At 41.0% G+C, this 144,179-nt stretch overlaps 1 protein-coding gene across 1 annotated transcript; it reads right to left on the minus strand.

Moving 5' to 3' along the window:
• Positions 1-36,371: 36,371 nt before the first annotated feature.
• On the minus strand, positions 36,372-109,345 carry LOC126416616 (ARL14 effector protein). Its single transcript, XM_050084371.1, has 4 exons — positions 109,188-109,345; positions 81,564-81,685; positions 74,700-74,846; positions 36,372-36,823 (listed from the first exon to the last, which is right to left on the minus strand). The coding sequence occupies exons 1-4, from the start codon at positions 109,284-109,286 to the stop codon at positions 36,748-36,750; spliced, it is 444 nt and encodes a 147-aa protein (XP_049940328.1). The 5' UTR covers positions 109,287-109,345; the 3' UTR covers positions 36,372-36,747.
• Positions 109,346-144,179: the final 34,834 nt, after the last annotated feature.

A 144,179-nucleotide genomic window follows, 5' to 3' on the forward strand; every position in this document is an offset into this window, starting at 1 on the left:
TTTTTACGCCATACAGATATCTTATCTAAATCATTTTGCGAGTTGTTTTGATCATCTGATGACTTTACAAGACGGTAAATGACAGCATCATCTGCAAATAATCTAACGCGGCTACTCAGATTGTCTCCTATGTTATTAATAAAGATCAGGAACAATATAGGGCCTATAACACTTCCTTGGGGGAAGCCAGATATTACTTCTGTTTTACTCGATGACTTTCCGTCTATTACTACGAACTGTGACCTTTCTGACAGGAAATCACGAATCCAGTCACACAACTGAGGCAATACTCCATAGGCACACAGTTTGGTTATAAGATGCTTGTGAGGAACAGAGTCGAAAGCCTTCTGGGAATCTAAAAATATGGAATCAATTTGACATCCCCTGTCGATAGCACTTATTACTTCATGAGTATAAAGAGCTAGTTGTGTTTCACAAGAAAGATATTTTCTGAATCCGTGCTGACTAAATGTCAATAAATCGTTTTCTTCGAGGCACTTCATAATGTTCGAATGCAGTATATGTTCTAAAACCCTACTGCAAATCGACATTAGTGATATAGGCCTGTAATTCAGCAGATTACTCGTACTTCCCTTTTTGGGTATTGGTGTGACTTGAGCAATTTTCCAGTTTTTAGGTATGGATCTTTCAGTGAGCGAGTGGTTGGATATAATTGTTAAATATGGAGCTATTTTATCAGCATACTCTGAGAGGAACCTGACTGGTATATAATCTGGACCAGAGGCCTTGTCTTTATTAAGTGATTTAAGCTGCTTTGTTACACCGAGGATATCCACTTCTACGTTTCTCATTTTGGCAGTTGTTCTTGATTGGAATTCAGGAACATTTACTTCATCTTCTTTGGTGAAGGAGTTTCGGAAAACTATGTTTAATAACTCTGCTTTAGTGGCACTTTCATCAGTGACTTCACTGTTGTTATCGCGCAGTAAAGGTATTGATTGCGTCTTGCCATTGGTGTGCTTTATGTATGCCCAGAATCTCTTTGGGTTTTCTGCCGGATTTCGAGAGAGAATTTCGTTGTGGAAATTATTAAAGCATCTCGCATTGATGTACGCGCTATATTTCGCACTTCTGTAAAACTTTGCCAATCTTGGGGATTTTGCATTCTTTTAAATTTGGCATGCTTTTTTCATTGCTTCTGCAACAACTATCTGACCTGTTTTGTGTACCATGGGGGATCAGTACCATCAGTTATTAATTTATTTGGTATATATCTCTCAATTGCTGTTGATACTATCTCTTTGAAAACATTCCACAACTTTTCTACACTTATATGATCAGATCGGAAGGAGTGAAGACTGTCTCTTAAAAAAGGCATTAAGAGCATTTTTATCAGCTTTTTTAAAATAAATATACTTTGCGTTTCTTTTTGGTGGTTGTAGGTGTTATGGTATTCAGTCTAGCAGCAACTGCCTTGTGGTCACTAATTCCTGTATTCACTATTTGTCCAGGATTATTTGTTGCTAAAAGGTCAAGTATGCTTTCGCAACGATTTATGCTTGGAGTGGGCCCATGAACTAATTGTTCAAAATAATTTTCTGAGAAAGCATTCAGTACAATTTCCGATGCTTTATGCCTGCCGCCGGCTTTAAACATATAATTTTTCTGGCATATTGAGGGTAGATTGAAGTTGCCACTGATTATAATTGTATGAGTGGGGTACTTATTTGAAATGAGACTCAAGTTATCTTTGAACTGTTCAGCAGCTATGTCTTCTGAGTCGGGGGCGGGGGTCGGTAAAACGATCCAATTAATACACTCCTGGAAATTGAAATAAGAACACCGTGAATTCATTGTCCCAGGAAGGGGAAACTTTATTGACACATTCCTGGGGTCAGATACATCACATGATCACACTGACAGAACCACAGGCACATAGACACAGGCAACAGAACATGCACAATGTCGTCACTAGTACAGCGTATATCCACCTTTCGCAGCAATGCAGGCTGCTATTCTCCCATGGAGACGATCGTAGAGATGCTGGATGTAGTCCTGTGGAACGGCTTGCCATGCCATTTCCACCTGGCGCCTCAGTTGGACCAGCGTTCGTGCTGGACGTGCAGACCGCGTGAGACGACGCTTCATCCAGTCCCAAACATGCTCAATGGGGGACAGATCCGGAGATCTTGCTGGCCAGGGTAGTTGACTTACACCTTCTAGAGCACGTTGGGTGGCACGGGATACATGCGGACGTGCATTGTCCTGTTGGAACAGCAAGTTCCCTTGCCGGTCTAGGAATGGTAGAACGATGGGTTCGATGACGGTTTGGATGTACCGTGCACTATTCAGTGTCCCCTCGACGATCACCAGTGCTGTACGGCCAGTGTAGGAGATCGCTCCCCACACCATGATGCCGGGTGTTGGCCCTGTGTGCCTCGGTCGTATGCAGTCCTGATTGTGGCGCTCACCTGCACGGTGCCAAACACGTATACGACCATCATTGGCACCAAGGCAGAAGCGACTCTCATCGCTGAAGACGACACGTCTCCATTCGTCCCTCCATTCACGCCTGTCGCGACACCATTGGAGGTGGGCTGCACGATGTTGGGGCGTGAGCGGAAGACGGCCTAACGGTGTGCGGGACCGTAGCCCAGCTTCATGGAGACGGTTGCGAATGGTCCTCGCCGATACCCCAGGAGCAACAGTGTCCCTAATTTGCTGGGAAGCGGCGGTGCGGTCCCCTACGGCACTGCGTAGGATCCTACGGTCTTGGCGTGCATCCGTGCGTCGCTGCGGTCCGGTCCCAGGTCGACGGGCACGTGCACCTTCCGCCGACCACTGGCGACAACATCGATGTACTGTGGAGACCTCACGCCCCACGTGTTGAGCAATTCGGCGGTACGTCCACCCGGCCTCCCGCATGCCCACTATACGCCCTCGCTCAAAGTCCGTCAACTGCACATACGGTTCACGTCCACGCTGTCGCGGCATGCTACCAGTGTTAAAGACTGCGATGGAGCTCCGTATGCCACGGCAAGCTGGCTGACACTGACGGCGGCGGTGCACAAATGCTGCGCAGCTAGCGCCATTCGACGGCCAACACCGCGGTTCCTGGTGTGTCCGCTGTGCCGTGCGTGTGATCATTGCTTGTACAACCATCTCGCAGTGTCCGGAGCAAGTATGGTGGGTCTGACACACCGGTGTCAATGTGTTCTTTTTTCCATTTCCAGGAGTGTAGTTCAGTCTGATTGTCAGGTATAACCTGTACCCATACTATTTCACATGAACTATCTACTTCAATTTTGCTACATGGCAAACTACTTCTGACAGCAATAAATACTCCACCACCAACTGTATTTAATCTATCCTTTCTGAACACTGTTCGATCGTTTGAAAAAATTCCGGCTGAACTTGTTTCTGGCTTCAGCCAGCTCTCTGTACCTACAACTATTTGAGCTTCAGTGCTTCCTATTAGGGCTTGGAGCTCTGGTTCTTTCCCAACACAACTATGACAATTTACAACTACAATACCAATCGTTTCTACAACTACCTTACTGTGTTTTACCTGCCCACTTTTGGATGGATGCCCCTTCTGTGGTTCCCTGAGACCCTCTAACCTAAAACACCGGCCAGTCCCTTCCACACAGCCCCCGCTACCCATGTAGCCGCCTCCTGACCTATTTAGCGGAACCCGGAAACCCACCACCCGATGGTGCAAGTCAAGGAATCTGCAGCCTACATCGACACAGAACCGCCTGAGCCTCTGGCAGTCTTTACCATTTCCACTAGCCGCCTGAAACCAGACAGATTCTGCTCTGATCCAAAGCGACACACGTCATTGGTACTGATGTGGGCCACCACCTGCAGTTGGCTGCACCCAGTACTCTTCTTGGCATCCGGAAGCACCTTTTCCACATCCGGAATGACTACTCCCGGAATGCACTGGCTTCCTTCCTCTCCCTGCAAGGAGATAGTAACATCCTCTGATGTTTTGCCAGGACTGGCAGAAATAAGATTAGCAGCTACAAGATCAAAGATGGGGAAAGTACGAGAAACATGGATTTAAATTCACTAGGACCTAATTGTGAAGGATCTCCCATTTGACTATGCTACTGCTGAGCCATTTGCTTATTCTGTTCTGCAAATAGTTTAACCTGCTCCATTAACACTCATACCACATCCACTGTAGTAGTTGGTCACGTTTCTGCCATATTTGTGCAATTTCTTTTCCTGTCACAGTAGATGTCAACCTTATACACTACACAGAATGTACACTATCATCAATATCAAAATTACTTATTCCTTCATCTCACTGACAGCCAATGACACTTAACACAGTCCTCTTTTGCATGACCATACTTCTCACAAGTGGAACATATTACAGGGATAAACTTATCACAAGGTGACCTGTGGCCAGACAAGCTACAAATTTTACACTCTATCAGTACTAAATACACTTCTCCTTAATTTGCCTTAAATTCAGATACATCTATAGGTTCACTAGGCTTTACAGAAGTGAATCTTAATTCACTGTGTCCTATTCTGTACATCATCACAACCAAAAAACATTTGCGAGCAACAAAGCTTTTCAGTGACACCCTATAATTGCTGTAACTGCTGGTGTGGTTCCAGCATGAAACTATTCACACAGACTTCTGATGTTTCATACAGACTTCTGCAAGCGTGAGAAGCATGGTCACTTCTTGACACCTATTTTCCAAGAGGTGACTGTTGGGAGGGCAGACACAGATGTGGTTGCATGTCAGGAGTCACTTTTCCAGTTCACTCCTCACCAGTTTCCCTTGGAAAGGTGGTGGTGATTTGTTGTTGCCAGTAGCTGCAGTGTAAGAAGATTCAGAATTAGTTATTTATTTCCATAAGTTACACACAGTCCAGCTGCTGCTTTGGTGGTTGTCTCCTGCAGTGGCTTCAGTGCTCACTGTACTGTGATACCATGGCAGTGAGTGAAGGCTGCGTATGTGTTGGACTTGCATCCACCAATTTGGGAGGTGCTCTGTCCCTTCCTGCTTGCTGCAGTTCTTCATCTGTTGCATTGCAATGGTGATTGTTGTGTAGTATGACAATCCTGAGGTAGCTTCATTCTGGGACTTCAAAAATTGTAACTGATTGCTGCCCTGTACAAGGTTGGCATGCAACGAATGCTGGAGCTGCTGTGGAATATAGACTGCTCAATGGGTTGAGCTGTGTTGAGGATGAAACTGAGTAGACTTGGCAATATTCTTGTAAAAACTTGGTACAATATGCAGGTTAGGCTTATGGGATGATAGTTTCTTATGTCCTGAATGCTTGCTTTCTTGAGGAGCACTATTGTCATCGCTTTGTTCCATGAGGCTGGGATGGATGCACAGTCGATTGATGAAGTAAAGATTTTTGACAAGTACTCAAAAGTTTGCTCACGAGTAAACTCCAGAATAGTGAGACAATTTGTCATAATCATGAGCAGTGCCCTTTTTCAAGTTATCAATAGTATTTACAATTTTCAAAAGAAATATGTCTGGAACTTTCAGTGAACTCGAGAGGTCAAGTAATATTGTAATTAGATTTTTTTGCATATGGGTGACTGTAAAAATTCCTGATGAAATTTAAAATTTCATCTTTATTAGTAAGTCAACCAATATGACTATTATTGCAATAATCTGCTTCTGGCCAAGCATGAGCTTTTGTTTACCTGTATTTAAGTTCAAATGGCTCTGAGCACTATGGGACTTAACTTCTGAGGTCATCAGTCCCCTAGAACTTAGAACTACTTAAACCTAACTACCCTAAGGACAGCACACACCTCCTGTGTTTAAGGTTGTTTTGTTCTCCAGGCTGAATCTTAGAATGGCCTCACTGTTATCCATTAAATTGGCCTCAAATTCTTTTCGCGAGGTTTTACACAGTTCAGAACACACTATCATGTCATGTCATAGATTGAATTTTAACTTCCCCTCTCAGTTTAGGTGGATTTACAATTCTATGACTCAATTTTCTAACTTGATCTTTATTCTTCCCTGATTACAGTGGCTGACAGCAATGACTTTGCCTGCGCAGGCAATGGTGGTTGAATGACTGCGTGCCTCCAGGCTTGAGCTGTAAACCTTCAGGATGGATGGCCAGCAGCAGCTGAAGTAGGCTCCCTGGTGGCCTGCTAGTTGGAGGGTACTAAGTCCACTGCATTGGACTTGCACCTGCAGCAGGAGTGCAGCTAACAGGGGCAGAGCCCAGAAAGAGTGACTGGTCGAGCCATGTAGACTAGTGGACTGATGTAGATCACCCACGGAATTGGTGGCACACAGACTGCGACAACTTTGAATAAAATATATAGTTTTGGCCCTTCCTTATTTGCTACAGCATTGGTTTTGATCACATAAGACACAAGCTCATGGTTTGGATGTGAAGTAAGCAGGCCACTTAGACTGCAATGGCTCTGCCTTCTTGCTGAGCTGGTGCCATTTCAGCTTTGGTCCCTTGGCTGTACTTGATAGTGTGCTAACTAGCCAGTGTCATAATGTCTTTTCTTGTCAGATCAGCAAACAGCCCTTGATGTAGTAAAGTTCGCTTAGCTTTGGTCTGTCCTGCTTATACAACCTCTTGAATTAACTGTGGCAAGTGCCTTAAATTTACTTAATTGCACCCAATCAATTATTCAGTGTGTAACAATTCCATGTCATAAGTTAGGCCATTTATGTAAATGCACAAACATGTACTTTCCTTTCAATACAAAAATCATTAATATTAATCCACACTAACAGAGCACATTACCATCAGAAATTATTCATCTGTCCATTCCCAAAAAATTCCATGTCTATATGTATCCATTTTGTCATGAATATAAGGAGATATTGTATCAAAATTTATGTATCAACATATTGTAAATACAGTGTTAAAACTTGTAGGCACTCTTAGCCTTTCTTGATTAGACACTTCAAATTCATTTGTTACTGCCAGGATCCCATTTATAACTTTCATAATCCTTACTGTTCTAAAGTAATTTTCTTTTTTAAGGCTTTCATGTTGTTTGTACAATGTAACACCCACAATATTTTTCAATTTAAATTTTATTTTAGATTTAGTATACACAAAAAACAAGGCATTTTGGAATAATTTCTACAACAGGCCCTTTACAAAAGTCAAAATCTTAAAAATTTCTGAGTTTGTTTCTTTAGATTTCTTGTGTATCTTGACTAAAACTAGATCTCCTATTTTTATGTTAGGGGCCTTTAATTTTTCACTGTGTCCGTTTTCTTTCCCAATTTGTTTTTTTCTTTTTTGCCTCAGTGGTCACTTAACAACTTCAGTTTTTAATTGCTGGGAAATCTTTTTAAGGAGGAAATGAAATGATTTCTTCCATCAGCATTTGTGATTTCTTTCCTGATATTAGTGAAGGTGTGAAGCCTTTCTACAGTCAAAGCAGTCGAGAGTATGGTAGCAAAAACATACAACTGTTTTGAAAAATAAAGATATTACCTGTGCAACACTGTTGGACCTCAGGAAAGCTTTTGATATGGTCTCCCACAATACTCTCATAAAAAACTCCACCACTACAGAGTGAGAGAGAATGCTGTATGCCTAATGCAGTTATACTTGGACAATAGAAAACAGTTACTCTAAATAATCAAATGTCAGAATGTCTCCCAGATGTAAAGTGCGTACCTCAAGGATCTGTTCTTGGACCTTTCCCTTTCATTATTTATATGGGGTGTTTGGGAAGGAAAGGTCAATATTTTACACAGTGATAGTATAAGTAATTATGGACAATAAATGTTATATGAACATAGGTCTGCAAATGCTTTGTTAGGGAGGTATGGGTATTGAAAGGAACTTTGTATCAAGAAAATCATGTTATGATCCAGTTGTATTGTGAATACGTTCACGTTGTGCACATCAATTTTGCAGAATTAATGTTACAGAGAAGAACAATTATGTTAAACATTTTTACATAATGTTCATTTACTTTGCATTTAGCACATAATGCATTACAACATACATGTTACATGTATTCTGTTGAAAAAGATGTACCACGTCTTTCACAAACAGGTTTAGCACTTAATGTACAGATGTTGCACAGTTCACAGAAGAGGTTCGAATATCCCACCATGAACATCAATGTACTTTTGCGCTCTAGCGATAATATGTTGTGTTGCTTATTTAGTTGCCTGTGGTTGGTTCCTAATCACTTCAGCAGTGTCCACGATGCTACGAAGCAGTTCATCTTGTGTATTTACCTTCACTTTGTGCACCTCTGATTTCATCGAACCCCATAAACAGAAATCTAAAGGTGTAAGGTCAGGTGATCTTGCATGCTAGTTAATAGTAGGGTAGGTGCGGTTGAGATGGTACCTTGCACTGAAGATAACATGTGGAGGGGTACCATCATGTTGAAAGTACATTCCAGTTCGCTTGGCTCAAGGAACGCCTTCCAATAGTTACACAAATGAATCTTCCCAAAAATGCAGGTACCTCTCTCCTGTCATGCACCTATCGAAAGTTTACCGATCATGCCGCACCAAACATTAATGGCAAAACGAACTTGGAAATTGCTATCCACGGAAGGGTGTGTATTTTCCCGTGAGCATCGATGATTATGCGTGTGTTGTTTATTCCATGTCGTGAAAATTGGGCTTCATCAGTGAATAGTATGTATGGAAGCAAATGACTATTCTCAGTTACCTAATGACAGAATTGAAGTCGTTGGGCATTGTCACCAATGTGGAGATTTTGGACACGCTATATGTGAAATGGATACAGGTTTTCCACATGTAATGTTTTCCGTACATGTGTCTGTGGCACATTCATATGCAGGGACATTCTTCATATGCTTGTACCAGGCCTTCACACAACACTTGTGATAATTTCCTGTTCTTGCAAAGTTTGTTGGCGCACACAGTTGTATGAAAATTGTCTACTTGGAAGAGAGCCTGTTGCATGCAATGTGGTAAACACCCTACAATCACATAACTATTGAGTTGGAAAGCGCCTGTGGTATTCTCCTCTTGCAGCGGTAGCCATAAACGTACACTATATCTGCATATTCCTCATTACTGTAGACGTGTGGCATTGTTAGCAGCGCTTCTACGAACACAGTTAAACAACTGGTGATTGTACTATGTACTACGCACGTGACATGACTATAATACGTGGTAGGTTGCATAGCGTAAACATGGCATGTACCCATGTATTGTTTGCAAGAAAATCACGTTACGGTCCAGTTTTATTGCATATACGTTCACATTGTGCACATCAGTTTTGCAGAATTAAGGTTCCTTTCAGAACCCATGCCTCCCTAATGAAGCATTTGCAGACGTATGTTCATATAACATGTATTGTTCAGAATTACTTATACAGTCACTGTTTAAAATATTGACCTTTCCTCCGCGAACACCCTGTATAAATGATTTACCTGCAGTTGTATCATGTGATGGAGTGCTATATGCTGCTGACACAACACTCGTCACATGTGATACCAATCTTGAAAATCTGCAACACAGCATGGCGGTGGCAATGGAGAGGTTTGAGGCAAATGTACTGCAGAATGATAGTAAAACTGAAGCTATTATATTAAATCTGAATGCTCCCAGTCATGATAACAAAACAGTAAAATTATCAAGATTTCATATAGATCAAAAGCTCAGCTAGGATACCCACACAGGGAAGATATGTGGCAAATTGGCACGTGCCCTATATCTGCTGTATAAGCTGAAGAGCAGTGTCAGTAAAGAATTTCTGTTATATGCATATTTTGCATTTTTCCATTCGCACCTGAGTTATGGAATACCATCATGGGGCAAATCCGTAGGCTCAAAATTAGTGTTTAACTGGCAAAGGAAAACCATAAGGCGCATAGCAGAACTTAGCCCATATGAATCATGTCAAGATTATTTTAAGAAGCTAAGTATAATGGCAGTGCCTGGCCTGTTTATTTAAAACTGCCTTGTCTTCATTAAAGATAATCTGAGTAAATTTGACTTAAGGAGAACAGTTCATGAGCATAACATAAGAAGTGGGCGTACAATTGATATGCCATATGTTAGGTTTGCAGAGATGCATAACAGCTACAAATATCTTGGTCCTGTCTACTTCAATAAATTACCTGAAAATGCCTAAACAGTGCCAGTAAATAAATTTACTCTGGTCAAGAGTCCCTTGAGTATGTGACAAATGACCCACTTTCCTTATGAAAATGAACTATAAATTAACTGCAAACTATACATATGCCACACTGTGCAACTATTTTATTACTGTTTCATGCACTTATTGTTAATTATCTGTTTGAATATTTATTTGTCATTCACTGAACTATGTAGTTCATTTAACTTGTAATTGATCTGTTAGGAAACTTCTTGTTGTTATTGACATTTGCACTAATATGTATTGTATCCATCTTTTATTACTATATTGTACATAATAACATTTGTCATGTCGAAGTTTATATTATTATTCTTTCTTTTCTCAGACGTTATGTCTGGTCAAAAATGGAAAGTGACGTGGACCTTGATCAAGTGTGACTTCCTTTTAACTGTACGGTATATGTTACATTGCATTTAGGAACTTTCGGGTAATTGAACATGTATAAATAATTACCGATTTCTGTAGTTGTATATATACGTTTGGAAGTAGCTGTATTGCGTTGATGTACTGGTGGATCTTGTGTGGTATGACTCCTGTAGTTGATAGTATAATTGGTATAATGTCAACTTTATCCTGATGCCACATGTCCTTGACTCTCTCAGCCAGTTGGATGTATTTTTCAATTTTTTCTGCCGTTTTCTTCTGTATATTTGTTGTATTGGGTATGGATATTTCGATTAGTTGTGTTAATTTCTTCTTTTCATTGGTGAGTATGATGTCAGGTTTGTTATGTGGTGTTGTTTTATCTGTTATAATGGTTCTGTTCCAGTATAATTGGTATTCATCATTCTCCAGTACATTTTGTGGTGCATACTTGTATGTGGGAACGTGTTGTTTTATTAGTGTATGTAGTATGGCAAGCTGTTGATGTATTATTCTTGCTACATTGCCATGTCTTCTGGGGTACTCTGTATTTGCTAGTATTGTACATCCGCTTGTGATGTGATATGCTGTTTCTATTTGTTGTTTGCAAAGTCTGCATTTATCTGTTGTGGTATTGGGATCTTTAATAATATGCTTGCTGTAATATCTGGTGTTTATTGTTTGATCCTGTACTGCAATCATGAATCCTTCTGTCTCACTATATATATTGCCTTTTCTTAGCCATGTGTTGGATGCGTCTTGATCAATGTGTGGCTGTGTTAGATGATATGGGTGTTTGCCATGTAGTGTTTTCTTTTTCCAATTTACTTTCTTCGTATCTGTTGATGTTATGTGATCTTAAAGGTTGTGGAAGTGGTTATGAAATTGCAGTGGTGTAGCCAATGTATTTATATGAGTGATTGCTTTGTGTATTTTGCTAGCTTCTGCTCGTTCTATAAAGAATTTTCTTAAATTGTCTACCTGTCCATAATGTAGGTTTTTTATGTCGATAAATCCCTTTCCTCCTTCCTTTCTGCTTAATGTGAATCTTTCTGTTGCTGAATGTATGTGATGTATTCTACATTTGTGGCATTTTGATCGTGTAAGTGTATTGAGTGCTTCTAGGTCTGTGTTACTCAATTTCACTACTCCAAATGAGTAGGTCAATATTGGTATAGCATAAGTATTTATAGCTTTTGTCTTGTTTCTTGCTGTCAATTCTGTTTTCAGTCTATGCAGTCGCTGTGGTTATCCAATATGTAATCTTCTTGTTTGGTGTGTTTTCCCTTGACTATGCAATTTTTCTTACATTTGCCTGTTCCAAAAGCCATATTTATATCACTGCTGAATACTTCTGTTATCTTTAGTAATTGGTTGAGTTGTTGATTTGTTGCTGCCAGTAGTTTTAGATCATCCATGTATAGCATGTGTGTGATTTTGTGTGGGTATTTTCCAGTAATATTGTATCCATAATTTGTATTATTTAGCACGTTGGATAGTGGGTTCAGAGCAAGGCAGAACCAGAAAGGACTTAATGAGTCTCCTTGGTATATTCCACGCTTAATCTGTATTGACTGTGATGTGATATTATTTGAATTTGTTTGGATATTAAGTGTGGTTTTCCAATTATTCATTCTTATGTTTAGGAACTGTATCAATTTAGGATCTACTTTGTATATTTCCAATATATGTAGTAACCATGAGTGGGGTACACTATCAAAAGCTTTTTGGTAATCAATGTATTCCTAGTGTTGTGACCTTTGTTTAGTTTTAGCTTGATATGTCACCTCTGCATCTATTATCAGTTGCTCTTTACATCCTCGTGCTCCTTTGCAACAGCCTTTTTGTTCTTCATTTATAATTTTGTTCAGTGTTGTATGTGTCATTAATTTCTGTGTAATGACTTAAGTTAATATTTTGTATATTGTTGGTAGGCATGTTATGGGGCGGTATTTAGCTGTGTCTGCATGACCTTTAGGTTTCAGATAAGTTATTCCATGTATAAGTGTATCAGGGAATGTGTGTTGTTGTTGTTGTTGTAGTCTTTAGTCCTCAGACTGGTTTGATGCAGCTCTCCATGCTACCCTATCCTGTGCAAGTTTCTTCATCTCCCAGTACCTACTGCAACCTACATCCTTCTGAATCTGCTTAGTGTATTCATCTCTTGGTCTCCCTCTATGATTTTTACCCTCCACGCTGCCCTCCAATGCTAAATTTGTGATCCCTTGATGCCTCAGAACATGTCCTACCAACCGGTCCCTTCTTGTAGTCAATTTGTGCCACAAACTCCTCTTCTCCCCAATTCTATTCAATACCTCCTCATTAGTTATGTGATCTACCCATCTAATCTTCAGCATTCTTCTGTAGCACCACATTTCGAAAGCTTCTATTCTCTTCCTCTCCAAACTATTTATTGTCCATGTTTCACTTCCATACATGGCTACACTCCATACAAATACTTTCAGAAACGACTTCCCGACACTTAAATCTATACTCGATGTTAACAAATTTCTCTTCTTCAGAAACGCTTTCCTTGCTATTGCCAGTCTACATTTTATATCTTTTCTACTTCGACCATCATCAGTTATTTTGCTCCCCAAATAGCAAAACTCCTTCACTACTTTTAGTGTCTCATTTTCTAATCTAATTCCCTCAGCATCACCAGATTTTATTCGACTACATTCCATTATCCTCGTTTTGCTTTTGTTTATTTTCATCTTATATCCTCCTTTCAAGACACTGTCCATTCCGTTCAACTGCTCTTCCAAGTCCTTTGCTGTCTCTGACAGAATTACAATGTCATCGGCGAACCTCAAAGTTTTTATTTCTTCTCCATGGATTTTAATACCTACTCCAAATTTTTCTTTTGTTTCCTTTACTACTTGCTCAATATACAGATTGGATAACATTGGGGAGAGGCTACAACCCTGTCTCACTCCCTTCCCAACCACTGCTTTCCTTTCATGCCCCTCGACTCTTATAACTGCCATCTGGTTTCTGTACAAATTGTAAATAGCCTTTCGCTCCCTGTATTTTACCCCTGCCACCTTCAGAATTTGAAAGAGAGTATTCCAGTCAACATAGTCAAAAGCTTTCTCTAAGTCTACAAATGCTAGAAACATAGGTTTGCCTTTCCTTAATCTTTCTTCTAAGATAAGTTGTAAGGTCAGTATTGCCTCACGTGTTCCAATATTTCTACGGAATCCAAAATGATCTTCGCTGAGGTCAGCTTCTACCAGTTTTTCCATTCGTCTGTAAAGAATTCGCGTTAGTATTTTGCAGCTGTGACTTATTAAACTGATAGTTCGGTAATTTTCACATCTGTCAACACCTGCTTTCTTTGGGATTGGAATTATTATATTCTTCTTGAAGTCTGAGGGTACTTCGCCTGTCTCATACATCTTGCTCACCAGATGGTAGAGTTTTGTCAGGACTGGCTCTCCCAAGGCCGTCAGTAGTTCTAATGGAATGTTGTCTACTCCCGGGGCCTTGTTTCGGCTCAGGTCTTTCAGTGCTCTGTCAAACTCTTCACGTAGTATCGTATCTCCCATTTCATCTTCATCTACATTCTCTTCCATTTGTATAATATTGTCCTCAAGTACATCGCCCTTGTATAGACCCTCTATATACTCCTTCCACCTTTCTGCTTTCCCTTCTTTGCTTAGAACTGGGTTTCCATCTGAGCTCTTGATATTCACACAAGTGGTTCTCTTTTCTCCAAAGGTCTCTCTAATTTTCCTGTAGGCAGTATCTGTCTTACTCCTAGTGAGATATGTCTCTACATTGTTACCTTTATCGTCTAGCCATCCCTGCTTAGCCATTTTGCACTTCCTGTAGATCTCATTTTTGAGACGTTTGTATTCCCTTTTGCCTGCTTCATTTACTGCGTTTTTATATTTTATCCTTTCATCAATTAATTTCAATATTTCTTCTGTTACCCAAGGATTTCTACTAGCCCTCGTCTTTTTACCTACTTGATTCTCTGCTGCCTTCAATACTTCATCCCTCAGAGCTACCCATTCTTCTTCTACTGTATTTCTCTCCCCCATTCCTGTCAATTGTTCCCTTATGCGCTTCCTGAAACTCTGTACAACCTCTGGTTTAGTCAGTTTATCCAGGTCCCATCTCCATAAATTCCCACCTTTTTGCAGTTTCTTCAGTTTTAATCTACAGTTCATAACCAATAGATTGTGGTCAGAGTCCACATCTGGCCCTGGAAATGTCTTACAATTTAAAACCTGTTTCCTAAATCTCTGTCTTACCATTATATAATCTATCTGATACCTTTTAGTATCTCCAGAATTCTTCCATGTATATAACCTTCTTTTATGAGTCTTGAACCAAGTGTTAGCTATGATTAAGTTATGCTCTGTGCAAAATTCTACCAGACGCCTTCCTCTTTCATTTCTCTCCCCCAATCCATATTCACCCACTATGTTTCCTTTTCTCCCTTTTCCTACTCTCTAATTCCAGTTACCCATGACTACTAAATTTTCGTCTCCCTTCACTACCTGAATAATTTCTTTTACCTCATCATACATTTCCGGCTATCTCCATACCAAATACCACTGTAATCGGTTCAGAGGTAGAGTCATGAAAACATAGCAGACGGAGTTAATTTCTCTTTTATATTATTATTATTATGGAAATATGGACTGACACAAATTAAACATGTAGGGGACCTGTATAAGCGTTCTATTGTAGCCATTGCCCACAACTGTCATCGCGTATCAGTAAAATGAAATGGGCTGGGAGACACTGGTTGGGCTGTTCATGAGCTTGGTGCGAGTAATTTTCTGTGACACCACTTCAGGAGCTTGGTGTGAGTATTTTTCTGTGACATCACTTCAGTGATTTGCATGCCGATGATGATGATGATGATGATAAGATGAGGACAATGCACACACCCAGATGTGAAAAGAAAAAAAAACTGGCATTTGTAGGTATTGTGTCTGGGAACCATGATCTGGAAACAGCAATGGTAACCGCATGACAATGACCTGTCGCTGAAATTAGAATGCAACAAAGAAATTATAAGAAATGATTGACACTTGGTGATTAAAATCTGATGGGCTTGTGACTGATATAAGTATGGATTAAACATGTAGAGAACTGTGTAAACATTATAATCGTTACTTTGAATCATATTACTGAGAACATATCAAACAATAAAAGTTTAACAGAGAGAGTTACTTATGCATTTATAATAATAGTATGTATTTGCCAGTTGTATTGTAGCAAAGCTTACATTATCAAGTACTGTAGTTAACTGTTTTGTAGCAGATTGTGATGGCAATCAATGCTATGGAAGGCTTCAAGAGCTGTTTTTCTAGCGGTCAGGACAACGATGGCTTTCCTCCCTGGACACTGTGTTCAATGGGATGGCAAGGGGTAGAATTGAACGTTGTGAGGAGAAGTTAGCTGCAGCAAGACAGATGGTGCACATGTGAGCTGTTTATTACTCCCAACAGGCTACAGCAGTTACAGATGCTCTCTTGTTCAGTGCCTGGCCTGGTGTCCGTCCATGGTGCTCATTTCAGTCAGTCTTGTGGCCCACAGTGGTGAGAATTGGTGCCATAAGGACGACAGTAGCAGCTGCCCCAATAGTGTCAAGGTCTTGTACGGCATGGTCAGCATACCTTGGAGGTGCTGTCAGACGTAGCAGCCTTATGTTGTTTACATTCCACGTGGTGGTAGAACACACACATAAAAGACTGTTGTAATTGGCCAATTACAACAGTCTTTTATTTGAGTGTTCTGCCACTGCTTGGTGAGTAGATCTTCTTATCTATCCAATTAAATAATTTTGTCAGTAATTGATTGTTTTCACTGTTATAAAATGTCTCGGTTGTATGCAAGCCTCTTATGTAAATGCCACACCTTCTACAATTTGAATCCCAGTGTTCTCATATACATTCAAACATGTCCGTACCACACACACACACACACACACACACACACACACACATATATATGAGCACAAGAAGAGCTTAATCTAAACAATACACAGAAAGTTAGTAATCTCTGATCGAGTCACTTCAGTTGTGTTACAACACCCCTTCGCATCGGAGAACTATCATTTAAACCTAAAACTGTATTATTTGCCCAAAGAGACCTGTACATTGTATTATGATTCATGACCTCTGTGATCCCACTGAGCTATTTCACCAAAGGCACTTTTCCAGCTACAACCTGTCTCTCATAGCACACATATATCACTCCAAAAAACTTCGTAGTTTCTGATATGTCCTCCCTTACACTGACTCCGACTGTTCTACCTGGCAGGTTTCCTACTATTATGTGCACCATTTCTTGGCAAACTTGGAACAGTGAAAGTCAAGGCCATTGTGATCTCTCAGGTTTTTCCAGCGTGACTGTTTAATAGTGAGCTTCTGGTTTTCCAGCCGACTTTTTATTTCCATTTTCTGCACAATACTTTTAAGACTGACCCAGCCACTGTCTTCAGGTGGTGTGAGTTTTCAGGGTAGCTTTTCAAATCTGGGGGAAAAAAATTCCCTACGAATTCTAGTTGTGAGGAGGAAGATGGTGTCAAGAAGATCCTGATAAATTAATGGTGAGTGGGAAGGGGTCAGCATACCACAATGAGTTTTCTTTCCTCTCAGATGGGCTACATACCAGCCATAAAGAGCAGTTCAACCACAGTTTTTAACCGTTAATAATTTATATGGAATAATATTCATGTAATTAAAACACTTTGAAATACTAATTATTTTAAAATTTGTGGTATGAAACTTAATAAAATTTCATTTCAATTCTAGGTTAAAAACTCAGAATTCTCTGAGATTTTATGAAATTCCTGGAATTTCCTAAGATTTCCCCAATTTTTTGAGGTAAAATTTAATTCCTTCAAAATTCCACGTTTTGCAGAAGAATTGCCACCATGATTTTGCTATTATTTGTACTTGATACCTGGACTCCAACCAGACTGTTAGCTATTGTTGGTCTCACTCTGCTATTCACAGCCGAGTTTGATTTCCGACAACCACGGCATCCTCTGATGTTCTTTTGTTAACACAGCATGGGCTGATACTCTGTATAACGCAAATTCACTCACTGTTTTACAACTTTGATGGATGGCAACATTTTAATACACTGAGTGCCGGACCTGAAGTGTTATTTACATTGAAGCCTCCATCCCTGTTTATTAGATTTCCTGACATCTTTATTTTGACAGACTCTTAATTAAGGTGCCCAGAAACTTGGAACTTGCACCATTATACTGCTCTCAGCATATTCCATTTCATCATTATATTCGAGGCAGTGCTCAATGAAAGCTGATTTGCTTGTTTGTTTTAGCCAAGTGTGTCACTGATATTCCTTGGATCTTTTTCCAACTGTTCTCGTAGTCTGCCCAATGGAAGACATGCCACATTCACATGGAATATGATACACACCCCGCTTTCAGACACTTAGGCGGTCTTTAACTTTACAAATAATACTTTCATCTTAGCTGAAGGGAGTGAAATACACTGGATGCCACATTTCTGTAGGAGTCTACCGATCTTTCCGGATACTGGGCTAGCACAACGCAGTGCAGGGTTCAATGGACATCGAAAAACAAACTTGGCTATAAAGAGTGGGGTGAGACCAACAACAGCTCACAGTCTGGTTGCAGTCCAGGCAGTGAGGACACACAACAGAAAACTCACAGCCACCGTGGAAGGCGGCACTATCGGTCTCTGAAATACTGTGCAGAAAATGGAAACAACAACTCAGTTGAATGCAAGGAAGGTCACGATTAATAAAGGCCCTCAGCGTACTGCTGCTTTGAGTCACTCCGTATGATCTAAAGGCAAGAGACCCAAACCATAAGATCCTGCTGTGACACTGTTCTACCTTTCACTATGTCAGTGCTGTCCAAAGATTTGCAACTGAATTACCAGAACATAGAGTAAGCAGTATGAGAGCAGGACAAAAACGAAATAAGAAAACTTCTGCACACAACTAGGCACTCTGTGGACGAAAAACCACATATTTACTAGCATAGACCCTCTGAGAACTCTTAATTCAGAAACCTACATGACAACAATAAATGACGTCTACATTTGCCTACTATTTACACAACCTACTTACACTTGCCTATATCTCACTTTCCTTCATTTCCGAGATATTCTGCACAGAAAGTGAAAAAAAGGAGACCGAAACAAAGACAAGCACAATGGGAACAAGGACCCTACAAGCGATTACGTAAACACATATGCAGCTACTTACTTGCATTGCCGATGATTGTAGTGCTTTTGCCCATCCCACTGCTGCCACCAAAATGTAGTGGTGGAATAAGATGGATGGTTGCTTGTGCCCCGTTGGGTGCCAAATGTAGCAGGTTGGGGTTACAATGGCCAGTACAGAGGGGTGGAGCATTTCTTCTAGATCTCAGGAAGGCTACGGTTTTCTCACCTGAGCACTGTGGGTTCGATGGGTTGGCAATCACTAAGGGAGGCCGGGCTGAGGAGACGGTGACTACAGCAAGACAGATGGCATGGTTGTAAACATATTATTACTCCAATAAGCTACAGCAGATCGTGGTTCAGGATAGCGAGAAATGGTGTCACGGAGGTGGTGATAGCTGCTGCCCCACTAATGCCAAGGCCTTCTGCGGTAGGCATAACCTGCCAGTGCTGTGTCAGATGTGATAACATTATGGTTTTTTTTAACACAGCTGGTGGGCCAGTTACATCCTGCCCAGCTGAGTGTAGGGTGCTGCCAAGTCCCGGCAGCTCGGTGACTTGGAGGGCATCAGTTCAACGCTTGCGCCGTCTAGCAGTGGCCTACAGCAAGAAGAAAGTTGGCAGTATCATGGCATTATCCAACACACAGGAGGTGCCGATTCAGCTTTCATGCAAGACAAAACTGTCTCTGTTGCAGGTAGGTCACGTACGCCGCTCACCAAGCACTGTCAAAATCTCTCAAAATGCCAGTTATTGCCATTAGCGCCAGGAGTATGATTGTAGAGCTGCTGGCATGGTGTAACAGGGTGTGTACATGGACAAAGAAAAAAAATCCCGGATTTCCTGGTTGAAAATAAACTTTTTCCGTGTTAAGTGAAAGTACACTTTTCCTCGGCACTGTAAAACTTATCAATCCTTTAATCGTTTATGGTTTTATTCACCGACGTAGAATTTCTCAGCACTTTAGAAAACGAAACTAAGGGGGAAACACGTTTTGGAAAGATCTTTGACGTGCAGCAACATGTACGCTACATATTTTCGTGTTACGAAGGCATAAATTCGAATTCCACCAAACACCGCATGTTACTTTCCGAAGCATAGAAATCGAGATTGCGACGAGCTTTGGTAAGCCAGTCATAGCTCATGTCACGTGATCTCGCCAGCTATGACAGCATAGGACACATGATGTAGTTGGCCAATAGCAAGATCACTCCTAAGTAGTGCGAACACACAAATAAGAAAAGTTAATGGTTTAAATTAATATGCACAGTGTTTCTACAAGAGAAACAAACCTTTCACATATAATATTGGTCTCTAAGATTAAGAAGCTGCAAGAGAAGCTAAGCTTCCACGTACAGGGTGCGGCAGCTTTCATAGTAGGATATTAAAAACACACCATCAGGTAGAAACTGTAATTTATTTATTTACTATTATGTCAATTAATAGTTAAAGATATGTCATTTACTAATGTGTAAGTCATTGTCCATTGCATGGATTACTTTTTGAATATAACTCCTGTCACATGATGCCCCCTCTGCGCAACACATTCATTTAGGCGGTGATGGAAGTTTTCCATAACTCGGCGTAACGTATTCCCTGGGAGGGGACATTACCGATGGCAGTTTTGATGCGCTCCTTCAACTCAGGAATGGTGGCCAGAATTTGCAGGCACTTCCTGGTAGAGTAATTTCCCATTCCGGTGACATTTCCTGGCCACCTCGCTCACCTGACCTTTGATGTGCGGACTTTTTCCTTTGCGGCTACCTGAAGCAAGAAGTGTTCCGAACACGTTGTGCCACCATTCTGGAGTTGAAGGATTGCATCAGAAATGCTGACAGTAATGTTCCCTCCCACGGAATACGTTACGCCGAGTTATGGAAAGCTTCCATTGCCACCTACATGAATGTCACGTGCAGACGGGGGCATCATTTGACAGGAGTCATATTCAAAAAGTAATCCACACAATGGAAAATGACTAACACATTAGTAAATGACATACCTTTAACTATTAATTGACATAAGAGTTAATAAATAAATTACAGTTAGTGCCTAATGGTGTGTTTTTAATATCCTACTATGAACGCTGCTGCACCCTGTATAATGTTGATCTTTTCGCGCGTGTTACACTTTAAGATACATCACACAAATGTGCCAGTAAAATTTTTAATAATGACGTAAATGTCTGATCTTCTGGGCTCGGAATTCTTCTAGATGGTCGTCCTCAAAGAGTTGAATTTCATAAATCACAGAGCATTTGTCTCATTTAAAAATCATTGTACATTCTCGCACATAGATCATCTTGGGTAAAAGGAAATTTACTCTGGAAGTAACGCTTTATAAACCACCATTCGCAATATTTTACCGTGACCTGTTAGAAATTGGTTCGTTTCAGTAGTGGTCAGAGAGTGCCAGGTAACAGGCGTCACTGCGCTTGCGCAGCTGCGATGACGCAGGAAGCCCGCATGTTCGTACATGTAAAACATTGAAAGATCTTGCATTATGTCATAAAAGAAACAAGAGCATTGAATTTCTTGAACCATACTAAAATGCATAATTCGGCTTAAAGTGCACATTAGTATGTCCAAATTATCTCATGTTTGGTTCAATGAGCTAGAAGATGGAAAACGTGCACTTGAAATGCAGCGAACAGTTGAAACTAGCCAACAATGTGAAATTAAACACTTCGTTTCAAATAAATTGACTGCCTTGGCGGAAAGGATTAATAAAAGCCAAATCTCTTTAGCAAACCGACAAAAGTAACTTCAATGTTCTGCAAGGCAATTAATGCTCGACTGTCAGAAACGTGGAAATAAAACCTGAAATTAGTAACATATTTTAGCCTTCCGTAATTATGCGAACGTATTTTAATTCATTTGATAGCTCCCGGCCACAGAAATCTGTTTTGTTTTCATTTAATGTGAGAGCAATAAATGAAGAGGAAACAGCAAAATCACTAAACGTAAACACAGATCACGTGGAGACTACCCATCTCCCCACTACAACTCTGACTGTTCTGTGGATCAGCCCCGGATCTCCGATATTTCCGAACTGGGGCAATATTGTAGTGGTGCCCAGCCACATGTATGTAGCCAGAAGCGGGAGAAGGTACTACTCATACGCGACTCAACTGCGGGTGCACAAGAGCCCGCCCACAACTGCTCAACGAATCTGATGTAAACAGCTGTCGTGTCACGCTCATCGGACGCAATTTGTTGTTAGGAAGCATTGCATAGTCTTCCTAAAGCCTTTGTTACACTTTACTGTTGGCAGACACTTGTATGAGCACTGTTTTGTTGTTGTATATGGCGTATTTCCTTTGCGATGTACGTTTTATTTTCGTTTTTCTCTTGTTCATGTTTGGTTGCTGCAGTATTATTCTGCAGGAGCGGGATACAGCAATATCCTTTGTCAGAGCATTGGTTCTTACCAGTCAAAATCACAAAAATTTAACTGAAAACTAAAACAATGAAAAATTCCCGGAATTCTAAAAAATTCCCTTTTTTTCCAGTTTTCCCCGGATGAAAAACTTCCTGGGTTTTTCCCGGATCTCCCGGGTCGTATACACCCTGCATAAATACTGAGCTTGCAGGTGTTGGCAAGCATTTGGGTATTTGCATCAGGTTCCGTCTTGTGACCACGCTGTTACAGTTTCAAAGCCAAAGACTCCTCTTTTCTGCTAGAAAGTTTTTCCATGCATGAAAAATCCAGAAAGAATAAAATGGGATGATAGTTCTTATTTCCACTGATCTAATTTTGCTCTTCTTTCATTAAACATAGGCAACAAATTATTCATTACAAAGAACTTTTTGTGTCCTTTTCATTCTCATGCCCTTCTCCCATAAGGTTAAGATGGCTGCCATATTATTTTAGTCTAAAGAGGTAAGTGATTTTCTCCTGATTGTAGTTCCAAACACGAGGTTTTAGTTGGCCAACAGGGTTGTTAACAGTAATAAGTGGTGGTGCCAGTACTTATGGGTCAGGTCTCTGTCCTATACACAGCTCCTTGTGAGAGGTGTGAACAAGTTCTGTCACTGCAGTACACAGCAGTAAAGCTATACAGCAAACACTGTGTCCTTTGTCAGCTCAAATTATTTTGCATTGCAGTCTAATCAGTAAGTCGCGTACCCTTTCTTTACAGTCATCTCTGGCCAGTGGTGGCATCTTCTGCCTTCTTCCAAGTATATCCTGATGTTCCACCACAGGCTCGTCAGTGTGCTCCAGAAGACTGCACTCCACTTTCACACTTAACATTACTTCTGCTGAATTTATGTTGGATGTGGTGTACCAAGAGATCAATACACTAAGCAGATTCAGAAGGATGTAGGTTGCAGTAGGTACTGGGAGATGAAGAAGCTTGCACAGGATAGAGTAGCATGGAGAGCTGCATCAAACCAGTCTCAGGACTGAAGACCACAACAACAACAGTGGTGTACTGTGAGAACAGCAAACCATTTGACAATCAATTGAAAGAAACAGGGAATAATTTTGCTTGTAATTGCTGTAGTGTGACTGTCTGTTGGTGAAAACCATGTGACCAGGCAATAAAGTGAGGCCTCAGCATCACTAAAAGATCAGGAGAGGTGTCTTTCTTCTTTTTTCTTCATACTGTCGATAGTCTCAGTAACTGCTAAAGATTAGGGTGCTGTCAGGTCTGTATCCAAATCGACAAATGACTTTAATTTTAAAAGCACAGGAATGATATAATATTTAAAGAAGTTACAGGGAAACTGATTGCAAAGTACTGTTCAGTTGATTATAAAAAGGTCCTCGACTTTTTATTTAGACTTACAGGTTGTGCTAACTGGTTACAAGAGCTGACATTCGTGGTGCTACTGGCAGAAAATGGGGCCTTTACGATTAATATGCCGATATTAGACTAGCTAAGAGTTTTTCTGATTTAACTACATACATGTAAATTATGATAAGCCAGTGATGGTGTGACCATTTTTGTAGTGTACTTGAATCTTCTGCCCACAGTGCAGAATTTATATAAGCTGACCAGTTAGATAGGATAAAAGGATTTTGAACATTACTTGATAAAACTGCAAATTTTTATCTAGAATAAGTCTCTTCATAATAAATTTGAAATCTTTACAAAAAAGAGTCACATCTTACATAGATATGTAGGAAAAAGAGAACAGCAATCATGAAAAAGCACTCGTTTGTATCTCAATAAAGATGTTCCATTGGTATAACCTCAAAGCAATATACTTGGCATTTTGCTAAAAATTTAAATAATGAACAAAATCACTGATGTCTCTTGAGACAAAAGATGTGGCACATATCCATGGGGAGGAGCATGAAACATTCGGTTGGCAAGTAGCCCTCTAGCTATCTTCCATTTGCTCAACACTGTATTCATCTTCTCTCACTAACATACTCAGAAAATTGTAATAGTTTTAATTTTTCACTGTGTATAGCAATTTATGAATTAGAATAGTACAGTTTTCTTCATAAGATGTTTCTACAAAGGAAGCTCCAGGTTGAAATATCAACAGTGTAAAGAAAAAAGAGGCTGGTACTTACCTTTATGATGACACATTAAGTTGCAGCCAGGCACAATTAAAAGACACTTGCAAATTAGCTTTCAGTCACAGCCTTCATCACAAAGAGGAAGAGAAACATGCACACATCCATTCATGCAAGCAAGCACACCTTATGTATACAGGACCAATCTCTGGCAGCTCAGACCAAAATGCCCTGTTTTTTTAGCCACCAACCTACCTACACTAATAATAAAACTGTAGAACCACTGTGTCTGTTGACTGAAGGTATTTGCCAAAACCTGACTCTGGGTGATGAGGGAGTGTAACAGAATACAATAAGACTATTTTTAAAAACTTTGTCCGGTTGTACACGCTAATCTCCAAAACTACTAGACGAATTTGCATGGGGGTCTCATAGGTAATTTGAGTAAGGCTTGGGGCCACATATAGGCTTGAATTTCATCAAAATTGGACTATGGAAAAAAAGATAATTTAAAGTTTTAAGAGTTTGACCAGCCTAGTAGTTTGTATGTTTACCACAGTGACTATCATCATGGCATAATACACCAAAGAATCAATAGAGTGCGCCAGTGTTCGATTTGTAGAAAAGAAGTTCTGGTACTGGTACTGCGACCTCCTGTAGGTGTTTTTTTGAAATTTAAATGTCTTAAAAAATTATTTTAACGGTTTAATTTTGTTTTAGGTACTGGTAGGCATACTGTCACATATAAAGCACTGGATGGCACTGTTCATTTTCTTTTATTATTATTATTTTTTTACCTCAGTGACAAAAGTATTTCTGGATGTCTACATCAGTGACAGAATTAAGTGCTGCAATCCTATCTTTATGATTACAAACTGACATTGAATTTACTTGGCTAAGATATATGGATTTACTGATTTTACTCTGTGTATTAAAACCTTAAACAGAAATGCTTTCCTTCTTTCAAAAGGTTTAATTTATATTGGTCTTCTTGGGTAGGAAAAACGAATTTTTGCAATTTGAGTGCCTACTTATAACATTTTGATTTCGTTTAGTTTATGAATAAAAGTGCGTAAAATGGTCAAATTTTTTTCAGTACACTAGAATGGGTGAAAGACTGAGGGCTGTATGGTCTCAAGAGTGCAGTTAAGGTCGTGAGGTGAGATTAAACTCCTCCCAAAAGTGAGGTGGGACACAATTCTAACAGGGTGTCACATATTACCTTGCTCCTCACTACATATTATAAACAACTCATCTGGCTATTTAGTGCCAACCACGCGAAGCTGTGGTGGGTTGCTTGTCTGCAATAAAGTTAGCACTTCTTTATGAAATGATAAAGTTTTTGTTAATGCAATTTCAGCATCAACTGTCCAAAGACATTATGAAACAAATTCCTAATTTTTTCATTCTTCTGAAGTAAAACGCGAACTTAGAGCACTGAGCAGTTACTTCCAACTGTTGTCGAAACTCCCATTACTGAATTAGAAATGGCAACTGACAAGACTATGTGACTCAACCCATTTTGACGTGTCTCACTGGCTGAACCTGCTCCATTTTCTGGAGTTAGCTATCTGAATTGAGGGTCAGGAACAAGAATTTCTTTTATACAGGGTGGTCCATTGATCAAGAACGGGCCAAATATCTCACAAAATAAGTGTCAAATGAAAAAACTACAAAGAACGAAACTTGTCTAGCTTGAAGGGGCAAACCAGATGGCGCTATGATTGGCCCACTAGATGGCACTGCCATAGGTCAAACGGATATCAACAGCGTTTTTAAAAATAGGTACGCCCATTTTTTATTACATATTCGTGTAGCACATAAAGAAATATGAATGTTTTAGTTGGACCACTTTCTTCGCTTTGTGATAGATGGCGCAGTAATAGTCACAGACATATGGCTCACAATTTTAGGTGAACAGTTGGTAACAGGTAGGTTTTTTAAATTAAAATATAGAGCGTAGGTACATTTGAACATTTTATTTCGGTTGTCAAAATGTGATTACATGAACCTTTGTGAACTTATCATTTCTGAGAATGCATGCTGTTACAGCATGATTATCTGTAAATACCACATTAATGCAATAAATGCTCAAAATGATGTCCGTCAACCTCAATGCATCTGACAATATGTGTAACAACATTCCTCTCAACAATGACTAGTTCGCCTTCCGTAATGTTCGCACATGCATTGACAATGCGTTGACGCATGTTGTCAGGCGTTGTCGGCGTATCACGATAGCAAATATCCTTCAACTTTCCCCACAGAAAGAAATTCGGGGACGTCAGATCTGGTGAACGTGCGGGCCATGGTATGGTGCTTTGATGTCCAATCCACCTGTCATGAAATATGCTAGTCAATACCGCACGCGAGCTACATGGCGGACATCCATCATGTTGGAAGTACATCGCCATTCTGTCATGCAGTGAAACACCTTGTAGTAACATCAGTAGAACATTCTGTAGAAAATCCGCGTACATTGCACCATTTAGATAGCCATCGATAAAATGGGGGTCAATTATCCTTCCTCCCATAATGCCGCACCATACATTAACCCGCCAAGGTCGCTGATGTTCCACTTGTCACAGCCATCGTGGATTTTCCGTTGCCCAATAGTGCATATTATGCTGGTGTATGTTACCGCTGTTGGTGAACGACGCTTCGTCGCTAAATAGAAAGTGTGCAAAAAATCTGTCATCGTCCCATAATTTCCTCTTGTGCCCAGTGGCAGAACTGTACACGACATTCAAAGTCGTCGCCATGCAATTCCTGGTGCATAGAAATATGGTACGGGTACAATCGATTCTCGTGCAGTTTGTCTGCTAGTGATGTGCGGATTAGCTGCGACAGCAGCTAAAACACCTAGTTGGGCATCACTTGTTGCAGGTCGTGGATGACGTTTCACATGTGGTTGAACACTTCCTGTTTCCTTAAATAACGTAACTATCCGGCGAACGGTTCACACACTTGGATGTCGTCGTCTAGGATACCGAGCAGCATTTTGATCACAATACCCATACATCAACACGATGTCGACCTTTTCCGCAATTGGTAAACTGTCCATTTTAACATGGGTAATGTATCACAAAGCAAATACAGTCCACACTGGCGGAATGTTAGGTGATGCCATGTACTTATACGTTTGTGACTATTTCAGCACCATCTATCACAAAGCGAAAAAAGTGGTCCAACTAAAACATTAATATTTCTTTACATACTACATGAATATGCAATAAAAAATGGCGGTTCCTATTTAAAAAAAAAAAAAAAAAAAAAATTCAGTTGTTATCCATTTGACCTATGGCAGCGCGATCTAGCGGGCCAACCATAGCGCCATCTGGTTTCCTCCTTCAAGCTAGATGAGTTTCGTTCTTTGTAGTTTTTTCGTTTGATGCTTATTTCACGAGATATTTGACCCGGTCACTATCAACGGACCACCCTGTATGGTATGACTGACTTTCAACAATTACATCTTCAGAATAATTAAGCCACAGAAAAATAACCAATATATATTGTACTCCAGTATTTTGATGCGCCAAGAATAATGTATCACATGAAAACTTCTCTCAATGGGCAAAACTGATCTCAATTTTCAAGTTCAGCTCCCATGACTAAAACCCCCTTCAAATTCTTTGTGACGAAAATTGTGATGAGCAGAGAAAAATAAGTCAGGTCTTTGTTGGGCAAGGTCAATATGATACTGACTTCAGAAAATATTTAGTTACGGTGTGGGACATTGGGTATTATGGCAAATAATGCCCGCAAAACAGCTGTTGGTGTGTGGACTGCTTCAAACAACTTCTCCACAGGGAGAAACAACAGCCGGGAAAGAAATACCAATGTTAGGGCATAGTGGTGTCGGAGAAAATGAAACATGCTAGAAACATCAGGTACATGGAGCAATGTGTTTGACAATATTTTATAAACTGTAACATCCCACAACAGAAATTTCCATCTGCCTCATGATTAATGACATCTGAAGCGGCATAGGGCTAGGGCTAGTCAGAGGGTTTGGTGTCATAAGCAGGCAGTTTACGACAATTCACCAACTCTGTATTATGCCAATGCACTGCAGCCCACCTGCATGATGCTGCCTAGCTCTACTGTAACCAGAAGCCCTTTGATATGTGAGCAAATGTGGCTTCAGTAGCTGTAATGCCACAAGAGACCCACTTTTGTGAGTGTAAAAACTGACCATGCAGATCCCTGAAGTATCATGCTGGCTTCTGCTGAGAGGCTACTGATGTTCTTTTGCCTTCTCAATATGACACCTGCCCAGTGGTCCAGCTGCAGCCTTGACAGGCCGAGAGTTGAACTACAGACCTCCAGCCGTGAGTGAATGGGGTCCGCCAGGGTCAGCCAACCCTCTCCATTCACCGGTCTGGGGTTTGACCCTGAACAATACCCCCGGGGCTGCATGCTGACTTACTATAATCACAATTATAAGAGTTTAGCTGATGCTGCCTGATACAACATTACATGGCAGTTCAGAATGCACTGCTAGCACGGTCAACGAGCTGCTACGTAGATGAGAGATGCTGTCATCGGTGTTTCTGTGCAATTTCGTCTCAGCCAGAGGATCACTCTTGCCGCTTCCTGTTGGTGCACATTATCTATGCCTGTCTGATAAGAAAAGAACCACTTGTCCACATCCACCTATGCCATTACAAATTTATGCAAACTGCCTGAGAGAGAAAATACATACCAGTTAAATTTCACTGAATCATCTTGGACTCAATACAACTTCTACTGAATATTATATCTTAAGGCACAAGAAGTATTAAGCTCTAGCATTTTGCCGAGTACAATTGGTTCAGTTATGATAACATGATGTTATACTAAGGAAAGTCAAATAAGAGTCTTGCAATCTTGTGCATACCTGGGGAAAAAGTGACATGCTTTACATGATGATGTGGTTTTCAGACCAAAGACTGATTTAATGCAGCTCTCCACACTGATGTACCCTGTGCAGGTCTGTTTATCTCTGGGTAACTACAGTGATTTACATCCATCTGAATTTATTTACTGTAGCAAAAGTCTTTAACTCGCTCTATAGTGTTTAGTCCTCAACTTTCTCTCCACTAGCAATAGTTACTCTATCTTTCCATGCACCCCTATTCTCCTGTAGTATCACATTTCAAAAAATTTTATTCTCTTCATGTCTGATTGTTTAACACACACGTCCCTTACATAAACTCGAGACAAATGTCTTTCAAAAAACAAATTTATATTCAGTGATAATAAATTTATCTTTTTTTGGCCCAAATAGCAAAACTCATATCCAGCTTTTTGTGCGGCAGTTCCTAATCAAATTTTACCAGGATCACCCAATTTAATTCAACTACAATATTTGTTGTGTATTGTTCCTTCTCCGATGTAAGAGAGATCCTGAAGGCCTTATTTGCTTACGCTAAATAAGTAATAAATAAATACAATTCTTTTACTTCTGTTATTCATCTTATAATCTCTTTTTCAGGACTCCATCCATTCCATTTAACTGATCTTTCCAAGTCATTGGACATCCCTCAGGCAATTACAGTGTCATCAGCAAATCTCAAAGATTTTTTTCCCTTCCAGAACTTTTAATTCGTTTTTCTAATTTCTCTTGGTTTCCTTTACTGTTTCCGCAAAGTACAGACTGAATACCATTGGGGATAGGCTACAATCTTGCTTCACTCCTTTCTTAACTACTGCATCCCTATGTCCAATTCTTACAACTGAAGTTTGGTTTCTGAACAAGTCATAGAAAATCTTTCAGTGCCTGTTTTCTATCCCCACTATCTTCAGAATTTCAACGGCTGTATCCAGTCAGCATTATTAAAAGCTTTCTCTGTATGTACAAGCATTCGCCCTTCTCCCACCTATCTTTTGAGGCCAGTCGTGGATCAGTACTCTCTCTAACATTGTTCCACTTTTTCAGAACCCAGACGGGTGTTTCTCAATGTCAGCTTCTCCAAGTTTTTCTATTCTTTTGTAAAAACTTGGAGTCATCATTTTGCAAACATTACCTATTAAAATTATGGCTCAGTCATTTTCACAAACTTCTTTGTAACTTTATTTATTCTATTCAATTCTGGAAGTATTTCAACTGTCTTACATCCTCCTTACCAAGTGTCTTTTCCAAGGATCTTATGAGGGCGGTTTGAAAAGTTCTGAGAACTAAATACAAAAAAAGTACTTACATCACTGAAACTTTATTTTTCAATGTAGCAGATTAATGCACTTGGTCCAATGATGTTCCAGTGCCTTGATCCCATGTTGAAAATGAGTTTTCTCCAGGCCTGCAAAAACTTTGTCAACTCCAGCTATCAATTCTTCGTTTGAAGTGAATCTTCGTCCATCAAGAAAAATTTTGTTTTGAGAAGATGGCAGTCTGATGGAGTCATATCAGGTGAATAAGGCAGGTGTGGCAACAATTCATACCTTAGTTCGTGTAATTTTGCCATGGCGACGGTACATATGGGCTGGCGCGCATTGTCTTTATGGAAGATGATATTCTTCCTCACTAAACCTGGCCCTTTTTCACCTAGCTTTTGTTGCAATTTGTCCAGGAGGTTGGCATAGTATTCTCCAGTAATTGTTTGCTCAGTGGGGAGATATAATCTAGGAACAGAATCCCCTTCTCATCCCCAAACAGTGATGCCATGACCTTTCCCACTGAAGGGATTGTTTTTGCTTTATTTGGTGGTGGAGAATCAGCATGTTTCCAGTGCTCTGATTGTTTTGTCACTGGGGTGTAGTAGTGCACCCAAGTTTCATCTGTGGTCACAAACCAGTCCAAAAAATCTTGTTCATTTCTCCTAAAATTGGCCAAACATTGTTCAAATATGCCCATTTTCGTGCGTTTTTGATCCAGCATCAAGAGTTGCGGCACCCATCTTGTAGATAATTTTTTCATTTCTAATTTTCCAGCTAAAATGTGATATATCCTTTCAGATGACATTTGGCAAGCATGAGCAATTTCACACACTTTCAATTGGTGACTCTCCATGACCATTTTGTGTGCTTTTGCAATGATTTCTGGAGTAGTGACACACCTTGGCCAACCACAGCACGGATCGTCATCTAAGCTCTCCTGACCAAATTTAAATTCATTGTCCACTTGGCAACAGTTGAATATGAAGGAGCAGAGCCCCCTAGTGCATTCTGGAAATCGGCATGAATGTCCTTTGCTTTCATACTTTTCTTTACAAAGTACTTAATCACTGCTCAAATCTCTATTTTTTCCATCTTCGTAAATCACTACACGGGAACAACAACAGAGCCACGTCACCACCATAGCTGTCTTCCAAGAGGACTGACGCGACTAATGTTTACAGGCAAAAGTCCAATGAATATCACGTGAACAGCTCGTTGAGCTAACACTGACCTCTCATGGTGATTCCGAGAACTTCTCAAACCACCCTCATAACAATTCTAAGGGAATGTGGACTTCTACAGTGCCTCGTTTGGACTTGGGACTCTTAATGCTCTGTCAAATTTTTTCTTGCAGTATTAAGAGTTCCTGTATCATCATCATCATCATCATCATCATCATCATCTCCTCCTCCTCCTCTTTCTATAATATTGTCTTCAAGTTATTTTTGCTTCTATATATTCCTTACAGCTATCAGATTTCCCTCCTTTGACTGGTATTGGCTTGCCATTAATTCATACAAGTGCTTCTCTTTTCTCCAAACATCTCTTCAGTCTTCCTGTAGGTGACATCTATTTTTCCCCTAGTTATGCATGCTAATACAGCCACACATTTGTCCCCCAGCCATACCTAATTTGTCATTTTGCACTTTCTATCAATCTCATTTTTTTAGATGCCTATTCCCTCCTACCTGTTTTATTATTTTATTTTCCCCTTCTGTCAATTAAATTCAGTTTCTGATGTTATATGAGGATTTCTACTGGGCCATGTCTTTTTTCCTACATGATATGTGGCTGCTTTCACTATTCCAGAGCTACCCATTCACCATCTATTGTACTCCATTCCCTTCTTTCAGTCAATCGTTGACTAATGCTCCCTCTAAAACTCTCGGCAACCTCCGTTTCTTTCGATTTACTTAGGTTCCACCTCTTATTCCTAACTTTCTGCAATTCTTTCAGTCTTAATCTGCAGTCAATAAGTAGAACCATCTTGGTATTAGCCTTAAGCGATTTAGTGAATTCATGAAAAACCACAGTCTGGATGATTGATAGGGGATTTTGACTGTCGCCATCCCGAATACAAGTCCAGTGGGCTAACCACTGTGCCACTACACCCTGTCTTTGCAGTTTAAAATCTGGTTTTGAAGTCTCTGTGTTAGATTAAGAAATTTATCTGAACACTAGAAAACAGAAGAGGTCAAAGTTACGTCCCACTTCTTTCTCCATCATTGCATTCAATAATTTTTACCTCAGTCATGAAATTTTAGAACTTTCCCTAATTTTTTCCTCCTCTTTTCAAAGATGCTTAAAGATTTTACAAAATATATTTTGTTGGACATTTCATTTGCTACATCTAGAATGGTGGAAGGGGTCAATCTGACACCACTGTAATTTCTCTTGTGAATATATGTAAGTAAACTAACAATGAATTTGCAACAATCAGCACTGTTGTGGAGTTGTTGCAGTTCATTGTTGTATCTTGGCACATCACATTCCAATCTGCAACAGTTTATATCTTGTAATTGGATACATGAAAAGTCTCACTGAGCAGGGGCAGGAGCACGCACATATAAAGGTATAGAAATTTACAAGCTTTCGGAGCCAGTGGCTCCTTCTGCAGAGTGGTTAAAGGAGAAGGAACTCTTTGCCAGCAAAAGGACCCATGGGCTCCGAAAGCTTGCGGAGTCGCATACCTTTATACGTGTGTTCTCCTTATGCTGCTGCTTTGTGAGTACATTTTTCTCTCTTTAATTACATTATATTTTCAAGAACTGACAATTTGTATCGTGTCATTCACAAAATATTCTTTGTCTATGAAAGATGTTTTTGAACACAAGTCATCAGTGTGGAATTTCTCACAATGAAATTTTATGTCTTTTATAATTAGAGAATTCCAACATTGTATCGGAAATTGACTTCACATGAAGATAAGGATTTTGTACCAAAACAACTGAAGATTACGACATTGTGAACAAGGAAGAATTAATGGAAGAGGATTCAGATGCTGATCTACATCAATTCTCACCTCATCCATCACAACCGGCCCAGCTGAATGCCTCTACAAAGACGGTCACTAGGGATTGAACTGAGAGAGAGAGAGACTGCTAGTTTCTCATTTTCTGGATGGAGGTCGGCAACGAATGATCTAAGGGAGGGAGGAGAGCCCATTACTTACACTTGTCTATGAGTAGGAAACTCTGTCATCATTTTCCAGCTTACTTCTGATGAAGCATATGCTCTATCTCATCATTAAACACACTGAATCACACACAGGATCAAAGTACTAAGAAACAATAATTGGACCATGTCACTTCAGGTACTGGAAAAATTGATAGCCATTGTATAAGCTCAGCGAGTAATTTGTACAAAAGGTATGTATGTGGGTGATCTTTGGTCATTTTCTTGGGAGGCATACTTTTGTCACAGATGTTATTCAAAGGGACAGATTTCAGGAGCTTCTCACATTTCTCAATTTTTAAGAAAAATCAACCAGAGATTAATGCTAACAAATTTGCTCTTGCATTTGAAATTGCAGTAAACTCACTGAAAACAATATTTGTTATTACCGCCCTGGAGGAAGTACATCATTGATGAACAACTACTACCACATAACCCAAGATGCAGGTTTAGTCAATTCCTCAAGATGTGGCAATATAGCAGAGTATGAGGGGTATTCAAAACTTATTTTTCTGAAAGCAAGTTGGTTTTATTCAGGATTTCAATAAACCATACTATTTCCACTTGCTGCAAAACCCTATTTTTTAACATAATCTCCGTTCAGTGCCAAGGCATTACAGCACCTTCCTGTGAAGGCATGAATGCCTGCATGGTTCTCTACTGGTCAATGTTGGAGATGTCTCGCTGCACAAATAACCTCCCCATCATCCACATATTACTTCCTGCAAAGTGCATCCTTCATTGGACCAAACAAATGGAAGTTTGAAGGTGTTGAGAACTGAGCTGTAGGCAGCGAGGAAGTCAGTGGTCACACACCTTTGAGCATACCAACTGGTGGACAAGTGTGTCAGCACTACCAAGAGAGACGTCCAGCTGTGCAGTGAAGTGTTTGATTGTGATCCGTCTACCACACTGAATGAGATTGTCTGCACGTTCTAACATTGCAAGAGTCACAGTGGTATGCAGCTGGCCGGCACATGGGAGGTTGGACAGGTTTGTGCAACCCCATTGTGATGAAGACAGATGCCTTGTCAATGACTCACTGTGCTTTTGTTCACTGCCAGGTCTCAGCAGATGTGCAAGTGCCTATGAACGTGTGCAACGCTCTGGTTTCCTGCCAAAAGAAACTCAGTGTTAGTTCTCTACTTGGAACGCACCTCCATTACAGATGCCATTTTGAAGACTATGTATAGTGCTGCCATCTATCAGAACGTCATGCATCTATCAGAACGTCATGAAGCTACAGGAGCTGAAGTGGAAATATTCCACAATGCCCACAACACATTTAGCATTTTTTTTCAATCTGAACTAGTCAAGAAAAAAAGTGTTGCATTACTTATTGGTATAACTAAAAAAGGAAGGGATTAAATAACCTATAATAAAGTCAGAAACTCCACTGTTCTAGTGTTAAACCTTTCACAACCTGAACTACTTCTGTACATATACCACCTACTTTCATTATTCTTGACCCAAGTGTTGACAGTTATTATTTTGTGCCCTAAGCACAGTTCTACCAGGAAGCTTCACGTTTCAAAATCTTTGTTGCACAAATATGTGTTGTATGAGTAATACATGGTGCACACCCAAATCATCTTGTAGACATCTGTTTGCAGAGTTGGGCATTCTGACTACTGCTTCGGAGTATATTTATTGCTTTATGAAGTCTGTTCTAAATAATCCACTGCAATTCAAAAGGAAGAATGGTGTACATAATTACAATAACAGAGGAAAAATGACATTCATTATTCCACATTAGCACTAAAAGGGGTGCACAATGCATCAACAAAAATGTTTGAAAACTCATCCAGAGATATAAAATGTCTGACAGATAGCAAAGTAAATTTTTAAAACAAACTAAAAGAGTTTCTCCTTGACAACTCCTCCTATTCTGTAGAATTTCAATTACTGTAACATAATTAAAAAAAGCCCTTTATAAATGCTCAGCAATATTTAAAAATTAATTAGTGATGTGTGTGGAAAATGACTCATTTCACATCATTACGAAGTATCATGCAAATGGTTCACGGAACATGAAACTAACTTCCTCCCTCATGTTCTAACACGCCAGAGGGAAATGGGTGTTCAGTAATGTAAACCAGGTTAGTAAGATATTCTAATGCATTCTTTTATTTAGCAATTTACAAATAAAAGCTACATGTACTAACCACGCTTACCCACTTAAGAGTCGCTAAATCATGCACTTTTCTCAGGACAGGTAATCTGATACTGGCCACTTCCATCATGAGCTTCAAACTTTCTCAGACAATATCTAAACACGTGAATGCTTCAGAGGAAGCCGGTATATTTTCAGTTTTATTTTCTGAATCACTAGTCGACATACTGAGAATTTCAGACTTATTCAGTTAATAATTTTAAAAAGACTTTGGGAATTCCCCATCGCACTGAAAATTTTATTCCGGGCTTTTTCGAAGTTCTGCTCCTTTCATCACCATTTACTGCTCCGAACGTGTAGGCCGCATAATTTGAATCAATATTTTTATTATTTCTTAACAGACTTCGGATGAGAAGTCACCTGTACAGAAGACTTGTTTATGTGCCATATACTACCAATCCCCGCTAAAGTTCCATTTCTGATTTGTAACTTACTTACCCTACCCACCCAATTAGGGGCTCCCACATTTCATGCTCTGATTCAGTATTGCAGGGCAAGATTACTCAATCATCCAGCATGTTGCCCTGAAAAGGTTGCCGATCCTCTTCAGAAACCTTGTTAGTCTGGCCTCCTCACAGATATCCCTTCAATGTGGTTGCAGCTACAGTATGATTACCTGTATGATATATGCAAGCGAGCCCTCACACAATGAGTGGACGAAATAGTTAATTATTAAACTACAGCCACTGCAATAAGGAATAGATCTATTTAGGACCAAGTAAATATACAAATGAAGTACGATAATACGGGTAAAAATAAGAAGGTGCAGATTAGAGTTACATATTTATTTGTTCACATCAATATTGGAATTGACATCTCCAACTTAGATTCTGCTGTACAAACCAATAGCATATAAGATGTCACAGTATTTCAGTCATACTTTGATATATTAATTCTGTAAGAATATTCAATTCCTGTATACATTACTTCACAAAACAAACGATCACACAATTCAATTGCCTATTCCTTTTATGAGAATGAAGTTCCTCATTTCAATAAAAGGTAAACCATTCCGTAATGATAAAAAACAATTTAACTTCACAGACACTTTCTGTAAATAACACAAATTTTAAAACCTGAAAGCACATTTCCATGCACGCAGATTGTAAAACTTCTTCACAAAAGAAGGCAGCCGAAGTTTACTTTTCATTTAAATTTGTTTTTTATGACAATGTCAGTGCCTTCAATTTCTATCTGTTCATAAACAAATTTCCTGTTGACTCTGGAAAAGAAAAAAATGTTTGTAATTTTGTTGATACTCATTACTCAGGCTTAGCAAATAAAAAAATATAGTCTTAATTTGAAATATTTTATGTCAGCTATTATCTAACACATAAACTAAAAAATTCGAAAATGGGTGGCAATGGCAATGGGCATAGGGATCTTAGTGCACACATTGTATCAAAAAAACACTTTACCAACTTCAGGTGCACATTATTTACACTAGAACAAGAAAACAAATACAAATAAACATATCCTCAAAACAATAATCATATTGAGTAATTGAAGAAAGTTAATGTTGAACGTGTTACACATCTAAAATTTTAATTGAACTTATAATACTTGTGCAAAAAATACTTTTTGCCACATATCGTACTATGGCTTGCAGAATACAGACGTAGGTGCCAGACGTAGAGAAAAGCTGAAGGAGTGTGTGAGAAAAATTAGGAAAGATGCAAATTGCAATACAACGGAATAAGGTGAGCTAAGTGAAATATGTGCTACACTCTTTAGTAAACAAGCTGATCTAGCTTTTAAAAGGCACGTCAATGCTTATTATTGCAATTTTTATGTTTCAATCATTGTAAGAAGGGCCATTTTCAAGGACATTTTCCCCACACAAGTGACTTATTATTTAACACGCCCTCCTACCACCCTTTTCCCTCGTACACCATCATCTGTCAGTTTTTACTACTAACTGTGACACACTGTATACTAATCTTGCACTTGTCGTCCCTTTCAACTTGGCACCTCAACCACTACAAACTGTGATACGTCCTGTAAGATATCTTACAATTCTGATACCTTTAGCATCCCAAGCAATGGCTTGTCACTTGGGCCTACTGGCCCTGATTGTAACTATTGATTCATTATACTATATGCATACATAATTATCATTTTATGGAACCTATGTTTGTTAGTCATAGAAATACTGTCAGATTTCCAGTATTTTGTAACTCACTCTCAAAGTGAGAACAGAGACACTGTTGTTGTGGTCTTTAGTCTGAAGACAGGTTTGATGCAGCACTCCATGCTACTCTTCCTGTGCAGTCCTCTTCATCTCTGAGTAACTAATGCAAGCTACATCCTTCTGGATCTGTTTACTGTATTCACCTCTTGGTCTCCCTCTATGATTTTTATACCCCCCCCCCCCCCCTCCACGAAGTACTAAATTGGTCATTCCTTGATCTCGCAGAATGTGTCGTACCAACCGATCCATTCTTCTAGTCAGGGTGTGCCACAAATTTATTTTCTCCCCAATTCTTTTCAGTACCACCTCATTAGTTACATGATTTACCCATCTGTTCTTCAGCATTCTTCTGTAGGATCACATTTAAAAAGTTTCTATTCTTGTCTTGTCTAAACTATTTATTGTCCATGTTTCACTTCTGTACAGGGCTACACTCCACACAAATACTTTCAAGAAAATACTTCCTGCTGCTTAAATCTATACTCAATGTTAACAAATTTCTTTCCTTGCCATTGCTAGTCTACATTTTATATTCTCTCTACTTCAACCATCATCAGTTATTTTGCTGCCCAAATAGCAAAACTCTTCTAGTGCTTTAAGTGTCTCATTTCTTAATCTAATGCCCTCAGCATCACCTGATTTAATTCGGCTACATTCCACTATCCTTGTTTTGTTTTTGTTGATGTTCATCTTACATCCTTGTTTCAAGACACTGTCCATTCTGTTCAACTACTCTTGTAAGTCATTTTCTGTCTCTGACTGAATTACAATGTCATTGGCAAACCTTAAAGCTTTTTATTTCTCCTCATTGAACTCAAACTCCTAAACATGAAACTTTCTTTTGTTTCCTTTACTGCTCACTCGATATACAGACTGAATAACATTGGGGATAGGCTGCTACCCTGTCTCACTCCCTACTTCCCTTCCATTCCCATCGACTTATAACAGCCATATGATTTCTGTATAAATTGTAAATAGCCTTTTACTCTATGTATTTTACTCCTGCCACCTTCAGAATTTCAAAGCGAGTGCTCCAGTCAACATTGTCAAAGGCTTTCTCCAAGTCTACAAATGCTACAAAAGTAGGTATGTCTTTCCTTCACCTATCTCCTATGACAAGTCATAGGCCTTGCATTTTTCTACATTTCTCTGGAATACAAACTAATCTTCCATGAGATAGGATTCTATCAGTTTTTCTATACTCCTGTAAAGAATCTGTGTTAGTATTTTACAACCATTACTTGTTAAACTGCTAGTTTGGTAATATTCACACCTTTCAGCACCTACTGTCTTTGAAATTGGGATCATCAAATTCTTCTTGAAGTTTGAGTGTATTTCCCCTATCTCATACATCTTGCTCAGCAGATGGAAGAGTTCTATCATAGCTGGCCCTCCCAAGGCTGTCGGTAATTTTAATGGAATGCTGTCTTCTCCCAAGGTCTTGTTTCGACTTAGGTCTCCCAGGGGTCTATCAAATTATTCACACAGTATCATATTTCCCATCTCATCTTCATATATGCCTTCTTCTGTTTCTATAATATTGCCCTGAAGCACATCTCCTTTGTACAGACCCTCTATATACTCCTTTCACCTTTCCACTTCCTTCTTTGCTTAGGACTTGTTTTCCATCTAAGCTCTTGTATTTGTACAGGTCGTTCTCTTTTTTCCTGTAGGCAGCATCTATCCTTTCCCCTAGTAATGTATACTTCTAAATCCTTACATTTGTCCTCAAGCCATTCCTGCTTAGCAATTTTGCACTTTCTATCAATCTCATTCACCAAATAAATGAAAAGTGCTCCTTTGCTTTTGTTCTACAGTATTACTTTTATTGTGTTTACTGGTTTTCAGCTCACAAAGCCATCTTCAGGTGTCTGAAAAAGGGCTTTTAAGCCAAAAACCGGTTAACACAATGAAAGTAATACTGTAGAAAAAAAGCAAAGTAATGTCTGAAGATGGCCTTGTAAGCTGAAAACTAGTTGACACAACAAAAGTAATACCGTAGAACAAAGGCAAACTAGGGGTTTTTATTTATTATAATGTTGTTCTACCAAGAATGGGCAGAAGATTCAGTTAATGTAATTTTTCGAACATTTGTAGTCTCTTTCACTGCTTCATTTACTACATTTTTGTATTTTCTTCTTTCATCCATGAAATTCAGTACCTCTTGTGTTACCCAAGGATTTCTACTAGCTCCCCGTCTTTTCACCTATTTGATCCACTGCTGCCTTCATTATTTCATCTCTCAAAGCTACCCATTTGTCTTCCACTGTATTCCTTTCCCCTATTCTTGTCAATCGTTCCCTAATGCTCACTCTGAAACTTTCTGCAACCCCTAGTTGTTTCAGTTAATCCAGGTTCCAACTTAAATTCCTGCCTTTTTGCAGTTTCTTCAGTTTTAATCGAAAGTTCATGAGCAATAAATTGTGGTCAGAGTCCACATCTGCCCTAGAAATTTCTTACAATTTAAATTTGATTCTGAAATCTCTGAGTTACTACCATATAAACAAAAACTCCGCCAGCAGCCAGCAACTGGAGGGGGGGGGGGGGGGGGCATAACAGGACGACAAGGAAGCCTACACAACTGCAAAAAGAGCATTGGCAAAAGCAAAGGCTGAGGCAATGGAAGAGGTGTATGAACCGCTGGATAGAAGACAGGAAACTCCTAGAGGTTGCCAAAGCACGAGATAAGGCGACCAAGGACATAATACCAATAAGGCAGATAAAGAATGAATCAGGTATAGTATTACACGACCTTGAGAAAATCCGGAATAGGTGGTGGGAGTACTTTGAAAGGCTATTGAATGAGGAAAATGTAGGAGAGAAGAATGAGGATGGAGATATGAATGAAGGAATGACCCACAGTATAAGTAGGACAGAAGTTGAACACACGATAAAGAAAATCAAGAGGGGCACACCAAATCCCAATAGAAGCATGGAAAAGTCTGGGAGAACAGGGAACTGATTTTCTCTGGGATCTATCGCAGAAGATCTGGAAAGGAGAAAAAATGCTGCATGCGTGGAGAAGCAGTATACTGGTTTCCATATATAAGGGGAAAGGGGATATCCCAAACTGTGGCAATTATAGAGGGATAAAACTGATGTCCCACACAAGGAAGATCTCGGAAAGAATAATTGAAAAGAGGTTGCGTCTAGAAACTGAAGTATGTGAAGAACAGTTTGGATTTATGCTGGGAAGAGGAACAACCGACGCAATATTTACACTAAGGCAACTGATGGAGAGGCACAGAGAAGTACAAGTCGAACTGCATATGGTCTTTATCGATCTTGAGAAGGCACATGACAGAGTGCCGAGGCAAGAGATATGGATGTGTCTGAGAAGTAAATGCCTGCCAGAAAAATATTTCAGGGTGGTAGATGACATGTATGAAGGTGCAATGACACAAGTCAGGAGCAGTGCAGGTGCCACAAGGGCTTTCCAATGAAAGTAGGACTACATCAGAGATCTGCTCTCAGCCCATATCTCTTTGACCTTGTCATGGATGTACTAGTCAAAGATGTGAAAAAAAGAGGCACCTCTGAGCATGATGTTTGCCGATGATGTAGTAATCTGTGAACCCACTTGGGAGGCACTTCAAGAAAAGCTTGAACAGTGGAGAAAATCTCTAGAGGAAAGGGGAAGGGGAAGGGGGAAGGGGAAGGAGGATTTGCAGGGTGAAAACAGAGTATATGTGTACAAAGGATGCCAAAGATCAATATATTAACCTGCAAGGAGAACAACTGACGCTGGTCAAGAAATTTAAATACCTAGGCTCTTACATGTAAAGTGATGGAGGACTGTAGGCCGAAATACAGCACAGGATAAATAGTGGATGAATGAACTGGAGGAAACTGAGTGGAGTACTGTGTGATAAGAAGGTTAGCTGCAGAATGAAAGGAAAGCTTTACAGGTCTGTGGTGATGCTTGTGATGCTGTATAGTGCAGAAACTTACCCATTACCAAAGCCCAAGAGAAGAAGATGGAAGTGGCAGAAATGAGAATGTTAAGGTGGACGAGTGGGGTGACACGAAAGGATATGCTCAGGAATGAGTACATCAGGGGAACAGTGAAAGTGGGGCCCATAGGGAAGAAGATCCAAGAAAGTAGGCTAAGAAGGTATGGACATGTGCAGAGAAGAGGGGAGTACTATGTGGGGAGAAGAGTTTTAAGACCTAGAAATTGATGGCTTAAGGAGAAGAGGAAGACTGAAACTGAGATGGAAAGACAAGATAGCAGGGGACCTACAGGAGAAATGGTGGCTCAGAGAAGAAACACTAAATAGGCATTTATGGAAAAGAAGGATCCAGCAAAGCAACGCCAACCCCACATGACATGGGAAAAGGCTGAGATGATGAGTACCACATAATCAGTCTGAAACCTGCCAATGTTTCCAGGTTCCTTCCACGTATATAACCTCCTTTCAAGATTCTTAAACCAAATGTTAGCTATTATTAAATTACTCTCTGTGCAAAATTCCAACAGGCAGCTTCCTCTTTCATTCCTTTCCCATAGTCCACATTCACATACTATTTTTCCTTCCCTTTCTTTTCCTACTATTGAATTCCAGTCCCTCTTAACTATCCGAATATTTCTTTTATTTCATAATATATTTCTTCAATCTCTTCATCATCTGCAGAGCCAGTTAGCATATAAACTCCCACTACTGTTGTGGGCGTGGGCTTTGTGTCTATCTTGGCTACAATAATGCTGACACTAAAAAAAAGCCAAGCCACAAATATTGGTAATGTAACTGGAAAAGTAATAATGTGTCTAGTTATAATTTGATAATTCATAATTGTTAAAGACAATCACAATAAAACTGACTCATATCTATTTCTTATTTCTGAGTATACCTCGAAGTTAACTTGCTATTAGCACTTCAACACCATGTGCATCATATTTGACGCACATTAATTTTTCCATTTTCGCCATGTCCATCATATTTGATCATGCGAGGGTTTGAGAATATTTCCCTGTGGTGCATACACGATCACACCTGCGTTGGAATCAAATGGGCGTCGAATAATACCGGCCAGTGGGAGAAGTACTGTGGTGTTGGTTTTGTAGTGGCAGCAATGGCTGACAGGCAATTGTTACCCGTTTACGATGTAGCATCAATACATGTTCCTTGCTGGCACTGAAATTTTGTTTACAGATGTGGCGTGAGTAGTGCTTGTTTTCAGTAAGATTTTGTGGATGTATGGTGAAAAAAGGATTCAAATGAGGACAGAATCCGAAAATGGTTGGAGGAATCGAGTTTATCAGGTGAATCACTGTTTGAAAGTGGTAGCGATTCCGACCCAGATTACTGTGCTCATTCCTTGATCGAGAGTAGTAGTGAAGATGATATAATTCCTCTGAAGAAACAGAAGGTACATATGCAAGTTACGAATAATACGTCTATAAATGGTGCAAACAAAGTTTCATCTTCCACTGACAAAAACCGTGAAAGTGAGACGTTACCTGAAGATATCTCTCGTGCTGATGGGTTCCCTACTTCATGAATAAAGTGGTTTGATGTAAAGGGAAACCTCAACTTTTTTTCTCTGGTAGCTGTGGAATAAACAATGCACTTTTGGACAATCTACCTGCAAATAGTCATCCCATTGATGTCTACAAATTTTTTTTTCTTGGTGAAGAAATGTGCAATTTCATAGTGAATGAAACAAACCGTTATGCTGAGCGAAAGATTGTTAGTGGAATAGCTGCATGAACATTATCACCATCATCCAGACTGACTTTATGGAGTAATATCAGTGTTGATAATTTGAGGAAATTTATGGGGCTTATGTTGTGATGGGGCTTGATCATAAACCAAGACTGGAGGATTCTGGGGGGCCAGAATCCGCTTTACAAAAAACCAGGTGTCTTCTATCACGTCCTGAAATATGTTTGATTTGTTCCTCAGTTGCATACATTTTTGCGACAAAACAGAGATGAACATAACAAGGTGTCCAAAATTAGGAAGCTTGTGAATTCTCTGAACACAAAATTCCAGGAAGCTTTCATTCCACTTGAAGCTGTTTGTATCGATGAAACAATGGTTCGATTTCGTGGAAGGTTACGATTTCACCAGTACATTCCTGGAAAACTGTTTTCAATATGGAGTGACTTTATACAAAGTGTGTGCTGTAGGTGAATATACTTGGAAAGTTAAAGTGTATTGTGGAAAATAAATTATGCTATAGACTTAACAACAGCAACTTTTTAGAGTTAATGGATTCACTTTTGAATTCTGAAAGGACACTCTTTGTAGATAACTTTTACACTTCTATGAAGTTGGTGCACATTCTTCTAGAAAAACGAACTCATCTGGTGGGAACACTATGTGCAAAGAGGAGGAGGAATCTGAAAACTTTCATGACAAAAAAGTTGAAGGGGGAAACAATGATTGCAGAAAGCAATTCAAAGGTGGTTGTTAGAAAGTGCTGTGACAAGAGGGACATAATTTTTTTTGAGAACCAAACACAAACCTGAGCTTGTGGCTGTGAAAACAAGGAGAGGTGAAGTGAAAAAACCAAATGCAATTGTGGATTACAATGTAGTCAAGCGCTTCATTGATCTTTCAGATAAAAAGAAAACCTATGGCTCATGCTTGAAGAAGTCAGTGAAGCGGTACCGCAAAGTGGCCTTTAAATTACTATACAATTCTACTCTTGTAAATGTATATGAAAATAGTAGCTGTTCTTTAAAGAACAGATGCCATTGATGACCGTGCAGCTTCTCTAGAATAAATGATAATTAATTGAAACCCTCAGCTGCCGACAGGTGTTGTTGACATACAGTACCTCAGTGGGGGCAGCTGAAAATGTGTGCCCCTACCGGGACTCAAACCCAGGATCTGCTGTTTACATGCCAGACGCTCTATCCATCTGAGCCACCGAGGACACAGATGAATAGCGCGACTGCAGGGACTTATCTCTTGCATGCTTCTCGTGAGACCCACATTCCCAACTGTCCACAATGTACATATGTAATGTTCCTAATAGGTGCTTTGCCCATCCACTCATTAGTCACGCCTACTAAGGTGATGATTCGGCAGCTGGGGGTTTCAATTAATTACCATTTACTCTTGTAAATGCTCATACTTTGTATGTTCAAATTACAAAACAAAAAATGGGTATCACTGCTTTCCCCAAGGCTGTTGCAAATGCGTTACTTGGGATTGATGATGTTTGGGAGACATCAATGAATGGCAATCACAAACTGGTTGGAACTCCAGTGATAAGACATTTTAACAGCTGTTACCACAAACTCTCCAAAGCAAGTGGGTGAAAGCATGCCATCAAACATAGCAAGCAGGTGTCAATGATATGCCAAATTTGTCCACATAGTTTCATGTGCATGGAATATTTTTTTTCCTGCATTGTATAAATGTGTAAAAATGTAAGTTTTTTTTTTTTTTTTTTGATAGTTAAAGCAATTATACAACAGCTAGTTGGTGTTTTTATTTTCCAATAATAACCTCTTCCTCAAATATATGGGTGTGCATCAGGAAAGATGTTCATTTGCATATAAAGCTTCTAGTTGCATCAGAAGTTTAAAATGGGCAATGTGTATCATGTTTAATCATACCGTATTTATCAGGTTAGAACCTGATTTTTTACAATGTTAAGCATGATCACATGTACGAACTTCAATGTTTTAAAATAATGTGTAGAAAAAAAAAAAAAATCTTGGCCAAAATTTTAATTAGTTTTCGTTATTGCCAACACAATTTGCATGTTGAGAATTAATTATTTTTCTTCATTTTGTTGTTGGATGTTGTGCAAGTTTTTTTTATGAACACACATCAAAAAAAGTTTTGCATCACCCTCACAGAACTCCTGAAGACAGATGTTGACTGTGGATATTTTATCACAGACACAGTCCCTTTGACTGTTCAAAGATGTCTCTAAATCCGCCCAAAGATGTAAACAACCACGCGTGAACAGCGCGTATTAGATAGAGGGGGTCTGACAGCTGATCAGTTCCATTCACTCCACCAGGAAGGAGGTGCACCGCTCCTGTTGTCTGTAGTTCAACTACGCCTAGTCTGTCAATACCGCAGTTTGATCGCATCTGTACTGGTACTTTGTGCCAGGAAGGGCTCTCAAAAGGAGATGTATGCGGATGTCTCTGAGTGAACCAAAGCGATGTTGTGCGGACATGGAGGAGATACAGAGACAGGAACTATTGATGACATGCCTCGCTCAGGCTGCCCAATGGCTACTACTGCAGTGGATGACTGCTACCTAAAGATTATGGCTTGGGGAAACCCTGACAGCAACACCACCATGTTGACTAATACTTTTAGTGCAGCCACAGGACATTGTGTTGTGACTCAAACTGTGCACACTAGGCTGCATGATGCGCAACTTCATTCCTGACATCCATGGCGAGGTCCATCTTTGCAACCACAACACGATGCAGCACGATACAGATGGGCCCCCCAACAACGTGCTGAATGGACCACTCAGGATTGGCATCATGTTCTCTTCACTGATGAGTGTCACATATGCCTTCAACCAGACAATCGTCTGAGACGTGTTTGGAGACAACCCAATCAGGCTGAACGCCTCAGACACACTATCCAGCGTGTGCATCGAGGTGGAGGTTCTTGATGTTTTGGGGTGGCATTATGTGGGGCTGACGTACGCCGCTGGTGGTCATGGAATGAATGCCATCCTCCAACCAATAGTGCAAAAATATCAACAGCATATTGGCGAGGCACTGATCTTCATGGACGTCAAGTCATGCCCCCATTGTGCACATCTTGTGAATGACTTTCTTCAGGATAACGACATCAGTGGACTAGAGTGGCCACATGATCTGCAGACATGAACCCTACTGAACATGCCTGGGACAGATTTAAAAGGGCTGTTTATGGACGACGTGACCCACCAACGACTGAGGGATCCATGCCGAATCGCCATTGAGGAGTGGGAAAATCTGGACCAACAGTGCCTTGATGAACTTGTAGAAAGTATGCCACTTCGTATACAGGCATTCATCAGTGCAAGAGGACATGCTACTGGGTATTAAGAGGTACCAGTGTGTACAGCAATCTGCACGACCACCTCTTAAGGTCTCGCTGTATGGTGGTACAACATGCAATGTGTGGTTTTCATGAGCAATAAAGAAAGCGGAAATGATGTTTATGTTGATCTCTATTACAATTTTCTGCACAGGTTCCGGAACCGAGGTGATGCAAAACTTGGTTTGACGTGTGTATGTTCCACGTATCTTTTTTTTTTAAAGTAACATTACAGTAATTACTCTTTGCCCAGTAAGTTGTTTCTTGTCCAAGCACGCTGGATGTAAAGATGTTAACATGTGCTCCTGTGAACATCACCAAATAGATAGTTGCAACTAAAATCTAAATTTATCGACAGGTTATGGGCCAGTCTGGAGTAGCATCACTGAATGAAGAGGATGTAATTATTTTATTAATCATCAATAAAAACACAGTTAGAAAAGTCAATTATACACTTTAACGTCACAGATGCTAGATATTTGTCTGTTTTCAACGGATTCTATTAAGTCATAAATGGAACTTTTGTCAGAGAAACACAATGGAAATGTCAATTACATCTTTTAGCAATTTAAGCTAGACTTAACATTAAAGTCTAAGAAGTTGTATAGAAACAATCCATGGTAAGAAATCAGATTTAACCACTGAAGGTTTGCAAAGAAATTTTTTGCTCCTAATACAATACTACTACGGCCATCGCAAAATTGAGACACCTCAAGGTCACACCCACTCCCTGGAATCTGCCGGCACTATGCCTCATGACTGTTGCCACACGTACACTGTTAACAGAGCACGAGGTCAGTGCCAGCTGAATGATCTCTTTTTCTGTGTGATATCATCTGTTCATGGGTGGTTTCAATCTTCCATGGCACAGTTCACAGTAGTGAGTAAAATGCAGGAGCATGGGCTCATGTGTAATGCTACTCCTGTTGGTGAGTGCAAAGGGTGAAAAGACATTTGAAAGCAATATAAAATTGTCACATCAGATGTACTGCAGTTTTTTACTGATCTGGCTGAAAGGGAAGAAGCCAGGAATAATGTAAATTTTGTGCAGTAACGTCAGCAGAATCTCTAGATATGAGCACCAGTTTTGAATTTCCAAGAAAAAAAAAAAAAAATAGATGAAAACTGGAATGACAGAATTTGACAATTCTGAAAATAAGTTAGTGCGTAGAACTGTGCTTCGATACTACGGCGGAGAAGCGCATCCAACAGGTGGAAAAATAAAGGGTGATCTAGACGAAAAATGTTTGTTGGTTGGTTGACTGATTGTTTTAGGGAGGGAACCAAACAGTGAGACCATTGGTCCCACAATCTAGGATGGCAGGAATCAAGGAATGAACAACACAAACAGCACAGCCCAGTCAAGGAAATGGATAATGTACAAACAATGAGGGAAAAGGGGCATCAGGTCGGCATGAAGAGGAAAGAAGAGGCGCAGGATGGGTGGAAACCGGGAGAGCAGGGGTGCCCCAAAAATGCTATGCACGATAGGGCACCAGTACCACCACAGACTTGTTCCAACACCCACATCATACCATTATCACAATAGAACAGGGACGACACCTGGGGAAGAAGCCAAAAGAAAAGGAGAAACAAAAGAGCACATAAATCAGACAAAAGTAGAGAAAAAGGGGGGGACCTGGCCGGGGTGGAGGCATGGCGAAAGACTCTGTAACCAATGCCTATGCTGAGAGACTCAAATATGCTAGAGGAAAATTCGAGGACATATACCTGAAAGCACAAACGACTTTCATGAAGAAAACTGAAAACAGCCTAACCATGCAAGGATTGTTCGCTAACATCTGAGACAAAGAAGGTGGGAGGGCATATTTAGTGCAAAAGGCCGAAAGGCAAGGGCAGTCCAGCAAAATATGGATCACCGTGAGCGGAGTCCCACAACTATAAAAGAGGCAGGGGGCTCGTGACGGAGTAAAAACCAATGGGTGAACCTAATATGGCCAATACGAAGATGGCAGATACTCACCAGGAGGGACACAGGGAAGAATGCCACATGGTGGTGGTCTCCTTTATGGTGTCAATTTTATTACACAGGGGCATGACCTCCTAAGGGTCAGCCCAAGATTGAGCAAAAAGACATGTTGGCCAGATGATCAGCAATTTCATTACCTGGAACACCTACGTGGCCAAGAACCCAAAGGAAATCAACTGAACAAGCAACATCACGATTAGCTAGGTGGTCACAGATGGCATAGACCAGGGATGGCAGAAAAACACCGAGTGAGAGCCTGAAACCCACTCACTGAGTTTGTGGCTAACAAAACTCGGGTGAGGTAGGACTGTTTAATAAATCAGAGGCCCCAATAGATGGCTACCAATTCCACAGTCAACACCCCACACGTGGCAGGCAAGAGATGGTTTTCTGTGCCAATAGAAGACATATCCCACAGGATCATCAGCGGATTTAGAGCCATCAGTGTGAAAGAACGTCATCCTGAAACTCCTGTAAGAGCATCTGGAAGAAACAATGGAACTACCACTGGAACAATGGAGGCATCTGGTTCCTGAACAAATCCATCTGAATCCGAGGCCGAGGAACTAAGCAAGGCGGGAGGAGGGGGGGGGGGGGGGTCGGGAAAGAATGTGGGGAAGAGGATAAGGAGGGGAGATGGAAGTCATGTTGGAGAGAAGTGAGGCAGAGCCCAACTGGTAAACCCACCCGAAAGTGGGCTGTGGAAGGGTAATGGCCCGAAACTGTGAAAAAAAATAGAATAGGAAGAGTGAGCAGGGGATGAGTGATACTGGTGGCATAGGAAACCAGGATCTGGGACAGCTGAATCTAAAGGGGAGCGATCCCAGTGTCAACCAGAAGACTATAAACAGGGCTGGTGTGGAAAGCACTAGATGCTACACCGATATCATGATGGTGAACTGGGTGCAAGAGGAGCAGCATGGAAGGGGCAGCAAATCTATAAACTTGACAACTGTAGTCCAGATGGGACAGAACTAATAGCCAGTAAAGGCAGAGAAGGGTTGAATGATCTACATCCCAAGAGGTGTGGGCACAGAAGCAATGAACACCGAGTTTACACGAACAGCCAACCTTCAGATGACTGATATGGGGGCAAACAAGTAAGCTTGTTGACAAAAAGAAAACCCAAGAAACAGAACTGCAGGACCACAGTCAGGTGTTGGGCATCGAGGTAGAACTCTGGTTCAGGATGAACCATAGTATGCCAACAGAAATGCACCATCCTTGACTTACTTGATAAATGTGTGTGAATGTCCACATGGAAGCATGCAGTTGGCATCCTGGACCTGCTGTTCTGCTGAGCTCTCCAATTGGGTGCTAGCCCAAATACAGAAATCACCCACATACAGAACAGAGTGATCAATGATTTGGCAGAGGTCAAAAGTCCATTAATTTTGATTAGAAAAAGGACCTTAATACAGAACCCTGTAGAATGCCATTCTCCTGGGTCTGCGGAGAATTAAGAACAGAGCCAACCTGGACTCTGAACAACCAGTGAAAGAGTAACTGGGAAATAAAAATCAGGAGGGAGCCCTAAGATTCCACTCATCGAGCATAAGAACGATGTGATGGCGCCAAACTGTATCGTAGGCCTTACAAATATCGAAGAAAATTGCAATAAGATGGCAGTGCTAAGAAAAGGCCTGCTGAACTGTGGCAGATGATCAACTGGAGACTGCCCCTCCTGAAAGGACAGAAAAATCTAGAGGAGGCAAAGCGTTCGTGCTCCACCACAGAACTGGCCGACGGTGAACAGGGCACTTCAATTGAGGAATGGCAATGCTGGCAGCACGGATTATTTTATCAGACACATCACAGACGACTTCATCTATACAACCTGAGAAAGAAGGTGGAGAAATGACCTGTGAGGTCAATTGGCACAATGGGAAGTCCAGTGGCGAAATCTGGACATTGGGAGGCAGGAAGGGAATGAGAGAATCACTGGAAAGCGGTCACTACCACACAGGTCATAGTACGGTGACCAGCACAAGAAAGGAAGTAGGGGAGAAGAAGAGAGCAAAAGCGTAACTGCAAAGAATGTGCCTTATGTAGCACTAAAATGAGCAGGGAAACCATTTTTCAGAAGGCACAGGTCGTGGTCCACAAAAAATTGGACAATGAGGAGCCCCCAACAAGATGACGAAGCACTGCCCCACAAATGGTGATGGGCATTAAAATCCCCAAGAAGAAGGGAGGGTGAGGGGAAAGTGGGAGTTGCTGAAGAAAGGCAGTTAGGAGGGAGACACCGATTGCAAACCGTGACCACAAAAAGTGGGACCATACAGCAACCACTTCCGATATGATATGAAGTGGGATCCGTGCACTAACAATACCTGTATGGACCAATGCACAGACATCGCCAGTAGCCCTAAAAGCACTGACCCTGTTCTGGAAGAAAGCACGAAACCCGTAAAAGGTTGGTGAGTGAGCATCAGTAAGAGGAGAATCCTGGAGAACAATAGAAGCTGCTGAGTAATAGGCAATAAGAGATTGCACCGAAGTGATGGTAGTATCCATTACAGTTCCACTGAATAATCATGGAGTGGGTATCCAAGTGGGAGGCGAACGGGCTGGAACCAATCACGCTACTGGGTCATCATCGTTGATCAATGACAATGGGGTGACATCCATAAGACAGATGTCAGACTAAGGTTGTGGGTGGAGGGGTGAGGGAGATTGTCATCCGAGGGGAAAAGGGAGGAGCCTTCTCCTGGGACTTGGGTTTCCTCTTCTGCTCTTTCGTAGGTTGAGGAGGGCAGGGCACAACGCGAGAGCAGGCTTCTGTAAGATCGCGAACTGAAAGAGAGTGGGTGACCTTGGGGTGCACTGACTGTGTCATGTGTCCGAGTTGTGGTAGCAGGCCTCCGACCTGAGAGACGCCAAGAGGAAGTGTCCTGGGAGCGAGCCCCATCACCTGTGGACACCGAAGAAGGGGGGCACTTCTTTGGGCGGGGAGGTAGTGGCACCCAGAGGGGATGTGGTCAGTACTGTAGGAGAGGGGAGAGGAGATGGGGACAGGACTGGTGTAAGGAAGAGGGAGGAGAGGGAAAGGACATAACAGAGGCAAATGCAGAAATCATTGATACAGGCTGGAGTCAGTCATTTTTGATGAACCTCTTTCTTGTAAGCCGGGCAATCTCTCTCTCTCTCTCTTTTTAATAGTGGCTTTGTGGTGGTGAACGACCCCCCCCCCCCCCCTCCACCCCGGCTGTCTTAGTACAGACCAGGTAAAGGAAAAGTGTGTCACTCCAAGCTGATGACTCTGGCCTTCCTTTGCTGGAGAGGAGGGCCTGAGTCCTAAGAAGCAGAATTCGATGATCCTCATTACCACTCAAAGAGACGGCTGTCAAAGAACGGTCAGTTTTTTGGAGCTTAAAGCTCTCCCCGTGAGTGCCACCCAGCCACTGTAAGGGCCACCTAGCATGGAGGCCGTTGCTAGAAGTTCCTATGCTCCAGAATACCAGCAATCATTCTTGGGCATACCTGGGGTGGCAACAGCTCAGGTATTGGAATAGAGATCCCTGTGTTGTTAGAGGCTCAGCCAGATGTGTACATGAACACCCCCACCACATGGACTGGCTACACATGCTGGTGACCTAACGGGGCGGAGGGGGGCTACGGCGGGGAAGGAAGAGGGAAAGTAACAGGGGAGAGGAAGCCAAGCCACAGATGCTAATGAGCAAGTTCTTCAACCGAAGGTTCACACTACAGAGGGAAAATTTAGAAGTGGGGATCAAACCCCTAAGGGGACCAAAAACACAAATGCAGTAGCTTGGGGCCCTGTGAGCGCCACACAAGAACTCACGAAAGAACCGTGAGCCCCCTGAGGGGGTCCACGAAAAAATTAATTATTCTGCCTCAGAGACCTCCATTGTCAGTCTTCTCTGTTCACTTGGTTTTTTATTCAGAAAGTGTAACGATGGAGAGACACTGCAGCAGCAAGAACAACGTTTTGTCTAGAATGCACTTACTGCATGCAGAGACCAATACTCTTTGTAGTGCACTTTGATATAACTTGGGTTTTACAAAACCACATGCAAAAATACATTTTGTTCATTTTCAATGGCAATACTGGCTGAAAGTAGCAAGAGTTACTTCTGTACAATGTATTGGGTTACGGGTGCAGTGATAAGGGGTCAGTGAGGGCTGAAAATAAAAAAATTTCTTTAGGTAGAGAATATTCTCGGTACTATTTAGGCCAGCTGTCTGAACTAAAATCCTGGCAGCAGCATACCCTATACTTGTGCACTGTTGTGCACAGAGTCCCCTATACTTGTGCACTGTTGTGCACAGAGTCTTTTTTAAATAAAATGTGTTCATAGGTGACAATACGGTAATGATATCCTGGAAACAGCATACGCTATACTTGCGCACTGTCGTGCATGGAGTCTCTTTTAAATAAAATGTTTTCATAGGTGACAATACAGTAGTGATATCTCGGCACGACCAACATTAAATTCATAGTTTTCTTAACAACATTCTCATTGGAAGTTTCTACAAGGTCCAACGGAACAACAAAAATTAATTTTTTGTTACACAGGCAGATCAGTTTCCCACCTATTTTGGTATTTTATTGTTTAATTCTGAATACTTTTACATTCTCATGATAAAAGATGGATCACATGCATCTATAAAATCTGAGACTGTTTGTATATTATTTTAGTCAAAATATGTCAGTTCTGCTTCTTCCAGTCTGATGAAAAAACATTTTTTCTTCAAAATTTCTTGTAACATTAGTTTTTATATTTCTTTGTAGCAGCTAGCAAGAGTGTTCTTAAGGAAAGTACTCCAATTCTAGACTGAAAATACAGGTATCTAACATTTTATTCACAGCTTTTACTAACATTTGAAATTATCACAACTGGTAATGCTGTATGACAGTGAGATGGCTTTCAGGCACCTGTTTTCATGATACAGCCTCAGCAAATCAGCTATTCAAACTGTATGCAGATTCAAGAATACATGGAAGTTCTAACAGCAGAAGGCAAATCTGGGAAAGAGAGCTCAATTTTGTCATGAATTCTTGGAACGTTACATGCGAAGCTTCACCATTTTCGTACTGCATGGGATAATGTAGCAGCAGCTGACAAAAATGTTGAAATTATTTGAATGTTTGCAACTGGAAGAACATAGATTAACTGAGGCAAAACAGTCAAATACATCCCAAAATACTTTCATCTCTGAACAAAATAAGTAATCTGTCAAAACAAGCCAGCAGGAAAAGTTTACAGTTCTGTGCTTCACATGCAACAAAAAATGCGTGTGTAGAGAAAAATTGCAGAAATAAACCATATAACAAATATTTAGCACATTGTAAGCAAAGAAAATCAATCTGACAGCTGCAAACAAAAGGGTCATTTTGCCAGATAATGCCAAACATATCCTAAAGACAGAAATCAGACAAGCGAAAAACCCAAAACCCTACAGAATCAAAAGATTTTAAACACAAAGCACTAGCCACTGCTATATTATCTACTGCCAATATAAAGGACAAGTTTACAATCCGACTGAGAAAAATATTTTGGCGCAAAGATTGTAGTGCCATGCAACATATGACATTTAGAACGGACTGGCTAATAAATTACATAAAAATAAATCAGTATATGAAAGTTTTGATTGACGACACTATTGTATTAGAAGCATATGGAGTTGGGAATGTCAAATTAGAGGCCTTTGATGTAGAAGTGGTGTAATATAGTGGAAAATGTTTTATTTGACTGAATATAAACTTTATTTTCTGTTTCTCAAATCTTATGCACAGGCTTTGTTCAGACTGCAAATGCAGACATCTTAATTTTCAAAACTGCTGACATTGTGGAAACTGTAGGAACAGGCAGACATAAGTGACAGCTGTAAAAAATCTTGTTTTGTAAGAGATGACGTAACAAATGTTTGACAGCAATCTCAATTAAAATGTGGCTTAGAAAATTAGCACATCAAAATGTGATGTACTAAAAAGAAATGGCAACGGTTATATTCATGATTGGAATATGTATTGTATATGTGTGTATCTACTGCAAACAACATCACAAATCTCATCCAATAAATATGAATGATGTTAAAAATATTCTGCACGCAATTCATGTTGACTGGTGTGAAATGAATCTCATATGATTAAGCGGAACAAGGTATTTCTTGTTACATAAGATGACTTTACCATTTCTGCACTGTTTATTTTCTGATGACTTAAGAGGAAGCTGTCTTCAAATTAGAAACTTTGAAAAAAAAAAAAAAAAATAAATAAAAATTGGTGCAGTAACAGCCAGCAGTGTTAAGCCAAGAGCCCCATTGCGCAAACACAGGCTGCGTAGGGAGGGGCTAGTGAAGATGCTTGTTCCTTGAATTTCTGACCCATAGCTGACATATCACAGATTTTCTTGCCTCAGGGAACTACGAGGGGCGTTTGGAAAGTCTGTGCAAAAATAAAAACCACTTACGTTTTTACGATAAACCTTTTTATTTTTTGACATAGTCTCCTTTTAGACTTATACACTTCGTCCAACGCTGTTCTAATTTGTTGATCCTTTCCGAATAATATGAATTGTCCAAGTCTGCAAAATAGCTATTAGTTGCTGCAATCACCTCCTCGTTTGAATAAAATCTTTGTCCCACCTGCCATTTCTTCAAATTGGGGAGCAAATAGTAGTCCGAGGGGGCCAAGTCTGGAGAATAGGAGGATGTGGGGAGGGGGGATGATGATGATGTGAAACGAGTTCCATTAATTTTGCGACCACAACTGCTGAGGTGTGTGCTGGTGCATTGTTGTGATGGAAAAGGGCTTTTTTGCATCCAATTGCCTGTGTTTTTCTTGCTGCCCTGTTTTCAAAAGGTCCAATGATGATGAATAATATGCATCTATAATAGTTATACCCTTTTCCAGATAGTCTATGAGGATTATCCTTTGTGAATCCCAAAAGACAGTCGCCATTAACTTTATGGCCGACTGGATGGTCTTCGCCTTTTTTTGGTGCAGATTCTCCCTTGGTAACCCATTGTTTGGATTGTTGTTTGGCCTCAGGAGTATAGTAATGTATCCATGTTTCATCCAGTGATGAAACAACGCTTAAAGTCCTGCGGATTCTTCCTGAACAGCTTCAAACCATCCTTGCAACAGTTCACACGATTCTGTTTTTGGTCAAGCGTGAGCAGTTGCGGAACCTATCTTGCGGATAACCTTCTCATGTCCAAATGTTTATGCAAAATATTATGTACCTGTTCATTCAAGATGCCCACAGCACTAGCAAACTCGCGCACCTTAACTTTTCTGTCATCCATCACCATATCATGAATTTTATCAATGATTTCTGGAGTTGTAACCTCCACAGGGCATCCAGAACGTTCAGCATCACTTGTGCCCATATGGCAACTCCGAATATTTTGAAACCACTTATAAACTGTTCTAATCAAAGATGCAGAGTCATCATAATGTTAGTTCTCTTTAGTCTCCCGAGGCATTTTTACCTTTCATAAAGTAACGTTTAACCACCACACAAAATTCTTTTTCGTCCATTTTTGACAATCACTCGACTTCCTTGATTCACACCAATGCCAAACACAAAGAAATAGACCAATATGGCTGAAACTTGGTGTGCGTTCTTTTGAAAGATGCTACTAACTAAACATTACCTTGATACGTGCTGGTGGTGCCATCTCTCTGACTTTTCAAATGCCCCTCGTAATTTGTCCGCTTCAGGGTAATCTGATTGCAACTCTGTAACGCTTGCAAGGAAAGTGACAGACATAATATGGGGAGGGGAGGGGGGGGGGGGGGGGGGGGTAGGGAATCTTAAGCCCCTTAGTTGCTCTAGCTATGCATGAAGCACCATCAGTTAGTAGCAGCAAAATATTGCCTCTATTCACACACTCTAGTCACAAGAGCTTCACAGACTTGTCAAACAAAATGGCAATTAAGTTGTTTACTCTCTTGAGAGCTTCACTTGTTAGCATACGGATTGACACGAGTTCCCACACTTTTGTTTGTCGCACCCCTCTACTGCCAAAAATGGAAACTTATGGATTCATAAAGACTCACCATTACAGCCCCAATTTTCGTGCCCTATCATATCTTAAACGTGTGTATTAAGTAACTGTCACAAGATCAAAATAGCACAATGAAGCAAAAAACAATATAAATACACAGTATCAAAATTCAGTTTCAGTTTCATATTTATATTTATTTCACTTTGGCACATGCTTTTATCCAAAACATTGGCCAATGGGCATCAGTTCCATTCTGTAGGAAGTACACACACCTGTGGGTTGACAGCACCTATGTGGAGTCAAGTCAACATTCCCCCTCTCACAAACACGGAGGCTAAACAACACACTCCCTCTGCATCACACACGCCTTTGAGGTAAGTGTTTCATAAAATGGCACATACAACAACAATGTCTGCTCTTAAAAACTTTTTTCTCAGTTCATTTTGGGACAAGGTCTCATGTTGCAATACTGGAAAGTGCGATGAGCACACTTCACAGTTTTACACAAATTTATACTGATGTTTGTGTGTTCATTGGATTATGAGCAGTGGAGTATTTGTTACAGTACAAACATTTGAAGTTAGTGTTTTATCTCAAGGGCATGAAGTTGGAGGAGAGCAAGAGAGTACCACTATTACTGCAATAAGAGGAGGCTTGAGAGGGGGAATGTCTATCTGTCTCTGGTTGGGAACTGCTAACAGACGAGTTCATACACACTGTACCAAAAAGCTACAATGGTATAAATTTGACACGAAAGAAACAGGTTTGAGATTGCTCATTACACAGACAGATGTTGATCTTCAAATGTGTTACTCACATGGATAAAGGAAAATGAGACTGTTTTAAAGGTGTTCTAGCATTAAGAAATAAGAACAGAAAAATGACACTTCAAAAACGATCTGACCATTCTAAGTGGTGACATAATCTTATCAAAATACAATTATTACCACTAGTAATTATCACTCATTTCGTTATTATTTACACTGTCAATGCCAGACACTACACCATTGCAAAGCACCACAACAGTAAGATTTTGACTAAGGCACCAATGGAAAAAAGAGGTTTATTGATACAAAATATTCTGACTTGTTCTGAAAAGCCATGGGAATAGCTGAAAATGTGTGTTCTGTACTTCTGTCGGCCACTTTTCATTGTGGGTGACAAGGAAAAACTTTTGTTTTGTCAATTAACATCTTAACATAGATGTGATAAGAGAATGGTTTAGGCCTATTGTGCTCTATTTTACACACAATTCTTTGAAACAAAGGCCTCCAGAAATTGCCAAAATTTCTCAGTTCTAAAATAATAATTAGGTCATCCAAATTACCATAAATTTTACATTATCTTAGATTTGATCATAATTCACATGAGAAATGAGAGTACCTATCATGTCTATGCAAGCCAGGAAAATTAACTGTATCCCTTAAAAATTTCTAAATATGAGATATTAAATTAAAAAGTCTTTGACATAAGAATTTATTCTCTAAAATGGTCAATACATGCATTTGCTTGGAAATTCAGGCTCTGGCCGTTATAGAGCTGACCAATTTCAAATGTGACACTTACTTGTAGCAAATATTGTGGAAAAAATTAAGTCTGCTGGAATACATCACAGTGAATAGAAGAAAAATGATAAATCAGTGAGGCTGCAAACAGTCAAACACAAGACAGCTCGCACAAAGTGCTTCGAATGGGGGCAATATTGGATGACAGGACTATGGATTGTTGCAACTATTAGTGCAGCTACGGGTAATAATAAAAAAATGTAAGGGAACGGGTGAAGTAGGCAAGCAATCGTTCACCCTCCAGCGCGGTACACATATTTCAGTCACTGCTGATTCCGCATTGCCGGGACGCTGCCCACGCAAGTCAGCTAACAACGCAGAATAAAAGTGGGTCTTTCTGTCGACCGGGTGGCTGTTCTTATCAGACACCCTGCTGCGTCGTCAGACACCAGGCTTCCGCATCGCGTTCGGGTCGGTAGGCTGCGAGGACACTGACCGCTTCTGAGTACGTATGTAACGAGTTTTTAATAAAAGTTAAAGTAAATTATTCGACCGTGTTCAAATGCTGATCACCGGCTCGCCCTAAGACTATCACGCACATCCGCAATCATCCTGACCAGTCAAATACCTTATAAAATGGTGTCAGAAGTGGGATCCTCTGGAAATCCTTTCCTGGGGAGAGAAGAAAACCTGGTCTTCTAATAGGGTATAGCAATGATTGGCATTGTTCACGAAGTTCGTGTTTCGTATCTGTACGTGGAAGCAGCACAAGGCAGATACTATCCTCCGTCGGAGCACATCTCTGTAGACGATGCAATGGAACGAGACCCAGCACTGAAGGTAGGACTGCAGCAGATACTGGCTTTGCTTGGCGTGCATGCGAATGGCAGTGATGGCAAATTTTTAAATAAATAGAGTGACCGGGTTATTCAGTATGGCAGAGGCACAACAAGATTTGCAGACTGTTATAGCACAATTACGAGAAGAAATGCAGCGATTGAAAACAGATGCAGAAAGTAGAAGGGATGTGGGATAAGTGAATAGTAGCCTTCGGAATGTAGCCGATGAAAGCACAACAGATTCCGCAGTAGTTAAAAATTTTTCTTTGATCCCCACAGTTCCGGTCTTTCGTGGGAAGCCTGATGAGGATATTCACGTGTTTTTTAGTAAACTGGAAAACACAACAAGTTTAGGATCCTGGAGTAATTCAGATAAAGTAACCGTGTTGAAATTGTGAAATCAAGATGATGCACACTCTTTTTTTACGTGTGATACCACGTGCACTCGAGCAGCTACCTATGACTTTTTAAGCAGACACTGGTGCAACGGTACAAAGGGAAGAAGACCGCAAGATTTTACAGGGAACAACTGCACAACATGCGTATATTGGATGGAGAATCTATTGAGCGTTTTGCCGATCGCATTTGAAAAGTAAACGCTAATACATATGAGCTCAGCGAGAACGATTCGCACAATGAGGAAAAATTGTTTGAAGCAGGACAAAGGGCATTTGATACGTTTTTGAATGCGTTACAGGGTGAAGTTGGTCGTGCAGTCAGATTGGCACGTTGTGAGACATTTGAAGAAGCCACACAGATGGCAGTTCGATTTGTGGAAAAGCTTGGGAGACCTCAAATGGACCACAAACCGGATCGGCGTGTGTTCGAAGCTTATTCAGGAACCAGTTATCGTGGGAATGGGCAACAGGCGGCCAATACTCGTGGGAAGAAGATTCGGTGTTTCGTTTGTGGAAGGGAAGGCCACATAGCGCGGAACTGTAGAGGAAGGAATGCAATGAGTACGTTAAACGACGGAGGGCATGAGAGGGGCACCACTACTTCTGCCCCCAAGAAGCAATAGTTACTGCGAGCTCCATAATGACAGTTCTGAAGGCCTGCTTGTTAACGCAATTTACCGTGGACAGGGGCTCAAAATTCTCCAATGTGGTGCCATGTGGTTAAAAAGAGAAGCTGGAGGCAGCCGAGCTGTACCATTAAAGGGTTAAGTGGCAACCAGGTGCACAATTACGGAAAAGTTGTGATTAACTTCGTGATAGGCCAAGATGAATATGAGGCCGGAATGCAAGTGATAAGAAGTAGAGAGAAATGCTACGAAGGTATACTAGGGTTGAATTTCCTGTCAGCTAACCACACTCAGATCGATGTAGCAAAGAGAGAAATCCGTTTCGGTCATAATGATTATGGCTGCAATGGGAACTCTAAGAGTCAGACTCAAAAGAATGTTAGGGACATTGAGGTAATGCGCAAACCTAGTAGCGGAACAAGTATACAGTTCCGAATCGACGTACATTTGACTGAAAGTGAGCGCATCCCCCCGGGAACAGGAAAAACACTGTATATCAACGTGAAGATACCGAAGTGCCGAGGAAGTAATTTGTTGTTAACAGAGCCATCAGTAAACGGTAATTTGCTAGACCGGAAGCACTGTTATGTAGCAAGAACTGTCAGTGTTATTGAGGACGAACCAAATGGGAAACTGCGAGTTCCAGTGAACATTGCTAACATGAGTAACGCGGAAGTGGAATTACCACGTGGAACTACTGTGGCAACAGTATCGAACCTAGATCCACAAGACGTGATAGAAATCCCTACTAAGGAGAAAGAGGTACAAGTAGCAACTTACGGTCCACCGAATGTCAATACAGGAGAGGCAACTGTCGAAGCACGTGGATCAATCGAACAAGAGCTGGTTACTAAATTATACCATTTATCGCCGGAGGATCGGGAAATAATTTTACCAGTGCTACTTAGCTACTCGGATCTCTTCCGTCAGCAGGATAATCTTCCAGCAACTCCATTAGTTCAACATAGAATACATACCGGAGGAGCAGCACCCATCGCTCAACGACCATGCAGAATTCTTTACAGCCAACAAGCCTTAGTCTATTTGAGTAACCCCGTGTTGAAGAAGGGTCACGTTAAGAAATTTAAATTGCATTGGAAAGGGCCATATAAGGTCCTTGAAATTATCTCCCCGGTCACATTAAAAGTCCAATTACCGTTTCGCTCTATCATAGTGCACGTGAACCGTGTAAAGCCATATCTGAGCAATCCAGTGCCGGAACCAGCTGATGAACCGGAAGAACGACCCCGAGGCAGACCCCGGAAGCAGCTGAGACTTCCGCAGAGCACTCCCGACGGTAACCAGCCGGTGTGCCATCAACGCCGAGATCCACAGTTCGATGCTGAGGAGCCAGGTCGCCACCGAAAGTGCCCCGGTGCAGCCACGAGCTCCCCCTCGTCAAGGTATCTGCTACAGCCGAGACAATGCTAAGCGTGTGCTAAGTGCGTATACATCGTTTACAGCAGTGTGCAGTGTCTAATTGCATATGTGCAGAAGCGGAAGTGTGTTATTCTGGTAACAACAGAGTCAGTGTTAACATTGTTCTTATTGCAGAAGACTAGCTTCTTGCCTTCATTATGTTAAATTTAAGGATAATGATTGTTTTTGCTTTGATCACTTGCTTTTGTTTTAGGTTTTGTTTGTCTTTTAGAATCCTTCTGCATCAATCTGGTGTTCTTTTCAAACCACAAACTAATACGATAGTAGCTAGTGGTAATTTTAAGATTATTTTGAAGTATAAAGTAAGTGAGGTAGAAGAGCAGTTTCAGAACATAAGTGAACTCATGAACCTTATTGAGGCAATTCCAGTCAACCATACGATATAGGATCCAACACTGTCATGGTATCATAGTTGGGTTATGGCTAAAAACCAAGTCAAGGTAGCCTTTACTGCGTATAGAAGGGAAATTGATTGCTATTTAAATCTTTTACCCCACAATAATCTTGTTAGACGTAAGTGGGCTTGGTTTGAGTTTGGTGGCAATATACTCAGAACTGTCTTCGGAACATTAACTAACAGGGACTTGGTTGACGTGAGTAACAAGTTAGAGCAGCTAGGGGAAGAAGTACATTCCAATGGTAAAGATCTCTCTGAACATTTAGTGATACTACGCGATATGCAGCAGATAATTACTAATAATACCATGTTCCTTGGTAAGGTTGTTAAGCAGTTCATAGCTCATTTTAGGGATCTGTACAATGAGACTACAAGAGTTCAAAGGGAATTATGTAACAAAGTCAATATCTTGAATGCCCATGTAGAATTAAATACTTTGTTGTTTAGGATTACAGATAGTTTGTCAAATGCAGGACTAGATGCTTCTAATCTGAGGCAGGCCATTGAAACTAGCTCAGCTAATCATTTGAGCTGTGTTTTGCTGCACCCTGAAGATTTTTTGGCATTGCTAATAGCTATGGAAAGGAAACTAATTAATCCTGCGACTATGATCCTACCTGTCAATATGCAAAATATGTATTTCTACTACCAATTGAGTGATGTAGATGCAATCATGATGGACAATGAATTGGCTCTAATTGTCACCATTCCCTTAGCAGACTCCAGATGTCACTTTGAAGTTTACCGCATGTATAACTATCCAGTATTTTGGGCGCCCCTCCATACCTATGTTCAGTACCATCTGCGGGAGTACCTCTGAATTAGTCAGGACCAAAGATATTTCTTAGCTCTATCTCAGAGCACCTTTCAAGAATGTGAGCAAACAAAAAAACTTGTTTGTCCTTTGAATATCATATTTTTCGACAGTCGTGTATACAGCTGTGAGAGAGATCTTTTCAGGAATGTTCAACCCCGGAACTACTGTCACAGGAACCCGAAAACACTCATTCAAACCTTCCTACAATGGTTCGCAGAAGGTATCATCTACTCTTTCAACTCAACAATTGACCTGACCTTCATGTGTAACAAGTCCTTCTCCCCCTTTATCCAAAAGATACAAGGTAGTGGTTTTGGGTAGACATAGAAAACTGTGAGCTGTCAAGTGACTTTTCCCATGTACCCCAAATATCCCAGGGCACCTTGTATGTAGAAGGCAAGTTATCTGTAACTCCCATTTCTACTGTGTTCCACAATAATACTTACTTATTTGAGTCAATGAATTCATTCAACTTTAATTAAAGTGGGACAGTCGAACTGTACAACCAATTAGTTCAATCCATAAATACTAGTGGCAACGATTTGAATATGATTCATGCTTTTACCAGTATTAACCAGTATCAACAAACTACTCTGAGTACCATTACTTTAAAGCTTTCCATTGGACTAACTACAACTTTTGCAATAATTTTGTTATGTTTGATCACCTTTGGTTTTTATGTATTAAAGCGGTCAAGGCCCTCTGCACCTGCTGAGCTCAAATGCGTTACTGCAGGTGACATTGTAGTTGACTTGGCACCTATTGTGAATGAAGCCTAAGGTTATTAGAAGTTATTTGGTAAAGGATTGTTAATGAGCCACCAGGTAACTCAATTTTAATTGGGAGGGTGGTGTAAGGGAACGGGTGAAGTAGGAAAGTGATCATTCACCCTCCAGCGCTGTACACATATTTCCATCACCACTGATTCTGCAATGCCGGGACGCTGCCCGCGCAAGTCAGTTAGCAACGCAGAATAAAAGTGGGTCTTTCTGTGCCGGGTGGCTGTTGTCATCAGACACCCTGCTGCGTCGTCAGACATCGGGCTTCTACGTCTCATTCGGGTCGGTAGGCTGCGAGGACACTGACTGCTTTTGAGTATGTATGTAATGAGTTTTTAATAAAAGTTAAAGTAAATTATTCGACCGTGTACAAATGCTGATCACCGGCTTGCCCTAAGACCCTCACGCCCACCCGCCATCATCCTGACCAGTCAAATACCTTATAAAATGTTAATAAATTAGTAATGTAAGTATTTTATTGTAGACATGTACAATTTGCACACACATTTGGTAATAAAAAACAAATACATCAATGTAATGAAAGAGCTTGCATATTTTTGCAAATATTTTCAATTCTTGGTTGAACAGAAGAAAGTGCACGAGGTAAATCATTAGCAATATTGAGTTTGCTGTTTTTATTTTGATCGCTACAACTGCTGAAGATGCTCTTTCACATAACTAAGTGCTTGAAAAATGATAAGTTGCTGTGCTTGCTTTGCTATGCTTGGATAAACTTTAAGATATTTTATCCAAGATAATGACTCATCCATCTTCTCAAAGTCATATTTGGCTGCAGAATCTTTTTAATTTCCACAGCTTGTTCTTGTAGTGTTTCTCACAGTATATCAACATGAAAAGGCTCTGTTGCCAATCTGTAAATCACATGAGGTAGGTAAGTAGCATTTGAATTCGTCAGTGAGATGCTGAAAATGATTTGATATTTTAATTGTAGTATCAGATTGCTTAAATATATCAAAGCGTGATTCTTCCAGGAATCCAAGTAATGTGGGAAAACAGGAATAATTGCAGGGCTACAATTTTATGCTTCCGAAGTTGCAACTTGTCAGTATATGCTGCGATAGCATCCTGATGACAAATTATGTTACAATCTATACCTTGCAATTTCAAGTTCACAGTGTTCAATGAGCCAAAAATATCTGACAGGTAAGTCAACACAACTTTAACACTTGGCTTATAGGGTTCCACATACAATTCAGTTTGGTGTGGATTTTCCAAAAACTGAACCACCTCATCTCTTTAAGTTCAAATAATCTAGCTAACATATTTCATTTCCAGAGCCAGTGTACTTTTATATGAAATAGCAATTTTTTATGTTCTGTTCCCAAATCTCCACGAAGGGCCGTAAAAATGCAAGTATTTAACGCACTCTTTTTAACATTATTCACAATTTTGATGCATAATTTTAAGATGTCATTCATTTAGTTTGAGAGCGTCTTAGCTGCCAGGGCTTGATAGTGTATAACAGAGAATTGAAAAAACGCTGATTCTTTTCTCTGACCATCTGCACGAATTCTGAGCGAGATTCCCGGTTTCCCAGTTAAAAATACACTTTCTCTCAGGTGAAATACATTTTTTCCGTGTTAAGTGACAACATTACTTTTCACTGGAGCTGTAAAACTTATCAATCCTTCAAATGGTAAAGGTTTTGTTTGTCAGTGTACAGCCTCTAGGCACGTTAGGAAAATAAACATACAAAAAAATAAATAAATAAATAAGTAACCCATTTTGGAAAGATATTTGTTGCATGACAATACGCACACTGCATAAATGCAAATTCCACCAATTACAGCATGCTGCTTCCGAAGCACTGAAATACAGAGTGCGATCTCACCACTCAATGACAGCACATATTCAGAGAATAGTGCATGTTATGTAGTCAGCCAAATGGCAACACCAGTATTTAATAGTGTGAATACACAAATACATACACTATTGCTACAAGAGAAGCTAAGCTTTCACATATAATATTTGTAGTCAAAAATTTTTTGCCGTTTTTTTTCCAAAGGCTATGATTAAGCAAAATCCTTAGGGCACAGCTTAATTTCAGCAATTGAATATTTCTAACAAGCAAGATTATAAATTTCACTGCTGTATAGCGAACATCTTATGGATTACCTGGTTGAATATATGTTCTATCAAGCACTTCAACTTTTACATTGGAAAGTCAATTATGAATAGACTTGCTCAAGAACTAACCACGCACTTTTAAGGATAATTATACTCTTTGCCATCAATATTATGCAATTTGCAAGCTATGAAAGACCTAAAACAAATAAGAAAAACTAAACTTGAAGCTTGGCCTTTGTGGTATGTGTTAACCTTAAAGATACAGAAAACACAAAAGCGCCAGTAAAATTTGAAATAATGGCATGAAATGCTGGTCTTCTGGGCACAAAATTTTGCTAAATGGCTGGTCCCCAAAGTTAAGTTTTAAGTGAGAATCAAATGCTCTTAAGATTTAAGAAATTCATCACACATTCTCGCACATAACATAATTTCTTTTTGCTTAATAGGAAATTTACTTTGAAAGTAACACTTTTTATATTACAATTCGCAACAGTTTCCTGTGACCTGTTAAAAATATAAACAGCTGTGATGCCACAATCATCAAAAGCATTTTGTCGTCAGGAATAATTGCATAGTATTCGTCCTAAAGCCTTGACACATTTTGCTATCAGTTTGTATGTGTTTTCTGTTGTAAATGGCCTATTTTCTTTGCAACTACAGTTTTATTTTGCTCCTATTATCGCATTTATGTTTTATTGCTGCAGTATTATTGTGCAGGAGTGGGCTGAAGTAAAATTCTTTGTCAGAGTATCAATTCTTACCAGACAAAATTACAAAAATTACAACAATGAAAAATTCCCAGAATTCTAAAAAATTACTGGATTTTTCCTGGACGAAAAAATTCTGGTCTTTTCCAGGATTTCCTGGTGTGTGACTTTTCATAGCCTCTGAGATGAGAAGCGATAACTCGTAGGAACCTAGGATCGCTTTATTAGAAGACTGATGAACAATGGATACAGTACTATCAAACTCCATAAGTTTTCAAACTTGTTCATTTTGTAGCAAAAAAACTCCATCAGGTTCCCTTTTAAAGCATTATGTTAAGTCCACAAATGCTGTTTGAGACAACAAGGTCTCATGGTATCACTGCTCTCAATACTTTATACATAACAAATAATACACTGTGGCTGGTTGACACCACTGTTTTGTACAGTGTCAAAAATGTATTTAATGCAATCATCACCATATTTGCATTTCTTCGATAAAACCCATGGCGAAGTACAGAAGAAGAAGAAGAAGAAGAAGAAGAAGGAAAAAAAAAGATAACAAATCACTTTCAAATCAGAAGTAAATACGACTAAACTGCTTGTGTGATCACTACTGCCTGAACAACTCGATCCAACAAGACTAGAGTGCAGGGTGTATACGTGGACAAAGAAAAAAAAAATTCCCGGATTTCCCGGGTAAAAATACACTTTCTCCTGGGTGAAAATAAACTTTTTCCGTGTTAAGTGACAGTCTACTCTTCCTCGGCGCTGTATAACTCATCAATTGTTTCAATGTTTTTATATACCGATGTCGAGTTTCCCGGCACCTTAGAAAAGGAAACTCAGGGGGGGAAAACACTTTTTGAAAGACCTTTGATGTGCAGCAACATGTATGCTGCATATTTCCGTATTACGAAGGTATAAATTTGAATTCCACCAAACACAGCATGTCACTTTCCAAAGCATTGAAATCGTGATTGCGATGCGTTTTTGTAAGCCAGCCATAGCTCATGTCATGTGATCTCGCCAGCTGATGACAGAATAGGACACGTAATGGAGTCAGCCAATAGCAAGATCACTCTTAAATAGCGCGAACATACAAATAAGAAAAGTTAATGGTTTAAATTAATATACATAACATTCACATATAATATTGGTCTCTAAGATTAATAAGCTGTAAGAGAAGCTAAGCTTCCTCATATAATGTTGATCTTCTTTGCGCGTGTTACACTTTAAGATACATCACACTAATGTGCCAGTAAAATTTTTAATAACGACGTAAATGTCTGATCTTCTGGGCTCAAAATTCTTGTAAATGGTCGTCCTCAAAGAGTTGATTTTTAAGTGAGAGTCAAATGCTTTGTAATTTAAGAAATTCATCGTTCATCTTGCGTAAATGGAAATTTGGTTTGAATATAACGCTTTTCAAACCACCATTCGCAATATTCAGCAGTTGGAAGAGAGCGCCAGATAGTAGGTGTCACCGTGCTTACACAGCTACGATGACGCACGAAGCCCATATGTTCGTACGTGTTAAACATTAAAAGATCTTCCATTATGTCATAAAATAAACAAGACATCAGAGGATACTTAAAGAGCAGCACAATTTCGTGAACCATACTAAAATGCATAATTCTGCTTAAATGCACATTCATATGTCCAGATTCATATGTAAATTTTCTTGGAGTACCAGTACTGTATTATCTCGTGTTTGGTTCTTTATTATGGCATAATGCCATAGGTGCACTTAAAATGCAGCGAACAGTTGAAACTAGCCAATAGTGTGAAATTAAACACTTCGTTTCAAATAAAGCAGAAAAAATTAATGAAACCCAAATCTCTTTAGCAAACCGGGGAAAAAAACCACACCTTCATTGTTTTGCAAGGTGATTAATGCTTGACTGTCAGGAAGGTGGAAATAAAATGTAAAACTAATAACGTATTTTAGCCTTCCGTAATTATGCGAACGTATTTCAATTCATTTGATAACTCCCAGCCGCAAAAATCCGTTTGTTATCATTTAATGTGAGAGCAATAAACGAAGAGGAAACAACAAAATCACTGAACGTAAACACAGGTCACGTGGAGACGACCCATCTCCCCACCACAACTTAGACTGCTCTGGGCACCAGCGCCAGCTTTTCTATATTTCCAAACCGGGACGATATTAAGTAGTGGCGCCCAGCCATACTTCAGTAACCAGAAGCGAAAGAAGATAGAACTCATACGCGACTCAACTGCGCATGCGCAAGAGCACGCCCGCAACTGCTCAAGCGTCACGCTCATTGGAGGCAATTTGTTGTTATGAAGCATTATAGTCTTCCTAAAGCCTTTGACACACTTTGCTGTTGGCAGACGCTTGTATGAGCACTGTGTTTTGTTGTATACGGCGCATGTCCTTTGCAATTTAAGTTTTATTTTCGTTTTCTTTTCTCTCGTTCGCGTTTTGTTGCTGCAGCATTATTCTGCAATAGTGGGATTCAGTAATATCCTTTGTTAGAGTATTGGTTCTTACCAGTCAAAATCACAAAAATTCAACTGAAAACTAAAACAATTAAAAATTCCCGGAATTCTATACAATTCCCGGGTTTTTCCTGGTTTTCTCCCGGAATTCTATACAATTCCCGGGTTTTTCCCGGATCTCCCGGGTCGTATACACCCTGGAGTGCCAATGCTTCTTAGAAACAAAGCACTACTTGCAAAAATTACTATATCGTTGAAGTTGTGAGAAATCCTATCCAGAGGACAGTTGGCACACAAAGGTTCCGAATCAGGCAGACATGTGACAATCTGCCAAGTTTTTGCACGTCTACTGTATTCGTACACTACGAATTCCAGCCATCTGGTTGGCTACTGTTACTTACTGTGCTTACATTCAAGCAGATAACCCAAGATGAAAATTGACCTCAGTACACAGGAAATACCGGATATCCAGCAAATAGTTCATCGTAAGTACTTACACATCTGTCTTTATTAAATAGCTACTTTTTTAACAACATAATGCACTGGTACTGTTCCTCCCAGCTGCATGCCATTTTAAACGTCCCCAGAACCCACTTGGGGTGTGTGCCCCACAGTTTGAAAATCAATGCATTAGGAGGAACATTTCTCTAGGCCTGTCAACTTTTAGAACACCCCGAACAATGTTACCCACAGCCCTAGCCCATCCACATTGGTGGTTTCATCTATGGACACCTTGATCGTTAATCAGCAACACTAATTCGTATTTTGTTGAGTGCCTCACAACACAGGGATAAATAGTTCTTTCTCAGTGTACAGTCATCTGGACCTGGATATGCTGTGTACTTCTCCACAAAGTGCTGGATGTGTTGATTCTTTGGCTTCTCCAATGGGATTTTGCAAGACACCATCCTCTCGCACAAGTCCTTGAAGAATGATTGCATGGTTGCAGATGGACTTGTCTGCTCAAATTGCAGTGTTTGTCAGCTGTCATTTTTGGCAGTTGTCCTTACATACCTGCTGTGTTTGGTAACATTACACTTATGTTGCACATTAAAGTACTTTTCTGTCTTACATAGTTTACAAAATAAAATTTCCCTGTTAGTGTTGAAGGATTGTGGAAGTCGCCAGCAGAACATCCGTAGATGCACAGTGAAGGATAGCATTATTCTGTGGCGGCGCACACAAAGGACAAATTGTTTATTCATTGATTATATATAATAGTTCTGTTATTGATTCAATGTTAACATGAGCTTTTCGTTGCAATTAAAAAAAAAAATATTGTAGCCTAACTACTTTGTGAGTCTTTCTGAAGATTGTAATGAGTAGTATGTGGCTAAAGTGGTGACCCCGTACAAAGAATTTCGTTGTAGACAAACAAATGCAGCCCAGTTCAATTTCATCTAAGGGTTTACCATATTGCTTCGTGTACCTCGACGACATCTTTGTTTTTTCGTTGTCTGAGGAATTGCACGAACTACATCTAAGGACTGTTTACCAACGTATTGAGGCATATGGCATTTCGGCCAATGAATCAAAGTGTTTACTTCGACAACGTCAGGTGCCATTCTTGGGTAACTCAGTGACAGCAGCAGGTATCAGCCCACCGCAAGACCAACTCCACCTTAGCGAAGAGATGACTCGTCCCATCGACTATCGCCAACTACGCCAGTTTCTTGGAGCAGTTAACTTCTACAGACAACATCTGCCTAATGCGGCGGCCATTCAATCACCTTTGACATCATCACTAGTCGGCAAGGATGCAGTAGGCAAATAACCTTTACAGTGGACATCAGAGATGCAGATGGCATTCGACAAGATCAAAACCTGTCTATGTCAGGCAATAATGTTGGCACATCCGGATCCTCAAGCTTGACTGGCAATTGTTGTGGATGCGAGCCAGCAGGCAATAGGTGCAGCTCTACACCAGAAGGTGGGAAACAATTGGCAGCCCCTAGGTTTCTTCTCCCGTAAGCTTACATCATCACAAGTAAAATGGAGTGCCTATGATAGGGAGCTACTGGTAATTTATGAAGCCATCAGGCATTTCCCACTGCAAGTAGAAGGCAAACCATTCACTGTTTTCACAGACCACAAGCCAATTACCTTCGCTTCAGTAAGAAGAAGGATGGTTGCTCACCACGACAATTTAGACAACTTGAGTTTATCGCCTAGTTTTCGACAGACCTGCAGCACAAAAAAGGAGCTGAGAATGTTGGGGAAGATTTCCTGTCTAGGTTGGAAACAATCTCTCACACTATTGACTACAAGGAAATACCTGCAGCACAGGAAACAGACCAGCAATTTGCTAAACTGTCTCATGATAGTATGTCCGGATTACGCTTACAACGAATACAACCTACGGGTGAACACTTCTGAGTTTGGTGTGACGTAACGCAAGCAAAACCGAGACCGTTCATACCTGAGAGACTGCGACGACAATTATTTGATAGCATCCACGGACTGGATCATCCGGGAATAAACGCCAGCATCAAACTAATGACAGACAGAGTCATGTGGACCGGTATAAATAGAGACTGCCGTAATTGATCAAAAACGTGCCTGGACTTTCAGAGGGCCAAGGTGGGGCGACATGTGCATGAAGCGGTAGGAAACTTCCCACTTACCACACAACGTTTCACACATGTGTACCTGGACATTGTGGGACCGCTTTTGCCGTCGGAAGGATACCGTTATCCCCTCACTGCGGTGGACCGCTTCACCAGATGGGCAGAGGCGATTCCGTTATCGGATATTTCAGCAGAAACGGTGGCATGTGTATTTCTTTCATCTTGGATCGCACATTTCGGCTGCCCTTTCCATGTCACCACAGACCAGGGGCATCAGTTTGAATCGACGTTGTTCTCAGAATTGGTCAACCTCTGCGGGTTCCAACATCATCGCACCACAGCGTACCACCCGGCAAGCAATGGGATGGTGGAACGCTGGCATAGAACATTAAAAGCTGCATTAATGTGCCATGCACAATCTTGGTTGTCAGCGTTACCACTAGTTTTGTTGGGCCTATGCACAGCATTGAAAATGGATTTAGGGGCATTCACCGCAGAATTGGTTTATGGTGAACCCGTAACGACTGCCTGCAGAATTCTTTACCGATAAAGAAGGGGCACGACAGACCAAATTGCCGTTTACATTGCAAATGGTACGCAAGCATTTGGCCAGACTTCGCCCATCTCCTGTCTCGAGACATGGAGCAGTAAATACATTCGTGCACAAAGATTTACACTCATGTACACATGTGATGCTACGGACGGACGCTGTCAAGTCACCGCTGCAGCCTCCATATTCTGGACCTTACAGAGTGCTCTCTCAGGATGAGCATGCCATGCAGATAGATCTAAATGGAAAGAGTCAAGTGGTATCATTGGGACTGCTCAAACCTGCACATATGTTACTGACTGAAGAGGACACAAAGGTCAGGCACCAAGTGCCACCTTCCACACCACTGGACCAGGATGACACCACCACAACAGGAAGCAGTACCGTCACTACCAGCAACAGAAGCTGAAGAAGTTCAACCAATGCCTTCAGTACACACAAGAGCTGGGCGTTGGGTGAAATATAAATACCCCTACTTTCCCAGAGCTCCGCTCTATCGGAGGGGGGCTGTGTGGGAGTCGCCAGCAGAACATCCGTAGACGCACAGTGAAGAATAGCATTATTCGGTGGCGGTGCGCACAAAGGACAGATTGTTTATTCTTTGATTATATATAATAGTTCTGTTGTTATTGATTCAATGTTAACATGAGCTTTTCGTTGCAATTAAAAAAAAAGTATTATAGCCTAACTACTTCGTGAGTCTTTCTGAAGATTGTAATAAGTAGTACGTGGCTAAAGGATTTTTCCTCCAAAATCATGAACAAAACCTTGAAAATTCATGCTGTTCGAGCACTTTACTTTCAGCATGTTGAACTAGATTGAGTCTGTATTGAAACTGAAAAGACACAACCCATGTGTGATGTTTATGTTGTTAGCCACCTTTGTTTGCTTTGTTGAAGCTGCGCAACAATGTCTTAAATCAGTGAATCGATTACCGAGTTTACTCTAAAATTCAGGAAGAAAATAAGACTTGTCATTAAAATCCAGGTCCTAATGACTGACTCTACTGAAGCTTTAGGGAGTCTATTGCGCCTTGCAACATCATCTTGGCTGGATATTAGTTTTGCCATTAATTACTTACGCAGCTTTAGTAATAAACCAATGGTTTGTCACTGGAAAATGGCGAGACATCTTTCGGTGCCTCTAAGGAACTATGAAGCAAGGTATATTCTTTGATAGAAGCTCAACACTGCTCTGACTAGGCTGATTATGATTATGAATGCGATATTTCAATTAGAAGTGCCATCAGTGAAGTTCTTATCATGTGAGGAGGAGCTACTGTCTAGTACACTCTAAAACTCAAGAAAAGTACCTAACTACCTTTCTTCGATTGATGATATATATCGGATGTGATGCCTTGTACAAGAACTTGGAATTTCAGGCTCGAATCAACTGACAAAACTGAGAATTGTCGATCAAGCTGCCATACGTAGACTAATACCTATGAAGTAAAAATAACGAGCATCAAGAAACATACTGAAATTACATGGATGTTTATTCAACAACATATGAAAATGACTATCAAACTGAAACATGTGGAAATTTCAAGTCCATTTGCTAACACACTGACTAAACTACAGATTTGTCAAGTCTCTAAGAATTAAGGAGAGAGATAATTAAGGAGGCGTGTCGAGAGTTAATTATTTTTGTATGTTTTATTTTTTACATGTTTGTTCGAAGTGTTTTTATGTTTGTTCCAAGTATTTTTTTAAATTATGCTGTAGTAATCACTCTTTGCTCTGTCAGTTGTTTCTTATCCAGGCATGATGTATGTGTGTAGGTTGTACTGAAGTGTACACCTTTAAACACCACCAAAACTAATTACTTACCACCGAAACTAGAATTTATCAAGACTGTATTACCTTTAATTAACATACAAATACTTCGGCAGCTGCACCCACTAAAAGAGTGCAAGTTCAGATCAGAGGAGTGCAAGACCAATGCAGCACAAGATCAGGTTAAAACTGTCTTGATTTGAAGAAAAATTAGTGAAGAAATTTTGTAAAATCATTAAATGTAGCTTTACGCCACCTTTTTGGGTACGTGTTGTTATTTCGGAGTACTAAAAATTCCAAACTTTAAATCCAGGACACACTTTCACTTTTCAGGCACAATATCCTTCAATTGTGGAAAGTTTCATAATCTCGTAGATATAAGCGCAATTGAGGAACATTTTTGTTTCAATTACTGGCAGGGGAGTGCTATAACAAGCAGCATAGATGACATCTTGTGCACTAAAGGAAAAACTGCAAGCAGCATGTACAAATGAAACACAGGATGATATGAGTCCCTCCATCAAATTCGTGACAATTGGTACATTGCCAGGCAGTAAAGACTTCGGTCTGAAATGGTAGCAGTCCTTGAATTATCCATAACATCCCAGTTGATCACATTGGCTGCCAACCTTTATTTCCATTACTTCCGTGACCACAGAACCTCTAAGGGATAAGGCTGTGTTCAGAATATGATTGTCTTATTTCCATGTAATAGCCAGTAGAAATATCTTGTTTAGCCCCTGCAGATTTTTTTGGCTTGAGTTTTATAGATTCTTTTTGTAAAAGAAAATTATACTTCACAATACCCGTAAGAGATGCTGGTAAGTGCAAGATAATTTTCACATGCTACAGATTGATCATCTGGTGGCGATAAAGCATTAATAAACATCAGCTTGTAATTTCCTGCACCTGTTGTTTGATACTATTTCTTCACCATGACTTTTACAAATCGTATTTCTACTTACAACTTACCTGCACTCCTGCCCACATTTGTTTGAACGACATTTTGGGCATGGGAAGTGGCAGCCAACACATGTCTCATCTAGGCAATCACAAAGATCCTTTCCAGTGGCAATATAGATACCTCTGTCATCATATAAACTGGCAGCTTGCCTGCGCCTATAACATACATATAAATACTGCATGTCAAACGAATTTATTTTATAAGAATAATCAACAAACTGGACATATTAAATTATACTGATAGGTAACCTAAGTCTTTCTGAGTATCATTATTAATCATACATTTAATTACATAATTGCTTAATACTGATATTATTAATAAGTATTTTCCATTTTCTGCTCTTACTGCTTAAAAATAAATAGTATTTATCATAAATGAATGTGGGGCAGTAGAAGATTACCGATAACAATTACATGATAAGGGTGGCAAGCACCAACCAGGAGTAAGTGAAACTAAAGTAGTATGTCACTAAAAGAGAAGGAAATCGGTGACTTCCAGCTGATAGTGCTGAACTAAAGGAGTCAATTAATCCAGGAGTAAATTTTTCATTTACTTCTGAAGTAAATTTATTTACTCCATTACTGGTGGAGAGCATGATTGAAGAGTATGCTACTACATTAGTGACTTAAGGAGGATAAAATGCCAAAATTTACTCCCAGGCAGTAGTAGGAGTAAAGTAAGAGAGTAAGGTGCAATCTTTGAGTTCTGTGTTTTAAGCATAGACTGCTATGGATTACATGGACTGTGAAGAATATATGGAGATGGAAGAAGTAGTGAACATACCAAGAATGAGGGTTGTAATGGAGAGGAGAGATCCACTTGTGATGTATAGCGACAGTGATTTCAATGAGTGGTTGGGTTTCGTAAGGAATCTTTTGAGTTGCTGCTTGGTATACTGGAGCCATTACTGCAGCATAATTCTGACAGGAACCGTGCTTTGTCTCGTAGGCTGAAACTACTTCGTGGACTGCAAATCTTTCCCACAGGTACTTAACAAATCGTAGCAGGGGATTGTACTACTGCTGGAAGAGCTTTTAACAGTGTGATAAACTGTGTCATTGCCTTAAAGCCACTGTACATGTCCATGCCACAGAGCCAAGAAAATATACCAAAGAATTCTATCTAACGGGTGGATTCCCAAATGTCATAGGGGCCATAGACTGTGTACATATACCCATACTTTGTCCTTCTGGAGTACAAGCAGAACTATACAGAAATCTCAAGGATTTCTTTTCTCTCAATACACAAATCATCCATGATGCTAATAGGAAGATTTTTAATGTGGCAAGCCGTTGGCCAGGTTCTACGCATGATGCACACATTTGGGACATTAGCAGAGTTGCTGCAGAATTTGAAAATGGACAATATGATGGGTTGCTTATTGGAGATAGTGAATATGCTCTCTCCAAACATCTTACGACACCTGAGTTCTGAGCCCACACAGGAGGCGAATGGAGCTACAATTGAGCTCATATTGCTACCACATGTGTAATAGAGTGATCGTTCGGTGTCCGGGAGAAATGTTTCCAAATTCTCACTAAAACAATGCGATTTAAACCAAACAAGTGTGGGAATTTTATTGTGGCTGGTGCAGTTCTATACAACTTTGGAATAGATGTTAGAGATGTGTTTCACCCTGATGCTGTGGAGGTGAATGACATCGAACAATATGCATTTCAGCCAGAAGCAGATGATGCAGGCCAAGCAGTCAGAAGGTCTATTACACTTAATTACTTTAATTAAAAATTGTACCTAGTTTGCTAGAAAAATTAGAAGTAAAATAAGCCATAGGATTGTTATTACTGCAGTGAAAAATGACTCATTTTATTTATGTGCGATTTATAGTTACATTTTTTTCCTTTCTTTTTTGCTACGGAACTAACATTCTCATTTTATTTTGTAACTGAGCACACAAAGTCATACAATGTTTCAATTATTTAAAAAAAAAAACTTCTTTTATAATATTGATAATTCAGATAAATATTAGAATGTGGTATTAACAAAAATTATTACCGATGCTAAAATGATAAACAGAAATATTATGCCATGCAAGAAACAAGAACATATTAACCATTTGAAAAAATACCAAGGAAATAAAAGATGTTTTATGCATATTAATATTTTCTTATTCATTCCATAAAACCCAAATTTCTTGAGCACACTGGTTGAAGGACTGGAACCTGAAGATTGCACCATTACGTTCTTGAATTTATTCATAATTTCCATTTTAAGGTTAAGCTCTTCTTATATGATTTCTCTTTGTCTTTCTATTAATAACATTTTTGCATTGTATTCCTCTTGTATTAAACACATTTTTAAGGAATGAAGCTCATCTGCTTTTTTCAACAACTCTCGGTTCTTCACTACAACCGCATGTCCTCTCCCTGATAATGCAGGCTGAGGTTCAATGACTATTGGATGAAGTTCCTCCTTCAGCAGTTTCATAGCCACTTGCAGAGCAGTTATCATCAAAATTGCTTGAAAGTATCACATTACCTTCAGATGTGTCATTGTCATTAACTCCAGCTATTCTCTCGGAAACTTGTGGAAACCATTTCACTAATTATTTGGCTTATATCATCTATCTTCATCTCACTTACTCCATCGCCAGTTTGAAATTGTTCTCGTATACTTCCAGCTTTTGTTTTCTTTGCTTTCACTTTCTTTTCCTTCCATATTACTGTAAGCTGCTCTCGTGAGCTTTGTGCAAGAGCTTCTGTGTTGTATTCAACATGTATTTTTTCCCAAGCATACTTTTTCCTTTTTAGCCTGTTGACATCGTGCTTTTTAGATTTAATAGTAGTTACGTACTTTTTCATTATTTCAGGAAACTATTCTTTTTCATTTTCTAATACGGCTTTTGAACATTTCTTGGCTACCTCCATGTTGCTGCTAGCTTGTATCTCAAACTGGTACTTAAATTAACACGTGTCACCAACCAACCATGGACAATGGTAGCTGTGGATGGCAGGATTAACAACAGATTCATCCATTAATAGTACTTTTTTTTTCATAATACACAGATCTTGCCTTTAATTAGTAAAATAGCATTTAGATTTTCCAATTTTAACAATTTAATTTAATGATCCTGTCTAGCTTCTAAAATTATAGTGATGAATATAAGTTACGCAAAAAGTGATGCAATAATGTCTGCTGACAATCAATATTTTCCGAGAGGGAATGTAGTGCTTGTGCCAGCAGTGTGCAGAAATGGCTTACTTTTTTAGTAAAAAGGCGTTACTACTTTAGTTATAAGTACAGAAGTAAATAGAAATTGAGCTCTCCAACAGTTACTAAAAGAGTATATTACTACAGAAGCAATTTACTACAGTAGTCGAGAGTAAAGAAGTAGGAGTTACTACAAGAGTAATTTATACTCTTGGTGGTATAAATAGAAAAATTTATGTCGCACACATTATTCCACTGACCATTGCAACTGTTTTGATGGAATTGAATGAAGAGTATGGAGACTTTACGTATTACTGCAAAGTACATCAGTTAAGTCAAGGGGCAGATTTGGAATGATTTTTTGATTTAAAACTTGGCATTGTTGAATTTAAGCAGGAAAAGGAATGCAGGAACTAAAGACATCCAAATGGACTGCAGATTTCGCTTTTAAGTGGACTTAACTGCACACTGCTCACAGTGAAACACTGCAAGGCGAGGAACAACTTCTTTCCAATTTGATGGGAATGTCTTTAAAAAGGAAAATTGCGTTATAAAAGGGACACATTTTGACAAACAGTCCAGTTCCTCAAGCTCACTATAGTTAAAGAAAACACAAGGTTTGAAGAATTCATTGTGGCCTTCAAAGAACTGTAAAGCTAGTTATGACACTGTCAATTTTCCAACTGTTTTCCAGACTACTGGCCTTTCAGTTGAAAGCACCCTTATGCATGTGCAGACACAACTGAGTGATATGCAAGCAATTTCCTTTTAATGACAAATTGTTTTACATTAAAACTATCCAGGATGTCTACATTGCGTTCCTCATGTAGAGATCCCACCTTTCACAATGAGGTTCCAAAAATGCTACATATTTCAATCAATATCTTTGTGTGAAAGACCCTTTTTTGATTATGAAACTAAAGAAGTCATGATTAGCAGCAACAAGATGGCGCAAATCTGTGAAATTGTCTGTGCCTGTTGATATGCCGACAGTTTGTACCAGAGAAAAATTATTCGTCTTCAGTGCTCCAAAAATAATTAAATAATACCAAAGATTTGTTTTGTTTGTGATCTATGTTGCTGGAGAACATGAAATATAAAGCCAAGTCATACAGAGTGTGACTGCATTGCCATTTAAATGCTTCTCCCCCTCCACCAGCTGAGAGACTCTGTGTAATGTGGCAATGGGGGAGAGGGGAGGGGGGAGGGGGAGGAAATGTGCAGCGAAGCTGAGCACTATGGCACTTGTGACAGGTCACAGCCCAAGAGCCAAAATCTTGGCCACCCCTGCTTTGAAAGAAGCTTGCAAAATAAATAATCACTTATTCATTATCAGTGCAATTTAATATAATTGAGTACCTGTTCAAGGGGTGCGACAGGTACCTATCATATTATACGTAATTGTTTCATTATGAGTGATAATAGGAATCTGTGTTGATAGTGTATTAAATACGTTAATTACCTAAGTACTAAAGGACCAGTTATTTTCCAAACCTTTTATTCACACTGATAATCTCTATGTCACTATGCAAAAACAAATATATTTTTAAATTTGAAAACAAAACCGAATTAAGAGAAAATATTTGATATTGAATACTTGAAAAGTACTGTTTTATTGTAAAGCAAACTGCAGTTTGTTAGAAACAGTGATTACCTGAAGTCAAATGTACCATGACAAGATATTGCAAGTCAAATAAAAGTGCCCCCAGTCTTACATGGTGAACCTGCCACAGTGTCAGGCACACAGTCACAATGATGTCAGGTGCTGTAATTTAGTGGATAAACACAACTTGTTGGCAATAAGCATGCCAGTATAGAGGGGCACCTTTGCATTTACAAAGGCCACCATTGAAAACTTTGTAACTTGGCAATGGCTGCTGCTGTCAACAAAACAAAGTGACACCACATTCAATGTTTACTGCTGGCAGGTAATGAGATACAATGTTCACTATTCTACTACAAAATTTATATGCCTACCATGCCACTGAGATGGCAACGCCCTGTTCACACATGCACATTATCACCATCTTAATGCAAAACATTCACTTTTTCTTCGCAGTGACACAGTTTTCACAATTATATTATCTGCATATCATATCTCATTATAGTTGAAACCTCTAACATATTTCACGTCACTTATTGGCGACAACCTCAATGTTCTAGCATCGGGTTACTTGTAACCTATCCAACACAGTTGCACTTCACTTTTATTTTCACAGTACTTCAATTCTGGTAATTGACTGGTTTTCTTGTCTCCCCCCCCCCCCCCCCCCCCTTTTGGAACCATTTCGTCCTTTGCTCGACAGGTAAAACTGCTTCACTAAGTTATTTGTCCATCATTGTTCTCCACTCAAAGCCTGTTCTCTATTTATGTGTTGATGTGTTCAACATCAATTAACAAAATATCCTTCACAGAGGATCATCTATTTTCATAGTTGCATCTTTGTCTCCACTAGACTGTTTTGACAGTTTCTCTGGTCCAGTCTACATACTACTTTATTAATTTACTGTATTTGTTCCCAACAGAATACACAATTAGGATGGATGAGCTGGTTTCCACAAAATATCTCTTGTTAACAAACACTTCCAACCAACCACCTACAGCCTAGCTCCCCATATTAAAGACACAAACCATCTCCTTCACTGACTCAATCATCCTCACTCCACGTCCCTACTCTACATTGTTAATGTCATCTCCCTACACACCAAGATCTGGATACCATAGCTTTGCCACTGTCTAAAACTAACTCTTAAAAAGTCCTTCCAACTCCAAACACAACTCTCCCTATTCCTTATACGCCTAGCTAAATATATCTTCACACATTACTAGTACACACACACACACACACACACACGCACACACACACACGCACACACACACACGCACACACACACACGCACACACACACACAGAGAGAGAGAGAGAGAGAGAGAGAGAGAGAGAGAGAGAGAGAGAGAGAAATGCTCTCCGTGCAGTCAGTGCTTTTATACACTATCCATCAATCAGCTACAGATAAATGATTACCCTTTCTATTTACATGGTGAAATTTCTGGTGTTATTACAAACAAATACTTAAGTATTGACAAAAATCAGGAAGTGGTAATACTACTTAGCTTCTTTTAAAACAATCTGCCTCCAAATTTCAGTGCACTTTAAATCACAGGTTATAAATTCAAAGAAATACATTGTTAATGAAGCTGCACTGCACACAACCATTTCACGGTTAGTTTTTTTGGTTCAGTCAGCAGTGTTGTACATATAGTGGTGAATTTAGCCACACTTCTCTCTTCTTTTCATCTAATAAATACAACACTACACTATCTTTCATCGATTACTATCCTGTAATCAATTCCTTTCAGCTGATGTGACAACTAAGGTCAGTGAGCTGGGAAGAAAAGACCACTATTACTCCCAATGTTCTCTGAATGACTCTTCTTATTTGTAATTCTCCATCCCACATTATTAGTTAACAGCATTTCCAATTAATGTTTAATTCATATTATTTTAAGTATTTCCAATTATCTTCTTTTTGTGACTTTCCATCAGCAGCTTTTCATCTCAGTTTAGTGCTGCACATTAATCCAGTTTATATTTTTGTTACTGCAATCCATGAACTTTTCTTGTTGAAGTAAGTTATGATCTACGTATGATGCCGGCAGTAGAAATTCAAAAAATAAAATCAATAAGAACTTGCACTGCTTACCCTCCATGACTGATTTTTCGTGTCAGTTTCCGTTTCTCCCTGTTACTAGTTTCAGGGTTGAAATTTTCCATAAATTTCATGTCCTGGTTTCTTGTCAATTTCTTCAATACAGGATTTGACTTCTGAAACACAAATTTTGACTTTTTGTCATGTAAAATGCTTATTATCCCACACAGACACACGATATAAATTTATTTCTACTTTGTTCCGTTTCTTTTGCTGCATGGAACATTTTCTTTTGCATGGAGAACATTCTTTTCATGTGCAATCATATTCCAAAATATTTCAATGGATAGTCAAGACAACTTTTTAAAGAAACAAGAAGCTTTTCTTTTTACAACACCAAAATTCTTATGTGGAATGTCAAGATCACTGGTATTTCTATTCTGTAGTGATCGCTCAGGTATCCAGAGTATGACGCACAACACGACACTGCTTCCTACACGTTTTTATTTCTGCTCGGATAACAATTTTGTGCATTTTGACTGATATGTGATCAGTAACATGGCTCTATGTTGGTTCCACCAATAAGGAAAATTATAAAATTGGAAAGAAGTAAATCTGCAATTTTTTGAAGCCAGTAAACATTGCACCAATACGGTTAGAGCTAAATACTCTGGACATAATAAACAAAGAGAATAAACTCTTACATGTGCCTGTTTTCTCTGCAATCCATTATCATTTTGTATAGTGCAGTTCTATTTTTATCGACATCACATCAAAAGTGTTTTGTTACTCTACTCGAGCAACATTATGCACAAAGGTCTTCTTACAGGTTCTGTTCAAGTTACTTGCAATGTCTCACTGCAGAGGAATGTACGGGAAATTAAAAGCATATTTAATCTAACGAGCCTCTTTTGCCTGAATAACTGTTCATTATAAAGAGAGGCGAATACTCATGAAATAGAAGAGTCAGTCAGTAAGTACACACACTAAATGACAAAAAACTGTTATTAAGCTTCATCTCAGTTTTCCTCCAGTGCTCTCACACATCCTCCCTCCCTTACCAACCCATTTCAAATTCTGCATTAGAGGGGAAACTGGGTGTAGCAGGGGCTGAAGTGGGGTCTATTACAGTGAAATAATAAGGTATTTAATTTAATTTATTTATTTAATTTATCAGGTCATGGAACAAGTTATTTCATAATTCACAGAAAGCTTGTAAGAAAATTTAATACAAAAACAATATATTTACAATAGTACTGACAAATATGTTACAGTAAACGGCACTAAAATTGTATTAGGAACTCTTTTACAACATTACAGGAGTTAATGCCAACACAAGTGAGCTTTACAGCTCACATATGAATGTTTTAGGTTTATTGACTGAAATTTTTCCATTCTGCTGGCAGCCAGCTGAACAAGAAATTTACAGAATAGTGAACACCTTTCTGCACACTAAAAGTGTGATCCAAATACAAATCATTTCACAGAACAAGGCCATTTGGATATGTGGAAGAGACCAGTGACTTTTTATCAGATTAGATTTAAAAAGTCAATGGATTGCTCACATGCTACTTTGTGGACTTATTAAATGTGTGAATAAAGTGAACAAGTTAACAGAAAAATTACAACAGCAACACACAGTTGCACAGTCAATACACGGAAGAATAAGAGCAGGAACTGCATATTTATACAGAGGAAACATGTTTTTCCTTACTGACTAACTGAAACATGATTTCATTTTTTTCTAAAAATTTTGCTCTCACTAACAGTTCTTTTACTACATTTTTGAAATCTACATACCTTAATTAGGTTCAGAAAATAATTTCATGAGATATATTCTTTTTGCCAGACTCTCCTGAATGTAACGGTTGGCTCTCTCTAACATTTTATTTGGCATAGCTTCAATTTCCTGACAAACTAATATCTTAAGGTCATCAACTGTGCACGGCTTGTTCGTGTACACACTCGATTTAAAGCTGCCCCACAAAAAGAAGTCAAAGATTGATAGATCACATAAGTGTGGGGGCCGTGGAACATCACAATATTGTGAAATGACATTTCATGGGAACAACTGTCAAATCACTTGCATGAATGTTCTTGCCAAGTGAGCTATGGCACCACCATTACAGAACCACATTTCTCTCTCGTGTACATGACACCTTTGACGTTCTGGATGAAGAATGTTCTTTAACAAGTCAATGTAGCACACTGATGTCTTAGCAAATGCGGTTCCTCTGTCTTCAAAAAAGTGAGGTCGAACAATCCCTATTTTCTAGGTTCTCTGCTAGGACATCACTGGCTAAAATTGAGGGTAATGAATCAGGTAGCCTTATCACAACAAAAGTTAGGCACACTATTAAAATACGTGCCACGCCACTGATAAAGGGGCACCACAACTGCAGTAATGGGGAGCTCTTTGAGAATGTATTTATGAGTCAATCCATACCCCAATTAAAATTACTTTGTGACTGCTGTTGCAGCGAGTCGAGTGTTCAGACTAGAGACCAGGCACTACCCAATCTTAGTTCTTTCTTGTGCATCACGTGCTGGCTGTGCTGCTTATTTTGCAGCTTACATGCAGCGCGTTGTGACGACTGGCAAGCTGCACGGTGGCAACACTGCACCCCTGCCACTGCAGTTTCTACACTTTTAATCTGAGTATAGTGTGACCAACACAGAGCTGGCAGTTAATTTTAGGTTCTCAACAGGACAACCTGCATGAAGACGTCTGTGCAGCAGTTTTTTTATTTTATGGTACATAGCTGGGTAATGGTAGCTAAAGCACACTACTCTCTAATAAATAACACTAGTTGTTGGGATAGGGTCCTACATAGGTCAGGAACCAGTATCTGCAATTCTAGGGTATCCTTTTTCAAAGGCTCTTGTCAAATGACCTGAAAATTTGTTTTCTGGGATTTTGATGTGGCTAGAGGCCCAGATAAATATAATCAACCATCTGGTGCTTTGAAACTCGTGGGAGAAGTCTTGACTGACTAAAACCAGTAAGTGTCAGGGATAGAGTTTGAACTTGTAAACTGTTCAGGGCTCCAATGACCTAGTGTGAGAAAAGTGCAACTGTATCTTACGCGCACTATCACGTGCAATACATGGGTGTGTGATGTCTTTTGGTATGAAGGCTGGATCTAGATGAAGTTATGAGCAACAGATCCTCTTAACAGGGTGTCTGTGAGGATGACAGAGACATGTCTCAAAAAGTGTTCTGTGTAGTTCAGAGGCTGGACCATAGACAAGCTGATACTGAGGCAATGAACAGCATTTTTGTGCACGCCTTGTCCTTTTATCCAGGAAGAGAACAAAGTGATTTGGGTATCCTTTGACACCTCATTCACGGGCAACACAGTTAAATAATAGTTGGGGCTGTCTCAGTATGGTCACCTCCATCAAGTTGTTATCTACAGGGCTCTTCCAAAGGTGGTGTTGCGAGTCTTCTAATCCATGAGCCAGGCTACCACAGTCCAAGAGGGGTGGTATGAGACCTCTTTGAAGTCACAAAAAGGTGGTCTGATCAGTGTCCCAAGAAGAGTTGGTGAAGCAGTGAAGGATATTAAGTTTTGGCTGGCATGTCTCTTTCAGCTGGTGTTAGGTTAGCATAAACATTAATTATATGAAGTGGTATGTTTCTACTACTATAAGTGGTTTATCATGGAAGTAAAGGTTCTGCTGTGGGTGGACAATTTTGCAATGACCGAAATGCATTATACAGTTTGGAAGCAGTGAACTAGATACCTCTGGTGAGGGTCAATCCGTACAATATACTGAAGTTAGCATTTTACAACACTTACATCTGAAAAACTAATTTATACTACTAAATAGCTAAAACTGTCACTTGTTCCCAGAAGCAGGTTGCTTATCTAAAGGCTTATATGGGTAACACAAATTTTATTTTCAGCATTTCATACAATTATTGACCAAATCTAAAAATTTGTCAATCTACTCATTACTGGCTATACGGTTACATTAAAGGTTTCACGCAATACACCAAGTACTAAAGTTAGAAACTGTGTCTATATCTTGGGGCAGCATAACATCAGACAAATTACACAGCCGTATTCATTCAATTCAGTAATTGAAAGTGAGAGCACTTAGAACACTTGTGAAACATTTCTCATTGACACAACCCATTAAACAATGAAACGAAAAAAGTTTACCATTTATTACAATTTTGCTTTTCAAGCAGTAAAATTTCATCAACAAGCAAGATGTTTTATTACTTCTTTATTATTAATTTTATTTGCACCACATTTTGAAGATAATATCCACACTGTGTGTACCTGCAAAGTTCGATCACTGTACGACATATCTTAAGGAGATATGATGTCATGATCACAGATGAGTGACGAACTAGTTTGTAATGCAATCAAGTCAATAAGAGTACGAAAAGCACAATACCAGTGGGTACTGATATCCTCAGGTGGGTATAAATAAGCCTGTATATTCACATTATACATACTTGAATTAATGTTGAAGCATTTTAGTTAAATTTATGTAAATTCATGTTTATTAATTGTTTCAAAGATGTGCCAAGAATTATTATCAACAAAGTTGTAAACTCTTTGACCTTGTTAAGTCGCTGTCTTCAATGTGCAATGTCTTAGCGGGAGAGTAGTTTTAAATGGACAGTCTTGGTAGGAATGTGATATGAAATGGACAGTCTTGGCAGAAGAGCTATTGTAAATGGAGCTAATGTGTTTTTGTGATAGCACTGAAGGCAGAAATATTTTGTACTAATAATCCAATGTGAGGAAATATTAGTGAATATAATTATTTCAAAGTTTAGAAACATTATTTCATTAAATAATCACTGGAAGCCACCTGACTAATACAATCCCTTAACCAGTTAATATTTTCTTCATATCAGAAGTAGGATCCGACACCAACATCATATTATCCCACAGAAGACAATGAGGTCACAAATAAAATAATGTGGTAAGTGATATTTTATAACTCTAGATGTGGATGAGGGATTCAATCCAAGTACTTAAAATAAATGATCAACATCTTGTTAGAAGACTTAACTGAACATTAGGCATTGAAGAATCCCATCACAATCTTTTCTTAAAATGGAGCGCAAATTAACTGGACTATATTAATCTATATACGTGGGGTGTTTGAAAAGTCCGAGCAAAGTCCAAGAGATGGCACCACCGGCAAGTATCGAGGTCATATTTAGTTAGTAGCATCTTTGGAAAGAACGCACACCGAGTTTCAGCCATACTGGTCTATTTCTTTGTGTCTGGCATTCGTGTGAATCAAGGAAGTCGAGTGATTGTCAAAAAAAATGGAGGAAAAAGAATTTCATGTGGTGATTAAACGTTACTTTATGAAAGGCAAAACGCCTCAGGAGACTAAAGAGAAGCTCCATAAATATTATGGTGACTCTGCACCTTTGATTAGAACAGTTTATAAGTGGTTTCAAAATTTTCGGAGTGGCCATATGGGCACAAGTGATGCTGAACGTTCTGGCCTCCCTGTGGAGGTTGCCACTCCAGAAATCATTGATAAAATTCATGATATGATGATGGATGACAGAAGAGTTAAGGTGCGTGAGTTTGCTAGCGCTATGGGCATCTCGAATGAACAGGTACATAATATTTTGCATAAACATTTGGACAAGAAAGCTATTCCCAAGATGGGTTCCGTGATTGCTCACGCTTGACCAAAAACAGAATCATGCGAACTGTTGCAAGGATGGTTAGAAGCTGTCAGGAAGAATCTGCAGGACTTTAAGCGTCGTTTTGTCACTGTGGATGAAACATGGATACATTACTATACTCCTGAAATCAAACAACAATCCAAACAATGGGTTACAAAACGAGAATATGCACAAAAAAAGGCGAAGACCATTCCTTCGGCCGGAAAGGTTATGGCGACTGTCTTTTGGGATTCACAAGGGATAATCCTCATCGGCTATCTGGAAAAGGGTATAACTATTATAGATGCACATTATTCATCGTTATTGGACCATTTGAAAACCGAGCTGCAAGAAAAACCCTGGCGATTGGACTGCAAAAAAGCCCTTTTCCATCACAATAATGCACCAGCACACACCTCAGAAGTTGTGGTTGCAAAATTAATGGAACTCATTTCACATCCCCCCTATTCTTCAGACTTGGCTCCCTCGGACTACTATTTGTTCCCCAATTTGAAGAAATGGCTGGCGGGACACAGATTTTATTCAAACAAGGAACTGACTGCAGCAACTAATAGCTATTTTGCAGACTTGGACAATTCATATTATTCGGAAGGGGTCAACAAATTAGAACAGCGTTGGACGAAGTGTGTAAGTCTAAAAGGAGACTAAGTTGAAAAATAAAAAAGGTTTAACCCAAACATGTAAGTAGTTTTATATATGGGAGTTAAATGCTTAAGTGTGTGTGTGTGTGTGTGTGTGTGTGTGTGTGTGTGTGTTTTTCATGGAGGCACTTTTTTACAGAATCATTACCGTTCACATGTGGTACTTATTTGTAGCAAATAATATGAAACCAAATTAATCCAGTCCTGACACAAATATTCAATGAGTAAGAGAGGAATAACATTTAAAATGTGCATTAAACTTTTACATCATAAATAGTGTAGCCTGGCTGTGTGATATAAACTGAACATCGAGTACGTATGTATATAAAAATCAGGATAAAAATCAAATTTTGATGTTAAATCAGACTTAATCAGAATTAGTAACTAGTTTTCAAATTTAGATTCTGATGAAAGGATATCTAGGCTACATCTTTCAGTTGGAAGCAAGTTGCAGTTTATCGATAATCAGAGCTTTAAAGTCTGGCTCGAATGAGCTCGACTTGACCCTCAAGTCCTCAACACAAAGCCTGTTTCCGTATTTATTTATAACGTACAAATCAGAAAACTCGCTTTCACACACTTACGTAGTAACAAACGGCACCAAAAATCAGACTGCTTGTTTGAAAAGAGAATGTATTCTGTTTTTGGTCACGACCTAAAGAAAGCAGGGGTTCCTTCCTGAAAGCACCTTCCATTGAATGGTCACTACTCATGTCCATTAAAGTGTCTTTCCGGATTATTTCTTCTAACACTTTTCCTGAAAATCGATTTCTTATTCAGTAATATTTTGTGTTATCTTCGGGAAAGTACTTTTCAAACCTTTATAGGACCTCTAAAGGAGTAATTGTGCCTCTAATTATATCTTCTATGGGACCTAATTAAATTTTTTCGAAAAATGATGCGAGAAAGTTATTGCTCAGTACTTGTGAACTAAAATGAGTTAACTTTCTTTTAAAAGACATTTTATTACCCATTACGAAATCTGTTGTGCCACGCCCTTACAGGCCAATATTCAAAATGTGAAGCCCGTCATAGATATCAGCTAAATTGCCTAACCGTGGTAACCATTGATCATCGGTAAAAAAGTTAATGACATTTATTTTGTCACTGAGAAATGAAAACCTCTCAGTTTAAATATTCACTTTAAAATCTTGCCACTAGAGCACCATCTTACTTCAGTATGAAGAAGCTAATTTTTAAATTTACCTCCCATATCCTCACACAACGTGAATAGTCGTGAGTTAGGAGCCTTTATGTTTTCAACATCCGTCGGAAAAGAAAGAGCAGTTAGGCCATATCTTTAGAAGCCAATGATTTCGGTGTATTATATGTTGTGTGCTTCGACAGTCAAACCCAACTTTCTTAACTTTTGATGTTACGTGACCATATACTGCCTGACTTCCGTCTATGCACGTATCACAACGTTTTTGGCAAGGAATACCTAATTTTAACACACAAAGGGCATATTGAAAATGTTTTGTGCTGTGGCATTTTACTCGAGCTGTCTGCAAAATAAAATCTCGTATATTGTCATGATAATCAAAACGTATAAAAACCAGTAACTGAGGCATGTTTGTCACATTTGTACTCTCTTCTATTTGAAGAGTGTAAGACGTGACCTCTTACAGTTGTAATCACAATGTTTCTTCAATGCTGGAAGTCTTATTTTCCATTCTCCTTTTCACAGTACTGACGGATAACTAAACGTTTTGTATTTCTTTGGCCACTTTTCCCCAAAACTGCTTGGGCCATGTGTGTACCCGCGGGCAGTAAGAGACTCACCAACCGTGTGAGATTTTCCTTCCTTTGCAATTCTAAAACTAACCAGTATGAGAATTTTATAAAGATAGTATTAATAAAATTAGCTGTACGGTAGATTTTTTTCAAAACGCATATTTCTTTTGAAAAAAGTCTATAGGTTTACCAAGTAACTCCTAGTGATGAGCATTTTAATGACACTTCAATAGAGAAGGCTTCATGCTTTGATATGAATGGGTTTCTAAGTACACTACGCGTTGGGGAACTGGTGTTTCTATACCGGCCTATAAATTCAAACTGTAGGGAGCTTTCGCCGTACTTGCGGTAAGGCGTTGTTGGTTTCGGTTTCTTTAACTGCATCCTTGGAGGTAGAAGGGCCTTCCTTGCTTAAACGTCGCTTCATGGTAAACTTAAAACACGATCCTGTATAAGTCACACAATCAAGATAAACTTCACATCACAATTATAACACGCAAGAATCAGCTTGTTGCAATAAGTTCACTCCCGTTCTATACGCAGGCTTTCTTCCCTTTTACAAGAGTTGGGGCGTGGGGGTGTCACTCCCGCGTAAGCGCTTGCTATTGGCTGGACGCCACTGACGTCATACCGAGCAGCATTGTGATTACACGGGAAATTCGCCGCACACAGACACTGTGGCCGCGTGGCGCGTTAGTCGTTCATTTCGGTTTAGCTCAGTACACGGTGTCTGACAGATTTATTACACACTAGAACAAAATAAATGATAATTAAGATTAAAAAAATAAGTCACTCATTTGTTGAAGTAGCAGATTTTTATGTAGCATGTACCAGATTTCTATTGCTGTTTACCTGTTTTAGGCCGGTATTACACTATCAAATTTCTTTGTCCAATATCTTTGTCAAAGATATTTGATGGTGTAATAGGGACTTTGTCAAATGTCGTCCAATACTTGATCAAATCTAGGGCCTCGCTGTAGATTTGATCAAAGAAATCGCCTGTCTTCTGTTCACTGCAATGTGACATGTTACCACATGGAGCACTAGCATCGCTGCAGTCTGTCGTCTGTAGTGTTTTTATAAGCATTGCCGATAAATACAATTGGTGTGTGCCGACAACTACAAAATTAATAGAGATGTATGAAGCTGACGAGGCGCTTTACAACGTGAGGCACCCTGAATACAAAAATAGATTAAGAAGATTGGAGACCTGACCTGACCTAACCCAACATAACCCTCTTCTGTAGCAAGCAATCGGAGTGTTACAGTGAGCCTGTCTTCTGAAGATGTAGCAGTTCTTAAGTGAATATTGTGCTTTGTGATATGAGGATACATCTCACAGATCACATACAGAAATGTATGCTCATCCATTCTTAAGTAATTGATGTACAACCTGATGTCTTCCACTGTAAGCCCACCTAACAAGTTTTGTTGAATGCTTTTATCGTGTCGTCGTAAAACCCACGGCTTCACCCAGATTAGATTAGTTTTTCGTTCCATATATCCGTGCTGAGGAGATCCTTGTGGATGTGGAACATGTCAATTCTTTTTTCAAGCTGAAATAACAATACTAATAGTATGAATAAATACATCATTTGTTTCTATTAAAATTTCGTCAATGGAGTAGAAGGAGTTGGCCACTAGTAAGTCTTTCAGGTTTCTTTTAAACTGATCTTTATTTGTAACTAAAATTTTTACGTTTGCTGGCAAATTATTTAAGATGAGTGTTCCTGAGCAGTGGACCCTTTTTTGAACTAAAGTAAGTGCTTTGAAGTCCTTGTGCAGATCATTTTTGTTCCTGGTATTGTATGTATGAACTGAGTTGTTTGTTGGGAAAAGAGATATATTATTTAGGGCAAATTTCATTAAGGAGTAAATATAATGAGAGGCAGTAGTTAGTATACCCAGTTCTTTGAAGAGGTTTCTGCAGGTTGGTTGATCAAATCTTTGACAAAGTAATTTGATGGTGTAATACTGGCCTTAAGACGCATAGCTGCTTCCTCCTTGGGCACATTTCTTCATGGCTTCCCTCTTTGCTTCACGATTCAGATACCCTAATCCTTATAAATGGTCTTGTTCTTAGATGTGGAGCCATAACTGTGTCATGAACATCAGGAACTTTCGTTACAAAATAAGAGCACAGAGACTTTACAGTTTTTCTTTGCCCAATCGATTCCCATGAAAAGCAGCATCATTTTCAAATACTACGTGGCTGATATCAGTGAGACAATACTGCTGGAAAACCTAACGATTTATGGATGTTTTGGCACTTAAACGCAACATAGGCTGCAATGTGTTTGACTGCATCTGGAAGAACATCTGAGATTACAGAGTCGTCACACATTATTACCACATCTATTAATAAATTTTCTTCGACATTCACAGCTTCTGGGATTTCTAGTACTGCCTATTCATTATCAACATAGGGCTCACTCGCAATTAAACTTAGTGGCGCAGAATCTGAAGCGGGCCATAGAAGGCCAATAATATTGTACAATATTATTGATTTTCTCCCTACCCTGCTCAATAATATTGTGGTTCGGGCTGTTGACGATAAAGACGATGTTTCTGTGACAATTGATCTACTCTTTTGCGAGCAGAAAAAAAAAAAAAAAAAGAGGAGATGAAAAATTGGGCCAAGGAGTGTCGAAGATCAGTCACGGAAACATATTGGCGGAATTTGGGTTGGAAAAAAGTAACTTTTTACGAGTTGATTGTCCAACATCTGATACACTACTGTGAATGATTCTCAACATATTTCGGTGTTGCCGTACATACGCATTTGCTCCCCCCTTCCCTTGCTCGTGGATTCTGGTGTACGGTGATTTTATTCATTACAAAATTCTTATACACATGTTGAAGCAATGTCTTGTGCTTCTGTTAAACTTATCGTTTAGTCAAATGTGGCACTACGTGGTTGATATCAGTGAGACAATACTACCGTTTTAGCGATAATTGAATAATTGTTTGTTGTTCTTATTTGGTTATCGAAGTAATTTTCGGGATATTGTTTTGTATCAAAATTTATCAAATCTTTTATATCAAAAATTCAAATTTTTGAGTCTTGCACCGCTCCCTCACCCATGGTTCACTTTATGCAGATGCTCAAATCCCCATGACATTTAACAAAAATCTGTACGAGACGTAATTCCCAGTCAGCGATTACCTATTGTGCTACAGCACCTTGCCATTGGAAATTCTTTCGTAGTCTTTCTATTAGTGCAGTGTCACCCTAAAGCTTTGATACAAAATTATTACGCTATCTCTCAGTTTCACAGCTACAAATTCAATATTATTGGGCTTCAGGAAATATTGCACAATATTACTGATGGTCTAGGGACCGCTTTAGTTTACGTCACACGGAGAAGAGCCTCCATTTAATTATTCAGTAACCGGCGTGTTTCCAGAGGAAGAAGTATTACTTTTATTACCCTCAGTATAACAAATTACACCCTGTTCCTTATTTCAAACAGCGTAAGGTCATTATAAAATGTACCTAATCCTTGTACCTCAGGTAAAAAATTTCCACGCCATCTTGATTTGGTCTGAAAGTCAATATGTGGCTGACATTTACGCTTTTTAGGTTTTCGTAAAGATCAAAGAGATTTTATTTACTTGATGAAACCGTTTTGGAAAGGCAACAACCTGTCTCCATCGCCAACTTCTTTAGTGTATTCACCTAACTTGTGAGATTAATTCCAAATCCACGATGCAGAGGTGAGCATTCATATTTTGGAGCTGTTGGAGTTCAAGACATCAAAGACGTCGTTAACCAGGGCAATTAAATTACTTTCAATGTCCTTGTGAAGGACATACTTCAAAAGTGCGCTACAGTAATGCGGTGTGTTACCCTACGTTTAAAAAGCTTTTATGTAACAGCCTTAATTATTTTGGACCCATTGGGTAGCTTAATGAAATGATTCCTCAATAACTTTGGCGGTCAATCAATTTCAAATCACCCAATATAAATAAAATTTGTTGCATAACACTTTTTATTTTCCTGATTTTTTATCGTGAGTTTCCCCATAGGTAGACAAGCACAAAACACCGTTTGAAAAAATTTTATACGCCGCAGTTTTTTTCTTGCCGTCATTTTTAAAATGGCGGTTGGGCAAGTTTTAATGGAAAACGAGGTTTGCAGAAAGTTTAAATGTCAAGTTATTTTAAAGTATCAGAATAATTCAAAAACCAGCGTGTTCAGAAGGAAATGAAGAACTTCAGGCATACATTTTGAAACTTTTTTATCATGCAAGAGTTAGTCAAGCCCATTCAGGAAAACAAAATCATCAATCGTTAATCATTAAGACCATAATTTTTTTATGAAGGAAGACAGACTCACTAATAATATGTTAGTTCTGTATTGAGTACTTACAGAACCACTTGCAGTACACATTTTAGTACTGAGAATGCATGCCTTTCTTTACTAGAGAATTTCAAAAAATGGCCGAAATCTTTATACGTCAATTTTCACAGGTCACTATCTAAGTAAAAAAAAGTGAAAATTTTACAGAATGTTCTTTATACCCACAGGAATATTTCACAAAAAAGTTATGACAGACTCAACTACATTGAGAGTAACAGAGCAGTGGATTTCAGTAAATCGCAACACTTATATATGATCGTTCAATGCCAAGTTAGTACACAAAGGCTTGAATATTTAAATCATTGCATACAATAAATGATCAAATATTTCTACTTTTAAATAACAAAAGGCAGTCATAACAGGTTAGATCTCTACTTCTTAAACTTAACTTACTGATACATTTGTTGTACTATGTATTTAGATTTAAACTGTAGGTGTGATTTACATCCCAGATACAATTTTCATTAGAGAGTTAAACAAACCTGATATTTCATTGCGTAGTTTATCAGTATGTCCTACCAGACACCATCGTGAGTTTCAATGGAGTCACTTTCTGTACTATTGTCTTTGCAGGTACTCACACAGTATCATTTTTGGAAAGCTGAAAGGCAGTTTTTGGTCCATAAGGGTCAAAGAAATGCACCAAAACAACCTTGTGACTTCTATCTTCAGTAATTCCAAGACACTACTTCTCATAATATATACAAACACAAAAGTCATTATTTGTCAAAGAGGATATGTTTGTAAAAAGTACTGAAGTTTGATGATCATCAAACTTTGAGCCTGTAGAAGTAACAATACATCTTATTTGATTGTCACTTATAGGGATGTATCTGTGATGGCTCCTTTTTTCTTTTAACTGGTACACAACATTCAAATCCGTCAGTTTTGTTTCAATTTATTCAATTTCAGGTAAAGAAAGAAATATATATCTCCAACTCCAGTAATGTTCAATATTTGAATATACCTTGTGGAGTCAGTATTAGTTCTACATAAGGTCTTTAAAGGGAAGCTCGTGTAACTTCTTGTTTTGTTGTTCCACCTATCCCATCACAAGAATTCTTTCCATGTTATGAGGCACAGTCTACTACACTAGTAAATCAAAGTCATTTTTGTGTTTGGAAACATTAACGAAGTTTCCTTTTTGTACTGGCTGCTTGCACCGCTGCTGAAGTTAATAACCATTTCAACATTATTATGATATTCTTAATTTTCCTAACGAGGTGATTGTTGGTTGGATTAAAAGAGGGGGAAAGGGACAAAGCTACAAGGTCATCAGTCCCTTGTTCCAAATAAAACAATACTCCCAAGTATGAGAATAAAACAAACAAGACTGGGAACTCAAAATGGAATGAAAGGAAAAAAATCACAAGAATGATGAAGGGCCAACAAACATGTAAATGGACAAACGGGGACAATAAAACCACAGACGCGGAATGAAGAGATTAAAACAACAAAGCAGATTACCATGGCTGGCTGACCGTGTGAATAAAAAAGGGGAAGCCAGCCACTCTGCAAAACATTAAAATTTCCAACTTAGAAGCTCTAGGGTGGAGGACACAGAGCGACAAATGAAATGCGCTAAAACTTAGATCAAATGATAAAACTCATCCTAACGAAAAAGACGTAAAACTAAATCAACCGACGAGGCCTTGTCAGATAAAATTAGCGGCAACGAGTCCAGTAACCCAAGACTTTGTTGCTGGGCATTCAAAGTGAGACAGTGCACCAGAATATGGGCCACTTTCAACCGGGCGCTGCACCCACACTCAGACGGGTCTTCATGGCACAGGAGGTGACCGTGAGTTGCCCAACCGTGCCCAATGCAGCTGATTCCCTGCAAGAGGCCCACATGGAAGACTGCCACACATTCGTAGTCTCCTTAACGACACGAAGTTTGTTCTGTGTACTCTTATGCCATTCTGTCCCCCTAAGCCGAAAAACCTTACAACATAAGTCAGAACGCAGGTCAGGTTCAGAGATGTGAATCTCTAAAAACAGTTCTGCATAACCTGTTTGGCCAGCCTGTCGGCAAGTTCATTGCCTGGGATGCCGACGTGTCCTGGGGTCCACACAATCAGCACTGAATGATGGGACCAGTCCAGAGCATAGATGGACTCCTGGATGGATACTACCAAAGGGTGGCGAGGGTAGCACTGGTCGATAGCTAGTTTGCTGCTCAAGGAGTCAGTACACATAAGAAACGATTCCCCGGGGCATGAATGGATATACTGAAGTGCACGAGAGATGGCCACCAGCTCTGCAGTGAATACACTACAGCCATCAGGCAAGGAATGCTGTTCAAAATGGCCTCTGTGGATGCAGGTGAAGCCAACATGACCATCAGCCATCAATCAGGCGAAACTGAAAGGTGTACATAGTCATGGTATTGTGATCAAGGTGGTCATTAATTACACAAATAGATCTGCATCACACTTTGTCCTAATTTTTAAAGAAGGTGACAAAAGAATCCAGTGGTGGTTGTGTTTTAGTCCAGTGAAAACTTTGAATTTCATCCTGTAATGTAAATGTATAGCTTTCTGCAACATTAACAATCATTTCCTTGAACTATTGGGTTTGAGCTTTTATGATAAAGTGGTGGGATTTTAAAAGCACCAGCTTATCAACAACAAGAGAATGTAAAAATCCATCACTGGGGATTACCTGTGTAGTGAGCTTTGCTCTATTGGTTTGTACCCAGTGTTGGAAAATTACTTCATCAGGCAAGATGTCAACTTCCTTTTTTAAGACGCCAAGTAGGTTATTTGGTCCAGGAAATTCTCCACAGGTGCCAAGCATACATTTTTCACTGTTAATGTCACATACCATGAAAGCTATCATGTCTTTATAATTTGCATTAAGATAGTTGGTTGGTTTGTGGGGGTTGAAGGGACCAGACTGCAAAGGTCATCGATCCCTTGTTCCACGACCATAAAAACTCTCAAGGCATAAAAACAAGTAAAAGAGGTAACAAGGGACGACACAGAACAAGAAAGACACAGACAAAGACCAGAAAACAAGGAAATAAAAGCACAGAGATTTACAGCGGTTGGGCGACCATGGAAACAAAAAAGGAAAAGCCAACCACCAAGAAACACACTAAAAACCACAATCTAAAACCGTAGGCTAAAGGCCAGACTTAACACAAAAAACACAAACCCTTAGATCGAGCGACAAAGCCCCCTGCACGAATAAAACTCAGAACTAGTTCTGCCATTGCAGTGTCATCATCCGATAAAAGTGCAGGGAGCATACCAGGCAGCGTAAACGTCTGCCTAAGTGCAGTTAAAAATGGACACGCCAACAGGATGTGGACCACTGTCAACACTGAGCCACAGCGGCAGAGAGGTGGGTCCTCATGGTGCAAGAGATGACTGTGTGTCAGCCAGGTGTGACCAACGCGGAGCCGGCAGAGAACAACTGAGTCCTTGTGGAAAGCTCGTAAGGAGGACTGCCACACACCGGTAGCCTCCTTGACAGCCCGAAGTTTGTTGGGTTAAGGCAGGGTGCGCCATTCTTCACCCCAGGTGCGAAGTACCTTCTGCCGCAAAACTGACGTGAGGTCACTCTCCGAAAGGCCAATCTCCAAGGCTGGTGCACCGACAGCCTGTTTGGCCAGCGTGTCAACCAGTTCGTTTCCTGGGATGCCGACATGACCCGGGGCCCACACAAAGACCACAGAGCGGCCGCAACGGGCAAGAGTACGGAGGGACTCCTGAATAGCCATCACCAGACGAGAGCGAGGGAAACACTGGTCGATTGCTCGTAAACCGCTCACGGAGTCACTACAGATAACGAAGGACTCACCTGAGCAGGAGCAGTTACACTCTAGGGTGCGAGAGATGGCGACCAACTCGGCAGTGAAAACACTGGAGCCAGCCGGCAATGTGTGTTGTTCATAATGATCCCATAGAGTAAAAGCATAACTGACACGACCAGCAACCATCGAACTGTTAGTATAGACAACGTCAGAGCCTCGAAACGCGGCAAGGATTGAAAGAAAGCAGCGGCGGAGGGCCTCAGGAGGGACTGAGTCCTTCGGGCCCTGTGCCAAATCGAGCCGTAGGTATGGGTGGAGGCACACACCACGGGGGTAGACACATATGGGACCGGAAAACAAGAGGGAGAGGGTAAAACTCAAGCCCAGAGAGAAGAGCCCAGACACGAACTGAGATTGTACACCCTGATCAGGGCCGCCTCTCTGGCAGATGGACAACTGAGTTGGGGAGTAGCAGACGGTAACTGGATGCCTGGACAAGCTACAAACATAGGCAGCGTAAGTGGCCTGCAATCACTGGCGCCGGATCCGCAATGGAGAGACACCAGCCTCCACAAGTATGCTAGTGACAGGGCTTGTGTGGAAAGCTCCAGTGGCGAGTCGGATTCCACTGCGAAGGATGCCGAACCGTAAGCAAGGCTCCCATAATCTAGATGGGACTGGATTAACGCCTGGTACAGCCGTAAAAGGGTAGACCGATCGGCACCCCAGCTGGTGTGATTCAAGCAATGAAGAGCGTTAAGATGCCACACACGCGTTTGCTTAAGCTGCCGAATATGAGGAGCCAAGTCAACCGGGTATCAGAAACCAATCCCAAAAACCGATGTGTGTCTACCACTGAAAGAGGTTCGCTGTCAAGATAAAGCCATGTCTCAGGGTGAACAGTGCGACGCCGGCAGAAATGCGTAACTCAGGTCTTGACAGCCGAAAACTGGAAGCCATTCGCTACAGCCCAAGACTGCGCCTCACGGATAGCGCTCTGCAGCTGCCGTTCAGCAGATGCAACATCAGTGGAGCTATAGTATAGGCAGAAATCATCAGCATACAAGGAAGCTGAGACAGACGTTCCCACCGCCGCAGTGAGCCCATTAATTGCAACTAAAGAGAGGCAGACACTCAAGACGGATCCTTGTGGGACTCCATTCTCCTGAACTCTGGGGGGAACTATGGGAGGCCACAACTTGCACACGAAAGGAACGAAGAGACAGAAAATTTTGAATGAAAATCGGGAGCGGACCCTGAAGACCCCACCTATGAAGCGTGGTGAGGATGTGATGTTGCCATGTCTTATCATACGCCTTCTGCATGTCAAAAAAGACGCAACCGGATGCTGATGGCGGGCAAAGGCCGTACAGATGGAAGACTCCAGGTACACCATGCATTCGAGCAACTTGCAAAGAACGTTGGTGAGGCTAATGGGGCGGTAGCTGTCCACCTCCAGTGGGTTCTTGCCAGCTTTCAACACAAGGATTACGATGCTTTCCCACCATTGCGACGGGAACTCACCCTCAACCCAGATACGGTTGAAAAAGGTCTAGGAGGCGTCGCTGGCAGTCCACCGAGGGGTGTCTGAGCATCTGACAGTGGATGCAATCTCATCCGGGAGCCGTTTCAGGGCAAGCAGCTAGGGCACTTTGGAATTCCCACTCACTGAATGGAGCATTGTACGAGTCAGGGTGGTGCGTGTGAAATGAAATGCTCCGACGTTCCAACCACTCTTTCAGGGAGCGGAAGGCCTGCAGGTAATTCGCAGAAGCAGAACTCCGAGCAAAATACTCCGCGATGTGGTTTGCAATGGTGTCTGAGTCAGTACAGACTGCTCCATTCAGTGAAAGCGCAGGTACGCTGATGGGGGTCCAACAGCCATAGAGTTGCCTAATCTTGGCCCAAACCTGCGATGGAGAGGTATGGTGGAGATGTACCTTTCCCAGCACTCCTGTTTGCATCAGCGAATGAGACGGTGGGCTCGCACACAAAGCCATTTAAAGGTGATGAGGTGTTCCAATGAGGGATGCTGCTTGTGACGCTGGAGGGCCCACCTGCGATCTTTAATCGCCTCAGCGATCTTGGGCGACCACCAAGGCACAGTCCTCCACCGAGGCAGTAACGGTGCTGGTGGTGACCGAGTGAACCACCGTATCAATGGCATCATTGGAAAGAGGCTCAATAGTGGAAATGGAGGTGAACAAGTCCCAGTCTACCTTATTCATAGCCTATCAGCAGGGGCACCCAGAAGAGTGACACTGTGGCAGTGACAGGAAGATCGGAAATTGGTCACTACCACACAAGTCATCGTGCACACTCCACTGGACACACGGTAATAGGCTAGGGTTGCAGATCGAAAGGTTGATGGCTGAGTATGTGTCATGCGCCACACTGAAATGTGTGGAGGCACCATTATTTACAAGAGAAAGGTTGAGCTGTGCCAACACTTGCTCAATGACACTCCCTCGGCCTGTTGCCACTGATCCACTCCACAGAGGGTTATGGGCGTTGAAATCGCCCAGTAACAGAAAAAGTGGTGGCAACTGGGCTATCAGCGCAGCGAGGACATGATGCGGGATATCACCGTCCGGTGGAAGATAGAGACTGCAGACAGTAACAGCCTGAGGCGTCCACACCCGAACAGCGACAGCCTCTAAAGGTGTTTGTAGAGGGACACACTCACTGTACAGAGAGTGAAGGACATAGATGCAGACGCCACCAGATACCCTCTCATAAGCTGCCCGGTTCTTATAATAACCCCGATAGCCACGGAGGGCGGGGGTTCGCATCGCCGGAAACCAAGTTTCCTGAAAAGCAATGCAGAGGAAAGGGTGAAGGCTGAGAAGTTGTCTGAGCTCAGCAAGATGGTGGAAAAAAACTGCTGCAGTTCCACTGGAGTATGACATTGTCCATGGCCAAGAAAGGCGGCGCGAAGGGACCGAGGAGGCAGATTACGCTGCTGGATCACCTGCTGCCACCAATGGAGTACCTGTGTGAGTGACATTGATTGTGTCTGAAGGTCTGGCAAGATCCAGGTCCTCACCAGACGCCAGAATCTCTACCTTGTCCGCAGACGCAAAGCTTGTAGGTAGCAATGATGTGGGTGCCACCGCAGTTCCCTTGGTCTTGCAGACCTTCTTTTTGGATTTCTCTCACTGTTCCTTGGGTTTTCCTGGCTGGGAGGATTTTGCTGATTCAGTCTCCAGGACTGAGGATGAGGGACCAGCTGCTTTCAGGCTCTTCAGCCACCGGTGGGTGTCATCTTTCCCACTAGCAGAAACCTGGGAAGGGAGTGACCCAAGGGACCCCTTCCTAGCGAGAGGAGCCGAAAAAGACTTACGCTTCTCTGGCTAAGAAGTGGGGACTGATATCCCCGATGGTCGGGGGGGAGGGGGGGGGGGTTTGCTCCTGAAGTAGGTGGTGCAGGAGCAGGAGCAACAGGGAGGCAAGTGCCTCCCAGGGGGCAGGTGTAGTCTTCTGGTTCTGAGAGGCGACGGGAATGCAATGAACTGATGGGGCGACAACTGTTCTTGTAGCGACGGTGTAAGAGGAGGTCGTAGCCACAGGTGCTCTAATTTCCTCTTAGCCTCAGTGTAGGTCAGTCGGTCCACGGTTTTATATTCCATGATCTTCCTCTTTCTGTAAAATCCTGCAGTCTGGCAAGCAAGGTGAATGATGCTCCCTGCAGGTGACACAGATGGGAAACGGGGCACACGGAGTATTGGGATGCGACGGACGTCCACAATCTCGACGTGTGACACTGCAAGTACAGTGGTAAGGCATATGGCCAAACTTCCAGCACCGCATCGAGGGAGGGGTAAGCGGCTTGATGTTAACTGCAGTAGACCATCACATTGACCTTCTCGGGCAATGTGTCACCCTCGAAGGATAAGATGAAGGCACCAGTGGCAACCTGATTATCCCTCGGACCCTGATGGCTGTGCCAGATGAAATGAATACCTCACCGCTCTAAACTGGCGCGCAGCTCGTCGTTCGACTGCAAAGAAGGTCCCTGTGGAATACAATAGCTGGACTATATTTAAGCTCTTATGGGGCGTGGTGGTAACAGAAACAACCCCCGACTTGTCACAAGCGAGTAATGCCTGTGACTGAGCAGAGGATGCTGTTTTTTTCAAGACTGACCCAGAGTACATTTTGGACGAGCCCTCCACCTCCCCAAACTTGTCCTCCACATGCTCCACAAAAAACTGAGGCTTCATGTACACGAAAGATTCGCCATCAACTCTCGTAATACGAGGTACCATGGCAATTAAGCTTCACAGCCAACCTTAGCCTGGCGTTCCTCCCATGATGTGGCCAGGGAGGGGAACAATTTGGGGTCTTATTCCTTAGCATTGAAGTTAGACTTTGCCCACTTAGAGACTGCTGGTGGCGGACCACCAGCAAGAGATGACATACTACGCTTAATGACACGTCATCTGCACTGATGCCACCCACTCCGACCAGTGGCCCTCCCCACAGGTGCCACCCAGCCTCAGCAAGGGCCACCTGGCAGGATGGCCATTGCTGGGAGTCCTGATGCCCCAGGGAGATGGGCATCTACCCCATGGCATACGTGGGGAGTTAAAGGCGCAGGCATCAGTAGAGCGATCCCTGTTTGTCAGGGGGCTACAACCAACAGGGTACATGTTGGCCCCACCACAACGGACTGGCTACCGTGCTGGATATTAGGTGCAAGGAAGGCCATGGTCATCGTCTCAGCAGAAAGCAACACTAAACAGTACATGGTGGAAATCACACCCAGGAATGTATCCTCGCCCAAGAGATGGAGAATGAGCGGGACTGCAATGCGACGGTGAGAAAGCTGGCTAAAGATTTCAATGCACGATGGACACAATGCACCATGTAAGGCACCCTTCCCCAATTAGCTCGCTTTTCGGGAAAATTTCGACAGGTGGAGGTTGAACCCGACAGGGGACCATCACAAAGGCCGAAACATGAGAGACTCTGTTTAGTCGCCTCTTACGACAGGCAGGAATACCTTGGGCATATTCTAACCCCCGGACCCGCACGGGGGCCATCAGGAAAGTGGCAGGTAGTGTGAAGTTATACTGCTGGAGCAATAGCTGAAAGTGAGTTCCAGCAGGTAGAGCAGAGGGACGCACCCCATACTGGTGGCCAACGGAGTTATCAAAGGAGGCGTAGGATGAGTGGTCAGGCATGGCATGGCAGACAAACGACATGCTTATCTACTTAAAAGTCCACCATACCAGTACGACAGTGACAGTTCAGCAGCTTCTGCATAGGGACTCAACCTGGCTAGCATAAAAGGTGCTGGTGGCCAAATGGATTCCACGATGATGGAATATATTTAGATGGCATAAGATGGACAGACGTGCAGATGCATAAACGAAACACCGGAAGTCTAGTTTTGAACAGGCAAGGGAACGGTACAAAAGGAGGAGTGTGGTCCGATCCACTCCCCTGGAAGTACTACTTAGGACACAGACGACATTGAGGGACTAGGTACAGTGGGTGGCCAGATATGACATGTGGGAGGACCAAGACAGTTTCCTCTCAAGCATGAGCCCGAGGTATATTGTTTGTGCGAAAGGAAGAGCAACAGGCCCAACACAAAGGTGGTGGAAGAAACCCACTGCACTGCCTGAAATTCAGACAAACAGTTTTGCCAGTGGAACAGCAAAAGCCCTTGTCAATGCTCCATGAGTAAGGACGATCAAGACATTGTTGAGGACCCAGCTAAAGGAGACAGGTCCGTGGAGAACTGCAACTGATTACAAAATCATTGACGAAAAGGGAGCGGGTGATGCTTGGCGCGAGGCAGGCCATAATAGGGTTAATGGCTACAGCAAAGAGGACAACGCTCAGAACAGAGCCCTGTGGCACGCCGTTTTCCTAGATAAAGATCTCCAATGAGGCAGAACCCACATGAACCTTGAAAACTCTGCCTTAAAAACATTCCAGAAGGGAATGGGGCAGGCGGCCTCGGAAGCCCCACATGTAGAGCATATGGAGGATACCAGTCTTCCAGCAGGTGTCGTAGGCTTTCTCCAAATCAAAAAACACAACCACAGTCTGGTATTTCCATAGAAAACCATTCATGACATGGGTCGACAAAGTGACAAGATGGTCAACTGTAGAATGGTGCACCCGGAAACCATGTTGTGTAGTGGTTAGTAAATTGCAAGAGTCGTGCCACCATACCAGCCGGGCACGAGTCATACATTCTACCAACTTGCAAGAACAGCTGGTGAGAGAAATGGGGGCACTAACTAGAAGGAAGGTGTTTGTCCTTACTGTGCTTAGGTAGGGTGACAGTGGTTTCACGCCAGTGTCTGGGAAATGTGCCACGTGCCCAGATGCGCTTGTACATATGAAGGTGAAAGTGCTTGCCTGTTAGAGAAAGCGGCTTCAACATTTTAATGTGAACATTGTCCGTCTCTGGAAAGTCGGGATGAAGTGAGAGCTTGATAGGCAGCACTGTAACATTCACGATTCTGACAGGAGAAGGGTATCACCAGAGCTGCCTCCACTTGTTTCCGATGGAGAAAGGCAGGGTGCTAGTGGATGGAGCTTGAAATCTCTGCAAGATAGTGGCTTAAGGTGTTGGAGAAAGCTGTAGGGTCCATATGAAATCATCTGTTATGGTTGGATTGGAAATTGGGGAATGGACCTTGGTCCCAGAGAGCCGCTAGAGGTTGACCCACATAATGGAAGGAGTGGAACTGTTGAAAGAACTAGTAAATGAAATAGAGCTAGTTTTCTTGCTGTCCTGAAGAATGTGACAACACTACACATGCAGCTGTTTATATTGAATAGGGTCTGCCATCATAGGATGACTGATAAAAACGTGGAGAGCACATCTCCATGGGTGAATTGCATTGTGGCATGCCTCAATCCTCCAAGGGACTGTGACATGGCACGGTAAGGGTAACATTCATGGAGTACTCTACCTGGTAATCATGACTCAGGAAATGTTCGGTGAAGGTTATAAGGGAGGAGTAAAACCTCTATTCAGCATTAGAAAGCTGCTAGTTGGGTTTACATGTATGTGGGGTAGGACCAGCAAACAGATAGCAGACAGGAAGTAGTCACTCACCTAAGTGTCAGAGAGAACGGACCACTCAAGATGACAGGCAAGCTGGGCAGTGCAGAACGAGAGGTCCAAATGGGAATAGATGTGCATGGAGTCAAAGGAATGTGGATGCTTCAGCGTTAAGGTAGATGAAGCTGAGTTGATTGAGAAAGTCAGCCAAGAGGGCACCTCTCAGACAGGTTCCAGAAGAGCCCTGGGGGATGGTATACAATAAAGTCATCAAGCAGCAGAAAGGGGTATGGGAGTTGACCAATAAGCTGGAGGAACTCGTCCCTGGTGACAACAAATGATGGAGGAATGTAGACATTACAAAAAGAAAAGGTGAAGCAGAAAGGAAAATATGGACTGCAACAGCTTGCAGCCGGTTTGACTATGAATGCCATCGCGGATGAGCAGCATGACTCTCCCAGGAGATTCTATTTGTTCTCGAACGGGAGGGTGTCAAAGTGGACCGGAAAGAAATCTGAGAGGTGAAAGCGGTCGTGAGAACACAAATTTGTTTCCTGGAGGCAGAAAACAAATGGACACTCCTTGTGGGATCTAATGCTGTGAACATTTCACTGGATGAGAGGCATGACGGAAAAAGAGGATGAAGGAAAAAATAGAAGACTGTCACTTCAGCAGCTGCTGAGTGCCAACCTTAGCCAATTGTTCACACCTCAGGTCACACCTACTGAACTCCTGACAGAAGGGACCAACTGGAAATTTGGGAGGGTAACAGCACAGGCAAACATCCATCCCTGGGCCTGGCCTGTATCAGAGGGTACATGTGAACACTACCTGTTGACCCAGGGCTGGGAATTATGTATTCTGATGTCAGGCTACTGAAAATTCACAACACTTTCCCAAAAAGTATCATGTTCCCAAGGGAGCGGAAAGAGAGTAGCAGGAGGATAGACGTGCAGCACAGAAGGGAAAAGATGCTGCAAAGTTGTGGTAACCAATCACAAACTCGCGAAAGAGTGGCGAGTGCCCTGGGGGCACCAAAAGACTGACAGATAGCCAAATAACAAATAAAAAATTTCTGAATGACAACACCTTCTATTCAATACATGAATTTTTAGAAATAAATTAGTAACCTTTAAAAAAAGATCTCTGAAGCAAGTATTAATCCAATCCAATAAATAGGACTCACTATCTGTTCTGGAACAAGTAGCATATTTTCTCTTTGAATAATGTATCTGTTTTCCTCCCATGGTGTACCTACAGGAGAAAATGTATTTGGATTATATCTCTCAGCATTTTAACTGACTTATCTTTTGAATGACACTGCTGCGGTGGATTGGTGGGGGGGGGGGGGGGGTATGAGCAGCAACTTGCGATAGTTTTGTCCATCTTGATGCCACACACTCAAGCCCAGTGCTCTTTTGATGAGCAATGCCACGACAAATTGCCTCCTGGTATGGGTATTTGTTGCACGGAGTTCCCTGGCTCCAGATACGATGAACACATACTTCTAGGTGCAAAGGGGCACCAATAGTTTGCAGTATCATCCCTGTGTGGTTGGACAACAGTCAAGCAGGAATTTAATAACTGGTCTGATTTCAGTGTGTTACAGCCTCGGTTCTGATGTGAGATTTCTACTTACAAATGATCTTTTTCTTATGTTGAAATATACCACAAAACACTGCCTGGGATCGCCTCTCATCACTCCGCATTTTGCAAACATCTACCCAACCTCCGTATTATTTAAGGCTTACATCTACATCTATACTAGTAAAGCGACTGTGAAATACATGGTGGAGAGTACATCCCATGGTGCCAGTTATTACAGTTTCTCCCTGTTCCTATCACACATGGAGCATGGGAAGAACGATTGCTTGAATGCCTCTGTGCATGTAATTATGCTAATCCTGTTCTCACAAACCCTATGTGAGTGATACATGGGAGATGTAGTATATCCTTCAGAGCCGTCATTTAAAGCCAGTTCTTGAAACTTTGTCAGTATTCTTTCTCACAGTAGTTTACATCTTCAAGAGTCTTTCAGTTCCGTTTCTTCCGCAGCTCTGTGACACTCTCGCACAAGTTCAACAAACTTGTGACCATTTGTGCTACCTTCTCTGTGTATATTCAGTATCCCTCTTAGTCCTATTTGGTACGAATCTCAAACACTTGAGCAACATTCTGGAATGGGTCATGCAACTGATTTGTAAGCAGCTTCCTCAACATTCTACCAGAAAAGCAAAGTCTATCGGCTGCTATATCTATGACTGAGCCCATGTGATCATTCCCTTTCATATCCTTATAAAGTGTTACACCCAGGGATCTGTACAAGTTAGCCAATTCCAACTGTGACTCATTGATATTATAGTCATAGGAAACCATAATTTTCAATTTTTTTTGAAGTGCATGATGTTTCATTTCCAAACGTTTAAAGTAAGATGCCAATCTCTGCACAACTTCGAAATCTTAACATCTAACTGAATAATTATGTGGCTTCTTTCAGGCAGAACTTCATTACAGATAACTGCATGATCTGCAGAAACTCTGCTGCTAATATTAATTTTTGCAGTAAAGTGACCACATCAAATGTTCAGTCCCAAAGTACCACATTGCTGTCCTTAATGTTCAATATCTCTACTATTGTTGTCACATCACTTCATAAGGCTAGCTTTGATGCGTGCGCGCACACACACTACAAGATTCTGGTCAGAATCAATTCTACTCGATGATGCAATAATCAGAAATGCGTAACAGATACAGTTTTTCAATTAAGTGGGTTGGAACAATGCACAAAGCTATCGCAATCCACAACACTTAATTTTTCTGTTTATTTGAGTATTATTTACAAAAGATTTCTATCCTTTTATTTATTAGTACAATGTGTTTCTTTTAAGGTGAATGAGCACCACATTCTGCAGAGAGGCAATGTTGTGAAGTTACAGATTTGCTCAGTTTCTCTTAGCCCCCAATCACAAGCTGTAAATGCTTGTCTCCTGGCAACAAACAATAATGATTGTATGATTTATGCGGAACCTGTATCAGCTCTGCTGCTGACTTTAAAAACTTACATAGAAACAATGCAGTATGGCAGCATCACTCCAACAAATAAGTTTCCACCACTACAGGTCAATATGACATTCAATGTAAAAGACATAAAATTAAATGTTGACAGATACCTGAAGATTAATTAGTTGGTTGAACACTGTAATAGCCCTACAACCGTATAAATTGAGTAGACTATCAAATAAGACTGGCTGGTGATCCTATCACATCATTGGTACCATTGCAGACATGATAGAAACATCACAGTGGGAATGGCATGACAGGTTCAATTGTGTGAGATTCTGCCAACATCTTTATTGTGTCAACGTGACATCTCATAAATGCAACAGTGAAGGTGATGTCAATCACATTTAATCATAGAAGGCATCAAAAAACTAAGACTCTGATATAGGCCCCTAGTGTTTTGTGTCCTCTGAAAATGATTTACAAACATACACAAACTCTTTTTAGCAACAGAAGACAAAAGATTTGTAAGCTTCCATAGGATTTTGTGGCAGAGGGTCAAATAAGAAGATATGAAAAGGGAACTTCAAAAAAGTTAGTTGTGCCTATAACAATTACATGTATTTCATTATAATGTTTCAGAAGAAACTGAAAACAACTATTTTGTGTATGCTAAAAAACTTCTGGTGAGAAAGAGCGATTTCGTGCAACTTAACTAAAAATAGGTGCTGCACATCCAATTTTACAAACACTAACTTACATCCATATTACAAAACTTTTCACTAGCGACTCCGAACTCTGATACTAAATAACTCCTTTTCATTCACAATGGTGTACGAAAAATGACTAAATTATATCTGTACCAATTTTCGTAGTTTACAGCATGTAGCCTACCATTCGTTAATGGGGAACCACATATGGTCATACAAAGTACGAAACTTCAAAATGCAACTTTTAATCTGAGCTGCTTGTTCCGACGGCTGCGTTTCACTGCATTTATTGCTATTATATGCTTCTGTGGACGGAATACAAGACCATGAATGTAGCAAACGTCACATGATAAACAACACCGTACACTCACTTAAACTAAAGACGCTCGTATCAATTTCACATAAAGTAATTAACTCTTTAATAGACAGTGTTCCGTGTCATAATTTGACGGTGTTCGTCACTTCTTACACGCAACGTTCCAAAAATTCACATGCAGCAGTGTGTTGTGCAATTGAGAAACAACCTCGCCACATCGAAAACGAGCGTTGCCGCCGACATTTTTGCTACCTACAGCATCAAAGACTTACGCACGTATATGCAAACAATCAATGAATTACATTTTGTCAAACAATCAACAATAATAACAATACCAACACAATGTACAGTACGAACGTTTCAAACAAAGAGTTACGTATGAACGCACTCCACTGCAAGTACAATGCTTACAACTAGTCGCTACATTTATATGTGTTGACTGAGTATTACCGATTGCGCTGACTTCGTAGTGTTTTCATTGCTGGCCTCACTCAAGTTAGAGGAGTCTTCACATGAATCAATACTCAGAGCCCTAAGTGATCTTTCCATCGCATTCACAACAAAACATCCGACCTCGCTCCTTTTTCCCAACGATACCACTTCTTCGGAGTTAACATTTCACGTATATCGATTGTTAACATCGTTGAGGGAAATGCTGTGAAACGTTTGTTCATTGGAATTCCCGGTTTCTCTATACCGCTGCCCCTTGAACAAAAAAATTACCAAGGATGATTGAAGAAAACTGCCCATGATCTGAAGGTGTCCCATGTCTGTCCTACAGAGCCGCTTTGATCACTACAGGGACAGTTTTTGTACATGGGTTTCCGCCTGTATTATCACACTTACGATACGGATGGTTTGAAAATGGATTTTAGGTGGCCGAAATTAGTCATTGTCAAGAATAAGGAAGATACTTTTTAATGCATATTATGACGGAGCTATAACCATTTATTTCAAACATAAATTGCAGTCAGGCACTTCGTTTGGCTTCAGGAAGCAAGTTTCCACAGAAAATGCTATTCGTTCTCTTGTATATGAGCCACTATTTTTTGTATGAAGTACTAGCAGGTCTAAATGATAGGCTGAAGACAGAGTTATTTTACTTGATATTTTAAAAGCATTTGATTGTGTGAACCATAAAATATTTTTAGATGAGTTTGAACAACATGGGAATAGGGAAAAACTCAACAGCTGTTCACTTTGTATCTATAAAGTAGAAAGTAGATGATTGTCCTCCATTGTCAACAAATAGGGAAGAGGTCTGAATACGACTAGGGTCATGTAAAGAGGGGGGACACAACAAAAGTTTTGATCTGGGCCCATTTCTTTTCTTCATATATATCAATGGTCTTCCACTAAACATAAAATATGACACAAAAATTGTTCTCTTTGCATATTACTCAAGTGTTGTAGTGAAAGATTGTGAATGTAATATAAATAATGTATCTAATAAGATAGTCAATAACTGCCGTATGTGGCTTTCAGAGAATAGATTAATGCTTAATTGTAACGAAATGTATGACATTCAGTGACATGTAAAAGCAATACTTTATTGTCCAAAAGTGGACATACACTCATATTAACTATCATATATCAGATTCACATTCAAGATACTCTGTAGAAGCTGTATGCTACCCTCTCTATAAGAATTATCTACAATATCTCTGGCACTGAAACATGTATGTTGTTATATTTTGAGGCAACTCTGTGGACCCAAAAAAAATCTTTTCGTCCAAAAATGGGCAGTCAGACTCATCTACAGGGTCAGTTGGCGAATTTTGTGTAGTTAGTGGTTCAGGTGTCTTGAAATTTTAACTTTTCCCTCACCATACATATATTCCATCATCAGATTTCTTGTTGACAACACTAAGTCATTCAGAAGAAACTACAACATTCGTTCTGTGAACACTAGATAGAAAAACCACTCCCTTAAACAGTGTATAGAATGGTTTGCACTATTCAGCATGTTCCATTTCCAGTAAAACTCAGCAGAACTTATAAAAAATACATATGAATCCCAAGCATTCACAAATGCAAGACGTATTGTCCCCTTGTGGCATATTTCAATTACTCTGTACATGAGTTCTTCACAGTAAATGGTTACTTGTTCCATGGATCAGATTCGCAATAAAAATTATTATGTGGTACATGTCAACAGAGCAAATGAAACACTTATATATGCAACTAAAAATAAAATATAATATTTACAATGCTGCATGTCAGCCAATTACAGGATTTTTCTTTAAAAATTACTAATTACTTGAAGAATTTGCTATGGTACAGAAGGAGCTGTTAAGAAGAAACTTCTTTAATCTACATTTGAAGATACAGAAGTAGCTTTGAGTGTGCCCCAGGGAAGTGTGTTGGGATCCATTTTGTTCATGTTGTATGTTAATGACCTTCCAGATAAAATAATAGTAAATTCAGGGTTTTTGCAGATGATGCAGTTATCTGTAATGAAGTGCTCTCTAAAAGAAGCTGCATAAATATTCAGTCAGACCTTGAGAAGATTTCAAAGTGGTGCAGAGATTAGCAACTTGCTTTAAATGTTCAGAACTGTAAAATTTTATGCTTCACAAAACAAAAAATCATCGTATCCTGTGACTATAATGTCAACGAGTTCACAGTTGGAATCAGCCACCTCATACAAATACTTGGGTGTAACACTTTGTAGGGATATGTAATGGAATGATCTCGTAGGCTCAGTCTTGGGTAAAGCAGGTGATAGACTTCTGTTTATTAGTAGATTACTGGGAAAGTGCACTCAGTCTACAAAAGATATTGCATACAAATTACTCATGTGACTGATTCCAGAATGATGCTCAAGTATGTGGGACCTGTACCAAATAGGTCTAAAAGGAGATATTGAACACATACAGAGAAGAGCAGCTCGAATGGTCACAGCTTTGTTTAATCAATGGGAAAGTGGCACAGAGATACTGAAGGTACTGAACTGGAAGATTCTTGAAGACAGATATAAACTATCCTGAGAAAGTCAATTAACAAAGTTTCAAGAACTGGCTTTAAAAGATTACTCAAGGTAGGAATATACTACAACGTCTTATGTATCATTCACACAGGGATCGTGAGGATAAGATTAGAATAGTTACTGCATGAACAGAGGCATTCAAATAATCGTTCTTCCTGTGTTCCATATGTAAATGGAACTGGAGGAAACCCTATTAACTGGTACAGTGAGCTGTACCCTCTGCCATGCATCTCAAGGTGGTTTGCAGAATATATATGCAGATGTAGATGTAAAGGAAAACACTGCTATCATGCAGATATTTTATTTCCAATGATAAGTTATCAAAGAGTTCTATAGTTTTGTATTTTTGCCAGTTTCTGCGCCAAAGTTGGATTCATTAATGGGTAAGGCAGATCATTTTGCCTTTTAATGTCGTACTTGTGAATATGTCTGTTGATCTCAGACTGACTGTTGACAACAAATTTCATAACTGAATAAGACTGTGGTTAATATTCCCAACTGCTTAAAGAGCAAGATGGACTCCACACACAATTCTAAATACTCGTTTTGTGGAATGAATATTTTTTGCATAAGTGAGCAATTACTGAAGGATATTATCCCTGAAGACATCAGTGAATGAAAATGTGCAAAATATATTTACTTACAAGACTCTATCCCCAATATTGGCAATTATTCTTATGCCAGAAATAGTCGTACTGTGGCAGAATGCCACATATATTTGTTAAAAAATAAAAAAAATGGAGTTATTGTATTCTGATGAATAATTCGTCCTGTGACGCTAGAAGTGTTAAAGTGCAATATGTTTTGTGCAACGAACATTAACGTTTGGAAGAAAAAAAATTATTTCTAGAGAACTAAAGATAATGATATCGAACCTTCTTTACTTTATCTGTGTTGGTCAATGAAAAAGACCAGATTAATTGTATCATATTATGCTCTTGTCTTCGATTCTTGTATGAATGATAGGGGCCATTGTACACTGGATAGAACTGTGTGTGAGTTCTGGAATATAAATAATATTTTCATCTAATAACATTTACTTTTGTACAGCTCGCACCTCTCATATCAGTGAATTAACATTTTGTATAAATTTTTTGTTTTATCGTGTGCTCTGGAGGGGGCCATCATTTCTACATTTACAACTACATTTATACTCCGCAAGCCACCCAACGGTGTGTGGTGGAGGGCACTTTACGTGCCACTGTCATTACCTCCCTTTCCTGTTCCAGTCGCGTATGGTTTGCAGGAAGAACGACTGCCGGAAAGCTTCCGTGTGCGCTCGAATCTCTCTAATTTTACATTCATGATCTCCTCGGGAGGTATAAGTAGGGGTAAGCAATATATTCGATACCGCATCCAGAAACGCACCCTCTCGAAACCTCGACAGCATGCTACACCGCGATGCAAAGCGCCTTTCATGCAGAGTCTGCCACTTGAGTTTGCTAAAGTTCTCCGTAACGCTATCATGCTTACCAAATAACCCTGTGACGAAACGCGCCGCTCGTCTTTGGATCTTCTCTATCTCCTCCGTCAACCCGACCTGGTACGGATACCACGATGATGAGCAATACTTAAGTATAGGTCGAACAAGCGTTTTGTAAGCCACCTCCTTTGTTGATGGACTACATTTTCTAAGGACTCTCCCAATGAATCTCAACCTGGTACCCGCCTTACCAACAATTAATTTTATATGATCATTCCACTTCAAATCGTTCCGCACACATACTCCCAGATATTTTACAGAAGTAACTGCTACCAGTGTTTGTTCTGCTATCATATAATCATACAATAAAGGATCCTTCTTTCTATGTATTCGCAATACATTACATTTTTCTATGTTAAGGGTCAGTTGCCGCTCCGTGCACCAAGAGCCTATACGATGCAGATCTTCTTGCATTTCGCTGCAATTTTCTAATGCTGCAACTTCTCTGTATACTACAGCATCATCCGCGAAAAGCCGCATGGAACTTCTGACACTATCTACTAGGTCATTTATATATATTTTGAAAAGGAATGGTCCCATAACACTCCGCTATGGCACGCCAGAGGTTACTTTAACGTCTGTAGATGTCTCTCCATTGAGAACAACATGCTGTGTTCTGTTTGCTAAAAACTCTTCAATCCAGCCACACAGCTGGTCTGATATTCCATGGGCTCTTACTTTGTTTATCAGGCGACAGTGCGGAACTGTATCGAATGCCTTCCGAAAGTCAAGGAAAATAGCATCTACCTGGGATAGCATCTTGCAGCATAGGTCGGCCATTACGCTGGCAAAAGAATTATTCGTATTAAATGATTTATTCAACCTATCCCCAACTGTAAACACACCAACCAGGATCACAAAAAATTCAAAAACAGCTCTAGACCAGATTTTCATAAACGCAGACAAGCTACACCACTCAATCGAAGTCACCAGCACAGGTTACAGTGACCATGAAGCCCAAATACCAATGGCGAATTTAAATTACATAGGACAATATCCCACAATAACTAAAATGCAAAGGCAATTTAATGATGATAATATAAGGCTTTTTAACTATCTGTTAAGGGCCGAAAACTGGGCAGAGGTCTATAAAGAAAATGATGTAAACTACATATTTAATTCCTTCCATGAAACATTTCTCCACCACTTCAATACTGCATTTCCACTGAAATTCAGGAAAATCGGAAACAAACACACAAACTCATGGGTAACAATAGGGATAAGGATTTCCAGCCAAAAAAAGCGTGACTTAAAAAATCACATGAAACACCATGAAGTCGATGATCAGTTTAGGTCATATTGTAAGACCTATATTGCAATCTACAGAAAAGTAATCCAACAGGCAAAACGATTATACAATGATAAATTTATAAAGGAATCTAACAATAAAATGAAAGGCTTATGGACAGTTGTAAAAAGTGAAACAAACAGTAAGGAGCATGTTATTAACAAAACATTAAAACTAAACCTAAATAATGAAGTCACATCAGATCCCCAAAAAATAGTAAATTGCTTTAATGACTATTTTAGCAAAATAGCACAAAACCTGATAAAGAAAAACTACCACAGGCCAAATACTCAACACCAAACACTAATAGAAACCATACCAGTAGAGGCATCAATGTTTCTTCACAAAGTCTCCAATACTGAAGTACTTACAGCTATAACAGGACTAAAGAATAAGTACTCCAGTGACAGTGACAACATTTCTGATTTATTTGTAAAAAAATGTGGGGAATCCATTGTAGAACCCCTAACCCACATAATAAATGCAGCCTTTACAAATGGTGTTTTCACTGACCTACTAAAGACTTCTAAAATTACCCCACTTCACAAAAAGGGCCCTAAAAATGATGTAGCCAATAACACGCCCATTGCACAACTCAGCTCATTCTCAAAAATATTTGAAAAATTATTTTACACCAGATTGGAAGACTTTACTGATAAACATCCTTATTTAAAAAAACACCAGCATGGTTTTAGAAAGCAAAAGACAACTACCACAGCTATTTATGAGTATCTCAACAAAACCTTAAAAGCACTGGATAATAAGGAAATCACTACTGGGATCTTTTTAGATTTATCCAAAGCCTTTGATGCAGTTGACCATACCATACTCCTTAGGAAGTTAGCAAATAAAGGTATAAGAGGAATTGCAAACAAATATTTAGAACCGTACCTGTCAAACATATTTCAAAAAGTTGAAATTAATTTTGGAAAAGAGAGTACAACCACCCATCAATCTACTGTCCACTCTTATGACACAATCCTATTAGATATGGTGTGCCACAAGGCTCAATCCTGGGACCCATACTGTTTCTGCTATACATTGATGACATAAGCATGAAGCTTGCTACAGGACATACCCCACTATTTGCCAATGACACAAGTATACTAATAACAGGTACTGAACAGAGGACCACAACCAAAACGTATAACCGCTTATGTTGCCACTCAGCAAATGGTTCGATGAGAACAAACTGATTATAAATATACAGAAAACAATGTACATCAACTTCAGACTCTCATCCCAAAAACAGGAAATGCCCGATGTGATTCTAAATAACCAAGAGCTTATGTGTGTGGAGTCTGTCATGTTTCTTGGCATATGGCTTGAAGAAAATCTTAAGTCGGAGACACAAAAATTGTTGTTGTTGTTGTGGTCTTCAGTCCTGAGACTGGTTTGATGCAGCTCTCCATGCTAATCTATCCTGTGCAAGCTCCTTCATCTCCCAGTACCTACTGCAACCTACATCCTTCTGAATCCGCTTAGTGTATTCATCTCTTGGTCTCCCTCTACGATTTTTACCCTCCACGCTGCCCTCCAATGCTAAATTTGTGATCCCTTGATGCCTCAGGACATGGCCTACCAACCGATCCCTTCTTCTGGTCAAGTTGTACCACAAACTTCTCTTCTCCCCAATCCTATTCAATACCTCCTCATTAGTTACGTGATCTACCCACCTAATCTTCAACATTCTTCTGTAGCACCACATTTCGAAAGCTTCTATTCTCTTCTTGTCCAAACTATTTATTGCCCATGTTTCACTTCCATACATGGCTACACTCCATACAAATACTTTCAGAAACGACTTCCTGACACTTAAATCTATACTCGATGTTAACAAATTTCTCTTCTTCAGAAACGCTTTCCTTGCCATTGCCAGTCTACATTTTATATCCTCTCTACTTCGACCATCATCAGTTATTTTGCTCCCCAAATAGCAAAACTCCTTTATTACTTTAAGTGTCTCATTTCCTAATCTAATTCCCTCAGCATCACCCGACTTAATTCGACTACATTCCATTGTCCTCGTTTTACTTTTGTTGTTGTTCATCTTATATCCTCCTTTCAAGACACTGTCCATTCCGTTCAACTGCTCTTCCAAGTCCTTTGCTGTCTGCGACAGAATTACAATGTCATCGGCGAACCTCAAAGTTTTTATTTCTTCTCCCTGGATTGTAATACCTACTCCAAATTTTTCTTTTGTTTCCTTTACTGCAAACTGTATACCCTGTTTTGTTAAAGATAGCTAACTTCCCCAATACGAAATAATGTAAAATGAAGAAGAAAATCTTAAGTGGGAGTCTCACACAAATTATACCTCAAAAAAGCTATCAACTGTGTGTTACATTTTAAGGATACTCAAAAAATCAGTCATAATATCTGTTCGCTACATGTATATTATGCTTACTTCCATTCTACATTACAGTATGGAATCATATTTTGGGGGAACTCACCTTTAGGTAGATATATTTTCAAGATGCAAAAAAAGGCAATATGCATAATATGTAACCCAAGACATAACGAATCATGCAGAAACATTTCAAAACAAATGGCATTATGACACTGCCCTCTACTTACATTTATAATACCATCTCATTTGTCAAGTCGTACCTGTTAAACAATGACTGCACATTAAAATTCAATGGAGATATTCATAACTATGCAACAAGGCAACAATCTGACCTACATATGATTCAGTCCAGAGCTACCTGCTACCAAATAAGTGTTTTAAATGTTGGGATACAAATGTATAATAATTTTACAAATGAAATCAAAGCAACAAAGAACCCAAGAGCCTTCACACATATGTTAAAAAAATATCTCTTGGACCATTGCTTTTATGCAGCTGATCATTTTTTTGAAAGGGGTTAAAATTGTGAACAATTTTGTGATAAATGTTCAATTAGGTCTGAAAATTATATAGTGTGCATGTCTAAGAAATATACTGGATTATTATATAATGTGCATGTCTATGAAATATACTGGATTATTTTACTATTACATTTGTATTGGCTGTTTGTATTTTACCATACAACATTTGTATTTACTGTTTTGTTAAAGATAGCTAACTTCCCCATTACAAAATAATGTAAAACCAATTTATTAAAAATTACTTGCAAATATGTTCTCATGACCTGTCCAATATCATATGTACAACTGTACAGTTCTATGATTTGTATTAACCATCTTGTTTAAGCTAGATAATTTCCTTGCTACAAAATAATGTAAAACACAATTTGTAAAAATTACTTGTAAATAGCTCTCTTGACCTGTCCAATATCATATGTACAGCTGTACAATACTATGATTGCCTGGATCAATAAAAATGCAATACAATACAATATTAAATGTAAATGTGAATGCAGGAGAGTGTGTTTTTCTCATTCAATGTACTAAAGCCAGTAATATTAAATGAAAGCTTCAATTATTAATATTTTCATTGCATTGAGTTCAGTAAACTTTCGACTGGCCACTTAATGGCAGATGACGAGAATCTCCGTAGCTATGCCTTGCTAATGAAAAATAATCAAAGCAGTTTATTACTCTTCATGAATACAGAAATATCTCAGATATTAATTGTCGTTTTAAAATTGGTACATAATTAAACTAGTTGCCATAATTCCCCCTGAGAACTAATTTTTATTACAACATTGCGCATAATATATGCAGATTATTACTAACAATAGCAGACACTCAAGCAAACATAACCGGAGGAGGCAGTGAGTCACGCACTGTGTTCAAAAATTGTTGCATATGCACTGTGGAAAATCCAAGGTTTACGTAAATGCTTGTGGTAGTATTAAGTTTGCTGAACAGTCTCATGCTAGCCAAAATCAGAACCCAATGCTAATGATGACCATTTCTTTTTAAATCAAGTACCACAACAGAAATAGGAAGTTACAATATTACGTAATATTATCATCCACCAAATAAAAATATTATTTTTTATATATACCACCACAGTACCTAAACGTTTTTCTCGGTTAAGTTTTCTTCAATATGCACATCTAAAAACTTTCAGTTTTTTACCACATTTATTATTTCTTGTTGGTATACTGGATTTACAAGAAGTGGGAAATATTTGACAGTGTGAAACTGTGTGAGCTGCGATTTTTCAAGGTTTAGAGTTGGTCGATTTGACCAAAACCATTCAGTAAATTTCCAAAAAATCATCATTTACTATTTTCTGTGTTGGCACTTCTTGCTTAGCTTTACAACAGTACTTCTATTATTCTGCCTCATGACTGAAATAAAATGGCCAATCATTAACATAATTTAACAACAGTAGTGGGCACATGATTAAATCCTGATGGACTTCCACTGTAATATTTCCCTGTGCAGATGATGTTGCAGCCCTCTTTGTATTACTTGAACAGCCTAGCATAACTTATTGTATTCTGTTTCGTAAATAAGAACCGAACTACGAATTTGGTGATTTACATATTCCATAAAAATTTAACTTCTGTAATAGAAAGCCTTAGATGAATCACAGAAGATCACAACTGGTAACAATTTATCATTTAAAGTTTTGTAGTAAATGCTCAGTAAAGTGATAAATAGCTGCCTCAATAGAAATGCTCCTTTGAAATAAAACTGTGATTGGTGAACTGTTCCACACTACACAGGTTGGTGACATTGTGAAGTACAAAGTTTTAGAAAAATGAAATAAGTCGTAGTTGAGTACGTTTGTTTACAGGGTGAAGCTAAATTCGCGCACTCGGGCTTTATAGCACGACTCCTTACATGCCAGCGATAAAAAAATGTCTGTTACGAAATTTCGTCCGGCGCATACACCTAGCAGAAAATGGACATTAGTGTGTGGCAATCTGGCAACACTGTAACCACATGTATGTTAATGAGTTCTCTCCACACGTATTAGTCATGCTGCACAGTGGATAGAGTTTTGGGTTAGCATGCAGGATGTCGATGGTTCGATCCTGGGTTGATACATATGGTTTTTATTTGGTAAATATAGTCCAGGTGGTATGGTATCTGGCATCTTAATCGTCAATACCAATTGCAATGGGTCCTCTAGAAAACATTTGCGCTTACATACTACAATCGTAGTATTGGATGATTGGTCAGCTTTAAAAGAAACCCTTTCACACCACTTCATCTACTAGATGCGAAACCTGTTTTCTTTGTACCCCCCTCCAGTGGTCCCATAGATTAGTACCAACTATTATTCTTGCTTTGTTCAGGTCCATTACATTTCGTTATGTCCAAACACAGTTACTGTTTGTATGTGTTACTACCATTGTCCCACTAATTATGCCTTTCAACAATGAGTTTGGTAACTGCATGCAGTTTAGTAGGTATCTCAATGCATTATTATTATTCGATCAATGGGATTGTGTAAACATCAGGTCTATTACCATTAGGCAAAAAGTGTAATTTGATACCAAACATTTCACAATTAGTGGTGTCGGGATGAATGATGCAGAACAATATCTGCCAGAAGGGTAATGGGCATTAGATGGAACAGTGCGCAGGACCCTTGGTGCATCTCATAACCAGACTGGTGCTGTGACTCGTGAATATGCTGCTAGATATCCTTATTGATGCCATCCAGATAAAAATGTGTTTTGTTGTCTGGTGCTGTGCCTTCGGGAGTCAGGCTGTTTCCTTCCACCATCGTGTGACAGAGGTCATCCAGGGAATCACTGTGCTCCAGGTACTGAGGAAGCTACTCTGGAGGTCATACACCAGAACCTCAGCAAAGTACACGTAGCGTAGCAAGGCAGCTGCGTGTCTCACAACACACGGTCGTTAACATGCTGCACGAGCATGGGCTGCACCCTTATCATTATGCTTTCATGCAACATCTGCATCCCGCAGATTGCCATCAGTGGATGCAATTCTGTGAATGGTTACAACAACAACAGGAAGCCAACGGTGACTTTGTGAACACCATAACATGGTCGGATGAAGCAGCATTCACTCATGAGGGTGTCTTCAATATGAACAATGCCCACCATTGGTGTGAGGTTAGCTCACACGTCACCTGCGACTATGGATATCAAGTTCACTTTGGTATCAACGTCTGGACCGGAATAATAGGTGACAGGTGTTGGGCACCTACATGTTGCCTGACCGGTGGACTGTATGAAGGTATCATGCATTCCTCTCAAACTATCTGCTTGATGCACTCACTGGAAGATGTTCCACGACATGTACAGCAGAGGATATTGTTCCAACATGATGGTGCACCTCCACAATCCGGAATTAATGTGTGACAATATTTGGACAGAACATTTGCAGGGAAATGGCTTGGACGTGGCGATTCAGCTGTGTGGCCACTGTGCTCACCTGATCTAAATCTCCTGGATTTCTTCCTGCTGAGGCGTTACTTTCGTTTTGCCTCAGGTTACAATAGGAAGTAATTATGTTTTCTATATCGAGATATAAGTTTTTCTTTGATTGCTGGCAGCTTCAATACTTCGCTGGGTGAAAGGAATATTTGACGCATTTGTTTATTGCTTTTCATCATTTCACAAAGAGGTCACACGCCGTTTAAATGTATACTCCTTGTTCCATCCTGTATGAGTGTGCATGGGTATGAATGGAAGTCAAATGTAGCGGGAGCATGGACCAAAGGGAACAGTTTAAGGGAATAGCAGTCATTGCCAACATTACAAGAATAACGGCAGGTGGGCCAGAGCAGCAGGCAAAGATGAAAACAGGCACGAGGAGAGGTTACAAAGTTGGTGCAGGGGTGAGGTGAGTCTCCCCACCACGTCTGAATAGGAACGTTGGTCGGATTTTGGCACGTGGAGAGTACTGTGGGGCCAGCCATGAGACGGACCAGACACGGGAGCACAGCAGCTCACAGATTTGGTGAGATAGAATTGAGGTAATATGGCTAAAAATTCACGACAGGGTATGCTCATAGCACGCATTTAACATACCTTCATCGGTACAGGTTACGGTTTTAATTTATTTGCAATAGTTTTCTCTGAAATGTGTTTGTGAAATTTTGCTTTGTGGTACTGAGCATGCAACAGGAACCATCAGTTCATGTAGCTATTTCCCGAGTTATAAGCTTCACTTTTAGCTCAATGAGTGCAGATTGCGTATAGGATGGTAGATCGAGAAATTTCTGTCGCGAAATTTAATTATTTTTGGTACTTTGTTTCTGAGTTCAGTTCGCACTTCATTTTGGCGCCAATAGTACATCACTTTTGCCCAGAATCTTTTCTCTGATAGAAGTTATCTACCTTCAGCAGTGGCCTACCTTAAATTTCTAGTGGTGTAATTCATGCATGACGATAAGTGCGTCTTAAAGAATGAATGACGATTTTCCTGCTAAAGACGGTGTGACCCACTTATGTATTTTTTGTGTTATTATAAAATTATGTGTCATATATTTTTGTGTTATTATGAAATTATGTGTCATATATGAAATTATTCGTGTAGTGTTTTCGTTTTGTCATTGTCCTACCCAAGAGAGGTAACGCTGATTCAGACATAAGTTTTGTAACTAAAGAAAAATTGTAATGTGTCGGCTTCTAAAGTTTTCATCAAAGTAGAATATAAATCTATTAAATGAGTCAGCATTTCAGTTAAGAAATATTCCCCTAGTCACCTGACGCATGAAATGGATAGGATGTATCTTATTCAGTTCGATTTTCTAAAGTTAATGAAAGACAGAAATAATCTACAATGTGAATTTAGATAGGCTACCAGCTGCTATAGTGACGGCTTTGAGTTCAACCACCCCAGAACGTGTTATCTTAGAGAAACTCGCACCAGTTTCCGTTGCACACATTTCAAAAATAATTAATTTGTTTATCAGGTTATTCAAATAAGGGTCACAATATAGACACCATTTCTTATGGGCCTGGTATACTAGCAGCCAGGACGCAAAGTCGAGTACAATTCTCTGAGGTAACGCGAGGAGATGGTCACACAGTCAATATAAATATAAATATATATATATATATATATATATATATATATATATATATATATATATATATATAAAGAACCAGCATACAGCCAACGAGCAGTCATATAGCACTGTGGGAACACCTGTAGTCTACTCCACCAACGAATGTGGAAGAATTGGTAGCATGTGAAGATGCTGCTCTTGTTAATGTGGACGCAGCATTGCTGCAAAAGGCCCAGAGCTGTATGATCCGGTGGATTGGGCAATGTTTGGACATGCAGGGAGGTTGATTTGAGCATCTGTTGTTCTGAGGACAATGTATTCTGTCGTGAAGGTCATGCAGTCATTAATATGGACATTATTAGTTTCACTGGTTGCTGATGTGAGTCATCTGAGCACCTGTATTACATGTAGCATAAATGACATGTAGATGTTGTGTTATTGTAATGTGCTATCATCTTTAGCATCTCGAAATTGATATTGTTTTTGTAGTTATTTTGTCCTATGACAGGTCATTGTTTCAACTGTCTAGTTCTTATTTGTCTAACCACATATTTGTTGCGTTCAGCATTACAAAATGTTGTAAATTTAGGATACATGCGACCTAAAAACGGCATATATTGCAGTATGAAATGTCAGAATGAATTTTGCAAATAAAAAGAAAATGTGCCACAAAGCAGGATCGAACCCTCGACCTCCTGCATGCTAACCCAAAACTATATCCACTACACCAGCTGTACAGCACAACTACAGTGTGCTGACAGAGGTAGTTCCCATACTTGTGGTTACAGTGTTGCCAGATTGCCGCTCTTTAACGTGCTTTTTCTGCCAGATGTACTCGCCGGACAAAATTTTGTGCGAGACATTTTTTTTTATCACTGGCTTGTGAGGAGCTGCGCTGTGAAGACTGAGCACGAGAATTTCGCTTCACCCTGTATAATGTGCTATTTATTTGTTTACTCTCTGTTTGTTGGTGTGTTATTAATTCTTTTGTTCCTTGTTTTATAATGCTTCTAATCAGCATTCTGTAAACCATATACTAACTCGTTCCATGACCAGGTAGCTTGGCTAAAATAATCCCATGGAATCTCATATATAAATAAACAAATTAAATACCAGTTGTACAGCACAGCATTTAGGACCTTTTTCAACAACTCTCAGTCTAAGAAGTACATTAATACTTCTTAGCTGGTCTATATTTCTATCATCATGTGAATGGACATCTGAATTTTTAATTAGCAAATCATTCTCTTTTACTAATGCACTGTTGTTATCTACTTGCATATAGTGTGAAGTGTCAATAGTTTTAGAATTTGGAATGTTGTTTTCCACAAGTCCCTTTTTATATATTATGGTCCTTATTGTCCTTTTTACAACACAAAAATTATTCTTAAGTTAACTGCCATTGGTGGTTTCCCACTCAGTAATTCTCTATATTGTAAGTATGGTTTGGAAAGGTCATAAGTACATTGTACACAGAAGTTGTTTATTTGGGTAATGGTCAAGCTGTTTCATAATAAATATGGCAGTGCTTAATGTGCAGCATACATTGTCTAAATGTTGTGCTGTAGGTGCTTATTGTCTAACACAATTCCCAAACAACTACACAGGTAGCATGTTCCACTCATGTATAATCCATAAATATATCTGTGTTATCTTCTTTTCTTTATAGGTGAACATCACAAGTTCTTTTTTTAGATTTATAATTAAGCCATTCTGAATGAGACACTGGAGTGTGTTATCCACAACAAACTTTCTTGCTTGTCACAGAACTACACATATCAACAAGTCAGAGATTCTTCTCCAAAGATTAATCCAATAGTCTCTCGTATGTAACAGGTATCTCATTCTGGGACAGACAGAGACAGGATGAAGATCTTAAATAAAGACCACTGAGTATAATGTATCTCAAGAGTCTACATTTAGTCTATTCTTGTCCAATTCCTTTATAACCAGTACAAAAGCGAATAAGAAGGAACAAAAAACTTGAATGTTCCTGATGTGACATTAGGATTCAGTTTTTTGTTTCTTCTTATTCACATCCATACTGGTTATGAAGGGGCTGATCAATAATTGACTAAATGCAGATCCTTGAGGTATATCATACTTAATGGTCGTTATTGCAGATCTTCATCCTGTCTCTTTTTGTCGCACAATGAGATACCTGTTATGAATGAGGGACTATCTGACTAGTCTTTGTAGCAGTATCTCTGACTTGTTAATATATGTAGTTCTGTGATGAGAAATACAGTTTATTATAGATCTAGTACACATTGTTGTTACTGATTTTCACGGCACAGTATTTTTTGACGTCGAAAGCTGGAAAGTAATGAGCCGGGAAGAAAAGGACAGAACTACAAAGACGAACTGGATAACAAGAAGAGGCATGCATTTCTTGTACAATGCAGATAAGCACGACTACAAAACCATAATATTTTCAGAATACTATGCAGGGTTTATGACAGTAATAAGGTAATTTGATGCTCAGTATAAAAGTGAGATACTGCACATCGTTTGTCTGTTTCCGTTATTGTTTACATCAAACGGTTGACTCGTTCCTATCGATAATATACGCTATTCTGAATGCGCATACAAGGAAGCTAGAAAATATTCTAACCTCCTTGTGAGCATATGGACTAGTGCTGCCTCCCGATGGTTGTTTACTGTACTAAATAGTGCTGCTATCGGACTAGCGATTCTCAGATAACGCTGATTCAGGAACAGTTGATTGCGGGCCGAAACTGTCATACATTTTCGAAGAAAGTGGAAGATTGGACATGATGGACAATTCGGGAGCACAATTACACGGCCCTAAGAGGAAAGACACGAAAGAAAGAGCGAACATTACACGCTTCGTCACGGAAGTTGACAGGTTGTCAGATACTGCGGAACTCGCGGATTATAAGTAGAGGAAATGGTACAAACACGAAATACCAGTTTGCTTTTTCTTCCTAAATTTCTCTGTTTTTCACATTAAGCAAACAAAATACCTGTAGTACATTATGATAAAATCTTTGCGGGTTGGCAGCTGAGTCAATGCGTCGTTTTCTGGCAATGTTTCATTAATTTTCTTACTTTCCGTCTTCAGGCGAAGCGTAGGGTTCTCTCCTTGCTCTCTATGAATGACAGCTTAAATGTGGAGTCTTTGTCATTCGACATGTACTCCAAAAGTGATGGCGTGAGGATTATTTGCTGGTACTAGCGAAAAGACTTAACTTTTCTGAGCGAGGCAGGATTAGATAACTGGTTGTGTTAGTTGGATTAGCGGTTTTTCTTCTTAGTCATCGCTCTTGTCACCACATCTATGATGTGTCCCGAGGTGTGAAGATGGGATAAGAACTGACAGAGGCTAGGTATTTCTCGGAAACGATGTTGTGCATGTTTACAGCTGATCAACCGAAATGGTTCAAATGGCTCTGAGCACTATGGGACTTAACACCTGAGGTCATCAGTCCCCTTGAACTTAGAACTACTTAAACCTAACTAACCTAAAGACATCACACACATCCATGCCCGAGGCAGGATTCGAACCTGCGACCGTAGCGGTCGCGCGGTTCCAAACTGAAGCGCCTAAAACCGCTCGGCCACACCGGCCGGCTGATCAACCGAAATCTTATGGCTGGTGGGGGAGGGAGGGTTTAGGAGTATCAGCAGGGGTGAAGTGATGTAGGTGAAAGTAGTGTGGGTACGTACCATCTTGAAGAGATTTCGCTAACATGTCCGTCACCATCTTTGCGGCTTTCGGGTTGTCCGGCAGTGGCAGGTGGTGTTAGGGGACGGCAGCCACTTCTGCAACTTCAGCAGCGACTTGCGCTGCTTCCTCCTCCTCTTCTTCCAGCTCCTGCTCCGCGTCCTCCACCTCCTCGACCACCTCCCCAGCAGCCTGAGTTTCCGCGTCGGTCAGGGAGGCGGTCGTCTGGGTCTCCACACCCACACCCTTCCTGGTGGGGGTCGGCGCCTCTTCCTTGCGAGACGTGAGGGTCGAGGCTTCCGTCACTCGGCACACCTGACGGCATGCCTCTTCCAGTTGCTCCCTCAGGGCCGCCTCTTCTCCGCCATGGCGGATTTGAGGGCGGTGACGGCGTCGTCAGTGGCTGTCCGTAATGATTCACGGAGACCCTCGTCGTCGTCGTCTTCGCGGCGGCGCGGCCCGCTTCCCCTTCATGTATAGCGGGGCGGGGCGTCCGTCTTGTCTCGTTGGGCCGCCTCTTCGAGTTTAGCGGCCTCAGTCTTCTTGTTCTGCTTGCTCCAGTTCTCGATATAGCTGCAGCGACGACGATTTGCAGTGTGTGCACCACCACAGTTGACGCTCTTCGGAGCAGCATCCCGCGGCTTATTGCAGTCGCGTGTATCGTGTGTTGCCACAGAACTTTGCTACGTGGCCGAGCTGTTGGTACTTGTATCACTCCTGCGACTTCTTCTTCTCGCTCTTCCTTCCACTTCGCACTTCTCTGGCCAGTTGCTCCAATAGGGCGGAGAGAAGGCAGGATCTTGACCTCCATTTGGCTTCGTCTCCCTTGCCACGTCCAGCCGTGTCTGTGACGTACACCAGCGGCAACAGTGTCCGGTTCTCTCTCTCTTCGCACTTGAATTGCTCTTCTCGAGGAAGGTAAGGAGGAGTCTGTTGTCGCTGGACATTTACTCCACTTAGGATGGGTCGAAGTATGCTGGGACGTTTGGGAATAACTGAGACAGTAGTGCATAGTGGGTACTAATGATTGCCGGTCAGGGACAGGCGGTAGGTCACGCGAATAACAGCGATGCGTCAGCTAGGGGCCTTTACTTGACTGGCCCTGTTGACGCCTGGGACTGCCAGTCAGCGACTGACCGGGCGAGTGGTCGATGGTGGGTGCCCTCCTGGCGTCTGGGTGCTTCTTCTTATCCTTCTTCTTCCTCCTGTATGTGTCTGCTTGTGACACTTCGGGATCTGTCACGTCCTCCCAGCTGGCGGCTGCGGCGTCTTCGGCGCTCCTCGCCCCTTGTTCTGTGCTTGCGTTCTCGGGTTGTTCTATCGAAGCGACGAGAACTTCCCACTCGACAGGAGTGAGAGGAGGGCGGGCGTTGTAGGACCTGAGAGTGTCCAAGTGAATGGACACTATTTCTGGAGCTGCGTCTCGGAGAGGGGGCATGGGGCCTCCTCCATGATGACCTGGGTTGCCTTGTTCTTCGCCGCGACGATTGTCTGTGCGGCTGCGTCTTGTGGCTTCCTGTATTACTACAGGTTCCACGGGGGCGGCAGTCTGCGCGTCGGCATCCTTCTCCTGTGCTGGCCGGGGCTGGCTGGCCAGTGCATCACGGAGGTTGTGCACCAGCTGCCGAGCCTCGGCTAGTTCGGCTCGGAGTGTTGCCCTCTCTTCCGCCATTGCGGCTTTGAGGGCAGCACTTTCTTCGTCGGCGGCGGGGCGGACCCTGACTGCGTCCGGTGGGACAGCCGCGTCACCGGTCACCACGAATCTGCCAGAGGCAGGGGGTGGCGAGGACGCAACGGCCTCCACTGTATCCGCCTTCTTGGTGGTCTCGTGTCTCCGTCTAGCTTTGTCACCGCGACTCCGGTTCTCGGTGTAGCTGCAGCCGCGGTAAATCGCCGCGTGAGCGGCGCCACAGTTGGCGCAGCAGCGTGTGGCGTCCTTCTTCGTGCGGTGGCGCGAATCGTGTGCTTGCGCACACCGAAGGCACGCCACTGGATTCCGGCAATACTCGGCAACGTGGCCAAGCTTTTGGCAGCGACAGCGCTGCTTCTTCCGCTCCGCCGTCTTCTTGCGTCCCCCGTCTTCTGATGCGCCCAGCAGTTGCAGCAGGGCGGCTGCTTTGCCTCCCTTTCCGCGTCGTCCACACATGCTGGGGAGTGAGCGCTTCACGTGCCGCGATCAGCTCACCTCCGCAGCCTGAGCGGGAATGCCGAGCGTCGGGTTCACGTCCTGTCCGAGTCTTTATAGCCGCTGGACCACGGGCTTCTCTACATTCTCAGCGCCAGTTTGGGCCAATCAGGTATGACTTAATCAGCGCGGCGGCTCGTGGTGGGGGGAGCCGCGAGCGCCGGGTCCTGGCATCTAGTCTCGGTGCGGCCTGTTTATTTCGTCAGCCACCACCGTCCTGCCTCCATCGGTGCCCTCTCCTATTCTTGCTAATGTTGTGTCCCACGCGGTGCTGAGTTGGAAGCTGCTGTCCCGGTTGACCAGGTAATCATTGACTCGTATCTCCAGTGCCTCTTTAATAGTAGAGTCCCAGAAACCTTTCGCTCTACACAGAATTTTGGTTTGTTCAAAATGAAACGTGCATTCTTCACTGAGGTTGTGCTCCGCTACCGCGGACTTTTCCTTTTGTCCGGGGCCAACGCTTCTCACGTGTTCAGACATATGCAGCGTCATGCAACGCTGCGTCTGTCCGATATATTGTTTTTCACATTCACAGGAAGTGCTGTAGGCACCCGGTGTTCTTAGACCCAAGTTGTCCTTCTCTGAGCACAGCACATTCCTGACTTTTGCTCGAGGACAGAAGATGGTTTGCCTTGGGCGGTCCCGCGTGCGGGGGAACGCAAGGCCCTTTTTGTCTTCTTCCTGGAGATCCTCCTCCTTCTTGTTTCTCATCTTGAAAGCGCGTCTAATCTGCGTTTCAGTGTAGCCATTCTTCTGGAAGGTTATCTTCAAATGCTGCATATCAGTAGGTAGACTGTCGTATATGTCATGAGCTCTGCGGACAAGGGTAGTGAGCACCGATTTCCGTTGTACTGGGTGATGGCACCTGTTGGCGTTGAGGCGTGTGTGTTTTCTTTCTGTAGACCGAGTGTCCCAGTGTGCCGTCCATTTTCTTCTTTATCACGATATCGAGGAAGGGTAGGCATCCATTTTCTTCTAATTTCATTGTGAAATGATGTTCTCGTGTATGCTGTTCAGGTGGTTGAAAAATTCTTTTAGGGTGTCCTCGCCGTGCGGCCAGATGGCGAAAGTGTCGTCCACGTACCGATAAAACACCTTAGGTTCAAGGCATGCTGTTTCCAAGGCGATATCCTCTAAGTATTCCATGTACAGGTTTGCGATATATGGTGCCTGCATTCTCATGTAACTGTAGTACATAGTTTACGGTGTACTGTAATGCTTCCTGTATTTTCAGACACACACTACGTTAGAAACATTTCTAAATTAGGTTTTAACACAAAGTCTGACACTTTTGGCTTGAAGATTATGAAGTACAAATATGGAATGGTTCATTGGTATCAAGTTTGTTGAAGTTAAAACAAATCATGGAAAATCTAATAATTCACTGTCAAAGAAAACACTATAAAACACAACAAAACACTACGAAAACACACGAAACGTGCCATTTTGAGTTATCAGTTTCCTTATTCTAAGTAATTTCACTTACAGAAGTCACACACATATCGTCCTTTATAATAACCTGCACATTCAATGTGCGCACACAGTTTGCACATTACACACATTACCCATTCTTTCCCTGCCTCGTCCTGCGAAAATTTATGTGAGCAAAAGTACAATCGGCATCTTCATTTGTGGGTACACTGCTGTCCAGAACGATACTGAGGGTGGACGAATGATTTCTCACTCTGAAAAAACCATCAGAATCAAATGATTCTTGGTTCTTAGGCTGTGGTGTCCTCTGCTTCTTGTCTGCTGTTTATTTGTTGCTGTCGTCGATATTTCAAGAGATCTCTTGTATGGAGACGAGATTAGGACTGCTGAGGAACCGGCTTTTCTTCCTCTGGTACATGGCCTCTTCTTTATTTGTGGAACGGGCGAGATAGACTAAGGTGTAATTACAGATGTAGCGGAAGATGTTCCTGTCTCGACTTCAACACAAGCCATTCCATTTTTAGAAGGCACGGCTCCTCCTGATGGTTCATTGACTGAATCATTGGTTAAATTCTCAGTTATTCCTTCATTGATGGCAGTAAACTTTGCTTCCGTGAAAATATGAGTTTTTAATGGGTACATTACTGTCATCCTAAACCCATTTACTGCTATCTCCATTGTCTGGTTCTTGAGTTAAGCCTTCCCACACAGTTCGGAGATGTTCATATTTGTTATTGGAGTGCATTTTCTCTCATCCATACACGTATCTACTCAGCGTAATAGGATTTCAAAGGAGTCATGAAAATTCTAAGTGCATCTTGTGGGAGGCATGAGGGGGCAGACTCAAGATGCTGAGATGGTATTCGCAAATTTCTGAAGTGGTTATAATGCCCATTCAGAATCAGAAGCACCAGTGGTTCTACTGTTGGCTTCACCTCTCTCAGGAAATGCTGAAACCGATCAGTGAAGACCTGGCTTTGAATTCATCCAGAGGGATAGCATGAAAGAAAGGACTCAGGTGGGGGCACCTCACATTAGCTGACTGCTGCAGTTCGTGCGAGGGAATATCATCATGGAAGGGACAAAATTTCCTTTAGCACACACGCAGGTGACAATGGTCAGAAGTGATTCACGCTCTGCATAAGAAATGGCTGCTACTTGTCGCTTTCCCTTTTTTGCAACGACGCACAGCGCATTAGAGTCTTAAAAACATGGCCAAAAACAAAAAAGAAAAGGTTTCTACATGGGAATTTGGGGGTAGCAGATTGGCTACAGTAATGGTGAGACTACTGAACCCGGATCAGCTGTTCATTTCATCTGTTATATATCAAGTCAAACGTGGTAATTCATTGTTAGAGGCTCTCACAGCCGGCGAGGCTACAAAATAGTTTTGTGATTAAAGATAAATATTTGTGTTTTGTGTAAATGAAGCGAACATTTACAATATGGAAGGTGTTGCACGAGGTATGTACTAATTAAAAACATTTATATCATTATTAAATCATTAATTATACTGTTTTTAAAACGAAAATGCGCAAGACAATTGTAAGATGTACTTAAAATTACAGATAAATTACGAATTCCGCGACATCGCGCTTTCTTTTGCAGTGAGTTCGCAAGTATATATAATTACCTTTGTAAATTAATCTTCAAATCCACCTACTTGTGCCAGAAACAAAGCTTTCTTCTTCAGAGTGGGATGAATAACTTAGAAAAGGACAGAGGTCGCCACGCCGCAATTACTGTTATCCAATCTTCAAGAAATAATTGCATTCCGGTTTCATATGTTAAACTGAATATTCTGGTAATTTTTTAAACGAAATTATTAATATTAAGTAAAATTTTCATTAATAATCACGAAAAAAGTGCATGTTTATTGAAACACAAATATTGTACATACTTTGTGGAGACACTTTTTTAATGCTTTTAATTACATGTGAAGAAATAAGTATTAAATAAGTGAGCAAATAAATGAATGAATAACTAAATAAATAATAAATAAGTAAATAATACACAAATTAATAATTAAAATTAAAATTTCATACATAAATAAATTTCGTAATTCAAATATATATTAAGTAAATAAATATTAAATACAGAAATAAATTCAAAACAAATTTTTAAACTCATGACCTTGATCAGCAGTCTCAATAACTTCTAAAAAATTCCATTGAAAACAGCAGAAACCGCTTATGGAGGTCTGCAGTGTGCATTCCATCAAATGACCATAAAACCAGTCACTAGACTAATGTACCGATGAAGAAACTTTGTGTGTTCCTAAGTACACTACTCTCTCCCCTAACATGTGTATTACCATCTGTTCCTAGTACTTTAAATTAATGTCCATATTCACTCTGTGACAGAATTGTGTTAACTGTAGTTTAAGGACCAGTTATTCTTAATACTGTGAGACTTAATATTGCTTCATTCTCTGTGTTTGGAACTGTGCTCTAAAATGCAGATGCTTTAACCTATCGTGTCAAATAACATGTATAGTATGATGATATCCATAAAATTTTTATAAGTAGTCTCTCATTGCAATGTAATGTTTCTATACAATCACGTTGCAAAATGGGGAACTTTGCTCTGCGCAATACTGAGACCAGTTTCGTCCAACTTGTGTAGTCTGCCGTTTTTTCCCGTCACTTGTGGAAGGGGAGAGAAAAATTTTGCTCATTTTCTTCTGTGAAACCTAGTGATCTATTAAATATCCTTTCTGTGCCGCTTCAAGGAAAGTGTAACCACCTTCTTCCAGACCGTTCACTCAAAAATGGATTCTGGACATTACTGGCTTTGGCAAACTGAAATGTCATCTGTTGGAGATACTTCTGGGTAAGTCCAAAAATTTTACTTTCCATTGTCATACTATCACTGTTCTTGTTCAGGAGGCAGAAGAAATTTTCTCTTAAGTTTGGTCTTTGTGGCTAAACTAGATGGTAAATCTGATTTTAATAGCTTAAACTGACTGGCCCTGGGAACTTCGACAGTTTTTTCCTGCTTCAGGAGGCCCATCTTCTTTTCTCTAACATTTTTAATTGCTGTTTGTGCAGCATACTCATCCCACTGCTTTCGAGCTCGTGCAGTCATTTCTGAAGGAATATCTATAAACAGAGCTGGCTGTGAAAGTACAGTACAAGTATGGAGTACTAGGGTACAAATATGGAACAATATACAAATATGAAATAATAGTATTCCAAATCACCGACACAGCCACTTCAAATTCAAACATGCAAGCAAAATCGAAAATTCAATTTAAATACGTAACAAACGCGCCATGTTGCAGCTTAATGTATTAACTAAACGACTCTTTAGAAAATATAGTAATAATTTAGGTATTATGACAAGAATGAGACTGAAAAACAGCAACCCACAACAATTGTTACTCCTAGTCCATTTGTTAAAACAGCTTCACTCACCCACAGTGGCTGTCAACTGCAATATGAATGCATCCTAAAGCAGTCTGCAGTTGCTGAAAGTAGCTTTCATGTAGCTCACCAGAAACAGCACTTACAAGGCAAGACGCCAAAGCATTCCATATTACTAGCCCTCGTCCACCATTGTACCTCTTCCTCTTCTATACAGTGAGAATACAAGACATTTTGGCACGGTTCACCAAACTAGATGAGGGGATCCATGACCTATTAGGCACTAACGAATACGAGACAGACGTTCGAAAATTGAAGAGTAATATAGACGCCACGAAATGCACCATTTCTCGAATCTCACACGAAATAGAGAAACAGCTCGCAAAATCTGTCACATACTTAAACATTTCCGAGGCCCCATGATACAACATGTAACAAAGAGTGTTAATTCAACTTTAACAACATTTCCTCCGGTCGAGCTTGAGCCCTATTCAGATGATCTGGAGAGCCAAAGCATGTAGTAGAAGATATTGCGGTAACGGCTGAGACATACACAGAAACAAAGATGATCCTCCAGTGTCGTTATGGTAACGAGGATCGGATAATCCAGGCCCACCTGGATTAAATAGTTGGCGTAAAACCCATTTAATTGGTCATCCCAGAGGAACTCAATTCATTGAATGCCATGGGGGGGGGGGGAGGGGGGAAGGGGAATTCAAGTTCTCCAGGCTCTCGGTGAAGACATGAATGAATATGCCTCAACCACTATGCCAAAATTCTCCTTGTTTTTCTGGATAATTCACGCCAAGCGTGTGGGACTATCCAAAGGGGACATTTTGCAGTTGGTCGGCTTTCTGAGTGAGGAAGGGGCCGAGGCAATCACCACGTGTATGATACACAGTGATCTTTCCATCACCTTTAGCACCACTCTACAGGTGTTTCCCTCTAAGTGCAGGCGAAATCTAAAAGATCCATCCTGAAAGGTACTAGAAGACAAGAAGCATTCTGAGTCTTTTGTGAACCTTGCGGCATCTAGGTGCAGGACTGTACGAAGATCGTTTGTTTCGGTGATCGAACAGATAAACTGAAATGAGCAAATAGATATTTCCTTTGACTTCAGCGTGGGCATTGGTCTCAAATTACAGGACGAAGAAAAAGCCTCGGTGTGCTAAGTGTAGAAAGCTTCATAATAAGCCCGTTTGTAATGAAGGAAAGGATACTTAGACTCCTGCGGCTTAGACAGACATTACTTCTGAGGGCAGTTGACGTTGAACGTGAATAAATGTAATATATAGCACATACATCAGACATAGGAAAAGAAATCCACTACTTTACAACTACACTATTGATGACAAACCACTGGAAATAATATCTACCGTAAGGTATCTAGGAGTAACTATCCAGAGCGACCTTGAGTGAAACGACCACCTAAAACAAACAGTAGGGAAAGCAAATGCCAGACTGAGATTCATAGGAAGAATCTTAAGGAAATGTAACTTATCCACGAAAGAGGTGGCTTATAAGGCGCTTCCTTGACCGATTCTTGAGCACTGTACATCAATATGATCAATACGAGGAGATTTGTGCAAGCGGAGGGGTTCACTGTTGAAATTTCAAGAAAACACTTTCTGAGAAGAGTCGGACCACATATTAAACCTCCTACATACATCTCGCGACATGACCATGATGAGGAAGTTCGAGAAATTACAGCTGAGAACAGCTGATACAGAGGCTTACCAACAATCATTCTTCCCACTTGCCATTCGCGACTGTAACTGGATAGGGGGTGGGGGAGGGGATGTTCACTTAATGGTAGCAGATAATAGCAGAAGCACCCTCCGCCAGACATCGTTACGTGGCTTGCAGAGTGTGAGGTAGACGTAGAGAAATAGCTGCTATTCCTCATGGATTCACGTACTTTTAGACAGCGCAAGTATGTCTCAGGACATACAAGACTGGGTAGGACAACTGGATGTGTGCTGGATTTTGGAAGCCAATCCAGCTACATAGCAAAATCGCTGACTGGCGATATGGAACTGCGGACTCTAGATACGCGAGAATTAACTGTTTGTTCATTTGAATCAAAGTCTACATCCTCACGTCACTCTACACTTGTTCATGTTAATATGAAGGGGCTTTGGAAGAATTCTTGGGTGTCACTCACTGCCTTTGAAAATCTTCAGATGATCTCACACCAGCCCCCTGGTCCACAACATGAAAAGAGTTATCATACGCTCATTACATTACGCTAACAGATCGAAAAATCGGCTCAGCGGCAGATATTCCCGCGAAGATTCTCATAGGAGGCGATTTTTATCGGAAAATAGCGAAGAAGAAAACGCCAACAAGCGGCTCTGAATCTTTAATGTCAGTTTCTTACCTATTCTGCTTGATACTTGGTGAGAACAAGTCAGGAGCCTGTATGCAAGCAACCACGGTGAATTTTGTTCGTTCTGACTGGTCTCCTCTGACCTTGGATGACGACCTCAGACACTTTTGAGACCTAGAGGCTACAGGGATTACAACAATCAAGATAGATCCGTGAGCAACAATGACACGAGACTTCTTAAGGAGTTCAGAGCGTCTTTCTGTATGAAGGATCAACGAGCCTAAGTTTCGCTGCCCAAAAGACACGGTAAAGCCCTTTCCAGTAACAGACTGAGGATATGATTTCAATGTTAAGAAGCCTTTATGCGAATATACAACGACTTAACACTAGACTACACTCTGAAGGGGCAGACAGAGGTAATTCCAGCTTAGCTCTTAGGGAAGGCACTGTTTTTTCTGTCTCATCAAGCAGTGAGGAGAAAGAAAAACGTGGGAAGACTAAGTGGAGGAAAGCCTTCAATGCCTCATCCCCCAAAAGCATTGCTCCTTCTCTGAACGAGGTACTAGGCGCAGGAGCGAATCTAATATCTGGGATATGAGAGATTTTACTGCGATTCAGACATTCCACTGTTATTGTCACACACATCACGCAGGCTTTCTTTCAACTGGTCTTGAATGAAGAAAAAAAGACTGAACCAGATTCTTCTGGTTCAGAACTAACCAGAACAAAATGGGAGATCTTCGAACCATGGATGACATTGTGGGTATTGTTTCCCTTCTTCTCTCAGGAAGTATTGGATACCAAATCAAGAATGAAGCTGGCATAGCAGTACCCATGTGGGCACTAAAGCACGTCGGTTGGAATATTTTTGGTATGAACTTTGTCACTCACCAGGCTCTGTAGCAGGTGTCGAGACTGTGTGGAATGGGTGAACATTCAAACTCGCTGACGAGTGTCCCAACCTCAAGTGTGTCGCCACACGGCGTGTCCATCAAGACGCAGGTTCAGGGCTACAGTGATGCTGACAGCAAGACGAGAAGAACCAACTGAGTGAAGCTAGGCTGGCAGAAGCCTCGCCAGACCCTGAGATACCTTCTTTGGATCGGTAGTGACCCTAGTGTCCAGATATCCTGTTGAGTGGCAGAATTGACAGCTTGTGGAAGAAGTTTGCACGTGAAGAAACACTCGCTATCACTTAGTTTCCCCACTCTGTGAGAGTGGAGCTCAGGTGATGAGTGAGCTGGTGATGATGAAAGCTGGCACTGATGATGGTGTCTTCTAACAGCGAGGCCTTGGCTGGTGGTGTTGACGATGCAGGTGCCAGTCATGCGACGGAGGCGAGCGCCAGATAACGGAGCGCCATGTATGAGATAGGTGGACAACTGGCTATCAGTTGTGTTGGGTCACTAGATGACAGCGAACTCCAGCACTGCACTGGTGACGAGTCTGAGTGACGAGAAGCTGGTGGCGTGGGGGTGTGGAGTGCCAGGCCTGTTTAACTTGGGGCTGTGTCCCATGCTTCACACTCAGCTTTGAGTAGGTGTTGGAAATGGTTGCTGGGATGATGCAGCAGTAGGAGGGCTGTGCCGGCATTGCTGGGTGGCTGTGAGCAGGGGCAGACAAGTGGGAGGCCACATTTGACAGATGAAAACACAAGTGAGGGGTACTGTGGGCATGCACCACCAGTGCCTCCAGTGTGACGACGGATGGTGGCAGATATGCTGTGCAAATAAGACTACTTCGGGAGAGGCAGGGGTGCTGATGTGGCTCAGGGGGCGCAGTCGGCTGATGGCAGTGGAGGAGGCGGAATCGTGTGAGGAGTATGCCATGGGGAGATAGAGGTTCATGAGGATGAGTGTCCTAGGCGTCATGGGCGCTGGCGACTGTGTTGTCGACGGCTGGTGAATCAGAAGTGGTGCTGATGTAGCAGGATTAGTTTCCCACAATGTCCCAAGCTGTAGTGTGGTAGGCAGGTATCTCAAGGGCCTCATGGCAGAGGTTCTTGACTCGAAGTTGGCAGTAGTTGGCGTTGTCAGTGGCGTAGGCATTGGCAGCAGGGTACTGACAAACATGGTAGGCAGGCTGCACGGCGTGAGATTGAGCAGTATATAGGCTGGCCTCAGCCTAGCAATTGAAATGCTGGTAGTGGTGCCATGGAGATGCAGAGTAAACATCTTGGAGCTCCACTTCAAGATCTATGGGGAATGGAGTACCGTGGGGGCTAGTGAGCGTAGATGCACAGCATAACATGGGTGCATGAGGTGAGGTCGCCCTGAATGAATGTCCTACATTTGCCATGGTGCTGGGAGGTGTGGCCACAGAAGGTTTATGCAGTCCTGCAAACTGGCAGTGAATTCAAGCAACATGTCATCTGTGGGAAGGTCAGCGGGCTCTAGGATGTCACCTGGCACAGCGAGCTGCAGGTTGTAAAGAAGGTCAGCAGCTGATGTCTCAAGGTCCGTCTTATGAGTAACAAGGAGGTTGAGAACTACTAGCAGTAGGGCAGCAGTCCACCTGCTATTGCGGCAGTTATGGTGGAGCCACCCCACCATGCCATTGGTGATAGAGTGGTAGCTTAACATCAGATGCAGAGGTTCATCAGGGCCTGAAAAAGGATTCCTGATAAAGGACTAATGTAAATTGTCGCCTGTGGGCAGCTGACATGGACAATGGAGATGAAAGTAGTAGCTACTGTGGCATCAGTGATGTCAGGTATTGACATTGCCTCAGGCTAGTGGATGAATCTGTCCATCATGGTGAGGAGGTAGTAGCAGCAGTCTGAGGGGGATAGAGGGCCATTAATGTCCAAGTGAATGTGGGCAAAAATATACTTGACATCTGCAAAGGCGGTGATGGGGGGTGCATATGCGATGGCCAACATAGGCAGACTGACAGGTGAGGCAGGTGTTGGCCCAGATCCTCTAGTCCCTCGGCATACCTGGCCATATGAAACACTGTATTACCACAGTGGTGGTGCGTGCCAGGTTGTGCAACCAGTTGAATGCAGCTTTATGGATGGCAGCAGGAAGCAATGGGCATAGTGAGTCAGTACATACATCATGCTAGATACAGCTGTTTGAGCTGGAAGCTGATGTACATTGGAGGTGGAGTCTGTAAGGGGTGGCCAGCAGTAGATGGGAGGGTTCCGGGTCATGCTTCTGGGTGGAGCTAAATGCATCATAGTCCAGGGAAGAGGCGCTGTGACTTATGTCAGTTGTAAATTCAGAGATGAACGACAGCTGATGCAATTGATGTGGGGAGCACAAGTCATAGTCTTTTGCAAGGGCAAATGTGGTATGCTTGGTGAAGACTGTGAAGTGATGGGCCTCCACCAATGGCTGAAAGTACTTGATTGCCTTGTAGGAGGAGGTGAGGAGCTCTCTGTCACATATGTTCCAGAGTAGTTGTGTGACAGAGATATTCTTGGAGGAGAAAGCGAGCAGCTGCCAGGTGTCACTGGCATGTTGCTGCAGGACAATGCCAGTGGCTATCTCGCTGAGGTCGACAAAGACACCAAGTAGGGTGGTGGAGTTGGGTTGGGAGAGCATGGTAGAGTCCATCAAGGGGCACTTGGTGGCAGAGAAGCTATCTTCCATTTGCAGCATCCATGGCACTGTCTTGTTGCCTTTTGTTTTGGCGCCATGAAGGGTGGTGACGATTGGCTCCTGCATAGTAGCAGCACTCCTCAGATGATGCCAGTAGAAGTTAAACATACCAAGGAAGCAATGAAGGTCCCTGAATGTCTCTGGACGCGGGGATTCGAGGATAGCTTGCACCTTGTCTGGCAGGTGACATGAACTGGCGACAGAGATGATGTGGCCAAGGAATACCATCTGGTGTCTATAACGCACTTTTCTGTGTTGATGATGATGCCAGCATCTTGGAGAGATTCGAATATATTGTGAAGGTGCTCGCAGTGTCTCAGATCGTGGAAAAACCAGTACATCTTCCAAGTAGCTGGGAAAGCCTTGCAAAATGCTGTCCAAGAAATGCTTCACCATTTGGGCAGCATTACAGAGGCCAAAAGTCATGAAGGCACTCTCATAGAGACCAAATGGCGTGATGATCCCGGTCTTCTGGATATGCTTTGGTTTGATCAGACTCTGGGTGAAAGCCTTGGCGTGAATGATTGTGTTGGTAATTGTAGCCCCAGCCAGACCGCTGTTATAGCTGTGTAGGAGCGATACAGGATACTGGTCAGAGATGGCACAGTGTCTTAACTTCTGCTAATCGCTGTTTTGTCGCCAGGAGCTACACTTCTTCTCGGTAAGGTTCTTTGAAGGATGCAGCATGCCAGCAGCAAGCATCTCATAAAACTCGGCCTTGGCGATCTTGATTTTGTGTGGTACTAGGACCCATGGCTCGTGGAAGACAGGTGGCCTGGGGCTGGTGTTGATGTAGTGGATAGTTGAATGGCGGGCCTCGAGAGGTGTGCTCGACTGATGTATGAGCACAGGAAACTGTACTAGGAGGTCAGCAAATGGGCCAGAATATGCCCCCCACTTCACATCAAAGAAAACAGTGAAATAAGTGGTACACTTTGTTGATCTGCTCGTATCACTGTCAATGAGGTGCCAGCTGGCAATGTCAGGAAGCAGGTAGCAGTCCCCAATGAAGTTTGCTCTGATAATAGGGTCAGTGAAGTTGGTGACAGTGAAGATCCAGGGCAGGTATCGTTGCAGACCAAGGGCGAGGAAACAATGAAGTGTACTGTCAGTGTCGATGGTAGTGTTATTCACTACCATCAGGAGGATGCCTGAGATGGCACCAATGTCACATACAAGAAACCTTGGAAAGATAGGAAATTTAGAGCTGGTGTCAGTCAGGGATGGTGTGTGCAGTGAGTGTCATGGACCAACAGCTCTAGAAGACTGAGGAGCAACTAGGCACACCTAGTACAGGTGGCCATTTGTGTTTAGTTGACGAGAGTAGGGTTCTCTGCAGTTCACAGCGTCTGGGCCAAAACGCTCGTGATACCAGCAGAGGCCAGCTGTGTCAGCAGACTGGCCAGAGCTGCAGAGGCAGTAACTGTCATTGCACTGGCAGCTGGTGCTGCATGGAGGGCGGTAGTTGGAATCGAGGTGGGCCACAGTTGCCTGCATTGTTGCCATGTCGACACTGAGGCATGCCATATACTTCTGGCTGCTGGGTGCTGTGCTACACAGAGGTGAGGTCATTAGTGACACACTGAGCGGCAGGGAGGGTGGGGTGATGGTGAGCTGTGGGTAGGGGTCGGACTGGCATGTGGCAGCGATGGTGGCAGGCAGGGAGGTCAGTGTCTCATGCAACCTATTGGTGAGGCTGGCAGCATCAGTGAGGTCTGCATGCGATACCACAGCTGTCTGTATTAGGGCCAGAAGGCGAGCCAGCCACACATTACATAGGAAGCTATCAGAGACTGTGTGTGGCTCAGTCAGGCTTCGGAGGTGGTGCAGGAATTGCCAGGGTTGCCAGTCCGCTCACTGCTCGATGGGAAGGAGGACCCAGATGTGCTCCATCTCTGACAACGTGAGTTGCATCATAAGACAGAGCCAGACTGTCCTGTAGCTGTCAGCGATTGGGGTCCACGAGAACATTTCACAGACCTCCATCAAATATGTCAGCCTAAGCTGGCTGATCACCATAGTGAACTTGATGGCATCCTGGGTGATGCTACAGCTGGTGAAGATGGCGTTCACAGAGAAAAACAATTGGTGCGAGTCTTCAGGAATGAAGGGTGGTGAATGGGCCACATCATGGGCAGATAGAGTGGTGGCAGCAAGTAGTGGATCAAATGTCAACGCGTCAGGGTCTGTAGAGATGGCAGCAGTGGCGCTGGCAGGAGATGCAGAGGCCGATGTGGATACTGGTGTGGAGTTTGGTACCGAGATTTGGGCCGATGGTGATCACATCACTGTAAGTTGCGTGCACAGCTCGGTGTTGCAACATTCCAGCTCTGTGAGGCTCACCATCAGGTCAGCGATTATGGTGTGAGTGATGGAGCTGGAGCCATGTGTGGTGAGGCATAGGTTGAGCTCGTGGCAAAAGCCGTGGTTGCTAGGTTGCACAGGGGACAAACACACACAAAGAGAATTTGTGCAAAGTGAAGTAGAGTCTTCAGCATGTTAATGAAGTCGCTGATGGAGCATGTGTGTTCACGGGAGTGGGACGATAAACAATGTACCAAATTTCAAAATTAATTTGCCAGATTTTATTGTCAGGTCACCAGTGTGGGTATTATTTCCCAACCTAATTTACTAAAACTAAATGCAACCTAATGGAGTATGGCGTTCTAGGTGCTGTATAAATAACAGTTCTGCACGTGGGTAGAAAACGACACTTTTATTAAAAACCTAGTTGTTATCCCAAGAAACATGAATTAGTCTCACAGATTAATTGTTCATGGAGGAGGTCATTTGGTAAATTCCATGGTGCTAGGTAAAGGAGATGCTGCAATAGTCTCTCGTGGGAAGTATTGGGGGACAAGATTAAGAATGAAGTTTGCACGGAGGTACCCACATGGGAACGAAGTGCACGCCAGTCAGAATGTTTGGGGACGAACTTTTTGACCTACCGGGCTCCATAGCGGATGTGGAGACAGCATGGAGCAGCTGAACCTTCAAACTCGAAGGCGAGTGTCTCAACCTCAAGCATGTCGACATGTGGCATGTCTGTTGAGATGCAGGCCTGGGACCAGAACGATGCTAATACCATGAGCAGAAGAGCCGGACTGAACGGAGCTAGGCCGACCGAAGCCTCGTCAGACACTGAGCTACCTTTTTTGAACTGGCAGCCAGTGACTGTAGTGTCCAAATATCTGGTCGCGCGTCCGAATCGACAGCCAGTCGTGGAAACCGGCGCTCGAATAAAAGCTCACTGCCTTAGCAGACAGGCTGTCACAAAATACAATATCGCTTCACCGGTCTCCCTTTTGACCTGGAGCTCTTTTTTACTCTCTGCATGAATGTATGAGATCATTTCCAACCATGCTTCCTCTATAAAGAGGAATACATACATTGACGATTTTCCGATTATAGTAGAAATTGATAATTCGGCGATCATAATATACTATGAACTTTTAGTCCTAATGGAGCTGGTCATTCTTCCCTTATAGAAATTGGCCAAACCACAAAAACTTAAAAATATCTGGGTAAGAACCCCACACACAGACTCAAGTTTTAGGTGTAGACTGAAACAGCGAGGTTGAACACTTTTGTATCGACCCCAGCGATTAACAAGGCACAAAACGACAGTAACTGCAACGTACAGTTATGTTATCTTATTCACTTGGACTGTTCTCCTCTGTGTCGCTTGCTGGAAAATTGTTGTTCCAGGGCACATGGTGCAGGGGAACTGGCTGGGATGAACTTATGCCCTCAGAACTAGGAGAAAGATGGCACATTTGGATATTGAACCTACCATCATGGTCACAGGTACGTCTCCTTGGATGGCTAGCCACAGCTCATTTTCTGCGACACATTCAGAAATGCATATGGAGCAGCTCTGTACAGCCCTAGAGTGTAAATTTCTAACTCATTTAGTCTGTAGCATGAACAGAATTGCTCCTGTTATGAAGGTGATCTTCCCACGAGCTTTTAGCGGAAGTAGTTGGTTAGTTGGTTGGTTCGAGGGACAAATCTAAATCAGGATGACCAGACGGGGGTTTGAACTGTCGTCCTCCCAAATGCGAGTCCAGTGTGCTAACCACTGCACCACCTCGCTCGGCGGGAAGCAGTACGAAACTGACTACTGTGCTACTTCTGACATGCAACAAATTTAAATTCGTTGACAGGATGGCACAGTCACACATAATTGGATTTGCTGTTATTCAAACACAAAGACCTTTGTTTGTAATTGTATAACAGAGAAAAATCTCACATGAATCCCATACAATGAAGTCACTTCTCAGGACAAGACAGGGCAGCTGATCATCTTTCACGAGGACTCCTTAGAGGTCGAATACATCCCCTGGAAATTTGGTGGCATGGACCATCTTGGTTTGCAGGCCATCCTGAGTGTTGGCCAGCTGATACTCTGACTGAATACCTCGTTAGGAGAAGACGAAGAGAAACCACAGCTAAGTTCTATCAATATCTGCACCGATCAACCTCATAAAACTATATTAATTTAGGTCATACTGGAGGCTCATTTGTAGAAAACCATGGAATCTGTTACCTATGCAATAGTCGTCAGAAGGATAAATCTTCAGGAGAACTTACAGCCGCTGAAATATCAGCTGCCCGAATGTATTATATACGAGAGAATACTTTTCCAGAGAGCTACATGCACTTCAAATATTTTACCGCTTCCAAGAGAGTCACGGAAGACAGACTGATACACGTAGGAGATCGACTGCAGTGCGCTAGTGTCAATAGGAAATAAAAACAGCTGGTTCTCCTTGATAGTATCCACCATTTCACACACTTAGTTATCCGAGAGTCAGATGCCCACCTCCATCACTGTGGCATACGTTCTGTACTGTCGGAACTCCGAACTGAATTTTAGATCCTCAAAGCTCCCCAGACGATCAGAAGAATCCTACACTCTTGCTTCACATGTAAGATCCTGAAGAACCCAAGAGGACAACGAATTAAAACACAGCTCCATCTGAGCGAGTTACGCCTGCTGAACCATTTGGTGTAATGGGGACAGACTTTGCTGGGCCACTACTAATCAAAGTGGGAAGAGAAATGCACACGTTACATACCGCTCTTTTCACAAGCGCTACCACACAGGCAGTGCACCATGAACTCTGTACAGACTTATCAATACATAAGTTTCTCAGGGCATTCCAGCGATTCGTCAAAAGACGTG

This window comes from Schistocerca serialis, chromosome 8, assembly GCF_023864345.2.
Source record: "Schistocerca serialis cubense isolate TAMUIC-IGC-003099 chromosome 8, iqSchSeri2.2, whole genome shotgun sequence".
Lineage (NCBI taxonomy): Eukaryota > Metazoa > Arthropoda > Insecta > Orthoptera > Acrididae > Schistocerca > Schistocerca serialis.

What these genes read in the sequence shown, in the direction of transcription:
- LOC126416616 (XM_050084371.1), bottom strand. Translation starts at nt 109,286, where the DNA reads ATGGAAAGATCACTTAGGGCTCTGAGTATTGATTCATGTGAAGACTCC. An exon ending in CTACGAAGTCAGCGCAATCG is followed by an intron (nt 81,686 to 109,187) that starts GTAATACTCAGT and finishes TTTGTGTTTCAG; the next exon opens with AAGTCAAATCCTGTATTGAA. An exon ending in AAATGTGGGCAGGAGTGCAG is followed by an intron (nt 36,824 to 74,699) that starts GTAAGTTGTAAG and finishes TTTCTTTTCCAG; the next exon opens with AGTCAACAGGAAATTTGTTT.